The sequence below is a fragment of the Muntiacus reevesi genome, chromosome 2 (genome assembly GCF_963930625.1).
Source record: "Muntiacus reevesi chromosome 2, mMunRee1.1, whole genome shotgun sequence".
Classification (NCBI taxonomy): domain Eukaryota; kingdom Metazoa; phylum Chordata; class Mammalia; order Artiodactyla; family Cervidae; genus Muntiacus; species Muntiacus reevesi.
This window is the reverse complement of record NC_089250.1, coordinates 199,777,957-199,920,335: the sequence shown is the minus strand read 5'-3', so window position 1 is coordinate 199,920,335 and position 142,379 is coordinate 199,777,957. Positions and strand designations below refer to the sequence as shown.

The following is a 142,379-nucleotide window of genomic DNA, read 5'->3' as shown; positions in this document are numbered from 1 at the left end:
CCCTGCTGCTTGTCCTGGACCTGACCTGGTGAGTGGACCCACTGAATGGCCAACCTCTACCAAACCCAAACTGACCAGTAGCCCATCCCAGGAGCCAGATGCCCAACCCACCAATGGCTGCCTCCAAAATGGTCCCTGGACCCAGGATTGCTGCCTCCCACTTCCCCCAAGCCAGTGGATCCCAATGTGTTAGGAAAGGCATTGCTCACGTACCCAAGATGATTTTCCGAGATGACCCCACAGCTTTAAATAAACCCAATACTCAGTGACAAGATGGTTCTCTTTCTCCATCCTTCAGATCATCACAGAGGAGTTGTGTTTTAGGCAGGTTTGTCTTTTACAACTCTTTAACGCTTGCTAGTCTCCCTTTTTGACTTTTTTTTTTTTTTTTTTTGGTTCCTTTGTATGTATTGTGTTTGATTGGTTATTTTGTTTATGGCAGTTTGTAATTTACAAGAGTAATATTCAGTTTCCTTTATAAACTCAAACACATACATTTTTAAACAAGTCTGTTCATTGGCAAATAATAAGTGAATAATGGCACAGCACGCAGAGACTGTATGGCAAGCGTGCCAAGGGTGGCAAACAAATCACTGACATTTGGCAGCGGCTGCTCAGAGCACAAGGCTCCCCGCCCATGTCATCAGGTACCCCCCTCCCCATGGAACAAATCCACAGGCTACGCTGTCAGAGTCGATATCAAGAGGGTGAGGTTCAACCGGTTTATACCACGGCAGCCAGACGGACACCCCACCCTCCTGCCTGACAAAGGTATCCAACCTCCTGAGCTCAGCAAGATACAGGGGATTTCAGGCTGAGAAAATGTAGAGGCGGTTTGCTCCCCCACCTGAACAGCAAGTAGAGACTGGAGGAATCCCCCAGGCCTGCCAGGGACCCTTACTGGTCAGAAGCACTAGTCACTGGCGGGCTTCCCAGGTGGTTCAGTGGTAAAGAATCCACCTGCAATGCAGGAGACACAGGTTCGATCCTTGAGTCAGGAAGATCCCTGGGAGGAGGAAATGGCAACCCACTCCAGTATTCTTGCCTGGAAAATCCCATGGACAGAGGAGCCTGGTGAGCTACAGTCCACGGGGTCACAAAGAATCAGACACAACTTAGCGATTAAACAACTAGTCACTGACACGGAGCAGGTGTGGAACCAGAGCCTTCAGGCCAGCGTTTCTAAAAGTTCAGTCTTTGGACCTCCAATATCAGAATCACATATTTAAAGTATAGATTTCCCTGAAGACTCAGGAGCTCTCAAATGGGGTCGAAGGGTCTGAACTTTTAAATCAGATGATAGTTACTGCCAGGAAAATTTGAGAAACATTGTAATGGGGAAAAGACCAACTATAAAGGATGATTCCCACCCACCCACGCCCTCCCTCTCCTCTCCTTCTGTCTATGCCCAAATCTTCCCCCACAGCGCCTGGAAAAAATAGCTACGCAGTGAGATTTATACCCTCCCCCCACCTTCCGTTGGAGCCAAAAGCCAAGCAAACATCTCTCAATCAAAAAGTCTTTGTTCAAGCAGACGTCCTCGGACAAAAACTCAAAATTTCATCAGAAATCAAACATCCTCTTTGCCCCTTCCCCTCAGCTGTGAAATTCATCTGTCAGAATCACATAATCAAAATGCAAAAGTTCAAGTGGGGTCAATGTACCACCTCAGATAATTCCACGTTCCTAGAGCCTCAAAGGTGCATAGTCCTTGCATGACCTCAAATTCCCTGGACTCAGAAAACACCAGGAGCTGCACAGATACCTAGCCGGGGGCTCCTTCTAAGTGTCCCATGGAGCGCTAGCAACCCCAGAGGACCATGAGCTTGTGTTCTGGAAGGTCCGGCACATGTCAGGCTGAGTTTCTCCAGGACGCCCTGAGACAAGGTTTGGAGAGCAAGGTGTCTGCTTGTGAGGTGGTCCAGGAAAGACTGATAGGGGAGAGAGGGAGAGGACAAAAGGGGCCAAAGAGGCCAATACCGTAGCCAACTGGGCTCAAACCTGCTGGGAGTCTGAGAGTGAAGAGAACGTGTCCCTGTTGTCCCACCTGAGAGGTGAGGAAGCAGGTATTTAGCTTCCATTTCCAGGTGGTGCAGTAGCAAAGAATTCACCTGCCAATGCAGGAGACACAAGAGACGGGGGTTTGATCCCTGGGTCAGGAAGATCCCCTGGAGAAGGAAATGGCAACACACCCCAAGATTCTTGCTGGGAAATCCCATGAAGAGAGGAGCCTGGAGGGCTACAGTCCATGGGGTCACAAACTGTTGGGCACGATTGACCCCACTTCAGTCAGTCAGTCCATCTCTCATTGGATGAGAGCTGCCCCCATGGTCATCGACTCCCTGGCACTTCCGCCTGCGCCCCACACAGGATGAGCACACCCCAAAAACAGGCAAAGGCCCCGGGACAGACTGTCACCCATGCTTGTCAGAAGAAGCCATTGGGGTTCCTCAAAAAATTAAAAATAGAACTAACATATGATCCAGCAATTCCACTTCTGAGCACATATCCAAAAGAAATGAAATATCTATCTTGAAAAGATATCTGCACTCCATGTTTTTTTGCAGCATTATTCACAATAATCAATCCAAATGTCCATCAACAGATGAATAAATAAAAATGCGGTATAGGAGGTTGAGCTATGAGCACCACCATTTTGCACCAGGAATCCTGTTGGGAGGGTCTGATACTAGGCCACATGCTGTCCCGGAAGCCAGTGAACCAGACTCAGCACAGAGGAAACAAGGTCAGACTTTACTTTTTTATCACCCAGGTTCTATTTTTATTCCCTGGGGATTCTGTATGGGCTTTGCTGGTGACAAACCCCTCCCCTGCCTGTGTCCTGCTCTTCCCTGTATGGGTTTGAGGGGACGCTGAGGGCCTGGGTCCTTTTCGGGAACTGCTTCCTGCTGAGCATGGATGGCCTGAATGGAGGAGAGGAACTTCTCTTTAGGTCTATGTGGTTGCCCCCAGGCCTCGGTCCTGGCTCTTCTCATGCCTAGATGGGCGATCCCTGTTTGTCTAACCTTTGGGAGACAAAGGACTCCAGACAGTTTAAGATCCATGGCCCAAGTATTAGCAAGAGAATAACACTCACATGTCAAATTTTTCCTGAAAATGCAGATCTCTAGGCCTTTGGCCCTGGCCCAAGGCTTACGGCCAGGCCTGAGTCTCCCTGGTGACATTTCAGTTGTTTCTCAGAAGAGAAGCTTCAGGTCAGACGGAGGGTCACACAAGTGGTTCAGGGGGTCTGGTCCATTTCCCCAGGTCATTTCTCCAGAGATCGGGGCAGAATATTAGTTCCTATTGGATAGTGGTATGGCCAGAATGGTGTACAATTAGGGGAAAATGGATGTACATCTTCAGTGCCTTCACTGATTGTCCTGAGGTTCTGTACCATCCAGTATTCCCCATTGGGTTTCCTTAGGGGGAGGATGGGGTATTACAGGCCAATTGGCCTGGTCTAATAAGGTGTTGGTCATTTAGGATCTGTATCACAGGGAAAGGCTGGCGGAGAGGTACTGTTTTCTATTGGGCCATGTATGTCTGGATTTTAGATGAACTATCACAGGACTGGCTCTGTAGCTGGTCCTACCTGTCCCTGGGCCCAGACCTCAGGATTTACTCCAGGGAGATGGACTTGCTCTGTGTGGGGAGGTTTGTCCTCAGTTATTAACACTATCGTCTTCTGCCTCTTTGTCTAAGTGGACACCAGTCTCCAGTTTGTCTTCCATTAGGTGGAGAGTAACCCCCAATTTGGGGATTACTTTCCCGGTGGCGCTAGTGGTAAAGAACCTACCTTCCAGTTCACAGTAAGAGATGTGAGAGACCATGGGTTTGATCCCTGGGTTGGGAAGATCCCCTGGAGGAGGGCGTGGTAACCCACTCCAGTATTCTTGCCTGGAGAATGCCATGGACAGAGGAGCCGGCAGGCTACAGTACATAGGGTCACAAAGAGTCAGACACAACTGAAGCAATTTAGCACAGACACTACCCCCAGTTTATGTAAGATGCCTCTTCCTAGCAGGAGTAGGGGGCGCTCCGGGATGAACTGGAAGGAATGGGTGCACCTGTGTTCATCAGTTCACACTCTAGTAGCTCTATGAATGTCCTTTCTTAGGCTTTCCCTGATTGCCCCATAATTTTACAGTTTTTTATGACCAAGTTTGCCTGATCCAGTTTTTGTTGTTGTTTAGTCACTAAGTCCTGACCCCATGGACTGTAGCCTGCCATGGAATTTTCCGGGCAAGAATACTGGAGTGGGTCACCATTTCCTTCTCCCGAGAATCTTCCAGACCCAGGGATTGAACCCGCGTCTCTTACATCGCAGGCGGATTCGCTACCACTGAGCCACCTGGGAAGCAATCCAGTATTCAGAACCAGGTAAGTGGCACTGGTGTCAACTAAGAATTCAGCAGTCTTTGCCCTTATGGCCAGAGTCAGCCAGGGCTCCTTGAGGGTCAGTTGGAGTGCCAACTTAGGAGCTTCCTGATCCCAACATTCTTCATTTTTTTGAACCATTTGCTGTCAAGGATAGTAGCTGAGATTTGCATTTCCATCCCTTTGGGGGCTGTCACATTCTCTTTTCCAGGCACCTCTTGTGTACATACGGCACACTGATTGGGTCCTAGCTTCCTTGGCTTTTGCTCTCCCTCAACGGGGGCCAGAGGTCACTCACCAGTCAAGAGTCTCTGCGTGGTTAGTCCAGGTTCCCATGCTGACTGGTTGATGTTTGAGGGCAAGAGTCAGTAGCTGCCCTTGCCTCCAGGCCTTTTTATCCTCTGCCTTTTGAGAGCAGCTCACAGGTCTCCCCAGCCCACTTCTGGAAGAAGTCAGGTCATTGGTCTCATGCCTCCCTTGGGATCCTTTCATGTTCAGATGTCTTTAGTGCCTTTTTCTGAACTTGGACTGAGTGTCCTCATTCTGTTTTTTCATAAGAACCATGATCTGGGTTTTTTCTTGGTCTCACCTCTTGGCTCACAGGGCTGCCCACGCTCCTTCACTAAACTGGAAGTGATGATGGAGAATGCTACTGTTGACCCCTGGAGGTCAGCAAGGACAGCAAAAGCTCTGGTGCAGCCATGACATCGTGTATAGAGGTCAAGAGAACAGGCAGGACTGCTGGGTTCCCTCTCATCCACAGATCCCCACTGTCCCCGGGCGTCCAGCATCCTAGGAGACCAGCCAGAGACAGCAGACAGACATGCGTGAGTTTCAGTCTCTGGTCCCCAGAGATACCACAGTGGGAGGGACCCCCTCAAGGGGGCACAGCCCAAATGACTATGGGGGCTATGCTGGGTGCACACCACACCTGGGTACCAGGTTGCTGGGCAGAGTGGTTCTAAGTTTGCCACCATTCTACCCCATCAGAGTGTACTCAGAGATTAGAGTCAGTCATCCTAACATGAACCTCCCAAAGCCACGCTAGAGCAAGCTGGAGCCTAGGGGATCGGTGCAGGCCAAAAGGCCATGATCTGTCCTATCTGGGTCACCAAAACTTGTTACCAATGCTTTTGAGTCAGTCCTCACAGTCTTCCTGCCCTGTGTTGTTCGATCCAATAAAATGAGACCAAGTTTGGCTCAGAAGCAAAAAAAAAGTGGTATACACGTTGTTGTTGTTGTTTAGTCGCTAAGTCATGTCCAACTCTTTGAAACCCTATAGATTGTAGCCCGCCAGGAAAGCTATGACAAACCTAGACAAAGTATTAAAGTAGAGACATCACTTTGCCAACAAAGGTCCACATAGTCAAAGCTATGGTTTTTCCAGTAGTCATGTACGGATGTGAGAGGTGAACCACAAAGAAGGATTAGTGTCGAAGAATTCATGCTTTCAAACTGCGGTGATGGAGACTCTTGAGAGTCCCTTGAATAGCAAGATCCAACCTTTGAATCCTAAAGTAAATCAACCTTGAATACTCATTGGAAGGACTGATGCTGAAGTTCCAATATTTTGGCCACCTGATGCGAATAGCTGACTCATTGGGAAAGACCCTGATTCTGGGAAAGATTGAAGGCAAAAGGAGAAGGGGGCAGCAGAGGATGAGATGGTTAGAGAACATCACTGACTCAATGAACATGAATTTGAGTAAACGCCGGGAGACAGTGATGGATAGGAACTCTCTGTAGTCAGAGAGTTGCACCCAGAGAGTCGGACACAATAGCGACTGAATAAAAATCCAAGCTGAGTAATTTTCAGAGATCTGCCATATGATGTAGTACCCACAGTAAACAATAATATTGTGCACTAAAACATGTGTTAAGCAGGTAGGTCTCATAGTAAATGTTCTTAGTACACATTACACTCATGAAAAAAAAAAGCGGGGCACAAGGAAATTTTTGGAGATGATGAATATGTTTATTACCTTGATTGTGGTAATGGTAATACAAGAGTATACATATGTCCAAACTCACCAAATTGCATACATCAATTATATGTAGTTTTTTGTACACCAATTATACCTCAATAAAGCTGGGGGAAAGTCATTGGCATACACAGTAATGGTGAATGCTAGGCAGCTGATATGCTAATAAATGTTTAACAACAGGCTCTTCTAAGCGGAAGAGCCCCAGACTGTTGCATCTGCCAGTGTCTATGATGTAAAGACTCCCAACACAGCAGTTTGAAGCTACCAAGTCTGACATCACTGAAAGCAGAGTCAGGAAGACAGAAGCACAATTGGCTCCCATGTGCTGATACAAGATAATTTTAGCATGGGCCTGGGAAGGGATACAGACAGGGTACCCACAGCATCTCCTATATGTACAGCCAGAGTGCTTTGTGATGGACATATGATCTACAGATTTTATGTGACTTTTATACTCTATTCTGTGAAATGCCAATGTTTGAACATCTTACCATGAAAAAAAAAAAAAAAGGAAGTACTCCCCAAACCTTTTAATTATCTCATACTCTAGGAAGAGGTCTTCTTTATTATTTTTATATCACCTCTTCCCCAGCTACCCATCCTCATCACACTGGCAAATACCTATGAGGTCAGAGAAAACCCATTTAAGAAACCAGACTTTAAGAATCCCTCCACTTGGTCAACCCAACAGTAATGGAGATCTCTTGTTTTGCTTGACCAATGTCTTTTCCCCTTCTGATAAGAGCCCTTCATTTTCCTTGAAGCAACCATCCCTTACCCTATCTTGAGTCCTCAGGCCTTACTTCTTGGCTTTAGTGGTTGGCACATGACACAGTCCCGGCCAAATAGAGAGTTCCATTCCCCTGGAGAAGGGACAAGGCTCCAGTAGGGCTAAAGACACTCTCTGCTTGGGATTGTTGAAAAAAGAAAATCTCTTCCCACTGCTAAGAGGATGGAAGCCTGGAGCTGCACATGACCATCCTCCACCATAAGGAAAGAGCCCTCCTGAGAATGAATCCAACACAAAAGAAAGCTGAAATGAGAGACAGAGAAAAACTGAGTCCCACAGTATCCTTTGAGCCCTTGGATCCAGCTGTGCCTGAGACACTTCCAGACTTTTCCAGTTTTCTGAAGATATTTTCATACTTTTTCAATGTATGAGCCCATAAAATTCCTCTTTAACTTTGATTTGGGTTTTCGGTCACTTAAAACCGCCAAGATTTCTGGCCGATTCACAAATCTGAGATCAGGTGAATTATTACACACCCTTCCGGTTCTCTCTCCTTGGTCCTAAATAGAGCTCAGCGTAGACATAAGAATACAGTTCACTGGGACTGTGCCTCCTCGGGGATGAATCCCAAGCAGAACTGGTCCATGTAAGCTACCCAAAGGCACAACGGGGGTCACTTCAGAATCCGGATGCTCATTTTCTGTTCGATGTTCATTTTTTCTAAGGACTGGGGAGGGGGAGATGGGTGGAAGTCAAGAGGCTTGAATTCCAAACCTCTATGCTCCCAACCTCCTTTCCCATTCCCGAGGCCCCATGATTCCCTGGGGACCCCTCTCTTTATGCCCTCCTCCGTCCAACGTCATCCCCCATGTCCACCTGTCCCAGGGACTCCTGATCTCAGCTCCCCAGGCCTGAGGGCACCCTAACCTTGGTGAACTCCAGGAAGGACACAGCCCCATCCCCGTCTTCATCAGCTTCCTGCACCGTGCGGTCGGCGATGCTCTCCAACTGCTCTTCTGTCACCTGTACCCCAACCATCAGTCGGAGTACCTGGGATTGGAGGAAGAGACAGAGACAGCCATCAGAGGAGGCACAAGGACTAGGAGCACCAACCCCCAAACCTTGTCCACATCACCCCAACTGTTAGTACCGATTTTGCAATCCATCCCTCCTTCACTTTTCACCCCATTCCACTCACTTTGCACCACAATCCCCAATAATTCTCATCACTTCTCCATCCAACCTTCACTATCCCAGGTTCAGCTCAGCAACATACAGCAAGTTCATCGCGTGCATGCTAAGTTGCTTCACTCGAGTCCAACTTTGTGCAACCCTACTAAATGTAGCCCAGCTGGCTCCTCTGTCCAAGGGATTCTCCAGGCAAGAATACTGGAGTGGGTTGTCATGCCCTCAGCAGGGATCTTCCCAACCCAGGGCTTGAACCCACTTCTCTTCTGTCTCCTGCATTAGCAGGTGGGTTCTTTACCCAACCTCCATCGATCCTCCACCCCCTTCCCCACCTCATCCTTCAGTTAGTCCCAAATCCATCCCTCACTTCATCACAGTCTTTCTCAGTCTCGGCACTATGGACATTTGGGGCCAGATAACCCCTTGTCATGGGGGCGGAGGGCTATCCTGTGTATTGTAAAATGTTCAGCAGAGTTCCTGATCTCTGCCTACTAAGTGTCAGGAACACCACCCCTTCCTCTCTTTCCCCTTCCCCTTCTTCATTTGCGACAACCAAAGAACACTTCTTAGATAGTGCCAATGTCATTCAGGGGTCAAAATCCGCCGCCCCCCCCCCCCTTTAAAAGCCATTGATCTATGTCCAACCTCATACTGAAATGTTCCCCATTCCATCTCCCAGCTAACCCGCATTCCAACACCACCCATTCCCACTGCCCACCCAAGACCCCAGTCATCTGCATCTCCCACCCACAAACCATCTCCCCATCCCCCACAACTATTCCATTCAACCACCCACCCCACCCTTTCTGGTCACATTTCTTGCCCCTGCATTCTTCCAACCTGCAGCATTTCATGCCTGGAGATCTTTCCATCTCGATCCAAGTCGTAGAGCTGAAAGGCAACTGGGAAGAAAGTGGAGGAGGGAAAGGATGGGTCTTCCCTGGTTCTCTTCCCTCAAAAGTTCAGTTTGGGGGAGTGGGGGGGCAGGGCTCCCAAAGGGAGTAGGAGGTGCCTGGGCTTCTCACGGGAAGAAGTAAATCTGGGGTCTCACTGGGGGGTGGGGCACAAACTCACAGCGAAGTTTGTTCATTCTGCTGTTGAGGGGCTCGGGTTCCTTGGGGTCCCGGTTTCCGTCCTCCTCTTCATCCACAGGTCGAAAATGAGCCAGGACTCTGACGAAGCCTGGGAAGTCCAGTCGCAGACTCCTGGGAGGGGAGAGAGCAGGCGGGCAATGGGGCAGAAGCGGTGCTCACCGTGACCATCCCTCTGCCTCTGGTCCCGACCTCCCCTGACAAGCTCTCAGCCCCATCTTCCCAACCCCCGGGGGGCTCACCCGTCTGGGAAGAAGCTGTCTATAATGCGGTCTCCCAGGGGGTTCACGGCCAGCGCCTCGATCTGCTGCAGATCCATGCGGCTGGAAAGAGAAAGTTCAAAGAGGAGATGGTCAGGGAGGGGACAGGGTCAGAAAGCAGAGGTGAGAGGTCAGAAGGCCAGCTCCTGCTCACCTCAGGTAGCCCTTGCCGGTCCTATCCAGCGCGCGGAACCGGTGGTAGAGGCGGAGCAGACTGGCCTGCGAGACTGCGGGGCGGGGAGGGGGCTGGTAAGAAGGGGATCGGGGGAGTAAGGTGGACGCTGGGGACGCGCCGGGATGCCGGGGCACGCGCCGTCCACCCGGCGGCCGCAGGGGGTAGGCAGGGGGTGGAGGACTGGCTGAAGGGAGGGCTCCTCCGGGGCCCCAGGGCCGAGCGCGCAGGGAGGGGGCGGGAGTGACAAGACCCGGGAGATCCAGGAGACCAAAGCCACCCCTTCGATCCGCCTCCGTCCGCCTCAAGGCCGGCCCGGGGCCACCCGGGCGCCCGCAAGCCCGGAGCCGGGACCCCTGGGTGAACGCGCCCCCTACCCCCAGGGAGCCGGGCTGCTGGGATCTCCTAGGTTCTCCAGGAGCCGCCCTCGGTCCAGAGCCGCCCGGGACCTCGCCGGGCCCCCGGACGCCGCGCGCCGCACTCACAGCCAGTCTCCCGCCGGATGCTGTCCACGTCGGGGATCCTGGCGGCGTGGGAGCTGCGGGAGCCCATGGCCGAGCTGCCGCCGGGCCGCCGTTCTCCCCGCCCGTCGCCCAGGCGCGGCCGCCTCGTGGCCCCGGGGCCGAAGGCCGCAGCCTTGGCGGGGAGCCAAGCTCCTGAACCCTGGCGTTCCTTGCCTCCCACCCGCGACCCGGGCAAATGCAAAGCCAGGCCCAGGGTGGCGGGGTCAGCAGGGCGGGCGCGAACAACAGGAGGTTTCATCCCTAGACTCCGAGGTCGGGCAGGGAGGGGCTGCGCAGGGCTGGGCCCGCCCCCGCCGCGGGCCCGGCCCCCTCCGGAGGGTCCGCCTCTCCCCCCGCCCTCGGGTCTGTCCCCAACCCCCGCGGCTCCTCCTCCGGCTCTGAGGATCCGCCTCTCCCCCCTCCGGCGGGTCGGCCCCGCCACCCAGGATCCGTCCCCCCCTCCCACGCTACGGGTCCATTTCCCGCCGCGGGCCCGCTTCTCCCCCATCGCGGGCCTGTCCCCACCCTCCGCGGGTCCGCCTCCCCCCAGCATCCGTCCCCACCTCCCCCGCCGGCTCCATTTCCCCCTCGAGGGTCCACCTCCCGCCCCCCGCGGATCCGTGCCCCCCGAGGGTTCTCCTCCCCCCTCCAGGGTCCTCCTCCCCCCTTTGGGTCCACCTTCCCCCTACTAGGGTCCGCCCCACTGAGGGTCCGCCCCTCGACCGTCCGACCGACTCCTTCCCGAGGACCCGTCCCCCGCCCGAGGGTCCGCCCTCCCACCCAGGATCCGTCCCCACTTCCCCCTCCGCGGGTCCATTTCCCCCCCGAGGGTCCACCTCCCCCGCACGCCGCGGGCCCGCGCCCCCCGAGGGCGCTCCTCCCGCCCCCCGAGGGTCCTCCTCCCCGCTTTGGGTCCACCTTCCCCCGCCAGGGTCCGCCCCCCCGAGGGTCCGCCCCTCCTCGACCGTCCGACCGACTCCGTCCCGAGGATCCGTCGCCCGCCAGAGGGTTCACCCCCAGTCCCGCGAGTCCGCCTCCCCGCCCCGCGAATCCGCGTTCCCACGCTCGCTGGGGCACCGACCTGCCATCTCCCGCCCGGGCCGGCCTTCCCAGCCCGGGGCCTCCCCGGTCCTGAAGAGCAAGGTTCGAGGTCCCAACCTTCTTCATCTGGAGAGAGAATCCAAACTCTTCTGGGAAGTGGGTGGCGGCTGGGGAGGGGAGCGAGACACCCTGGTCCCAGTCCCGGAAGGCCCAGCTTGGGCCCCCTCCCCAGGCAGAGGGGGCGGCCTTGAAGGAGCTCCAAAGCGGGCTGGAGTGGGGAGGGTCGTGAGGCATAGATGAAGGGCTCTTTAAGTGGAAGGAGCACTGGGTTGGGAGGACTCGAATTGGAATCCCAGCTATGCTTCTAACTCTGGACAAGTCAGCATTTCTTGGTTTCATCTCTTTTGTTTGGTCCATATAACATTGTTGATGTTTAGTTACTGCTGCTGCTGCTAAGTCGCTTCAGTCGTGTCCGACTCTGTGCGACCCCATAGACGGCAGCCCACCAGGCTCCCCCATCCCTGGGATTCTCTAGGCAAGAACACTGGAGTGGGTTGCCGTTTCCTTCTCCAATGCATGAAAGTGAAAAGTGAAAGTGAAGTCGCTCAGTCGTGTCCAACTCTTTGCGACCCCATGGACTATAGCCCCCCAGGCTTCTCTGTCCATGGAATTTTCCAGGCTGGGATACTGGAGTGAGTTGCTATTCCCTTCTCCAGGGGATCCTCCCAACATAGGAATCAAATCCAGGTCTCCTGCATCATAGGCGGATATGGAGTCAAAATTCTTGTTTTCTGAGAAATTAAAAGATCTGACACCACCAGGCCCTCCATCCTCCCTGGCACCGAGTGCATACAGCTGGGAACAGCGGCCATGTTTAGATGGGGCGCCCAGGGGTCCTCTTGCTGCAGTCCCCTGCCAGCCCAGTTGCTCCCCTATGAACGCTGTGGGCTCTGGTAGAAGCTCCAGGCTGGGAATGACTTGGACCTCTGACCAGCCCTCAAGCACCAAAGAACCCACAGGCAGCCTGAGGGAGGGTTACCAACCCCGCTGTGACCGCCCTGAACGTATGACCACGGCAGCGAGGGCTCTCATTTCTCTGAGCACGCCCCACGGTCCCTGCACTTTGCAAAGCCCTTTAAGTGCACTAACTCACACGCTGGCGAGACGGCCATCCTCCCACGTTTTTATGGTGGACGCTGCCATCACTTAAAAAGTTGTGAGTTATGACAAAGCGTCTGTTCTCAAGGGGCGGGGCGGGGGTGGGTGGGGCGTCCCTGATATCTCAGCTGGTAAAGAATCTGCCTGCAATGAGGGAGACCTGGGTTTGATCCCTGGGTTGGGAAGATCCCCTGGAGAAGGGAAAGGCTACCCGCTCCAGTATTCTGGCCTGGAGAATTCCAGGGACTGTATAGTCCATGGGGTCGCAAAGAGCTGGACACAGCTCAGTGACTTTCACTTTCATCTGTCCTCAAAGGGGGTCACAAAGAGTTAGACACGACTTAGCTACCGAACTACAACAGCATATCTGTAATATTAAAATTCCATGGGGGAGAGGTGGCTAAGGAAAAAAATGTCTAACAATGCTCGTTCAATGGGGATGATAATTTTTTAAAAAAGTTGAGAAAATCATGTTGTAAAGGAACAAGCACCACTTTGTAAGTCCAACTTTGCATGTATCATTACCCTGTATTCCTCCATCATAATCACGCGTATACACAGATTTCCCAGGGGGAAAGATGCAAGCTGTTCATTTCAAGGGTTCGAGTTCATACCCACCCTGGAGAGAGGGAAACAATCAAGCCTCCAGCCCCAGGCAGAGTCTGACATCAGATAAGCCTTGAAAATATTGATCTAAGAAGTGCATTCTGCTCTTTCAGATACCCCAAGGATTAGACGACTGGCACAAAGAATGCTCAATTCCCTTTTGATGCCCCCTGAGGACTAAAGCATGCGGGAAACCGTGCTGCTCCCTAATGAAGCCCCAGCAATCACTGCAGTGCATCCCTAGGAGTGTAGGTCAAGTTAGGTTCTGAGCCGAGGAGGTGAGAACAGTCCCTGGAAGTTTACAATAATTACCTCAGGCCAGCTTGGGCTGCTGATCTTGGAAACAGCTCCTCCAGCCTTAATCTCTGAGTCAGCGCTGCACTGACGCAAATCATGTCAGCGAGTCATTAACAACCTGCGTCCACACACCATCACAAGCTTCCAGGAAAACACTCTGTTAGAACCCCTTCCTGCTTCATGCACATAAGTAGCATTCCAATCAACTTCATATATACACTTGGCCACATCTTTTCAGGGCATTTACGGGAGAGATGCTTTGGGGAGAATTTCATCTGAAGAATCTGTTGAACAGGATGCGGGCTGAATGCTTGTTTTCTGCTTTTAAGCTGCATAAGAGTTGCTAGCCATTCTTGAGGAAGCAATACTTCCAACTTCAGTATAACAGAGGTCCAACTGGAAAAATGCATGTGCAAGAATCAGTTCCGTTCAGTTGCTCAGTCATGTCTGACTCTTTGCGACCCCATGGACTGCAGCACGCCAGGTTTTCCTGTCCTTCACCAACTCCTGGAGCTTGCTCAAACTCATGTCCATCAAGTCGGTGATTTCATCCAACCATCTCATCCTCTGTTGTCCTTTTCTCCTCCTGCCTTCAATCTTTCCCAGCATCGGGGTCTTTTCCAATGAGTCTGTTCTTCATTTCAGTTGGACAAAATATTGAAGTTTCAGCCTCAACATCAGTCCTTCCAGTGAATATTCAGAACTGATTTCCTTTACGATGGACTGCTTTGACCTCCTTGCAGTCCAAGGGACTCTCAGGAGTCTTCTCTAACACCACAGCTCAAAAGCATCAATTCTTCGATGCTCAGCTTTCTTTATAGTCCAACTCTCATATCCATACATGACTACTGGAAAAACCATAGCTTTGACTAGATGGACCTTTGTCAGCAAGGTAATGTCTCTGCTTTTTAATATGCTGTCTAGGTTGGTCATAGCTTTTCTTCCAAAGAGCAAGCATCTTTTAATTTCATGGCTGCAGTTACCATCTGCAGTGATTTTGGAGCCCCAAAAGATAGTCTCTCACTGTTTCCATTGTGTCCCCATCTATTTGCCGTGACGTGATGGGACCAGATGCCATAATCTTAGTTTTCTGAATGTTGAGTTTTAAGCTAACTTTTTCACCCTCCTCTTTCACTTTCATCAAGAGGCTCTTAGTTCTTCTTCACTTTCTGCCATAAGGGAGGTGTCGTCTACATATCTGAGGTTATTGATATATCTCCGGGCAATCTTGATTCCAGCTTGTGCTTCATCCAGCCCAGCAGTTCACACAATGTGCTCTGCTTGTAAGTTAAATCAGTAGGGTGACAATATACAGCCTTGAAGTACTCCTTTCCATATTTGGAACCAGTCTGTTTTCCCAAATCAGGAAATATACCAGAATAGTTGGGGAAATATAGAGTGCTTACAACTCAATAATAAAAAGACAACCCAAATTGTTTTTACAATGTTCACAATGAGTTTAGTATTTTTTTAATATTTATTTTTATTTATTTGGCTACACCAGGTCTTAGTTGTGACACAGGATCTTTGCTTTTCATTGAGGCATGCAAGATCTTTTTAGCTATGGCATCTAGTTCCCTGGGCAGGTATTGAACCCTGGGCCCCCTTCCCTGGGAGCACAGAGTCCTACCCACTGGACTACCAGGGAAGTCCTAATATTTTAAAGTATGTTAGAGCTCTTTTTCCCCATAAAATTGCAGGCTGCTTAAGGGTGGAGGGCATATAAGAGGTTTTATAGACAAGGCCAGATACCTGGGAAGTCCAAATATCTGTGTCCTCAGGCTGAGAGCTCAGGCTGACCAAATCCAACTTTCTGCCCTAATGCTATGAGTGGAACTTGGTTAGTTTTTCAAATTAAGCTTTTTAAATTTGCCGGCTTAGCAGGGAACTTATGCATTCCAAACTCATCTTTCTAGCAATAATCAAGTTACACCACACACAAGAATGGCCTGTTTCCTGAGGTATTTAATTGGAATCTATGAATATTCACAGGGAAAGCATATTTCAAAACAGGCTGCCTCTTTGGGAGAGAGTAGGGGTGAAGTGCACAAACGTGGGAGGAAAGAACAAGATGTAGCCCCTGGACAATGATATTAGCTCCAGGCTTGTTTAGTTGGGAGCAAGGATCTTCACACATTAGGTTTCCAGAGAAGTGCTTGGAAAGGAGAGTGGGCTGAAGCTGAGCTTGGCTGTCACCATGAGGAAGGGAGAGTTGAGAATTTCAAGCAGCTGTGGTTCTTGGAGCACCCCTATCCAAGGTAACTACATAAGAAGTTCCCTCCAAGACGGCTGTTCTGGGGTTCCATGGTGGTACAGAGGATAAGAACCTGCCTGCCAATGCAGGGGACATGGGTTTGATCCCTGGACCAGGAAGATCCCACATGTGTCAGACTAAGCCCACGCACCACAGCTGTTGAACCTGTGCTCTAGAGCCTGGGAACCGCAACTTCTGTAGCCCGAGCGACTGGACATGTGCTTGCAACAAGAGAAGCTGCTGCAGTGAGAAGCCCGAGCACTGCAACTAGAGAAAGCCCTCTTGCAGCAATGAAGACCCAATGCAACCAAAAATAAAATATAATTAATTAATTGATTTTTTAAAAAGATAGCTGTCCTGGTTGGGTTAAGGTTCAGCTGTAACAAAGAGCCCTCACATAAGAATAGTAAATAGATATTTGCATCTGTCTCATGGTTGGGTCTGGAGGCAGACAGTCCAGGGCTGGTCTGGGAGGGCTGCTCCAGGAAACTTCTCTCCCTGGATGCTCTAGCATCCCTGGAGAGTTGCCCTCACCCAGGATGCACACCAGTCAGGGTGGGCCTCCAGCCACAGAGCTCCCCTTCTCAGCAGCAGGATAGAGGAAGAAGCAGAGAAAAGGACCTGTCTCTCTCTTCTAGGAAATATCCTTAGAAGTCACGTAAATTGCTTCCCATTCCATCCTGGAGGGACAGTTAGTCTCACAATCAGCCCACCTGTAGAGGAAGCTGGGAACTTCTGTGATATGGGGCAGCCATGTGCACAACTAAAATCTGCAGGTTCCAAATAACCCAATTTTTTAAAATAAAGTTTTATTGTGCTGGGCTCAGTCATGTCCGACACTTCGGGACCCCATGGATGGCAGCCCTCCAGGCTCCTCTGTACGTGGGATTTCCCAGGCGAGAATACTAGAGTGGGTTCCTTCTCCTGGGGATCTTCCTGACCTAGGGATAAAACCCGTGTCTCCTGCAAGTTTCCTGCATTGCAGATGGATTCTTTACTGCTGAGCCACCAGGAAAGCAGCCCCCCCCCCCAACAAATAATCCAATTTTTAAGTGAGCAAAAAAAAATCTTAAATAGACATTTCTCCAAAGATGTGCAAATGGCCAAGAAACACATGAAAAAGATGCTCAATAACATTAGTCATCAGGGAAATACAAATAAAACCACAATGAGATTTCACTTCACGCCCACTAGACTGACTAGAATTTAAAACAAAACAAAACAATGGAAAATAACAAGTCGTGGCCAGGATGTAGAGGAATTGGAACACTCATACATTACTGGTAGAAATGTAAAATGGTGCAGCTGCTACCGAAAACAGTTTGGAGATTTCTTAGTAAGTTAAACAGAATTACCATATGAGCAATTCCACTCCTAGGTATATACCCAAAAGAATTGAAAACAAATGGTAAAACAAAAACTTCTCCATGAATGTTTATGGCAGCATTATTCACAATAGCTACTAGGTGAAAACAATCCAAATGTCCACTGACTAATGGGTAAATAAAATGTGATAAATAAATTATGGGCTTCCCAGGTGGCTCAGTGGTAAAAGACTCTGCCTGCCAATGCAGGAGACACAGGAGATGCCAGTTTGATTCCTGGGTCAGGAATATTCCCTGGAGGAGGAAATGGCAACTCACTCCACCATTCCTGCCTAGAGAATCCCATGGACAGAAGAGCTTGGCAGGTTACAATCCATGGGTTGCAAAGAGCTGGACATGACTGAGCACACCCAGACATATGTGTTACAATGGAGTATTATTCAACCATAAAAAAAGAATTAAGTGCTGACACATGCCACAATATGGATGAACATTGAAAACAATCTAAGTAAAATAAACCAGTCACAAAAGACCACATATGATATTACTTCATTATAACATGAAATGTCAAGAATAGGAAAATCTATAGACACAGAAAGTAAATCAGTGGTTACTTAAGGCTAGGGGAGCCAGTGGGAAAGAGAGTTACAGATAAAGGGTACAAAGTTTATTTTATTTTTTTAAACTTTTAAAAATATTCATTTATTTGGCTGCACCAGATATTAGTTCCAGCACATGGGATCTTTAGTTGCAGCACGTGAGATCTAGTTACCCAACCAGGGATGGAACCCACGCCCCCATATGGGATTTCAAAGTCTTAGCCACTGGACCATCAAGGAAGTCCCAAAAGGTTTATTTTTGAGGTGATGGAAGCATTCTAAAATTGACTGTGGTGATGGTTACACATATCTGTGAATTTATCTATTGAATTTCGCAGTTTAAGTAATGATTTATATATTATGTGAATTATATCTCACCCAAGAGGTTGAATAAGTAACCTGGATAACCTCGATGGTGTGGTCACTCACCTAGAGCTAGACATCCTGAAGTGTGAAGTCAAGTGGGGCTTAGGAAGCACCACTACAAACAAAGCTAGTAGAGGTGATGGAATTACAGCTGAGCTATTTCAAATCCTAAAAGATGATGCTATTAAAGTGCTATACTCAATATGACAGCAAATTTGGAAAATTCAGCAGTGGCCACAGGACTGGAAAAGGTCAGTCTTCATTCCAGTCCCAAGGAAGGGCAATGCCAAAGAATGTTCAAACTACCATGTAGTTGTGCTCATTTCATATGCTAGCAAGATTTTGCTCAAAATCCTTCAAACTAGGCTTCAGCGGTATGTGAAATGAGAACTTGCAAGTGTACAAGCTGAATTTAGAAAAGGCAGGGGAACCAGAGATCATATGGCCAACATACATTGGATCACAGAGAAAGCAATTCAGAAATTGTTTTCATCGAGAAAGGAATTTCAGAAAAACATCTGCTTCATTGACTGCACTAAAGCCTTTGACTGTGTGGATCACAACAAACTGTGGAAAATTCTGAAAGAGATGGGAATACCAGACCACCTGACCTGCCTCTTGAGAAATCTGTATGTAGGTCAGGAAGCAACAGTTAGAACTGGACATGGAACCACAGACTGGTTCCAAATTGGGAAAGGAGGATGTATACTGTCACCCTGCTTATTTAACTTATATGCAGAGTACATCATGAGAAATCCTGGGCTAGATGAAGCAAAAGCTGGAACCAAGATTTCTGGGAGAAATATTAATAACCTCAGATATGCAGATGACACCACCCTTATGTCAGAAAGCAAAGAAGAACTAAATAGCCTTTTGATGACAGTGAAAGAGAAGAGTGAAAAAGCTGGCTTAAAACTCAACATCCAGAAAACTAAGATCATGGCATCTGGTCCCATCACTTCATGGCAAATAGATGGGGAAACAATGTAAACAGTGAGAGACTTTATTTTGGGGGCTCCAAAATCACTGCAGATGGTGACTGCAGCCATGAAATTAAGATACTTGCTCCTTGGAAGGAAAGTTATGACCAAGCTAGATGGCATATTAAAAAGCAGACACATTACTTTTCCAACAAAGGTCTGTCTAGTCAAAGCTATGGTTTTTCCAGTGGTCATGTACAATGTGAGAGTTGGACCATAAAGAAGGCTGAGCCCATTTTGAACAATGGTGCTGAAGAAGACTCTTGAGAGTCCCTTGGACAGCAAGGAGATCAAACAAGTCAATTCTAAAGGAAATCAACCCTGAATATTCATTGGAAGGACTGATGCTGAAGCTTCAGTACTTTGGCCACCTTATGTGAAGAACTAAGTCATTGGAAAAAGACCCTGATGCTGGGAAAGATTGAAGGCAGGAGGAGACGGGGACGACAGAGAATGAGACAGTTGGCTCACATCATCAACTCAATGAGTTTGAAGCAAATTCTTGGAGATAGTGAAGGACAAGGAAACCTGTCGTGCTGCAGTTCACGGGGTTGCAAAGAGTTGGACACGACTTAGCGACTGAACAAAAGATTTTCAAAATCAAAAACCAAAAATAGCAAGAAAAGCTCTTGAAATTAAAAAGTAATGATGGCAAACTAATTCTAACAGATTTTTAAAATGTAAATATTATAAAGTTATGCTTCACTTTGTGGTAATAGGACAAGAGTAAACAGATAAGAAACAGACAAAAAAGTCAGAAATAGACCCGAATACATGTGGGAATGTGGTATGTAATAAAAGTGACATTTCAAATCAGTGAGGGAAATGTGGATTACTGGATAAATGTCATTTGGAACTTCTGCCTTTTGAGGGAAAAAATAAAGCTGAACCCCTACTTGCCAAAATTAATTCCAGATAGAAAAAATGTTCAAATACAAATGAAACCAAACAATTTGAGAAGAAATCTTAGATTTTGTTATAATCTGGAACTGAAGAAGGCCTTTCTAAACATGAAACAAAACACAGAAACCATAGAGAAAAGATTTGCTAATTTGACTATGTGAAAGTTAAAGTCTCTGTATGAAGATATAGAGAGATAGAGATTTCAAGGTCAAAAAGACTAGCTGGGGAAATATTCACAGTCTATATAAAAGACAAAAGATGATTTCCCTAAAATACAAAGATCAAAAGGAAAATGACAAAACAACAGAAAAAGAAAACCCCAAACTCCCCACATTTTTCTCATTAGGAAAAAAATGGGATAAGATGTGAAATAGAAATGGTAAATGGCATAAGAAAATGCCTAACTTCAGGAAGTTTCAAAGTATATATTGTCTCTAGGGAAAAAAAAAAGACAAAGAGTGAAAGTACATTTTAAAACAAGAGACTGTTTGTATCTTTGATGTGATCAAGATGGCAAGGATACAAGGAATTTCCTGACTGTCCAGTGGTTAGGACTCCACGATTCAATTCCAAGGGTCCAAGTTGGGATTGAACTAAGATCCCACAAGCCTTGAGGTCAAAAAAAAAAGGATGGCAAGGATACAGGTCATGAACATCAAGTAGGTATGAGTCATATCTTGCAGGGTACTGCAGAGTCTTTTAGGTCACAAGTTTTAAGCGTGACAGGACATCTGCTGTTGTTTAGTGGCTAAGTCATGTCCGACTCTTTGCCACCCCATGGACTGCAGCACACCAGGCTTCCCTGTCCTCCACTGTTTCCCAGAGTTTGCTAAAGTTCACGTCCATTGAGTCAGTGATGTCATCCAACCATCTCATCAACTGTCACCCCATACTCCTCCTGCCTTCAATCTTTCCCAGCATCAGGGTCTTCTCCAGTGAGTTGGCTCTTCACATCAGGTGGCCAAAATATTGGAGCTTCAGCTTCAGGATAGGAAATGATGGTAGGACTTAAGCTGGAGAACAAGATAACCCAATTTCTGTTATCATAACATCACGAGAATCACTCTGGCTATTATGTGTAGACTTAACTGGGGCAACATGGAAGCTGGGAGACACTGCAGATAATTTGGATGGACAACAATGGTGGATCAGGGTGCTAGAAGTGGAAATGGTGAGAAGGGGTCAAATTTGGGTCCTATTTTGCAAGAAGGGACCACAAGGTTTGCTGATATATTGAATATAAGGTGTGAGTGAAAAGCAAGAGTCAAGGATAATTCCAAGCTTTTGGTGACAAACAACTAGAAGTGACCATTAACTGAGATTGTGAATAGAAGAAAAAAAGTGCATATCAAAGAGAGAAAATTTTACAATCCTTGAACTGCTTATTATACATCCCAGTAAAGATGTTAAGTAGTTAATTGAGTATAGCAAACTGGATCTCAAGAGGGAAGTTGAAACAAGGGTTATATGCTTGCCTTTATTTTCATTCATCTCAAAGTATTTTCTAATTTCCTCTGTGACTTATTTGACCTATTGCTTGTTTGAGTGTATTGTTTAATCTCCACATATTCAATAATTTTCCAGTTTTCCTTCTCATCGACTTCAAGTTTCCTTCCATTGCAGTCAGAAAGGACACTTCGTATGATTTCAATATTTTTAATTTACTGAGACTGCCTTTGTGGACCAACGTATGATTTATCCTCAAGAATGTTCCATGTGCATTTCAGAAGAATGCGTACTCTGCTCTTGTTGGGTTGGGTGTTCTATATGTGTCTGTTTGGTCTAGTTGGTCTAGTGTTGTTCAAGTCTTCTATTTCCTTATTGACCCTCTGTCTAGATGTTCTATCCAGCATTGAAGATGAGATACTGAAGTTGCAATGTGTTGTTATAGAGCTGTCTATTTCTCCCTTTGGGGCTTCCCTGGTGGCTCAGAAGGTAAACCATCTACATGCAATGTGGGAGACCGGGGTTCAATCCCTAGGCTGGGAAGATCCCCTGGAGAAAGAAATGGCAACCCACTCCAGTGTTCTTGCCTGGAGAATCCCATGGATTCTCCCAGAGGAGCCTGGAAGGCTACAGTCCACAGGGTCTCAAAGAGTCGGACACAGCTGAGCGACTACACTTTCACTTTCTATTTCTCCCTTCAGTCCTGTAAATGTTGGCTTCTTCTATCTGGGAGTTCTGTTATTTGGTATATATGCCTTTCTCATTGCTATATTTCCTTGAAGAATTGACAGGACTACACACTTGGGAATTATTACTGAATAAATGGTATTAAAGCTATGAAATGAGGGGTTTTCCTGGTGACTCAATGGTGAAGTATCTGCCTGCCAATACAGGAGACACGAGTTAGATCTCTGATCCAGGAAGATCCTACATGCCTTGGAGCAACTAAGCCTGTCCACAAGTGTTGAGCCTGTACTCTGGAGACGGGGCTCCTCAAGAAGAGAAGTCACCGCAATGAGAAGACTGTGAGCTGCAACTAGAGAGCAGCCCCCACTCATCGCAACTAGAGAGAAGCCCGAGCAGCAACGAAGATCCAGCAGAGCCAGAAATAAATAATTTTTTATAAATTAAAAAAAAAAAAGGAAATCGAATAGGATCATCTGTGATGTGAATGAAGGAAGAAGATAAGAAGGTCCAGGACTAATCACTGAAGATGCTCCAACATTTAGAACTTGGGAAGAGAGAGGAAATCGATAAGTAAGACTGAGAAAGAGTGGCCAGTGAAGCAGAAGGAAACTCAGGAGTGTGGTTTTCCAGCTAAGTGAAGAACAGGGGTCTGATAATAAGAATCAGTATAACATTCTTAAATTGGAGTTACTGTGGATAGCTGTGGCTCGAATGTGGATAATCATAAGGTAAATTTGGAGATTGTGTGTGTGGAGCGCTTTTCTAAATGGGGATTGAAAACACTCATCTCTCCTTTTGCTTACTAAGGCCAGGTTGAGTGCTGCAGGGCAGTTGGGTCTTGGCGCCTTCAAGGGTTGGCACACTTCTGTGAAGGGCTGCTGCTGCTGCTGCTGCCGCTAAATCACGTCAGTCGTGTCCGACTCTGTGCGACCCCATAGACAGCAGCCCACCAGGCTTCCCCGTCCCTGGGATTCTCCAGGCAAGAACACTGGAGTGGGTTGCCATTTCCTTCTCCAATGCATGAAAGTGAAAAGTGAAAGTGAAGTCGCTCATTCGTGTCCGACTCTTTTCGACCCCATGAATCGCAGCACACTAGGCTTCCTTGTCCATCACCAACTCCCAGATCTTACTCAAACTCATGTCCATCAAATCAGTGATGCCATCCAGCCATCTCATCATCCATATTCCCCTTCTCCTTTAACACAATTCTGCCACTGCAGTGAAAAAGCAGCCGTAGACAATGTTTAAACAAGTGAACATGCTTGTATCCCAACAAAAACTATTTATGGACACCAAAATTTGAAATTCATATCATTTGCCTGCATCACAAAATGTTACTCCTTTTCTCAATGATCTCAAAATGTAAAATCTATTCTTAGCTTTATACACAAATCGGTAATTTGCAGCAACATGAATGGATTTAGAGACTATCATACCCAGTGAAATAAGTCAGACAGAGAAAGAGAAATATCATATGATATCCCTTATATGGGGAATCTAAAAAGAAATGATACTAATGAACTTATTTACAAACAAAAAGAAACTCACAGACTTAGAGAATGAGCTTGTGGTTGCTGGGGGGAAGAATGGGGGAAGGGATAGTTAGGGAGTTTGGGGTAGACATGTACACACTGTTATATTTAAAATGGATAACCAACAAGAACCTACTATATAGCACATGGAACTCTGCTCAATATGATGTGTCAGCCTGGATGAGAGGGGAGTTTGGGGGAGAATGGATACTTGTATATGTATATGGCTGAGTCCCTTTGCTATTCACCTGGAAGTATCACAACATTGTTCACTGGCTATACCTTAATGTAAAATAAAAAGTTAAGAGAAAACAAAGGCAAAAATAGGGAACAGGCTGGATTTTGCACACAGACCATTGTTTGCTAATGTGCTTATAACTTCTGCATTCTCTACAGACAGTGCTCAGTAAAAGATTGACATGTTCTCTTTTCAGAGTTCTCCAGGAAAATAGAATTTTGCATGAAGACTGAAACAAACCAGGACCCAGTGGGCATTCAGTCTGGAGCGCCTCCATGCCTAATGGATGCCAATGGAAACACTGGCTTTAACCCAAGAGTTCCAAGCCATTGTTCTCATAGACCTTCAGGACAATTTTGTTCATCCGGGGAGGAAATCTCAGAATGAAAGCCAAACTGGTTCAGGGGGAAGAAGGCTAAATAACTGAGTTTGGAATAAGGCAAGAAGACAGTTCTGGAGAGTTTGACAGCAGAAGCCATCACAGAAACAGTGCAAAAATGACTGGTTGACCCAGGAATTCCTCTCCTAGGTACGTAGAAGAGAAATGAAAAATATATATTCATCCAAAACCAAAAGGTGGAAACTACTGATGAATAAATAAATATGGTATATCCACACAATGGAATATTATTCAACAATAGGAAGAAATGAAGTACCCAATGCATCTACAACATGGATGAACCTTGAAAACATTATACTAAGTGAAAAGCAGCGAACATGTAAGACCACATGTCGTGAGAGTTCATTAGTATGGAATGTTCAAAACAGACAAACCCATACAGACAGAAGTAGATCCTTGGTTGCCTGCGGATGAGGTGGGGCTGCTCACGGAAGGTGGGGAGTGACTGATAAAGGGCATAGGGCATCTTGTTGGGATGATGTAAACTTTTCAAATTGTGGTGATGGTTGCATAACTTTGTAAATACTCTATAAACCATTGAATAGTACGTTTCACATGGACGCATTGTGTGTGGATTATACCTCAATAAAGCTGTTTTTTTAAAATGACCCTGGCTTTAAAAGAATGTCCTTCCCCTCTGCCTCTTAGGCAGCGAAAGGACTGAAGGGGCAGGCTAAGTCCTGCGCAAGTGACAATAGCAGAAGAGAATTCTTGTCTAGTTTATGAGTTACAGGGCTTCCCTGCTGGCTCAGTGGTAAAGAATTTGCTGCAATGCAGGAGATGCAGTTTTGATCCCTGGGTCTGAAAGATGCCCTGGAGGATGAAACAGCAATCCACTCCTGTATTCTTGTCTGGAAAATCCCATGGACATTGGAACTTGGCAGGCTACAGTCCAAAGGGTCACAAAGAGTCAGACATGGCTGAACAACTGAGCACACACACATGATTGAGTCTTGAACACTCAACTGAGTTTCCAACACTCAATTTCTCTCTGTCTCTCTCTCTCAAGAGTCAGACATGGCTGAACAACTGAGCACACACACATGATTGAGTCTTGAACACTCAACTGAGTTTCCAACACTCAATTTCTCTCTGTCTCTCTCTCTCTCTCTCTCTCACACACACACACCTTCCTATATGCTTGTCTGCATCCATGAAAGGAGGACCACAGTAGCTATTCTCGGTCCCCTTTGGACCCCAGTGCATCCCAAACCCCAGTTTCTGTATTGGCTGGTAACTCATGAAGCCTCCATTTTCTGGAAAACTGTGCTTGGTCAAAAACAAGCCACTTTTAGACTTCCCTGTCAGTCTAGTGGTTAAGACTCCACACTTCCATTGCGGAGGGCAAATAGGTTCGATCCTGATCAGGGGGCTAAGATCCCACATGCCACGGGATGTGGCAAAAAAAAAAAAAGGGGGGGTAAAAAAATGAGCCGCCCTTCCTGAGAGGTCTCACACACACACACACACACACACACACACACACACGCTCCAGGGCCAAGCTCAACCCACGGGCCAGCCCCTTTGCCCCCAGAGGGGATTTGCTCTGTCGTGAATTTGTGCTCCAGAGCTTCTCCATGGGATCAGAAAAAAGCGAGCCTTCAGCTGAGGTCACTTTCTTGCCTTGATTTGTATTCTCTGCCCTGCCCTGCTTCCCTCACATCCTAAATAAATCAACTGAACAAGAATCCCTGTCTCCGGTTCTGCTTCCAGGGAACTCGACCTAACACTAGAGCCTTACAGAACAGAGAAGTGAGGCTGGGCAGGGAGGAGGGACCAGCAGAGAGGAAGACGAAGGGGAGGGTGGGTGAGGTCTTATTCTCGCTGGATTCCGTGGCTGGAGGCAGACTCGGAAGGCAGTGTCCCTGGTCGTGGGGAGCTTCACACACCTGTTAGCTCAGGTTGTGTCAGTGAAGCGTCACCCAAAGTCAAGGCTGAGGCCATTCTTGCCATCTCTCCACTGAACCCCACAGCCTTCGGGCACCCCAAGGGCTGGAGGCATCTTGGGACAACACTCAAGGCTTGGTCTCTGGCATTCCTGGACAACAGCGAGGCTTCTCCTGAGAGTTCCCATCCCCCAGTCCTCATCCCCAGAGGACTGCCTCCCCTCTTTCATGTGACTCCTTCCAAGGAGTCACATACACACAAGGAAAGATGGGTGGATAATGGGGATTCCTCCAAAGAGGGACAAGAAGTCTCCCTCAACAGACCTCCTCTTTGTCTCATTAGCTGAGGCTACATCACACACTCATACAAAACAAAACCAAAAAACACTGGCAAGGCACATGGGCAATTCTGAATGCACATGGGAACCACCAGGTTATTTTTTTAAGTGTCAGCTGCTGGGGTCCCAACTTTAGGCCAATTAGGTCAGAAGCTGAGTCAGTGACCAATGTCAACAAAACTAAAAACTGGGACTGGTCATCTCCTGCCCCAAAAGAAGAAAAGATGGGGGAAAAGAGAGAGCAGAAGAGAAGGACAAAATGGGTGAGAAAAGGGAGGAATGAGAGGCTGGAAGATAAGTAGCATATGTCCCCCGCCTCCAGTGGACTTAAATGACAGTCTCCCTAGGAGGCTGCTCTACCAATTCATTTATTTGAGAAATATTTACTGAGCAGGCGTGTGCTGGATGGAGTGTTAGAGCTGGGAACAAAACAGACATGGTCCCGGCTGTGCACTTTTTTCACTTAATATCGTGGGGCCTATATTCAGCCGTATTGTTTAGTAACCCATTATTTTGACTGCTAACATTCATAGCGTGACTTTGCCAAAGTTTATCCACCCTCTCCCCCCGTTGACGGGCCTCCAGATTTCAGTTCTTATAAACAATGCTGGTACAAACATCCTTGTTTACACAGGCAGAAGTTTTTCTTGGCAAAAGAGTTTTTCTTGGTGAAATTTCTGGGTCGCAGAATATGCAAATATTCAATTTGAAGAGATAAACTCAAACTCTTTAGAAAAGTGTTGGCTGTGATTTTACATTTCCCCAGCATAGTCTTAGCATCCTGTGTGTATGCTAAGTCGCTTCGTGCATGCATGCATGTTTAGTCGCTCAGTCATGTCTGACTCTTGCAACCCAACTGTAGTCTGCCAGGCTTCTCTGTCCATGGGATTCTCCAAACAAGAATACTGGAGTGAGTTGCCATGCCCTCCTCCAGGGGATCTTGCCAACCCAAGAACTGAACCTGCATCTCTTAAGTCTCCTGCATTGGCAGGTGGGTTCTTTACCACTATTGCCATCTGTCCTAGACATTTATAATCCAAAGGCTCAGGATTTGTTGAAAGGAAATTGAATGGTTAAAGAAAAGGAATTTTAGTGTCAGGATTTGAGGAATCTCATGGAAACCTGGAGTGAGGTGTTCAGCTCCCCAACAATCTGGCTTTTTTCCTCTCTGGGGACAAAGCATCTCCCACCTCTGCTTTTCCCCTTCTGTGTATCCTGTCTTCCCTCTGCAGGTCAGGATCCTCTGAAAGGCTTCTAGTGTCTCTCTCCTCCATAATTTAGACTTGCCCTTGAATTTGGGTCCCATGGCGTTAGCTTTGGCCAAAATCCTACTATAGATCACAGCTCCAATGCCCCTAAACTTTCCTTCCTTTGATTCAGACTTTAAGGCTTCACCAGAATCAGGTATCCGTGTCTGATCCACTCAGCTGTAGCCTAAGAGTCTTGGTCAATTTGAGGCAAACATGACTCCCAAAGTCGACTCCTTTTGCAGGGGCCATGAGGTCAGTTTCACAAAAAGAATTACTCACGAGACTTGTGACCCCAAAGCATGTTCCACACTCACCTTTTCTCTCCCTAAACTACAAGTGAAAGTTGCTCAGTCGTGTCTGACTCTTTGCAATCCTATACAGTCCATGGAATTCTCCAGGCCAGAATACTAGAGTGGGTACACTTTCTCTTCTCCAGGGGATCGTCCCAACCCAGGGATCGATCCCAGGTCTCCCGCCTTGCAGGTGGATTCTTCACCAGCTGAGCCACCAGGGAAGCCCCTAAACCACAATGTGCCACACCAAATACACATTACCAGTCTCACACAAATGCACTAGTGGTTCCTCCCTCAGCCCAAGAAGGCATGAAGCAGAGAATTTAGCATACTGTCTCATCTGACCATGCAGTTCTTCCATGCTAAGAATTAAGGGAAACAGACTCTCATAACCAGGACAATAGGCTACTTTTAGGCAGGAAATTCAGTTCCTAAGTCAACACATAATTAAAAAATGAAGTGCAGACAAAATTATCCATTACCATGAAACTCCATATATGTGGTTTTTGTCTATGACCGTGTTTAATAAATACATGATAGGTGAGTGATATTTGTCATAAGATGAGGTAAGGAAAAAAAGGGAGCTATACACCCTGATGGATAATCTTCCTTGTTTCCTGACAACACCACTTAAAGTATTATTTTCCCTCTTTTCTAGGTATATAATTGGATTCAAAGAAGTTAAGTAAACACACACTTGATTCAACTGCAGTAGATCAGAATTGCAACTCTTACAAACATCTCCTTTCACAAGGAAAGTTCAGGTAAACCACAAAAGCTAGGCACTTGACATGATTCATGCCTTGAGATGTTAGATAATGAAATCATCACAATTAGCAAGATGTTTAAAAACTAAGCATCCAATTCAACTGGAGTCTCGTGTAGATAAATGGCAGTTAAAGCTGCCCTGAGATATTCATTTTTGAGATTGGAAAAGAATCCAAAAGCTGGTTAAACAGTGTTGGTGAGACTATAGGGAGTCTCCCACAGAAAGTGGGTGTGTTGTTTGGCATAACCTCTGTGAAGGTTATGAAGGTGCTACCTATCAAAGTTATAAGTTGTACACTCCTGGCCCAGCAATCCAACATCTAAAAATTCACCCTGCAAATACATTTGCACACTTGTGAAATAGCACGTCCACAAGGTTATTTGATGCAGCATTGTTTTTCCCTGAAAAAAAAAAAAATAACCCTGGAAACCACCCAAGTATCCATCAGATTAATAAGTTACAGGACTCTGAAACACAATGAAACTGTAAGAAAAAAAAATATGTACTTCCAACAAACATTTATAGAGAGATCACCAAGATAGGTCAAGTTAAGAAAGTAAGTTGCAAAACAATGTGTCTCATTGTGAATAAACATGCTTCTTTTCTGTAGAAACATGAGAGAATACAAAAAGATATGTGCACATATATATTCATATTTGGGCTTCCCAGGTAGCTCCATGGTAAAGAATCTGCCTGCCAATGCAAGAGATGCGGGTTTGATCCCTGGGTCGGGAAGATCCCGTGGAGAAGGAAATGGCAACCCACTCCCAGTATTCTTGCCTGGGAAACCCCATGGACAGAGGAGCCTAGCACCACACTACAGTCTTTGCGGTCACAAAGAGTCGGACGTGACTTAGTAACTAAACAACAACAATATATTCACGTTTGCATAAGTAAATCCTGAAGACATCTCAGAAACTAATCCAAGTGGCGACCTGGAAGGTGAGAGGACACAATGCAATTTAGGAGGATGGGTACTAGCTGAAGGGGGACTTTTCACTTTTACCTTTTTATCTGGTTAGAATGTGTTCCCTGTTCAAATATTTAATTGCAATTTTTTAAAAATTCAATGTAAAAAGGGAAAAGAATCTAGCATCCAGAACATGGAGACGAACCTCTACAGTCTGAGTGCAAAGTATTTCATGCCAGGATACGAACGAAACGTTATTTTTAAAGTGCCCTAATGCTTTAATCCATGATCTTTTTGAAACTCAAATTAATTATGCTAAGTAAAAGAAGCCAGACTCCCTGAAATAGAATGGATGCTGTGTGATGCCATTTATATTAAGCTCCAGAAACTGCACACTAATCTGTAGTGTGCAAATCAGGGAGTCAGAGATCGGAGAGGGTGAAGAGGAGTGTCACAAAGAGACACGAGGATACTTTAGAGTGTGAGGGTGATTGAGTGATTGACTGGTGATGGTTTCATGGGTGTAGCCATATGTCAAAACCTATAAAATTTTTCCACTGGTCATGTATGGATGTGAGAGTTGGACTATAAAGAAAGCTGAGTGCCGAAGCATTGATGCTTTTGAAGTGTGATGTTGGAGAAGACTCTTGAGAGTCCCTTGAACTGCAAGGAGCTCCAACCAGTCAATCCTAAAGGAAATCAGTCCTGAATACTCATTGAAAGGACTGATGCTAAAGCTGAAGCTCCAGTACTTTAGCCACCTGATGCAAAGAGCCGATTTATTACAAAAGACCCTGATACTGGGAAAGATTGAAAGATTGAAGGCAGGAGGAGAAGGGGATGATGGAGGATGAGATGGTTAGATGGCATCAGTGACTTGATGGATATGAATTTGAGTAAGTTCCGGGAGTTGGTGATGGACAGGGAAGCCTGGCGTGCTGCAGTCCATGGGGTCACAAAGAGTCAAACACGACTGAGCAACTGAACTGAACCGAACTGAATAGAATTGTGTGCTTTTAACATGTGCAGTTTATGGTCAATTACATCTTTTGAAAAATATTTATTTATTTTACTGCGCCGAGTCTTAGTTGCGGCAGGCAGGATCTTCGTGGCGTCATGCAAGATCTTTCCGTGCAGCGCGTGAACTCTCTAGTTGTGGCCCGCAGGCTCTGGAGCACTCCATGTCAGCAGCTGCAGCACACAGGCTTGGTTGCTCTGGGGCATCTGGGATTTCAGTTCCCTAATCAGGGATTGAACCCGCGTCTCCTGCATTGCAAGGCAGATTTTTAACCACTGGGCCACCAGGGAAGTCCCTGTTCAATCACATCTTAACAAAGCATTTTTAAAAGTTGTTTTCACCATTTTTCTCTATTTTTAATTTCAATTTTGTTATATTTTATAGTATGTACAGTTCTTCTATAAGGACAGGAGTTATGTATATAATTATCAATAATTTTACTTATATTTGAGGGTGCATATTCAAAAGCTTCCTCGCTGAGAGAACTGTATGATCACAGATGCGTGGGGGCCTGACTGGTTGAAGCCAGGGTTAAACCCAGCTACAGTGGCAAAGCCGTGACTTTTAGCCGCTACACTCTACTGCCCCCTGCTGTACGCCGGTGCTGTGGCCGCCCTAAGCCTCTCCAGGATTCTTGCCTGGAGAGCTCCACGGACAGAGCAGCCTGGAGGGCTACAGTCCATGGGATCGCAGAGTCGGACACGACTAAGCGGCTAGACTAGTTACCAAGAGCTAATGACCAGGGAAGATGACTCCAGGGGCAAAGAGTTCTTATCAAAACTCTGTCTATAACCAAACTCTTTTAAATCACACATACACGTGCAAGTGCACATACACACACACATCTACAGTGTGTACATGTATACACGCATACACATATACACACACACACATATACACATGTATACACACATACACATGTACACACATATATGCACACGTATATGCACATACACGTATATACACTCACACATACACATATTTACACACACGTACCCACATACACATATACACACACATATACACACATACACACTCACACGTACACATATATACACATGTATACACACATACACATGTACACACTCACACACATATACACACGTATATGCACATACACGTATACACACTCACACATACACATATTTACACACACGTACACACATACACATATACACACTCACACATATACACAAATACACATATACATATATACACACATACACACTCACACGTACACATATATACACATGTATACACACATACACATGTACACACTCACACATATATACACACATATATGCACACACACATATACACACACATATACACACATACACACTCACACGTACACATATATACACATGTATACACGCATACACATGTACACATATGTGCACATACACGTATACACACTCACACATATACATATTTACACACATGTACCCACATACACATATACACACTCACACATATACACAAATACACATATACATATACACATACACACTCACACATACACATATATGCACATGTATACACACATACACATATATACACAGACACATATACATATATACATAAGTATATGCACATACACAAATACACATCACACATATACATATTTATACACATGTACCCACACACATATATACACACTCACACATATACATATATACACACATATATGTACATACACATATATACACACTCACACAATACATATATACACACATATATGCACGCACACATATACACACACATATACATATATACACACATGTACCCACATACACATATACACACGCACATATACATATATACATAAGTATATGCACATACACAAATATACATCACACATATACATATATACACACATGTACCTACATACACATATACACACTCGCACATATACATATATACACACATATATGCACATACACGTATACACACACATACACATATATACATACATAAAACCCTCATACATATACCCATGCATACACATATACACCCATACACACACACATACACACAACAAGAAGCAGTTCCAGATCTCTCTACCACACCAGCCTCAAAGGAGATAAAAGAGGAACTATTCAAAGGCATGAATAAGAAAAAACAAAAGTGAAATAATCTTGCCAAAGTCTGAGCTTCAAAACACTTCCACTGGGAGGATGGGGGTGGAGGGGGTCTCGGGCTCCTCTCGGGGCCAGCCCCCTTCCTTCTTTCTCAGGGCAACTCAAAGGCTGAAAACCCAGCCTCTCCTCAGGCAAGGGGGCAAAGAAAGGTAACTATGAAAAGCAATCCTATACGTGCTTGAAAAGGAGACCTGCGGTGAGGGAAGGAAAGAAATAGGTGAAGGAGAGAAAGAGATACAAACTTACAGATGCAAAATAACTGAGTCCTGGGTATGAAATGTAGTGTGTGGATTATAGTCAAGAACTATGTCATATCCTCTGTGTGGCCAGCACACCTCACCCTCAGTGTCTTTACTATTGTCTTGTTGTTCTCCACTTTCCCTTCTCATTCCTCTCAGTTCCAGTCCTGATGGGCTGGAAGGACTTACTCAGCGGTGTTCGTTTCCTCTTCAGGAGCCAGCTTGAACCATGTGGATCCATCAACACCTCCAGAATCAAGTTATTTATTTCAACCAGCATCTGACCTGCCTCACTTTTCCAAAGTGCTAGAAGTCAGTAGGATCCAGAATGATATCTCAGGACACCCCAAAATTTAGAAAACACAATCAAATAGGAGGACCAAAATTGACTACAGAAGCAGCTTAAAATCAAATCACGGACTCCTTCCTAAAGTAGCATTTTCCAACCCCAAAGCAAGATTCCCTGATCCAAACGTCTCAACTCATGTTGCTGTGGCCAGCCAGGGGGAAAATCTGTAGGCAAAAAAGAGAGAAGAAAGAAAGCAGAGGAGAAGCTTTCTTGCTTTCTCAGCTTTGCCAAGAAGCTGACTATCCTAATGTATCCACCTCTGATTTTAAATTCATGGGGGAAATCCCCCATTAAGTGGTTAATCCCTTCTTTTTCTGAGTGTGAGGTGCAAAGAAAATCTACTATTCATGGTGTGTATCATCTCTCTGAGCCTGTGACATCTTACACACTTACCATGGTTCTTGGACCCTAGTGTGCCTCAGAATTATCAGGAGGGTTTGCTAAAACACAGATTGCTGGGCCCCACCCTCAGAATTTCTCTTTTTAAATTATTTATTTTTTTACTTTTGGCTATCCTAGGTCTTCGTGGTTGTGCCCTGGCTTTCTCTAGTTGCTAGAGGCGGCTTGGGCTTCTCACTGCGGTGGCATCTCTTGTGGAGCATGGGCTCTAAGCGCACAGGCTTCAGTAGTTGTGGCACACAGGCTTAGTTGCTCTGTGGCATGTGGGATCTTCCCGGACCAGGGATCGAACCCATGTCCCCTGCATTAGCAGATGGATTCTTAACCATTGGACCACCCAGAATTTCTGACTCAATAGGTCGGTTGGGGGAGGGGTGGCAAGAATTGATCATTGTGACATGTTTCCAGATTCTGTACTAGAGACAAGTTCCAGGAGACAAACCAGTTTGCAAGAGTTGAAGTAGCTCAGTGGGTCAAGAATCCACCTGCAGTGCAGGAGACCCCAGATCAATTCCTGGGTCAGGAAGATCCCTTGGAGAAGGGATAGGCTATCCACTCCAGTATACTTGGGCTTCCCCAGTGGCTCAGACTGTAAAGAATTTGCCTGCAGTGAGGGTGACCTGGGTTCAATCCCTGAGTTGGGAAGATCCCCTGGAAGAGGGCATGGCAACCCACTCCAGTATTCTTGCCTGCAGAATTCCATGGACAGAGGAGCCTGGTGGGCTACAGTCCACGGGGTCGCAAAGAGTCAGACACGACCCAGTGACTAAGCACAAACACAACCCACTTGAGCTGGGAGCTTGCCCTCAAAAAGTGGTACTACTCCCAAAGACTGAACATCTGGGGAATCTTAGGTAGGGTCCACCAGAAGCAGAGCTAAGAGAAGGAGGTCGCTGAGGGAATCTCGTGAAGGGAAACCTGTCAGGGAGTGAGAAAGAGGGTAAGGCCTGAGAAGAGGTGAAGCAAAGATGTGATCTGTTGGTGGGGAGGGGCGGAGCATGAGTAATACTGCAGAATGGTCCCTCCTTGAGGCCAGGAGGGCAACGGAGAGCGGAGGGGTGGGGTGACTTTCCGGAGACGCAGCTCCCAGGAGCCCAGAGCGATGCTCTGCAGAAGGAAGACAGCTGTGATCTCTAAACAGCCACCACTCGCTGTTTTGGGGACGCAGCGGTGGGACATCACAGTGTCTGCTCCACAAGACAACATCCCCGAGCCCATAAAGCAGATACTGCTCAACCGCGTGGGTGCTCAACAAACCTTGAGCGGAGACTGCAAAGTTTTGTTTTTTGCTGGGAATGCGGTTTTCTTTTACAATATTATTAGATTTTCTTAAGGAAATTAAACAAAACTACTGTGAATGAGACCCATCACACTTTGATCATAAGAGCGTAGATCCAGCTTTTCTATTTGTTTTTAACTTTTTATTGAAGTATCAGCAGTGGTGTGCTGATAAAATTTTAACAACCGGCTCTCTAAATGTAGTTCTGACGTGTACCTTGGTTGATACTCTTGTTTACACGGACAAGGAAGAGGGAAATGAAACAGCAAAGACCTGTTTCAAAACGTCGCTCAGTCTTCTTTGCTGAATCAGATAACACACTTCAAATAGGAAGAATATTTCCTTGATTTCTTTTACACTATTCACAGATGCAGAACAGCTTCAAATTTAACATGCTCTGAGAACATTTTCTTTCTAGGCAATCAACAGAACAATAAAGCAAACCCTGGTTTATAGCATCTGCTGATTTCCATGGTGTAAATACTCCCGCTATGATGATTACAAGCTGCTAATGTGATGTTCATGATAGTGGAACTGGGTCGCTTCAATGCGGGTAGCAACCATTATGTAGTAGTTCCACCATACACATACCAAAGTTGTAAATAATCTCAAAGGCAGAGAGAAGAGTAGAATAGCTAGGAAGTGATGAGTTCTGAGTGTTTATTATATTTGTCAAAAAATGTATATTTCATTGTAAGTTAATATAATTTCATTTTTTACAATGGCTGTGATTAACTGACAACTCTCAAAATTCCAGAAAATGTAACAGTCTGCTCTCATGAACAGACTCCAGCACACCTATGAAATGCACACAAAGAAACAACACACAGCATGATCAGATCTCCAGAAGACTCCCTCGGGCCTCCTTGTCGCCTCTGGACTCCTTCCCCTAGAACCCTCAGTGGATCACCAACACACCCCGACTTTCAACCACTGGATCTGTTTGCTTGCTTTGTAGGTAATTGTTTCTGTTCAGTTGCTAAATCATGTCTGACTCTTTGCAACCCCATGGACTGCAGCATGCCAGACTTCCCTGTGCTTGAATATCTCCTGGAGTTTGCTCAAACTCATGTCCATCGAGTCAGAGATGCCATCCAACCATTTCATCCTCTGTCGTCCCCTTTTCCTCCTCCCTTCAATCCTTCCCAGCATCCAGGTCTTTTCTAATGAGTCTGCTCTTCACATCAGGTGGCCAAAGTATTGGAGCTTCAACTTCAGCATCAATTCATTTCAACTTCCAATGAATATTCCGGATTGATTTCCTTTAGGATTGATTGGTTTGATCTCCTTGCAGTCCAAGGGACTCTCAAGAATCTTCTCCAGCACCACAGTTCGAAAGCATAAATTCTTTGGTGCTCAGCCTTCTTTATGGTCCAACTCTCATATCCAAACATGACTACAGGAAAAACCATAGCCTTGACTAGATGGACCTTTGTTGGCAAAGTAATGTCTCTGATTTTTAAAACGCTATCTAGGTTTGTCATAGGTTTTCTTCCAAGGAGCGAACATCTTTTAATTTCACGGCTGCAGTCACCATCTGCAGTGATTTTGGAGCCCAAGTAAGAAAGTCTGTCACTGTTTCCATTGCAGGTTACACCAGTGGAATTGTAAATCTGCAGTTTGAAGTGTTACCACTAGAGGACTCTCGTGAGGCACAGACAGAATGCCCCGCCTGCAGGACTTCGAAAGCTCCTTCCAACCCAGTCCCCTGGCGCTTACTCACCTCTCTCCACTAAAAGCACCTTCTGTTACTCACAACCCAGGGTGGGAGGAAGTAGAGAAACAACTGAGTGATAAATCTGAGCATTGGTAAGTCTCTGGAGGACATCTGGGGCCACAGATGTCCCAGAGGAGATGTAGGGACCAAGTTCTGGCCAAGGGAATGGGGGCTTTGTCTTCAAACCCTAGTGTGCTCTGCTTGTGAGCCAGCGGGCAAATGAATGAGGACTGCTTCCTCCTGGGTCACCACTGAGTCAGCTGACCAGGTGAACCCGTGGAAAAGCACATCGAGAGAAAAGGGGAAAGGAAGTGTAACAGAGTTCAAGTTCACAGCGAGTGGGACAAAGCTAGGTTTTAATCGCTGCCTCTTCACGCGCTAGGTTTGTAAGCTTGGGTAGATTTTACTTCACCTCTCTGAAACCTAGCTTGCTCATCTACAGAGCAGGAACAAGAAAACCCTCCTAGCTGCTCAGTTGACGGACTAGGTAAGATACTATATATGAAGGGAGGGTCATGTATTTTTTCAGAAGTACTATTTTCAGTATCAGAATGAAAAGGAGACTCCTGTTTTGTTTGTGAAGGTTATGCACAGAACTGACAAGTGTGGAAATATGGGGATTAAAACTGCTCTGAATAATATACAAACAGCTATTTCATTTGTGCACGGAGTTAAATGCACATTAAAATGTATACACACATTCCACATATATACATCTACTTTTACATAAAAGGGATAGATATATATTTTTCAGTTCAGTTCAGTTCAGTCACACAGTCATGTCCAACTCTTTGTGACCCCATGAATTGCAGCACGCCAGGCCTCCCTGTCTGTCACCAATCCCCAGAGTCTACCCAAACCCATGTCCATCGAGTCGGTGATGCCATCCAGCCATCTCATCCTCTGTCGTCCCCTTCTCCTCCTGCCCCCAATCCTTCCCAGCATTAGGGTCTTTTCCAATGAGTCAACTCTTCGCATGAGGTGGCCAAAGTGTTGGAGCTTAAGCTTCAACATCAGTCCTTCCAATGAACTCCCAGGACTGATCTCCTTTCGGATGGGCTGGTTGGAGCTCCTTGCAGTCCAAGGGACTCTCATGAGTCTTCTCCAACACCACAGTTCAAAAGCATCAATTCTTCGGTGCTCAGCTTTCTTCACCATCCAGCTCTCACATCCATACATGACTACTGGAAAAACCATAGCCTTGACTAGACAGACCTTTGTTGGCAAAGTAATGTCTCTGCTTTTAAATATGCTATCTAGGTTGGTCATAACTTTCCTTCCAAGGAGTAAGCGTCTTTTAATTTCATGGCTGCAATCACCATCTGCAGTGATTTTGGAGCCCAAAAAAGTAAAGTCTGACACTGTTTCCACTGTTTCCCCATCTATTTCCCATGAAGTGATGGGACCAGGTGCCATGATCTTAGTTTTCTGAATGTTAAGCTTTAAGCCAACTTTTTCACTCTCCTCTTTCACTTTCATCAAGAAACTTTTTAGTTCCTCTTTACTTTCTGCCATAAGGGTGGTGTCGTCTTCATGGTTTTACCTCTTTCTTAGTATAACATATCATCTCTAGCATACCGCATAATCGTTGTTAGCAAACCAGTATATTGCATTCTGTGTTATTATCCATATTCATATAAGATAATTTACATATATATATACATATATATGACTTTACGAAAAGAGGTTCCTCTACTGCTCTTTCTGCACCTTGCTATTCTTTCTTTTTTGAGACTTTTTATTTTGCATTGGAGTAAAGTCAATTAACAATATTGAGATAGATTCAAGGGGACAGCAAAGGGACTCAACCATACATATACATGTATCTGTTCTCCTCCAAACTCCCCTCCCATCCAGGCTGCCACATAACCTTGAGCAGTTTCCTATGTTATACAGTAGATCCTTGTTGGTTATCCATTTTAAATATAGCAGTGTGTACATGTCCGTCCCAAACTCCCTAACTACCCTCCCCCCCCTGTATCTTGCTATTCTTAATACAACTCATAAAAATCTTTCTGAGTTAATAAATACACTCTCCTATTTTTAATGCTTGCATAATACTCCAAAGTACAGACGTTCTGTAACTAGTTCAGCTATATTTCAGTTAAAGGCTACCTGCTTTGCTTCTATACTTTGTACTGAGAACAGTGCTCCAATAAGCCCCCTTTTACTGCTATCATCATAAACCTTTTAAACTATATTTTAAAATAATTTTATATAAAGATCTTTTGTTTTTATGGGAAAGATCCTGAGAGTGGGTTTTTCAGGTCAAGGGGATTATGCAATTCTTATTTTAAACAATTGTCTCCAGATTGCATCCCAAAAAAGTCTGTTACAATTTATATTTCCACCAATGCCATATGAGAGCATGTTCTTCTCCAAATGCCTGGCAGCAGTCAGCTTTGCCTTCTTATTTTTGTTTGTTTGAGGATTTTCTTTTTATTGTGGACATTTTCAAACCTTGAAACCAAATAAAATAGCATAATGAGCCCCCCAAATATTCACAACTCAGCTTCAGCAATTATCAATATTCTGCCATTACTATAGCTTTCTTTATAATTTTTGCAAATTTATGGACATAAAGTGATATACTTGCTACTTTTAAAAAATCTTGTTTTTGCATTTCTCTAACTGCTAGTGTTTCTGAGCTCATTTTTCACATGTTTGGAGTGCATCTTATGTAAGTGCCTATTCATTGCATTTGTATATTTCTTGGTTGTTTTTTTCTTGTCAATGTATAGGAGCAGTTTGTATTATTGATTTTTATCTTTGTATTCTGTGCTGCCAATATTTTTGATGTTTGTTTGCAATATCTTTTGCCCTTCTAAGGATTTTAAATTTTTTATATATTTTAAGTGTATGTTTTGTTTTCTTTTGCAGCATTTATATTTTCTATATCACAAAAGAAACTTACCCACCACCACTACCAAATGTAAGCTGGTACAACCACTTTGGAAAGTTGTTTGGGGGAATCGATTGAAGATGAACATTTATATATCCTATGATCTAGAAGTTTGTTCCTAAGTATCTACACAACAGAAATGCGTAGATGTGGTCACTCAAAGATGTGTGCAAGAATATTCATAGCACTTCATCATAGCCAAAAACCCAGAGGGGTGAAAAGCGGTAATGCTGGTCAACATTAGAATAGACAAATAAATTGTGGTATGTTCGTGTAATGTGACACTATACAGCAATGAGAATGAACTACACTGCACTTGATGACATGGATAATCTCACAAAAGTAGTATCGAAAAAGAAACCAGGGAATTCCCTGGCAGTTCAGAGATTAGTATTCCTAGCTTCCACTGCAGGGGGACTGAGTTCAGTCCCTGGTCAGAGAACTAAGATCCTGCAAGTCATGCAGCATGGCCAAAAAAAAAAGAAAAGAAAAAGAAACCAGACATAGAAGAGAATATATGGTATGATTCCCCATATATAAACATTAAAAATAAGAAAACTAATTTATGGTGTTAGAAGTCAGGGTAGAAGTTACTCTTAGAATGGGGTTTAAGGAACTTCATGGTGTGCTGGTCAGAGTCTGTTTCTGGATCTGTGTACGGGTTTAACGGATGTGTTAACTTTATGACCTATGACTTGCACACTTTTCTCTAAGTATGAAGTATTTCAGTAGAAAGTTGACAAGATCCACTTGAAAACCTGCACATAGATCTTTACAGCAGCTTTATTTGTAATTGCCAAGAGTTGCAAACAACCAAGATGTCCTTCCGTGGGTAAGTGGACAAATGAACTGTGGTACATCTAGACAAAGGAATGTTATTGAACCCTAAAAATCAATGAGCTATCAAACCATGAGAAGATGTAAGGAAACTTAAATGCATATTATTAAGTGAGAAAAGTCTATCTGAAAATGCTACATACTGTATGATTCCAACTATATGACATTCTGGAAAAAGCAAAACTATGGAGACAGTAAAAATATCAGCAGTTGCCAGGGATTGTGGGGAGGTGAGAGAGAAATGAATAGGTGGAGCATAGAAGACTTTCAGGGCAATGAAAACATGGCAGTGAAAATATACTATAATGGTGGACACATATAGCTCATAGAATATATAACATAAGCATCAACTTTGAACTGTGGACTTTGAGTGATAATGATGGGTCAGTGTAGGTTCATCACTTTTACCATTTTAGTGGGAGATGTTAATAATGGGAACAGCTATACAATTCAAGGGTAAGAGGTATATGGGAAATCTCTGGACTTTCTATTCAATTTTGCTATTAACCTAAAACTGCTCTAAAAAATAAAATCTATTTTTCAAAAACGAGTGAAAAAGATTTACTCTCTTCCTGATGGATAATTTTGCCATGACATTTGTTAAATTTTCCAATGAACTAAAATATTATCTTTGTCATTTATTAAATTCTCACATATGCTGATATATATTTCTGGATTCTCTATTTGATCCCATTGACATATTTTTGTATTTGTCAATTCCTGTGCTGATATTCGGAGAAGGCAATGGCAACCCACTCCAGTACTCTTGCCTGGAAAATCCCATAGGCAAAGGAGCCTGGTGGGCTGCAGTCCATGGGGTCATGAAGAGTTGGACATGACTGAAGCGACTTAGCAGCAGCAGCAGCAGCAGTGTTGATATTATATTGATAACTCTAGTTTTACAGTATGTTCTGATATCTGGTAAAACAAGCCCCCTTCTCATTACTCTTCATTGCCACACTTCTCTTGACTATTCTTAGGCATTATTCTTATATATAATCTCTATTTTAGTCCAGTTTTAAAGACCATGAAATAGATTTAATATAGCAATAATAGAATTTCATTATACTTACAATTTAATTTAGAGAATGGATATTTTAATCATTTTAAGTCTTCCCATACAGCCATGTCTTTTTATTTATTCACATTTTGTTTTATAGCCTTCATAAGATTTTACAGGTTTCATACAGGTACTGTGCCTTTCTAGTTAAATTTATTCCTAAGGACTTCCTTCTTACTGCTATCATGATTGGAATATTTTTCCCATTACTAACCCTGTTTCTCCATTCTTTTGCTAGAATGGAGGAAGGCTATTGGTTTATATGTGTCCAGAAGCAGAGCACAAACCGAGGTGTGGTGAATGAATGTTCCCTTTGTTCCAGGTGGAAGAAATTCATTTCCATCTGGCTTTTCCCGGCTTTTCTCCAGGATGGGTTTAAATTCCATAGAGTTGACACAGTGCCAGGAAGCAGAGGGCACTGAATCATTGTCCCAGCCGCCATCCCCTGAGATGGCCACGGTCTCCTTGCATCCTGTCTCTTGTCCTTACTGGTCTGTGCTACATTATCCATCTTCTCTTTCTGAAGAGTCTTTCCCCCTCCTTCTCTCTCTCTCTCCCTCTTGCTCCCTCCGGCATTTAGAAAACTCCCCCCCCCCCACCTCCATATCGGGCTTCCCAGGTGGTTCAGTGGTAAAGAATCCACGTGCCAATGCGGGAGATGTAGGAGACGCGTGTTCAATCCCTGGGTCAGGAAGATCCCCTGGAGGAGGAAATGGTAACCCACTCCAGTATTCTTGCCTGGAAAATTCCATGGACAGGGGAGCCTAGCAGTCTACAGTCCATGAGGTCCCAAAGAGTCAGACACTACTGAGCACACACATACCCACACCTCCACATCACACTAGGCGGTGGGAACCTCCCTAGCGCCCCCTCTGCCCAGACACAGCACGCAGCATTTCCATCCAGGAATTAAGACCCAGATCCCCTTGCACTTGGATCCCTCGTGTCTACGTGGGGGCCTGTCCTTGAGTGAAGGGGCTACAGAGTGGTCCCCCTTTCCCAGGGACTGCGGCATCTTCTCATCCCTTGCTTCTCCTTCCTCTTCGTGTCTGGAGACTCGGCTCTACTCTCATTATTCATTCTCTTAAATCTAGGTTCATGCCATGAGTTACAAAACTACTCAAAAGGTAAAAGAAGCTTCTTTTTCTCTCTTTCTGCTTCCTCATCCCTTCTCTGAGGCAATAGAGTCAGAACAGCCTCATTCAAATAGGCGAAGGGCTGTCAGGGGAAAAAGAAGCTCTGGTGGAGAAAACACTATTAATATTTCAACACAGTACCCACCAGACACATAGGCACAGGGAAAAAAATACTGGGGGAAATAAAACAGAATGTTAACAGAGATGCTGTGCTTCCGAGAGGTGAAAACATGAATGAGTTTTCTAATTCATATATTTTTCACAATTTTGCTAAGTTTGGTGAATGTGTTACTTATATCATCACATACACAAATTACCTAAACCAGTTCACTTGCTTGTGTTCTATGTAAATCAAATTTATCGCATGAGAAAGTCCCACGAACCCAAGCATAATTAAGAAACACAATGAACATTTTAAAACTGATGTACAGAGTACAAAATATAAAGCATAAAGGCAGGCTCACTCACTGGCTCAGTAGCTTGGGTTGGTTTCTAGAATGACAGTCACTTTTCTTATGACGTTAAGTTTATTATGCTGATGTGGGGGTCTTGGACCAGATAAGCATGAGGGAGTAACCAAGTGAACCAAAGGCTTCATGATGTACTTATTTCTAAAAGAAGTTTTGCACCATGAGGCAGTCAGGTTTTCCAAAGCTAACCATATTGATGGTTAGAGGATGTCTTAGATCTGGTAGGTTTTTAAAAACAAAGCCAGAGACAGGAGTTCTTGCTCAAGTGCTGGGGATGGGGAAACTATATGAGAAGGCAGTGACGGATTTCCATGGGATTTCCCAGGCAAGAATATTGGAGTGGGTTGCCATTTCCTTTTCCAGGGGATCTTTTCGACCCAGGGGATCCAACCCACATCTCCTGCATTGCAGGTGGATTCTTTACTCCTGAGTCAACAGGGAGGCCCATCTAACGCTTAGAAATCTGTAAGTATTGTGAAAACAGGGACTTTGTCTTTCCTGCTTCCCAGGCTGAGATTACACATTTAACTTAATTAATGTAACGTAATAAATATTTATTGAACGAGTAATTGATCTGTATTTCATCGTCTCTCAGTAGAGGCCACTAGCATAGTAAGAAACCGCACAAGCTCTGAGGTCAGGCATCTGAGTTCGAATCCGAGTTCGCAGCCTCAGTTTTTACCTTGTCAGTGCCGTGAAGAGTCAGTGAGTTAACGACAGATGTAAAAGCACTTAGTACAATATTGGCAGGTGGGAAATTCTCCTTAAGGGCCTCCGTGGGGAAAATGCCTTTCCCAGGAAAGCTCGGAGCCATCCCCCGCGGGGTGTCCGGGGGACGCGGGTGTGAGTGCGATGGGAAGGGCAGGGGAAGGAGGGGAACAGCCGCTGAGGTTGCGCCCCGGCCCCGAGCACCCAGCTGGCCCAGCCTGGGGCGGAGTCTCCCCCGGGCGGGCGGGCCGGGCGGTTCCCCGGAGGCACCGAGGGAGCGGGCCAGCCGTGCGCCCGCCGTCTACGCGGGCTATGGCGAGCGCGGCCCGGGGGTCCGGCCCGTGGCCCCCGCTCCTGCTCCAGCTCGCGGCGCTCCTCGGGACGCTCAGGCCCCAGGTGAGAAGCGGGCGGCCGCGGAGCCTCCAAGCTCGGGTCGGGGGCGCAGCCGTCCGGGGGTGCGGCGGGACCACAGCGGGCGCCTCGCCCTCCCCCGAGTCCGGGTGGCCCCAAGTCAGCCCCTGGCCGGAGAAAACCTCCTCGTCTGGGGGAGTTGCCAGTTGCCCCACGAGCTGCAGAGGAGACCCAGCACCCCGTCCCTCCTGCGGCGTGGGGGTGTGGGTCCAGGAAACAGCCCGAGGGAGGGGGCCCTCGCTTTCCTGCCGGGCCTCTTAAAACTTCTGGAACCCGGCTTCCTTGGAACTTTAAAGGTCCCCTGTGGAGGCGTGCGCCCACACACCCATTTTTACAGACACGTTCAGGCGGATCGCAGCGCTCCCCCTTACCAGTGACTGGACCCCGAATTTACAACTTCTGGGAGAAGTAAGCTGGACCTATGGGAATCTGGTTCCACCGTGCCCAGAGCGGAAAAGTCCAGAAATGCAGTGAGAGGGGAAAGCCAGAACTGCAATCCCCGAGGCTAACCTATACCCCCCAGAACAGTTACTGGGCTTCCAGAGGCAAGTGTGCCCAAGTGGCTTAGATGGTAAGGAATCTGCCTGCAGCCTGGGAGACCCAGGTTTGATCCCTGGGTCGGTAAGATCCCCTGGAGGAGGAAATGGCAGCCCACTCTGGTCTTTTTGCTGGGAGAATTCCATGGATAAAGGATCCTGGCGGGCTACAGTTCATGGGGTCACAGAGTCAGACACCACTGAGCAACTCACACACACACACACACACACAAAGGCAACACACACACACACACACACACACACACACACACACACGCAACTGCTCTTGCCACCCCAGGGCCACTTCCAGCTTGGGACCCACCCCATGGTTGCCATCTAGGAATGTGAGCATAGTGTGGCCAGATTGGGTGTTTCCAGTGGAAAAAAAAAATGAGAAAAAAAGCTAGAAATGACAAAAATTAGAAATCTTGACTTTTCAAGTCAAATCTTGACTTTTTCACTTTTTAAGTGAAATCTTCCCAGTTGTTAGAAACTGGTAGCTAACTGTAGACAAAATTTTAAACCCACTGATGATCAAACAAAACTCGACTGTGGACTCAGTCCGCAGCTTCTTGCCCAGGACAGTCTCCCTCCTGCCATGTGGCAGATACAAAACAGGGCGGAAAAAGAGAGGGCTCAGAGGCAGCTTCCTGACTCGACTCCCAAACCATTGGCTTGTCCCCAAACCTGAGGGTCCGGGGGCAGGATGTGGCCTTTGCAGAGGTGCGGCGGGGCCACCCGGATGTTAGAGTTCCTGCTAGGAGCTCAGCTCCACCCTGTTTGCTCAAGGAAGGGCTGGAGCAGGTGAGTTAGCCCAGCGGGGGCCAGACGCTAGGGCAGCGCCAGCCTCCCTGCCGTGGCCACCCCCAGCCTTGGTCCAGGGGGCCCCCTGGAGGCTGGCACCAAAAGTAGCTGGGCCGGTTTGGGGGGGCTCGGGGGGCGGGGAGGTGGGACGGGCGGGCAGAATGGGTCATCCCCAGAGAGGCAGACAGGGACGCAAAGGAGAAAGGAACCAGGGGCTGGAACCAGAGAGACGGTGGTTCAAGTCCCAGTCCTGCCGTTTATCTGTGTGGCTTTAGGCTAATTACCTAACCTTTCTGAGCCTTAGTCTCCTTCACCTATACAGTGGTAAGAATAATAGCACCGCTTCTGGACTTCTGTGGTGGTCCAGTGCTGACGACTCTGTGCTCCCAATGCAGGGGGCCTGGGTTTGATCCCTGATCAGAGAACTAGACCCTGCATGCCAAACCAAGAGCCCTCAAGTGAAAGTGAACGTGTTAGTCCCTCATGTCCAACTCTTTGCAACCCCATGGACTATAATCCTCCAGGCTCCTCTGTCTATGGAATTCTCCAGGCAAGAATACTAGAGTGGGTTGCCATTTCCTCCTCCAGGAGATCCTCCTGACCCAGGGGTTGAGTCTGGGTCTCCTGCATTGTAGGCAGATTCTCTTCTGTCTGAGCCACCAGGGAAACTCTCATGCTGCAACTAAAATCCAGCTCAGCCAAATAAAATTTTTAATAAAAGCATCAGTCTCTTAGGGAGGCTGTAAGAGTCACTGATGTCCTTTTGTAAAGGAGCCAGGCTTTCAGCTCCCACTGTCACCCCTCTCTAGGGTCTTGGAGATCAGGGGGTGGAGCCAGGAACTTTCCTAATCATCCAGCCTTCTTTCTGTTTCCCTCTGGGGGACAGTGAGTCCCTGCCTGGAACAAGGGCTAGGGTGGTCCCAGGCCTCTCAGAAGAGGTGGCTTTGTTTCCACTGCAGGTTCAGAGCTTCACTCCAGAGAACCTCCTGTTTGTGTCCACCCTGGATGGAAGTCTCCACGCACTGAGCAAGCAGACAGGAGACTTGAAGTGGACGCTGAAAGATGGTAAAGAAAGGCTGTCACCCCTCTCTCCTTGGACCTCAAGCTTGGGGAGGTCACCTCAGGATAAGAACATGGGGTCTAGAATCCAATATGCAGGTGTCTTCAGGCAGCGTTACCACTTAGCCAGGCTGTGTGGCCTTGGAAAAGTCACTTCGCCTCTCTGAGCCTCAATGTCCTCACCTGTAAAATGGGGCCAAGGGTGACGACACTACCTACAGGAGAGGTATTGCATTATGCTCATGACAAAATGCTTGCTTGGTGGCCGGCACACGCTAAGCACCAATGTGAGGTGTGCCTTTCAACGGAGAGTCTGGAGGGGATGCTCACGGCCGTGTACTTGTCCCTGCAGATCCCATCATCCAGGGGCCAATGTACGTCACAGAGTAAGTGGACTGGGCTCTCTCAAGGCATGGACAGCGGGGAGATGGGGAAGCAGGGTTGCCTGGAGGGGCAGGTGGGCTGGAAGGAAGGGAAGAGATTTGGGTCTGGAGCTCTGTGGTGCCTCCTGTGGGGGGGTTTTTTCCTACTGGCAGGGGAGTTGGAGGGAAGGGGCCCTCTTGGAATCAGGCGGCGTGCACCAACCTTCCCCCATTCCTCTGCCCACAGGACGGTCTTTCTCTCAGACCCAGCTGATGGCAGCCTGTACATCCTGGGGACCCAGAAACAACAGGGATTAATGGTGTGTTTCGCACAGTGCTTGGATGGGTGAGGGTCAGGGCTTCTGTTAGCCAGGGCACTGAGGGGGCTGTAGGGCCAGAATCTGAGTGTCCTGTGGAGGATGAAGTCTGAGAGCCCTAAGGTAAGGCTGTCTGGGGGGCCTAGCGATGTTGGGGGTGGGGGTGACTCTGGCTATATCTGTAGAGCAGGCTGACTCTCAGGTCTCTGAGAGCGCCAGGAGCTTCTCCAGGGCCTCTGAGGGGTTTTAGGGGAAATCTATGCATTAGTTATTGCTTAGTTGCTGTCATGTCCTACTCTGCAACACCACGGACCGCAGCCCACCAGGCTCCTCTGTCCTTGGGATTCTCCAGGCAAGAATACTGGAGTGGGTTGCCAAGCCCTTCTCCAGGGGATCCTCCCTACCCAGGGGTCGAACCTGCATCTCCTACATTGGCCAGTGGATTGTTTACTGCTGGAGAACCCGTGTATCAGTTACCTTTTGCTAAATAACACATCGCCCCAAAACTCAAACTTCAAATGCAGACCATTTTTTTAACTCACAATTTCATGGGGTGACAACTTAGGCTGAACTCAGCCGGGTGGTCTTGCTCAAGCATCTGTGGTCAGCTGTCGGTCATCTGGCTCTTTTTCTGAAAGCTGGTTGGTAGTTGGCTGGCTTTTGACAGGGGCCACTGGGCCAGGGGTCTCTCATCTTTAAGCAGACAAGCCTGGACTTGTGTACATGGTATCAGCAAGGGAGTCAGAAGCAGCAGGAGGGGGCAAGCCCAGGGCCTGAGCAGTTTTCAAGGTTTGCTCATTCTCCTATCCCTTGGTATCCACAGAGGATCAATTCCAGGTCAAGCTCCCATCACCAAAATCAGAGGGTGCTCAAATCCTTTATGTAAAACGGCACAGTATTTGCATATAACCTGAAGGTATCCTCCCATATACTTTAAACCATCTTAGATTACTTATAAGACCTAATACAATGTAAATGTCATGGAAGTAGCTGCCAGGTGTGTAGCAAAGTCCAGTTTTGCTTTTTGGAACTTTTGCAGCTTTTTTTTTTTTCCCCAAAAAAGTATTTTCAATCTGCAATTGGTTGAATCTGTGGGTTCGGAACCCCTGGATAGGGAGGCCGCCTGTATCACATTCGCTAATGTCTCATCAGCCAAAGCTGGTCACATGGCCAAGCGCAGAGGCCGGAAGTGTCAGAGCTCTGACTGTGCCATGGGAGGCCTGCCAGGACGGGCTTACTCTGTGATTAGGAAACTGAATTGATAAGAAATGTTGGTGTGCCCATGGTGTGTCCTACAGGCAGGCCCCAGCAAACAGAGAGCACACTCCTACTGGAGAGGTTAAGGATGTTTTATTAATGGGGTTACTTACAAAGATGGGCCTGTTGTTGTTGTTTAGTCATGTCTGACTCTGCAACCCTATGGACTGCAGCATGCCAGGCCTCTCTGTCCCTCACCATCTCTCCAAAACATCTCCCGAAGCTTGCCCAAATAGTACTGGAATGGGTTGCCATGCCCTCTTCCAGGCGATCTTCCCAACCCAGAGATAGAACCCAGGTCTCCTTCATAGCAGGTGGATTTTTTACTGTCTGAGCCACCAGAGAAGTCCAAGAATCTGGAGTGGGTAGCCTACCCCTTCTCCAGGGGAATTTCCCGACCTAAAAATTGTACCGGCATCTCCTGCATTGCAAGCGGATTCTTTACCAACTGAGCTACCCAGGGGGCCAAGGGTAGGAGACCAGAAGGCAGGGTGCCGAGTCCTATGGCCCGTACCGTGGAGTGCTATTTATCAGCTCTAAGCTGATGGGGGAAGCAGTTATCACTATCTGGAGCTGGAAGGGATTTGGGGAGAGGACCACGTGCCAGGAGACCTTTGGGGGAGAGGCACAGCCAGCCCACGATGACTCTGGGAGAGGAGCCCAGGGAACCCTCTCCCTGTCCCTGCCCCTTCCCTGATCCCCGCCCCACTGGAAGCCAGAGCACAGGGCGCCCATTGATGGAATCCACACAGTATGTCTCCCGGGAGAGAGGCAGAGAGCAGACCTCCTATTCATCCAGCTCCGGGTCCACCATCGGGTCTTATGGGGGCGGGTGTGGCTGTCGGTGACATCACTCCCCCTGCCTCTAGGATAGAGTCCAGTCGCCCCGACCAGGCACATCAGAGCCGGCGCACTCCTGCAGCCCCTTCACTCACCCACGGGCACCTAGGTGCACACACACGTGCACACACTCACACTGATTAATTAATTAATTAACACACCCAGATTTTCCCCAAAGGGTTCCAGACTGCCTGGGTTCCCGCTCGCTGCAGTCACAGCACACACATCCTCGTGGATCCACAGGACTTGCTCACTTGCTCACACCGTGTGACCCATGTGGGTCCCTGGGGGCTCTGTCCACTATGGTCCCCTGCAGACCCAAGCTGTCAGATGCTCCGTCTCAACCCGAACTTCTCCCACACCGAAGAGAGTGGAAGGTGACATGGTTTCTTCTGCGCCCTCCCTTTGGCTAAAGTGGGTTTCATGGCTGTGCCCATTTTAAGCAGCAAAAGACAGGTAATCTCACCAGGAGCCCAGAAGGAGAACCAGAATATTTGTGAAACATGCTCCCCCTCCCCAAGCTGTTTCCTATTCATCCCCCCAGGCCCAATTTAAAATCCAAACTCCTTCCCAACCCGTGATCTTGCCTCCAGCTTGCCTCCACTTCCGTCTGCCCTTCTCCATCCCACTCCCAGTGCACTGGCTGTTCCTCAAACTTGCCAGTTGGGCTCGCTGGTAGGTGACCCTGCCGGTGGTCTCAGCATTCTGTCCCTCTACCCTCCACGTGCTCCTGAACCTCACTACTCGCTTGGCTGGAGTTCTCACTCTCTAACCCCGCTATGTGAAATAGCATCTCTAATCACCCTCTATCCTAGTTTTCTGAGTTTGTTTTAATAACAGTTACCACCCCCCTGGTATTGTCGTTTATGTGTTTTTGTTTGTTTTTTATCACACACACCAGAAATGTAACTCTGTACAGATAGGCACATGGGCCCCAGCACCCAGCTAGTAATAGGTGAAATGACTGAATGAATGAATGAGCTACTGAACGTCTTCCTTCAGTCCTCCATCCCTCACACCTGCATCAGGTCCCCTCAGCTTCCGTGCTGTCCCATCACAGCACTGACCTTACACGCCGACTGTAGGTGTATCGCCTTCTTTTGTTGTCCGTCCTGACTCAGGACATGTTTGTGCCTGGGGCACTGTCTTCTAAGAGCTCTGTATGTGGAGTTTGGGGATGTTTTTCACTTTGATATAATTTCAAACCTAAGGAAAACTTGCAAGGATAGTACAGAGCAATTCTTTATTCCCTTTACCAGCCGCATCAATTTTTTTAACGTCTTATCACTTTCACTTTATTATTTTCTCTTAGTAGATAGATATAGACAGATAATATTACATGTGTGTGTGTGTGTATATATATATACACACACACACACACACACACATATATAAAGGGCTTCCCTGGTAGCTCATTTGGTAAAGAATCTGCCTGCAATGCAGATCCCGGTTTGATTTCTGGGTCAGGAAGTCCAGCTGGAGAAAGGACAGACTACCCACTCCTGTATTCTTGGGCTTCCCTTGTGGCTCAGCTAGTAAAGAATCTGCCTTCAATGTGGGAGACCTGGGTTTGATCCCTGGGTTGGGAAGATCGCCTGGAGAAGGGAAAGGCTACCCACTCCAGTATGCTGGCCTGGAGAAGTCCATGGACTATCCATGGGTTCGCAAAAGTCGGACACGACTGAGTGACTTTCACTTTCATATATATAAAATTCGTATTATTCTATCTTAATAGATATAGATAGATAATACTATAGATATATAGTTTATAGATATAGATAGATACTATTACATGTGTATATATAAAATTTCTTTTTCTGAACTCTTTGAGAAAGCGTTGCAGACATTCTTTCCCTTTATTCCTAAAGCATCATTGTGTATTCCTAAACAGGGACTTTCTCCTACACAACCTGAGTGTAAATTATCAAAATCAGGAGATTTAACATTGATGCAATAGTGTTATCTAACCCACAGTCCATATTAATTTTTCATTTTTAAAAGACTTTACTTACTTAATTATTTGTTTTTGGCTGTGTGGCAAGTGGGGCTACTCTCTGGCTGCATCTCACAGGCTCCAGAGCACTCAGGCTCAGCTGTTACAGGGCACGGGATTAGTTACTGTGGAGCATGTGGGATCTTCCCAGACCAGGGATCAAACCCATATCCTCTGCATTGGCAGGTGGATTCTTAACCATTGGACTGCCAGAGAAGTCCCGTATTAATTTTGTCGATGGTGTGCTTTATTGTTTTCAGTCCAGAACTTAAACCAAGACCACCCCTTGCATCTGGTCCTCATGTCTCTTGAAAGTGAAAGTGTCAGTCGCTAAGTCGTGTCCGACTCTTTGCAACCCCATGGACTGTAGCCCGCCAGCTCTTCTGTCCATGGAATTTCCCAGGCAAGAATATTGAAGTGGGTTGCCGTGCCCTTCTCCAGGGGATCTTCCTGACCCAGCGATCAAACCCGGGTCTCCTGCATTGCAGGCAGATTCTCTACCATCTGAGCCACCAGGGAAGCCAGCCTTGTCTCCTAGGTGTCCCTTAATCTGGCACAGGTCCCCAGCATCTCCAAGGCTGTCATGGCCACTGGAATTTTCAAGTCTCAGCAAGTATTTCTGAGGTTGTCAGTCCAGGAGCACATGATCAGGTGGCATCTTAGCGCTGGGGGTGGGATTTTCTGCAGCTCCTTTGGAGATCGTGTAGCAGAGTGGTTAAATGTTCGGGTTCTGGAAGCTGACTCTGCTACCTACAGCTGTGTGACATTAGCCAAGTTACTCAGCCTCTTGGGAAATGGATATGATCATCGTTGTGCCCAGTGAATAGGTTGCATGTGTTTCTTTGCTCCTCCCACTCCCCAGAGGCTGCCCTTCACCATCCCTGAGCTGGTTCACGCCTCCCCGTGTCGCAGCTCTGATGGCGTCTTCTATACGGGTAAGCACCCCTCCAGTCCCGTTGGGCCAGCGGGGCACGGCGCGGACAGGCTGCACACCCTCTCCGACTCACCAAGAGAGAGCGGGCACCCTTCCCACCTCCACAGGCCGGAAGCAGGATGCCTGGTTTGTGGTGGACCCTGAGTCAGGGAAGACTCAGATGACGCTGACCACAGAGCAACCCTCTACCCCCCGCCTCTACATCGGCCGGACGCGTGAGTCAGACCCCAGCTGCTCCCCAAGCTCTGGAAAGCGCCCGCTTTGGCTCTGTCCAGGCCTGGCAATTGCTCTGCACGCTGAGTTCAGGCCAGTCAATCACTCTGCCAGTCGACAAACACGTCACTGAGCACTGAACAAGGAGCCAGGGCCACGGCAGTAACGAAACAGACCTGGTTTCGGCTGCAGTGATGCTCACAGCATCTGGCTTCCAGGCTGGGTGCTCAGGAAGCCCCTGCCTCCACAGAATGATGTCCCCCGGGTGGGGGTGGAGGAGTGTCACGTGGGCATTCCTGGCAACCCTGCTTCTGGGTGTCCCCAGAGTACACGGTCACCATGCACGACCCCAGGACCCCGGCCCTGCGCTGGAACACCACCTTCCGCCGCTACTCCGCACCCCCCGTGGATGACTCGCCTGGTAAATGTGAGTGTCCCCCTGCCCTGGTCCCACTTTAGAGCAAGGTCCTCCACTCAAGGAACCCTGAGTGGCATCCACGACCAAGCCCCACCACATTCAGGCCCATCTGACCCCCTGGGGGACCCCACATACTGAACGATGCCCCCTTGATGGACAGCCTAAGTCACCCACTCAACACGCAGCCTGACTCTCCGGTACCCTGAGAAGTTCTTAGCATCCTGACTCCTTCACACATCCCGTGAGCCCAGCCAGGTCACTCCGGGTGCTGCCCGCACCCCAAGTGACCCCAAGCAACCCCTGCACACCTGAGCAGTCCCCGTGTGTCCCAACTGACCCCCAGTGTTGACGGATCCCTGAGAGATGACCCTGAGTGACTGTCCCCAGAGTCACCACCCCCCCTTGATACAATGACTGCCCTTCCGTGTGTGGGTATGCTTCCCAAAACTGTACAAAATGGTAGATTTTAATTTTGGGTAATATAATATTACAAAGAAATTACTTTTCTTCTGTTATTGTTCGGCTCAGTCATCTTCATATATACTTAATCCATAGTAGTCACTGGTATTATTTCATTTCCTTCTGTTTTGGGGGGGTTTTTTTTCTTCATTTCCCTTAGTATATCAATATCTTTGTTACTGGTTTCTAAGAACTCATTTATGACTAAGGGTGTCAACCTTTTGTCATGCAGTGCAAATGAAACACCGTATTTTATTGTCATCAATTTACTCTGGTATTTGGTATTTTGGTTGTGTATTAAAATATAATCATGTTGTGTTTAAAAAAGTAATAGTAACTGCCATTCCCAAATGCCTGAATGACCCCGAAGGTGCCCTAGGCCACTCTCAGATCCTGACTCCACCATTCCACCTGAGAACTCACACAGGCAACCCTGACACATCACAGCCGACACCCACAAGGCCCCTAACTGAACCCCCTTCACATTAAATGACTCCCATGTTACCCACGTGTCCAGACCACCCTGACTGACCAACAGCCAGACCATGACTGACTCCCCCACATCCTAAGTGACAAGGACTGATTTACACACCGGAGTTCCTTTGGATGACTCCAGCTCACCCCTACATCTTCCACAACTGTCCCGTTGAGCCTGATCAAAGTGACCCAGGGAACGTCCCATGTCCCGGTAACCCTGCAGGTGATCTCTCCCAACCTCCACACGCGTGGGGGGCCCTGCGGACAGCCTGCCCTCAAAGCGGCTTCCCCACCCAAGATGCTCCAAAGTGCCTCAGGGCAGGACGCCCTGACCACACCTCTGCGACCGTCTTTCCCGGCAGACATGAGCTACCTGGCATCCTGTGGAATGGGGCTGCTGCTGACCGTGGACCCAGGAAGCGGGGCGGTGCTATGGACGCAGGACTTGGGCGTCCCTGTGGTGGGCATCTACACGTGGCACCAGGAGAACCTGCGCCAGCTACCCCACCTCACGCTGGCTCGAGACACCCTGCACTTCCTCGCCCTGCGCTGGGGCCACATCCGACTGCCAGCCTCAGGCCCCCAGGACACAGCCACCCACTTCTCCGCCTTAGACACCCAGCTGCTGTAAGTACCCATGTCTGGGGGCCGGGGAGGAGCTTCTGGAAGCCCAGGTGTAGCCCAGGTCCAACAGGTGTGATATCCAACCATGATACAACAGTACAGCTGAACCAAGGATCACAATATTTCAAGCAGTTTGGTAAATAAGCAGTGCTCTGCATGTGCTCCCAGGACCCCTGGATAGCCTCACCATTCAGCAGCTAATGGGGTAAAATCTGGCCAGGGAAGGGCCTCCATATCTCCACCCCAGTGCTGCAGCTGGCATCTGTTCTGATTGGTAGGTACTATGTGTTTATTGGGGCTTTCCCGGTGGCTCAGTGGTAAAGAATTTGCCTGCAGTGCAGGAGATGCAGGAGATGCGAGTTCCATCCCTGGGTTGGGAAGATCCCCTGGAGGAGGGCATAGCAACACACTCCAGTATTCTTGCCTGGAGAATCCCATGGACAGAGGGGTCTGGTGGGCTACAGTCTATAGGGTTGAAAGGAGTGGAACACGCATGAAGGGACTAAGCACAAAGGCACATGTGTTTATTGATTTTTAAAAACCTTAAAAATGACCCTTCCTTGTAACACCGAATACCTTAGTGTCCCCATCTTGGGGAGCCAGGAGACAGACTGGGAAAACCAGGGATTATCCGTTCATTCAGTTGGTTCTCCAAATATTAATTGAGCACTTCCTACATAGCAATCACTTGCTAGACTCCGGGAGTACAGTAATATAGCCAGTGTTCCGACCTACAGAAATCTCAGAACCTAGTGCAAGAGACAGGTGTGTAAAGAGGTAATCATGATATGGTATGACAGGGGATGAGATAAGAGAAGTATAGTGTATCATAAGAACGTATAAAAGGGCACCTAAATCAAGACTGGGGCAGGAGGCAATCATAGAAAGTTTCCTAGAGGAAGGGACATACAAGTTGAAACCAAAAGGGTGAAATGAAAACAAGAGACAGATCACGGCAACCAGGAAACAGAGTCAGTTAGCAAAACAAGGCTGAAGCACAGCTCTGGAGCAGAGAATAAGGTCTGAGGCTGTTAAACAGGGATCTTATCAGATCATTTGAAGGGTTTAGGAGAAGGTTAAGGAGAAGCTATTAGAAGATTTTAGATAAAGAAGTGATTTGATCATATTTTCATTTCAGAAAGATAACTGACTATAGTGTAAAGAGTGTCTTAGTCTTGTAGGGAGGAAGCAGGCACAGAACATTGCATTAGTTTAGGCAAAAGACGAAGACACTCTGGACTAGGACAGAAACACTGGAGATGGAAATAAGTGGAGGCTAACAGTCAAGGCTACGGTTTTTCCAGTGGTCATGTATGGATGTGAGAGTTGGACGGTGAAGAAAACTGAATGCTGAAAAATTGATGCTTTTGAATTGTGGTGTTGCAGAAGACTCTTGAGAGTCCTTTGGACTGCAAGGAGATTCAACCAGTCCATCCTAAAGGACATCAGTCCTGGGTGTTCATTGGAAGGACTGATGCTGAAGCTGAAACTCCAGTACTTTGGCCACCTCGTGCCAAGAGTTGACTCATTGGAAAAGACCCTGATGCTGGAGGGATTGGGGGCAGGAGGAGAAGGGGACGACAGAGGATGAGATGGCTGGATGGCATCACCGACTCGATGGACATGAGTTTGAGTAAACTCTGGGAGTTGGTGATGGACAGGGAGGCCTGGCGTGCTGTGATTCATGGGGTCGCAAAGAGTCAGACACGACTGAGCGACTGAACTGAACTGAACAGATATTAAGAGGGAAAGATAGTATTTGGTGATTAGAAAGTTTGATGATTGTGAGCAAGGAGTCACCAATTACCCTCAGGTTTCTAGAAGCACATGAGTGCTGTTGTTTTCCAAGGTAGGGCGCACTGGAGGAGGAATTAGGGGAGGAGGAGGAATAGAAGGAAGAAGAGGGGAGGAGGAAGAGAAGCAGGTAAGGAATGAGGTGATGAGTTCAGATTTAGAAAACTGAGCTCCTAGAAGAGGTCTGGGCTAGAAATAGATTTAGAAGCAGTGACTATAGAATTTGTATCGTTAGCTTTTGCTATATAACCAATCACTCCCAAAATTTAGGGTTTCAGAATGAACAGTCCTTATTTTTCAAGATTCTGTGGGTCAGCTGAGTGGTCTTCTGGTCTGGGCAGCCAGCCGGCGGCTTGGCTGAGCCTGGACAATCTAGAATGACTTCACTCACCTATCTCGTAGTTAGTGGACTATTTGGCCTATGGGGTATCGAATAAGTTCTCTCATACCCCCACACAGTAAGCTGGTTTTCCTCTTGTGGTAGCCTCGGGGTTCCAAAGAACCCCATGAGAAGGCAAGGCCCGATGCACAAACATTTCTCAAGCCTCTGATTGTCTCATTTGGTATCATCTCATTGGCCAACGCAAGTCACGTGACCCAGGCCGGAGTAAGTGTGGGCGGGGACAACGTAAGATCACCAGTACTATGGGACTGAAACCGCCCACCTCCATCACTCATTCTTCTCCCCTTTCCTCTCCCCCACTAGGATGACACTGTATGTGGGAAAGGATGAAGCTGGCTTCTATGTCTCTAAGGCACTGGTTCACACTGGGGTGGCCCTAGTGGTGAGAAAGGGCCTCTGAGGGGCTGGAAAGAGGGGATGAAGCAGGAGAGAAGCCCCCCGCCACCACTCATGACTCCCCATCTTCTGCCACAGCCTCGTGGACTGACCCTGGCCCCCACCGATGGCCCCACCACAGAGGAGGTGACAGTGCAAGTCTCAGGAGAGCGAGAGGGCTCACCTAGCACTGCTGTCAGATACCCCTCAGGCAGCGTGGCCCTCCCCAGCCAGTGGCTTCTCATTGGTGAGACCCCTTCCACCCAAACTGAAAGGACCTGTGAACCCAGCTTCTGAGCTAGCAGGCTGAGGTCACCTCCAGCCCACTGACCCTGTCCCTGCCCCTTAGGACACCATGAGCCACCCCCGGTCCTGCACACCACCATGCTCAGAGTCCATCCCACCCCAGGGAGTGGGGCTTCTGGGACCAGACCCTCAGAAAGCATCCAGGCTCCAACTCTCTTCTTGGAGGTCAGTGCTCGATGGGCAGAGGGCCTGTGGGGAGATGCCACAGGGGTGGCAGCCCTTGGACCTTTTCCTTAGACTTCTAGGCATAACATTTGAGGTGGGTCAACTGACCTCACAATTTCTCAGAAGAAATACTTCTTTTGTTGTTATTGCCAGAAAAAGTGTTCCAAGTGTCAAAAAGGTATTGGTTATCTAAATTGTGAAACACGGTTTTCTTTATTCTTCAGTTTAGAGGTGGCAAAAGATTTATCAAGTGAGAAAATGAAAATGGAAAAACTATAAAAGTATGCCCTCCTGGGAGAGGACTGGACAAGAGTCACTAGTAGTTCAAGGTTAGAAGGAACAGGCATGCTCTCTTCTCAAAATGACATAATTCTCAAATCTGCTTGCTCATCAGAATCACCTAGGAGCCCACTCCAACCTCACTGAATTCAGAATCTCTGGAGGTAGATATTTGTATTTTTTGGTGAAATCCAAGAGTATCAGGGTTTTTTAGTGACACCCCAGGTCTCCTGGGGCACACGATTTCCGGGCACCATGGAGAGTGCCAGGTTCACCATCATGTAGCCCACTCACTCTCCACCCGTTCAAGCTAAGCCCAGCCCTGTACTTCGTGATGAAGAGGGGTTAGGGGTTCCATAGCAGGAGAGGCCACTGAGAGTGAAAGCCCCTTGGTCCTCAGCTACTGAGCCTGAGCCGGGAGGAAACTCTGAACCTGGAGCTACATCCTGAAAAGAAAACCTCAGAGCTGTATCCAGGCCTGGGACCCCAAGACCTGCTGGCAGCCAGTCTCACTGCTCTCCTCCTGGGAGGATGGATTCTCTTCCTAATGAGGCAGGTAAGCCCATCACCTCCGACCTCAGGTGCATCTTACGGTCTTCCTAGAGGAACTCTGCTCCTCTCCAAGACCACTTAGCGAGTTTCTCCCTCACCCAGGTCCAGTTCTGTCCCCTGCCTTCCTCTTAGCAGCTCCCAGGCCCTCGATACTGTGCTCTTTATGCCAGTGCTCCAGGGACCGGCCGTCTCAGGCACAGCCTCTGGGCCCATCGTGGGGCAGGGCTGGCCAGGGAGGGCCGAGCCCGCATAGGTCCTCATGTTTCAGCAGCAGCAGCAGCAGCAGTTGGCAGAGAAGCAGCAGCACCAGGCCCCCCTGGCACTTGCAGGCCCTTCTCACATCTCTCAGGATGCTCAGCTCCAGCCCTCCAACACCACCCTTCAGAGCCAGAAGAGGCTTCAGAGTCCCCCAGAGCAAGGCCAGCCACTGGAAGACCCTGAAGGTGAGCTCACGTGAACAAGAAAGGACAGTATCAGGGACAGAAAAGAGAGGAGCAGGTTTAACTCTAAAATCCGATTATTGGAAGGCCCTATAGTGGGATTGCTGTTGTGCAGTTGTGTCTGACTCTTTTGTGACCCCTTGGATTGTAGCCCACCAGGCTCCTCTGTCCATGGGATTTCCCAGTCAACAATGCCGGAGTGGGTCGCCCATTTCCTTCTCCAAGGCTTCTTTCCGACCAGGGATCCAACCCACGTCTCCTGCCTTGGCAGGCGGATTCTTTACCACGAAACCACCAGGGAAGCCGATCCTAAATGACTTAATAGGAGATAACTTTGAATAGTGCCTGCTGTGTAGTTGAGCCCTCTAGAAATGTTTGCCGTCATTTTTACTGTTGTCATTATGTTCAGGGACCCTGGATACAGATAGAACTGGTGTAGATCTAAGTCCACTAACTGTTAATTTTGATAAATTGCCTGACTCCTCTGAGCTTCAGTTTTCTCATCTGTCAAGTGGGAATGATAACACCAACTCCATTACATCACCTCATATGACAGGTTTACCATCACCACGATTATTAAATCTTACCAAGCTGATGTTATTAATATGTGTTAAAATAATATCATATTTGGTAATAATAATAATAATAGTAAATTACCTAGGTACCCTTTGGTTCCTTTTCTCTTTAGGGCTTTTTATTTTTTAAACATTTTTCCTCTCTTCTCTCAATTTCATCCTATAAAGAAGCCCTTTCAAGCTTCCTCTGGAATCTGTGGGGTGCCCCAGGGGAACTTCCATGTGCTTTTATTGGTCAGTTCAGGCTACTTTCCTGCTTCTTTGGCTCTGCTCAAGCCACTGCCTCCTACCTTGGAGCTACTCTGCTGCATCGCTAACTCAGCCTGAAGTCCGCCCCACATTTGGTAGGATGCTCCCATGCTGCTTCCAAAGTTGCCCCTGTGTTCGCCACCCCTCCCCCACCCAGTGCTGTGAGGAAAGCAGCTTCCTTCCTGGGGGCTCAGCTCCTGTAGAAAGCCCCCCACGGCAGAGTTGCCTGAGCCCTGAAGGTTGCAGTTCTGGTCACTTTACTGGCTCTGGGTGGTTCCACATAACACTCACCCCATTGCACCCTGAAACACTCCTCCTTGGACCTTCTGACTCAAGCCGAGTCTTTCCCCAGAGGACCCAGACTCCACATCGTTCCAGTTGGTTCCTGTCAAAAAACCTTGCTGTTCCTCCCCCCATCATCCCGAAGTTGTCCCTCACCACCACGGTCTACTAGACCCAGTTACTGACGGGATGGAATTCCTTCCCCCAGACATCTCCTCAGTCCCCTCGTGGGTCTGTAGATACCACTAACCCACAGAGGAAGAGAATACAGGAGGTTGAATTCCAACCCTGGTTCATCCAGGCCCCCTGTTACATGAAATACCTAAACTTCTTTACTCACTATGAGAAAACAATCAAAGTAATATCAGTGCTTCAGGACAAGAATCCAAGGGAATAAAATACCCAGCTAGAGCGTGGTCATTTCGTGACAAAACTCAATGGTAACAATCTCTATATAGTATTGAGTTCCCTCTGCACTTTAAAAGAAACCTTTCTATTTCTTTACTTTCTTTAAAGTTTTAGTAAACTTTCCTTTGGTTTTTTCATAACTTCTGGGAAAGCATGGAAAAGAATGGTAATCATCAAGTGCCATGATGATTAAGTGCTGTGATGATTAAGTGCAGTGATGAATGCTGTGATGGGGATGGGAGGATTCAGGGAGCTGTAGGAACATAGAAGAGGGTCATGGAGCTCCGATGTGGGGACATGGGAAGTGTCCTCAAAGTGAAGTCTAGGCTGTGATCCCAAAGAGAAGAAGGAATTACCCACAGGGCGGAGTGGAGCAGGAGCCTTCCAAGTGGCCCCAAGAGCACAGGTGAAGGTTCAGAGATGCAAGAAAGCCGGGTGCACATTCTGGAAACTGAAAGGAGGGTTGCACACTCATGCTCACAGGTGGGTCAGGTGAATAAAGCAAAGAAGTGAAGCAGTCACACAGGAGAGAGAATAGGGAGTGGTGGGACCTGCAGCAAACAGGAGAACGGGTGCTCGGGCTGAGCCTGCCTTGCTTGCTGCTGCAATCTGCACCCAGAGCTTGACCCAGGAATTATCTGTTGAGTTAGTGACTGACACTGGCCACCAGAGATTCTTAAACAGAGCTCTCAACTCAATAAATATATGCAGAGTGAATATGTGCTGAGCAGGTGTGAGGGACAGACGGAGTTAATGGCTGGGACTTGCCCATCCAATATGCAGCAATTTGGAGTCCAGTGTATCGAAATCTTTCCTGCAGGGAGAGTCAAATAAACACATGTGGCAGATGGCAGGAAAGCTTCGAGAACCACTCTCCAAAAAAGCCCTCTACACCTGTGGCAGCCCCTAACGTGTTCTCAGGACCTCTGCGTCAGGAACTCTGACCTTGGAACCCTTGGTCCTCCTCTTGGTGCAGGGAAAGGAATGTTCCTCAGGACAAAATCGGCAGTGGAGTTCTGCCCCACTCTCATGTAACCTCCACAAATGCATCTACACGTGCTTGGCAGCGTGTCCTCTAGGACTACTAGCTACATGGTACATTCAGCAGCAAGTGGGCACAATCAAGCCTGAGCCAGCTAAAACTGAGAGCTAACATTTATATAGCACTTACTGTATACCGGGTCCTGTTGTAAATATTGTGCATGTGTGAACTCATATTCATGAGGTGGATAATACTATCATTATGCTGATTTTATGGAAGAGGAAACTGAAGGCAGAAAGGTTGATGACACTCCCACCCCAGACTCACAAAGCCAGTAAGTAGCAGCTCGGGAACTCAAAAGCAGGTCAACTTTGGGATGGTATCTCTGTTTGAATTTTGGCAATGCCCATGAAGTAGGTAACCAGCTTGAATGGTTTCCCAACCCGTGTAAAAGAAGCAACACAGTGCATCTCATATTCCTGGGGATCTCAGAGGCGATTCTGACCATACATCACTTCCCCACCGTGTGACGACTTTTAATTCCTTTAGAACTTCGCCTGTGTTTGTTGCTTCTCTGTTATCATGATATAGAAGGCCGAGCAAATGATGGTGAAAATGTGTGTGCAGACTGAGCCTCCTGATTCATTATTTCTGCATTCAAGAACTTCATGGCCAGAAGTCTGGCTTCCCTCCCAGCCCTGAGGGTCCTCCTGAATCTAGAGTTAGTTCTGAATTTAACCCAGAAAGCACGTAGTGAGTGTTCATCTCACGTGGAGGGCATCTAGGCAGGGGAGGCAGACATGTAAAAAGACAGGAAACCAGAACCAAGCGAGTGGTACAGAGTGGTACAAAAGAGGAGCCGGAAGAGCTCAGAGACCCTCAGCTGGAGCCAGCTGAGCAGGGTTTGTTCAAACAGGCTTTCCAACAACGCTGCCCCTGCTTTCTGAGCTGCCGGAGAGACAGGCCCAGCTTACTGGTGTGTGATGTGCTTCCAGCAAGCCTCAGGACCACACTCCTAAGAGTCCAGGGTATACACATTTCACTTACTGCTTGCATTTCATCAGCAGAGAGTGTTTAAGCAAATAACCTAGAGCAGTGCTGAGCTTAATACTTAAAACTTTGCTCACAGATCCCTGACGCTGATTTTCTTTGCTTTTCCTAGAGCCGATTAGAGAGACTAAAGCTGGCAGCTCTTCCTAGGGAGAGTGTTCTCAGGGCCACGGAAGGGCACACAACTCCAGGGGCACCAGATACACTTAGCTGTGTGCATGGGGCCCCCTGGAGCTGAGCAGGAGCCTGCCCCGTGCCTGGGTCATTGTGAGGGGTCTCTCCCAGGTGACCCAAAAGGAAGAGCAGTAACTGCCCAATTCCTCCACTCACCTGAGCCAATCCCATCCATCCCTTTAAAAAAAAAAAAAATTATTTTTGGCTGTGCTGGGTCTTCATTGCTTCTGAGGCCTTCCTCTAGTTGCTGCAAGCAGGGGCTACCTCTCTAGTTGCGGTGCACGGGCTTTTCACTGCTGTGGCTTCTCTTCTTGCAGGGCACGAGCTCTAGGCGCATGGGCTCTGTAGTTGCAGAGCGTGAGCTTACTTGTCCTGGGGCATGTAGAATCTTCCCAAACCAGGGATCAAACCTGAGTCCCCTGCACTAGGCAGGCGGATTCTTAACCGCTGGACCACCAGGAAAATCCAACCCCACCCTTCGTAACAGGAAGCCAAGGCCTTCTGGGGGCTCCTTGCTGCCCTGGAACTAATTCTAGACAGTTTAGCATCCACATGCCCACTGCTCCCCAGCCCCCTCAATCCCCACCCAGGACAGTCTTTTCTGCCACAGCCTTCACCTTCATCATGCTTCTGGCTGCCAAAATTCACTTTCCTATTTGGATCTAATACCTCAGTCGAAAGGGTTTATATATTAGTAACTGATGGAGGTGGGGAAAGGAAAGAAACCTGGGCAGAATATGCCAGAAGAGGGAAAATGATGAAAGAGGACAGCAGAGTAGACCTCGTCCTCACCCTTTTTTCCATTACTCCTCACAGTAATATTATGCAGGATCATTGACATAGTCCCACTTTACAGATGAGAAAACCAGGGCGCCGCGGTTAGGTTACTTGCCTGGAGTAAGCGGTAGCCTGAGGCACTGGGCCTTGTCTGGCGCCCGGCGGGGCATGGAAGCGGGAGGCCGGAGAAAGACCGAGGTTGGGGGGATGGGTCTGGACTGGGCAGGGTGGCGGCTGTGGGCAGAGTCCCCCTGAGACTCCCACTCCTCTCCCCCAGCCGAGCAGCTCACTGTGGTGGGGAAGATCTCCTTCAACCCCAAGGACATCCTGGGCCGAGGGGCTGGTGGGACTTTTGTCTTCCGGTGAGTGGCAGCCAGGAGCTGGGCTGAGGTGGCCACTATCCCTTGGAGAGCCCCGCTTTAAAGAACCCCCAAGGCGGGCGTGGATCCTAATGATTCCATCTGCCCTCTGGATCTCCACCCAGGGGACAGTTTGAGGGGCGGGCGGTGGCGGTCAAGCGGCTCCTCCGTGAGTGCTTCAGCCTGGTCCGGCGGGAGGTGCAGCTGCTGCAGGAGTCAGACAGGCACCCCAACGTGCTCCGCTACTTCTGCACCGAGCGGGGACCCCAGTTCCACTACATCGCCCTGGAACTCTGCCGGGCCTCGCTGCGGGAGGTGAGGCCTGCGCTCCGGGGTGGGAGCGGGGCCGGGGGTCCTGGGCTGCAGGCTGACGCTCTGCCCCTCACTGCTCCCCAGTACGTGGAACACCCGGAGCCGGACGGCTGGGGCCTGGAGCCCGGGACGGCGCTACAGCAGCTGATGGCGGGCCTGGCTCACCTGCACTCCTTGCACATAGGTACCGGCGCCTCCCGGCCTCCCTCCAAGCCCCTGCCTGCCCCCCTCAGCCCTCAGCTCTCAGCTCTACTCTGCTCTCACAGTGCACCGCGACCTGAAGCCGGGCAACGTCCTCATTGCGGGGCCTGACAGCCAGGGCCTGGGCAGAGTGGTGCTCTCAGACTTCGGCCTCTGCAAGAAGCTGCCCACCGGCCGCTGCAGCTTCAGCCTCCGCTCTGGCATCCCGGGCACAGAAGGTTGGATGGCACCCGAGCTCCTGCAGGTCCCGCCTCCAGACAGCCCTGTGAGTCCTGCCCCAGGCTGCAGGCAGGCCTCCCCGCCCAGTGTCTCTGCTGCCTGGGCTCTGGATCACCCGCTCTGTGGCCTTCAGTGACTCCTCCTGGCCTGTTTCTTCATCTGTAAAGTGGGGATAACGCCTCCCTTTTTCCCCTAGGGTGGTGGTTCTCAACCAGGGGAGACTTTTGCCATCACTGGGCAATGTCTGGAGACATTGTGGGTTTTCTCACTTGGTGGGGAAAGGGAAGTTGCTGCTGCCACCTGGGGGCAGAGGCCAGGGATGCTTGTGAGACACCCAATGCGCAGGACCAAGAATTATCTGGTCCAAAATGTCAAGCCCTGAGGTTGAGAAGCACTGAGCTAGAAAATGGTTTTCATTTCTACTGTGCTGTAGTCACTGAGGAGCTTGAAAAAATTCAGGTGCCCAGGCCCTATACCCAGTAACTGACCCCCAGTGACTTTACTGTGAAGCCAGAGTGGAGAGCCACCCAGATTGGAGGGTTTGGGGGAGCGTTTTCCCAGGTGGCGCTAGTGGGAAAGAACCTGCCTGCCAATGCTGGAGACTTAAGAGATGCAGGTTCAATCCCTGGGTCAGGAAGAACCCCCTGGAGGAAGAACTGGTAACTCACTCCAGTAGTCTTGCCTGGAGAATCCCACAGACAGAGGAACCTGGTGGGCTACTGTCCATAGCATCATTAAGAGTCGGGCACGACTGAAGTGATTTAGCCCACACACACACACATGAGCTAATATAACTGTCACAAAACAGTTTCTGACCCCCAGAGGCACTTGGAGACCCAGGATCATAGATTTTTGAGTCAGTGTTCAGAGGGAAGTCATAGGCATGGATGAGAGAAACACACGAGGAGACCAGAGTCACCCCCATTCTTGAAGTGGAGAGCTAGAAGTGGCAACGTGGAGGCCCAAGAACCAGGGCGCTCATGTTAGGAGCCTGTGCGGGTTTTGAATTTTTAAATTTGCAGCCACCATTTCAACTTCTGGGAAATTCCACATTAAAGTCTAGATTTCTGGATTCTTTCACAAAATCAAAAGCTCTGCAACCCTAGAAAGTCCCCTGTAGGCAACCAGCTGCAGCTGTGTTGCCAGTGGCCACCTATGGACAGGGCTGGTACCAGATCCCAGTCCGCAATGCTGCCTTATTGCCTCATGCCCAGCCAGTTTCACTCGAATGTGTCAGCATCACCCACCAGACCTGGAGGAATAACGCGTGGAGAACCTAAACTAGAGGCTCAGTGGGGGCAAAGACTGGATGAAAACCACGCATCTCTTTCACCAGTGCAGAGCGGAGGGAGTGTAGGGTCATGAAGATGCCTCTTGGGAAGCATCCTTGAGTTCTAGCCTGAACCAAATCCTGGGCTGCCGCCCCAGCCCCGGGCAGAGTGCAGCCAGGCAGACTTCCTGGAGCAGAGCCCTCCTCCTCATCTCTGTCCCTCTGGCCCCCAGACCAGCGCAGTGGACATCTTCTCTGCAGGCTGTGTGTTCTACTATGTACTTTCTGGTGGCAGCCACCCCTTCGGAGAGAGTCTTTATCGTCAGGCAAACATCCTCGCGGGGCCTCCCCGTCTGGCTCACCTGGAGGAAGAGGCCCACGGTGAGGGGGACCTGGGCTGGCAGAGGAGGGGGTAAGCAAGGCAGAGGCTGGGGGGGCTTGAAACCACTCCTCCCTCTCGCCCCTGCAGACAAGGTCGTCGCCCGGAGCCTGGTGGAGGCCATGCTCAGCCCCCTGCCGCAGGCTCGCCCCACCGCTCACCAGGTGCTGGCCCACCCCTTCTTCTGGAGCAGAGCCAAGCAGCTCCAGTTCTTCCAGGTCAGTTGGAAATCTGGAGAGAGGCCGCAGGGAGTTTGGGTTCTGAGCAACAAAGGAGGCCAGATTGGCTGCAGGAAGGAGACTCATCTATATGTTCCAGGCAGCCCAGCTTCTTGATCTAAACCAAGACAGAGCCCAGCCTCCCACACGCTGCCCTCTCAGCCCTGCACGGTCTCCTCAGCACCGCTTTCCAGGCCCAGCTGCCCCTGGTGTGAGGACATACTTCATGCCTTTCAGCCCTAGTTGTCGCTCATGCTATTCTCATGCCCAGACAGCACATTCCACTTCTGTGACCTTGAGTCGCTGAGCCTGTTTGCGTGTCTGTAAAATGGGGAAAACAGCAGCTCTGTCACAGGTTGGATTAGCCCCTGCATAGCAGAGAAGCTCCACCCGACAGGAGGCAACAATCCTTCACCATGAGCCGGGCAGCTTTGGCTGCTGCACGCCCCCAGCCATTGGACCCTCCTGGCCTGTGGCCTCCAGTCCCGGTCAGGAGGCTCAGAAGCTCTGTGGGTCCTAGGATGTCAGCGACTGGCTGGAGAAGGAGCCTGAGCAGGGGCCCCTGGTGACAGCGCTCGAGGCGGGAGGCTCCGAGGTGGTCCGGAGTGACTGGCACAAGCACATCTCGGTGCCGCTGCAGACAGGTAGAGGCCAGACTTGGGGGGCCCGGGAGGCCGAAGGGATGCCCCAGCAGGGATGGCTGTGCCAATGCCTTCCCTGCCCACAGATCTGAGAAGGTTCCGGTCGTACAAGGGGACGTCGGTGCGAGACCTGCTCCGTGCTGTGAGGAACAAGGTGTGTTCCGGGACTCGGGAGGGGCCTGGACGGTGGGGAGGCCTGAGGTCTGGCCCGGCTGAGCCCCGGCTCTCTGCTCCGACCCTCCAGAAGCATCACTACAGGGAGCTCCCGGAGGAGGTCCGGCAGACGCTGGGCGCTGTCCCCGACAGCTTCGTCCAGTACTTCACCAACCGCTTCCCGCGGCTCCTGCTACACACGCACTGCGCCATGAGGAGCTGCGCCTCCGAGAGCCTCTTCCTGCCTTACTATCCGCCGGCTGCAGGGGTCGGGGGGCCGAGCCCAGGGGCGGCGGGGAGCTGAGCCTTCCCGGGTCGACAGACCAGCAGAGGCCAGGCCGCTGGGGCCACCAGAGCAACGGCGTGCACCCCTCAGGGAACACAAGAAGGAAAGGAAGATTCACGTATGTTTAATGTGTATAAAGGCAAGGACAGTCCTGAATTCAACAGCCACGTTCTGTACAATTCATAGGGTGGGCCTGAGGGCAAGGGGCGAGACCACAGAACCCACACTGAACATGTACAAAAATAACTTACACGGCAGCCCCCACCTGCAGGGAGGATGAAGCTCTCGCCCCGGCCCCCAGGGCTGGGGTACACACTATGAAACAGCACCACGGTGCTAACCAGCGTGGGCCAAGGTGCTAGTTGCGGGAGGAGGGCGTCAGTCCAGGGGTCGGGGGCTATGAGGAGGCCTTGAGGCGGTTGGCAGCCGAGCGCGAGCTCAGCAGCTTGTCCACCATGGCGCGGGCATAGCGCAGCCGGCTGGCCAGCTCCTTGGAGCAGCCGTACTCCTCCAGGAGGCTCAGGCGGTACGTGCGGAAGTCCCGCTTCTCGTCGATGTAGGTCACGGCGGCCATCAGTGGGCACAGGATGAGTTTGGTGTGGTCCTGTGAGGGAGAGGGCGAGAAGATGGACAGAGGGGGTTGTTGGTGATTGAAGACCCAGCTGCTACTGTGTGTTGGCAGGAGTAGAGGGAAGATGGGTCAGCTGACAGGAGGGGGACACATTTCATTTCTTTCTACTGATGCTACCAAGGATGGGTCCATGCCCTCCACTCTCCACCCAACTCCATGGGCCAGCAGAGAGGCACAGACACCCCACCCCAACCTTCCAGGGCCCGGCTCACCTGGAAGAAGTTGATCTGCACACAGCCATTACTGAGGTGCAGGATGATGGCACTGCGGGTGCGGAACCAGGTCCGCAGGTAGGGGAGCCGGGCCAGCTCGTCGCCTTCCCGAGGCGTGATGTTGGCGCCCGCCTTCAGCAAGTGCTCGCTCATGTAATTTCGGAAGTACTTCAGGAGGGTGATCTGGTTGGTGAGAGAGGGAGTCTGGAGTTAGAGCCTATCCCCAGGCACAGCCCTCACCCTGGCAACACAGGGCCATGCAGGCCAGCATGCACTCACCTTCTTTACCAAGGAGGTGGGGTGGGAGCTCACGGTGAGGTAGGACTCCGCGCCGTCCCGCTCGATGTACTGCAGGCTGTCGCCGTCACTGTAGAGGATGAGGCGCGTGGAGTCGTTGAAGAGCACCCCTACGCTGTTGTCACACAGCTGATACCCTAGTGGGAGGTGGAAGGAGACCTCAGAAAGGGGGAGTGAGGAGCAGGGAGGGCTTTGGGGGCTGGAACTAGGAGGCCTTGGATGGAGACAGTAGACTGTTGAGGGAAGCGAACCCAAGAGTCAAGATAAGCAAGTGCCTGTAACAACTCGGAAGGTCACGAACTACCCACCCACCTAGGAGAAACCTACCAAGGCCGTACTTGTCCGAATAGTCCACCCACTTGCTGACCCAGAAGATGGGGATGCAGGCAGGGTCCTCGGCCTCCTCTGGGACAGAAACAGACAAGACAACCAGTCAGGACCAGCCTCTTCCCCTCTGATCCGCTCGGGTGGCCCACACCAGGGAACTCGGTCCAGCAGCCTGGGGCCCCAGAGGAGAGCAGAGTCGGGCCTCTGCCATCAAGCAGCTTAGACAGGCAGCACTGAGGCACAAAGTCAGTGCAGCATGCCAAGTCTACTTGGGCGTCTAGCTGACCCATGTATCAAAGGCCCACTGTGTGCCAGGCGCCATCACAGGCACGGTGAGCAAAGACAAAACCCACTTCCCGGAGCCTGCATGTTGGCTCCAGGGCTAGAGACCAATCAAAATAAATATGCACAGAATATGTAAGTTACTTGTAACTATCATGCTGAGAATCACTGAGTTTTGAGTGATTAAAAAATTCTGAGAGAAGCTAATTTCAGATGTATGACAATGTGATGTTCTGCGCATGCAATAATCCCCTTTTAAATACAATAAACCAGTGTGGAACCTTTATGTTAGATGGGAAGTGTTGTGGAAAACATAAGGCAGGTAAGGGGGAAGAGAAATGCTACGAGACAGGTGCAGGGAGATGCTCACAGAGGTTAACGCTGGTGGAAGCACGTGAAAGGGTGAGTGTGAGCCATGCAGGGATCGGGATGAAGCACGTGCTGGGGGAAGGGAACGGTGTGAGCAAAGACCCTGAAGCTGTAGTATGCCTAGGTCTGTTATTTCCACTGTCTTGAGGCCACAGAGGAATTCCCTGAGCAGAAGAGACAGTGTGTGCAGAAGCACGCAGGCAGCATATGGAGCTGCTGAAAGGTGCGGCACTTGCGGAAACAGATCAGATGAGTCACAAAAAGAAAGGAGAGGCCTGACCATGGAGGGCCTGAGCCAGCAGGCCAACTTCCCTGGGCTGTAATGGACAGGAAACGGGAGAAGAAAAGGCACTGTGGAGCTGGGGGCCTGAGACCTCCCTGCCCACTCCCGGTGCCCTGGCCCAGTGCCCACCTTGCCTCACCAGCCCCCGTTCTGAGGGCTTGGAGGCGTTGACACTGTGCAGCTGCTGCAACATATCGCCGAGGTGGCAGTCGACAGGCTCACTGGCCTCCCGCACCACTGGTTCCTCTTTCTCCCGGGGACGTTCGGGCATGGGGTTCTCTATGCCTGTAAAGAGAGGAGAACGGTCATTAGTTGGGCACAAAGGCTGCAGGATTTGAGGGCCCAGGACCCCTGACCACAGCTCAAGAAGCTCTTTGAAGGAGCTGCCCTGCTCATGTGACAGCACCTGAACTCACTTGCTGATACCTCCAGAGCCAGGCCAGCCTGTAGACAGGCTGTAGACAGGCTTCACAGCCGCACACAGACATAATGCTTTAGACACTCAGGCCTCTGACGCAATGCTGGGCCCTGCCGGGCAGCTCTGGTCTTGAGCAGCTTGGAGCTGCCTGATTTCAACTAAGAATTAAAAGCATCTTCTGTATCCAGGAAAATGGGAGGGCTCAGTAAATTGCAACCCATAAGATGGCCTAACAGGCATTTAATGAAAACATAAGAGGTTTTCCCCCCTAAAATCTGCTTTATGTACTTATATGTGACTGAAATCTAAAAAGACACACCCTGAAATTTTAAGACTAGGTATATTTGGGTGGTGGAATTATGGATGATTTTTATTGCCTTTTATGCTTAAAAGTTTAATTCTTTCATGTGCTAGCTCCCTTTGTATAATACGAAATTCTTACAATATTTAAAGATCTGAATTTTCAATTAAAAATATCTAAGCTATGATAAAGACTTCAGTTTGAAAGAATAGAATATTTGAGACTTGCTTTAAAAACTCTAGCAAGAGAATTCCCTGGCGGTCTAGTGGTTAGGACTCAGTTCTTTCACTGCCGTGGGTACAGTACCTGGTTGGGGAACTAAGACCCCACAAACCACAGGGCAGAGCAAACAAAACAAAACAAAAGCTCCCCCCAAAAAATATAGCAAAAAGAAGAGGAAGAAGGTGGAAAATATAAAAAAAAATATAGGCAGACGATGATAATTATTAAAAACAGATGAGGAAAAATGGGGATTTATGTATTCCCCAAAAAGTTCACTCTGCTTCTGGGTTTTAAAAAATGCTTTATATTTAAAATTAAAAAAAAAAAAAGCAATCCTTTAAAATAACAATATTACCTTATAGTTCTAAGAATAAATATCCATGAGTCCATACCAACCAAATAAATGGGAGAGAAGTGACAGTTCTTCCTTACAGAAGAATTTTGATTAATAGATTTAGAGGGAACAAGAAAAGGGGAAAAATCACCATTAGAATACCACAGTAATAACTGCTGCTGCATCCACCATGGATGTTAACATCAGTGAGCTAAAGTCTGAGAAGCAGTATTCTCTCAGAAAAGCTCCCCACAGGGTATAAATTAATCACCGAAGGAAAAACAGTAACTATGCAGTGGAGGCACCCCCTTAACCAAGTGATCGCCAATCAAAGGAAATATTAATATAACCAGAGAAAATAGCCAAAAGAAAAAGGTAATCCTTAAAACAGCAGTGTCATAACTGAAACAAATGAACTCAAAGTTGTGCTATATCCACACAGAGAAATAAAGTGTTTCAAGTGGCTTTTCTTGGGTTTTTGTTTGTTTGGTGAAATATAGTCTAAGGACAAAAAGAACTGCATGCATAGAAATAAACATAGTTTCATAACATATTTTATATATGTTGAGAATTCATGTATACAGTGTAAGCAAACAAGGTTTTCATTGTAAGAGAAAAAGAAATATAAGCATAAAATTAAAGTAAAAATCCTATAATATTAAATTAGACACTTACAAATTACCAAAAGAAAATTGAAGTAGTAATTTCACAGTGGAGAAAAACACTGCTATAAGACAAGTTTGCATCAATTTCAATTTCCTGAACTTGATAACTGTGTCCTGTGTTGTGGTTACGTAAAAGAATTGCTTTTAGGAAACATACACTGAAGTACTAAGTAATAAAGGCCAGAATGTGTAAAACTTACTATCATATTGTTTCGGACAAAAACAATACACACACACACTCACACACATAATGAGAGATAAAGTAAATGTACAAAAATGTTAACTGGTGGAGAGAAGAGGTTACAAGATACAGGAGGATTTTGTCTATTCTTATGCTTTTCGTATTTTGAAATAATATCGAAATAAAACATTCAAAAATGTGAATCAGAAATAGCATAAATTTAAGGTCACCCCCCACCCCAGTTATGTATTTTCAAATACTCCTCTCTGAAGAGACCTAGAAACGACAACCCAAGCAATGAGATGTGGTTTTGTAAGAAAATGTTCATCCTTTTAGAGAGATGCATACAGAAGTTCCTGGGGGTAAAATGGCAAGATGTCTGGAATTAACTTCAAAAATACTTCAAAGGAACAAACCAGGAGTGATGAAGCAAACATCGCGAATCTTAGTAAGTGTTGAATCTGGTGGCAATGTGGGGGTCCCACATACATTGTGCTCTGTGTGTGTATTTGAAACTTCTCAACATTTTTTCCAATGAACCATGCAGGGCGATATTAGTGACTTTTTAAAAAAATGTTAAGAATTGTTCGGGCATGGCATTTAGCCACTCTCTTTTCTCAGGACATGACAGGTCTGATCCAGTCATGGGAAGGTCTGTCTTTCCTGACAGAGCTATGGGGAAAGGCATTTGCCACATGAGGATGGGGACCATGGACTCAAAGACTGGGGCCTGTCCTGCTGCACACCTGAGCTTTGGGGACCAGTCATTCATACACTGAGGCAGGCAAGATCGTCTACCCACACTCTGGTTTACCTTTATTGAGGACAGTGAGAGGCTTCCGGTTGCTGGGGTCCAGGCTACTGGGAGCGATCGAAAACCTCGGTGGAATGGTGAGGCAGGTGATGGGGAGGCGGGCAGGGATATAGCCAGAAGTGAAAAACTCGTCATTGAGCAGCTCGTGAATGGTTGGGCGGGCAGTGGGATCTGGCTGAAGCATCTTCTTGATGAGGGAGGTGGCCACAGGGTTGATGTGCTGGAGGGGAGAGGGGGAGTCATAAGCAGGATATGACACGGGACCTGGGTACTGCACCACCACCCCCCACCTGGCCTCAAATATACCATGTTCAGTGGCTATAAATGTGCCAAGTTTCCACTGGCAGCTTTACTAAGTTGACAAGTTGCTCACCACTACAACAGCACTTGAAAACACAGGCTTGAAAGTCATAAAGACCTGGTTTAAGTCCCACTTCTGTCCCTTAACACCAGCTATGACAACTAACCCAACTTTCTGGGCCTTTGCATCTTCATCTATAAAGTAGAGACACAGCACCAAGCTTGGGGCCCTGGTAAGGAGATCCAACCCAGGGTAGGTCAAATGCACAGTAAAACCTAGCATCAACTATGTACTTACTATGTACCAACAAAATACTGTTAAGCACTTCATGTAGATGAACTCACTTAACCCTCACAGAAACACCCAAGGAGTGAAGATCTCTAGTACTATCCCACTTTTGCAGATGAGGAAACAGGCACAGAGAAGTTAAGTGCCTAAGATACATCCTGAGTGAGTGGTGGAGCCAGCACCCACACCGAGACAGAGTTAGCTGCAACACCCACACTCGGAACCACTCTGCTCTGCCCAATAACTGACCCTCTGTAACAGATTCAGCCCATCTGTTCTGATGGAGATAGGACTCTTGGCTTCACATAAGACAAAGACACCAAACTGGGAAGCAGCGGTGTGCCAGACTGCTGCAGACAATCCCTCTCAATGCACTCTTGCTGGTGGTTGCAAAAGCACACCACTTTGCCTTCATGGTGGTTCAAGATTCCATGAGCACTCACCTAGAGCAAGGTGCTCTAGGGCAGGGACTCCAGCTCAGAAGACTCAGGCCATTTGTCCATTGTGATCCGGCTAAAAAGTGGCAGAGCCCATCTGAACCAAGACAGTCCACTGCCAGGATAGGCAGCACTTCTCTGTCTGCCCCCTATGCCTGCTGTCTTTCTCTGTGTTTTACATGTCTTTTGGGTTACCTGCCCAACTGTTGAGGGCCTACAAACTCTCATCCCAAGAAAAACTGTTTCTGTGCACATACGTCAGACTCTGTATGCAATTTCAGACAGGACCCTCTAAAGCTCTTATGCTTACCCTAGGGGTGGCATTGACCCATCTCTGTCCCCAGGATATGGCTGGGCTCAGTAAATCGCTTGGTGGGGGAGGGAATTAAATAAAACAAATCTAAACTTAAAGTGGTTTTAGTCACCTTAGGAATACTGTATTCATTGTTCTTGATCCGGAGGTAGGTCTCTTTTAGGCAAGAGGTCTCAAAAGGTGGCTTGCCCACTAACAAGGTATACCTGTAAGCACAAGGAGGAATTTGGCTCAAGGTTCCCAAGCAAAACCCAGATGCAGGGAGGAATCCTCTCAGGGCCAGAAAGGAAGTCAGACATCTTTTGGGCATTTACTGTGACTCTGGGGTCCCAGAGGACAATTTACAAGTTCAAAAGCAGCCCCAGGAGCCACAACACTGGCAGGGAGGAGCCTTCAATAGAATACAAGTGATGAGACTGGGTTCTAATGGATCAGTGACTTTTCAGCTATAGCCTGTGGTGATCTAGGGGCCAGAGGCTGCCAGCTAAAACAGAACAGGTTCAAGCAGGGGCCACTTGCTCCTTCAGAAGCAGCTCCACAGTTAACAGTTCTGTACTTCAGGCTGCAAGTTTTCATTTGGGAAATTCCAATGCAAAGAAGTAGAAAAGCCATTTCTAACTCTCCAGTACCCAGGGAAACAACAAAAGGGGTAACAGCTGAACAGGCCCAACTCTCTGCCTACCACTCACCTGACGGCCTTGACCCAGACGGACCACAAGACCTCCTCCCGCCAGCACCACTCCTGGCCTAATTCTTCCCACCCAATGTTGCTTTTTAGATCAGTGGTTCTAACACTTTATTGTGCATGGAAATCACTCAAGGGTCTTAAAATCCAGATTGTGATCCAGTTAGCCTGGGTCCTGAGATTCTGCGTTTCTAACAAGTTCCTAGGTGATGCTGCTGTTGGTCTGCCATACTTTGAATAGCAAGGGATTAGAGCAAGTTTGTGGAGACATTCCCTCCCTCATTCCCTGAACCCACAGCCCAGGTTGCAGGAATCCAGCAGGATATACCAATGCAGCAATGAGGCTTCCTTTGGAGGCCATCTGTCCTCTGGAGCAGCCTTTCCAAAGGCGGAAAGGTCTGCAGGATAAAGTCTGCTGGGTGAGAGGTCCAGAAAGCCCCTTGCTGAGACTGGTGGGTCCTGAGACAACTCCCAACTTACATGATGCACCCAATGGACCATACGTCCACCTCGAAACTGTGCCCTTTCTTGCTCAGCACCTCAGGAGCTATGTAATTAGGAGTCCCGCACAGGGTCTTCTTCCGTTCCCCGTCATACTCCACTTTGGTTGCCAGTCCAAAATCCCCTGGGACAGAGGGAGGAAGAGGGAGGCTCAGGTGCCAGCTTCTGCCGTCTGTCAATGCAGACAGCTGGCTCAGATGTAACCATCAAGAACCAGGGTCACGTGACCTCTCAAAGCCCCAAGTCCTTGTGTACACTAAGGCCCTCCCAGGAATCCTCCCACCATGCTGGCCCTAGGGAGGGGCCTCCCAGAGAACCTCCTCACCCTTCCCCTTAGAAAGGAGGGGTTTACTTCTAAAGGGGAATTGACAGGGATAGCAAAATTCAAATGCCTTCAGGGATTAAGCAAGTAAAATGTCAAGATGGCTACTTGGCAAGTTTGTGAGGAAGTGATGCGGAGGGGTGGGGACTGCGGCACACCACAGGGCATCTGAAGGGATCAGCTGCTGTTCAGCACAGCAAGGAGCTGCCCTGAGGGAATGCCACCCCTATACTGTTGCAACTCTCGAGTGTTTAAAAGAAGCTCCAAATTCAAAATTTTACATCAAGGTTCTCAGTTTAAAAAACTGAAAATGAGGGGCTTCCGTGATGGCTCAGTGGTAAAGAATTCACCTGCCAATGCCAGAGAAACAGGTTCCACTCCTGGTCCATGAGGATCGCACATGCCACAGAGGAACAAAGCCCATGTGCCACAACTACTGAACCTGTGCTCCAGAGCCCTGGTGCCCCAGCTGCCGAGGCCTGCACACCTGGGGCCTGTACTCCACAACAAGAGAAGCCACCGCAATGAGAAACCCGCATACTGCAACGAAGAGTAGCCCCCACTCACCGCAACTAGAGAAAAGCATGAAGCAGCAGAGACCCAATGCAGCCAAAAATAAGTAAATAAAACAGATAATTTTAAAAAAGTGAAAAAAAATTCAAATTCTTTAAAAAAAAAAAAAAAATAGAACACATCCCCCCCTTCAAGTGCATCTGCGGGCAAGACATTGGCTTGTAGCTCTTTAAGTTTCTGTCCTAGAGAGAGGATTCTAGAGGCAATCAACAGCCCAGACTTCCTACCATCCTCTTCCTCCCTCCCTCCCTCCTCTCCTTCCAAATTTCCTCTCCCCCGCCCCACCTCCCAGTTCCTCCTCATTCCCACTGCACGTCAAGTGCCCCTGCAGTCCCAGCTCCTTACCTATTTTCACCTCCAGATCCTCGTTCAGGAAGAGATTGCCCAGCTTGAGGTCTCTGTGAATAACGCGGTTTCCGTGCAGGTACTGGCAACCCAGGACGATCTGCCGCAGGTAGTAGCGGGCCTCGGGCTCCGTGAGTGCTTTCCTCCGCTTGTGCAGCTCCAGTAGAGACTGGGAGCAGGAGGGAAGGAGAAGCGGGAGTCGGTACTCAGACCCAAGGCAGGGAGGGGCTGTCATTAGGTAAAGGCAGTCAGGACCCTACTACCTATTTCTTCTCCAGGACAACTGCGATCCAGACTCTCCCCCAAACCAGCCACAACAGTTCATTGCATCCCTATCCCACCGGCTCCCTCCCAAGTCCCTTACCTGGGACCCCTCTCTCAGCCCACTCCGGAAGCTCAGAGTCCCCAGTATCCCGGTCCCGGAACTCTTTGCAGCAACAGATCCCTTTCCTGCCCCCCCCCCCCCTCCCGGAAGCTCCGAAGTCTGGCTCCAACTACCCTCTGCCTGACCCAACCCCACTCCGGAAAGTGAGGGTCCTCAATACCCCTTACCTAGCAACTCCGGAAGCCCTGGCGTCCGTAAGCAAGGTTCTCCCGCACCTCCCCCAATCCACCCAACTGCTAGGTCCAGAAGCCTCCTTCCCTAAAGGCCCCAAGTGCCAAGAACCTCTCTCCCCAAGACTTTCTCCATTTCCAGTTCCAGGTTCCCAGCAACTCTTCCCTAGCAGCTCTGAGCCCCGGGGCGCCCCTTCCCCTGCAGCTCCGGTTCCCGGCGCCCCAACCCCGCCCCCAGGGCAGCTCCAGTTCCCCAGCAGCGACACTCACCCTCCGGCGGCAGAGCTCCAACACCACGAACACGAAGTCGTTGTCCTCGAAAAAGCCGTGGAAACCGACGACGTGCTGGTGAGCGAGGCTGCGGTGAATGGATATCTCCATGGACATCTTCTCCTTTTGGTGCGGTTTGAGTAACAGCGACTTAGGCACGATCTTGCCCGCGAACACCTCCTTAGTGTCCGCATCCGAGATCTCAAAGCACTTGGCAAAGCCACCCTTCCCCAGAAAGCGACCCCGTAGATAGCGCCGCCGGCTGCGCGGGTCGACTAGGACCTCCGGGATCTCTTTCGCCGGCGGGGCAGCCGCCGGAGCCCCGGGAGCTGCAACTCCGGGCGCTTTCCCTGGGTCGGCTGGTGCCCGCGCCAGCTTCCCTGCAGTTGCCGCCGCACTCATGTTCCCGGAGTTGCTCAGCGGACCTAGCAGGGTCCAGGCAGAGGCTGGGCACGGCTCTGCCTCTCCTCGAATTCAAACGCGGCGCCGGGAACGTTACAAGAGCCTACGCGCTACTGATTGGCCGCGGGGATTTAAAATCCAAACCCGCCCGCCGCGCGGCACTCTGGGAGCGCTCTGCACTGCGGCCGCCTTTAAACCCTCACCCAGGCCCTAGGGGGAGCTTGATTGACAGGGATCGCGGACGGAAGACACGTGGGATGCCTGGGAAACCATAGCTGGTGGGAGGTTGCTGAGACCCAGCCCCAGGAGAGGGGGAGTTCAGAGTTTCTCCTTTCTCGGCGGCAAGGGAAGCTCCTGCAGTTCGCGAGCACCTCCTCCAGGAAACTTTTCCTAGCACCTTCCTCCACCCCCACCCGGCCTTCTAGATTATAAACTCTGAAAACAGAAACTTGGCATGAGAGACAACATGGGAGAGCCCTAATATCCGCTTCAGAAGTCAACAACTCTCTTCCAAATCACCCCATAAACTAAAATCGAAGTATAAAGAGGATGCTTGCCAAGCAAACGCATCTTCCAGACAAACCCCCTCCTCTTCTCCTTCAAATAACAGTAGGTGCCACCAGCATCACCAACACCTGGGAGCTTGTTAGAAAGACAAAGCTTCAGGCCTCAACGCAGATCCCCCCCAATTCAGACTCTACCCAGTGATTCCCACACATACTGAAGTTTGAGAAGCACAGTATCAGAACCCCACCACCCCGGTCAGGGTCATTCTGCAAGAAAATTGTCTGGCTGGCTCAGCTGCTCTATTTCCCAGTGCCTAAGATAGTGGACCCTCAATTGTTTTATAAGAGGGAAAAATGACAGGTTGGCAGAATGCCTGGCAAGCTGGTAAGCCAAGGTCAAATTTGGCCTGCAGAGGTGTTTTGTTTGGTCTTTCACTTTTTAAAATTTGGATTCATATACAGGACTGAAAAATCAAGAGAGCTCACATAAAAATTCAGCTCTGTGGCTTTTCCTTAAGAAAAAACTATTAGCTGTCGCAACTCTATGCTTAACATACCTTCCCAGTTTGTCAGCGTTCCCTGCTAACCCTCCTTTGTCCCTTTGCCCGTCTGGCTTCGATAGATTCTTAAGTGGCAACCCTGAGAATCACTCAAGTTATAAGCCCAGCATCCTATGATGTCTTTGCTAGGACTCAGCAAAAGTTGGTCATATCACAGTTATCTCTTTATATAACTCCCAATAAACTGAGAGGCAATGAAGACATCCTTCCTACCCCATGTCCCAAGCCCTCAGCACAATGCCTGGCAAAAAGGAGTGGCTAAAATGCTTTATAAATAAAAGGAAGTTGTTTTTTAAAATTATTATTTTTTAATCCCTGTGGTGTGTAATATTGTTTTATCTTTTTATAAAGTTGAATCTATGTACCAAAAAAGTATACATCTGTTAATTGGACAGCTCAGTGAATTTTTACAAAATGAGTACATCTCATGTAAACAGCACCCAGACTGAGAAAGAGTACATGACCAACAACCCCAGAAGTCCCCCCTGTGCCCTGTGTTGGGGGGCCCCAAGACCATCCCCCCACAGGACTCAGCATATAGTCCTACTCATAGATGGCTAGGATTTATTACAGTGAAAGGTTATGAAGCAAAATCAGCTAAGGGAAAGGTGCATAGAGCAAAATCCAGAGGAAACCAGGCACAAGCTTCCCAGAGTCTTCTCCCAGTGGAGTCAGTCACACAGGACACAATTCCTCCAGCAATGAGTTTGACAACATGTGTGAAATGTTATCTACCAGAGAAGCTCATTAGAGACTCCAGCCCAGGGCTTTTCTGGGGCTTGGTCACATAGGCACCCTCTGCCTGTAACACACCAAAATTCTACATTCCTGGGAGGAAAGCAGGCATGCAGCATAAACCACACTGTTTACACAGTTTAAGTTCAGCAAGCAACTCCTATCACTTAGGGAATGATGAGAAACTCTCCTGAACTCTTCAAGAACCCAGATGCCAGCTAAGGGCCAATCTTACAGCCGATGGCACTGGGAGCTTTCCTTCAGGAAAAAGGGAAAGTTTCCAGAATAGTTCTGAGAAATGAAGATCATAAATGCTCTCCCTGCCCCCCAAAGCTCCCTGGGTGCCAGGCTTTTGATCAGCAATACTAACCTGACATTTTTTCAATAATCTTTTATTCTCATCCAGGCCTTTCATCCAGAAGGGCTGTGTGTAAGAAACATAGGAATAATTTTGCATATAAATATTTTAATATAATTTAACCAGAAAGATATTCAGGAATTGATCAGGAGATGTTATGGGCTGAACTGTGTTTTCCCCAAATTATATGCTGAAGTCCTAACATCTAGTACAGAATGTGACTGTATTTGGCGATATGGCCTTCAAAGAGGTGATTAAAGTAAAATGGGTGGGCCCTATCCAATATGACTGGTGTTCTTATAAGAGATTAAGACACAGACACTCAGACAGAGGGGCAACCATGTGAAGATACAATGAGAAGGCTGCCAGCTGCAGGCCTAGGACACAGGCCTTAGGAGAAACGTGCCAACTGCTTGCTCTTAGACTTCTAGCCTCTAGAACTGTGAGAAAATACATTTCTATTTTTTAAGCCATCCAGTCTGTGCTATTTTGTTACTGCAGCCCTAGCACACTAATAGATGAAGTTCTGAATGTAAAAATTTTCATAGTGAGTTTATATAACCTTCCACCCCTTTTCCCCTGAGACAGCCTAGAAAAGATCAGTCCTTTTCCAGAGACAGTTACACTGGAGTAGTCACTCTAATCTTACAGGGTGTGTGTACAGAGGGGAAAGTGAGGAGGAGGAATAGCCTATCAACCTGCAGTGGTAAGTTGCAGCTCACCCAGGAGCTGAGCACACAAATCAAAAGCATCGAGCCACCCCCAGGGAAGGCCCAGAATCTGATATGTCAAAAGCAGGAGGTTGCTGGTAGTCAGAGTCCCTGTGATGTGCCTTCCTCCAACTTGCAGGTTTTGGCAGGGATCACAAGTCAGGATGCAATCAGCCTCTGCTAAAAGAGCTGATCAGCAGCTTGATTTTAGACGGTCCCATCAAAGAATGGCTCTTTCCTGTGGGCATCTGTATGTGACCCAGTTGGTACAGTCAGCATTCACAATGTATGCTGGCATCATTCGGAGCTCCAAAGAGGGGCCCTAAATCTCCAGTGGTCCCAGAGTCTGCCTGAGGTCTGTTCACGGAGCCTGGGTCTGCTTCCAGTTCAGCACTGCTTCTTGGGAAGCGGAAAGAGTGCACTGACCGCTAGTGTCAGGTTTCAGCTTAGAGTGAGGTCCAGGCAAGTAGGGTCAGTGCATTTGGGATTCCAATCAAGCCGGGTACTTTTCTTCAGCAGTAGCAAAGGCGTGCTGCAATGCCAGACAGACAGTACCCCTTCTGTCAGTCTCAGAGTCCAAACTGACCCACTCAAAAACACACCCATCAGACTGGACAATCATCAGCCTCTAAGGGTCAGACATCTGATTTCAACAAGGACCACTGAGAAACTTAACTGCTTTTTCAAAATCCAAATGTGTATTTCTATTCAGAGAGTGTCTCTCTTCTGTTGTCACCCTCTTTCCAGAGGTTCCAACAGACACAAATCTTAGCAAAACTCATCAGGTATGGAAACTTGTTCTGGTTCTAAAATCCAAAGAATTTAAATTCCTACCTACCTATGGATAGGAAAAGCAAGGAAACTATACCCCACCAATACCTTCTTAATTTAAATTTTGCATGTTTGAGATGGCTCCACCAGCATTTATGAAATTACAAGCATGTAACATTTTAAATCAATTTTATCGTAGCTCCAGATACAATGGCCACAAAATACAAAGCCATTTTTAAAAAACTTCCCTTTTTTTTCTCATTGCAAATTGACTCAAACCCCTAGTAGTTAATTCAGCATTTATAGGGTTATCATCACAGGCCAGCAGTGTTCACTCTTTCCTGCATAGGCCCCCTTTCAGTAATAACCCCCCCAAGGGTATCCACTACTATACATTTTTAAGCAACAGATTCAACCTATTAAAAAAAAATTAGGGAATTTCCTGGCAGTCCAATGACTGGGACTTCTAGCTTTCACTGCCAAGGGCACAGGTTCAGTCACCGGTCGGGGAACTAGGATCCCACAAGCCTCAGGACATGGTCAAAAAAAATTTTTTTTAATTTAAAAAGTTAAGACTGTTTTTCATTCATACATTCAAAGGCCGGTTGAGCACCCATTGCATGTATGTTTTATTTATTTCATTCAGGAACACTTACTAAAAAAATTACGAAGCATTGAAGAAACTTGAATTCCCTTTCAGCCATCCTTTAACAGCTGTTTTCATACTCCCTTCTAGTCCTTATCAACATGGAGTTTCGAATTTATATAGCTGCAACTGTGTCATGTTAATCAATCTATCTGCATGGTATCAGTAATAGTAACACTATCGGTGAGCCTTTATGAACTTACTATATTCCAGGCACGAGGCTAAGAGCTTTATAGAGATGATTTCATTTAATCCACACGAAGACTGTAGGAGAAAAGAATTACTTTTCCCACCTAAAGATAAGGAAAGGAGCACTTGTACATCAGGATACTTGCCTGAGGTCATGTAGCCAGGAGGTAGCAAGCTTGAATTCCAACTCAGTTCTGCTGACTCCAAAGCACACCTGTTTGCACACTGCCTCTCAGGGCCTTGTTATTCTGGCAAGAACCAAACCCCAGGGCTTCCCTGGTGGCTCAGTGGTAAAGAATCTGCCTGCCAATGCATGAGACATGGATTCAACCCCTGGTCCATGAAGATCCCACATGCGGCGGAGCAACTAAGCTTGTGTACCACAGCTACTGAGCCTGTGCACCACAGCTACTGAGCCTGTGCTCTTAAAGCCCAGGAGCCACAGCTACTGAGCACGTGTGCCCTGGAGACCATGCTCTGCAACAAGAGAAGTCACGGAAACGAGAAGCCTGAGCACTGCAACGAAGAGTAGATACCCTGCTCTTCACAACTAGAGAAAAGCCCGCGTGCAGTAACAGATACAACACAGCCAAAAATAAATAAATAAAATTATTTTTAATAAAGAACCAAATCCCAGACTCCTTTGGTTCACTTGCTCACTCATTCACTCCTACCAAAAAGCAATATGACATGCTGGTTAAACTCACGGTCTGAAGAAACCCTGGGTTCAAATGCCATGTGATTTCAGTAAGTGACTGAACCTCTCTCTGCCTCAATTTCCAGGTCTATAAAACAGGGATGGTTACGGTGCCCTTCTCCTAGGATTCTATCTAGGAGAAGACATGACTATCTCCTAAGGTTTTCGTGGAGAAATTCTAAGAGGAATCTCTTAGAATACTGTTGTTATTATTACTGAAATAAAAAGAACCTGTACCTAATCCCAGGGAGCTCAGAGTCTTCAACAGGACTTTCCAGTTCCTGGGCCTCTCAAATTTCCATACTTCTCCCCTCTCCTCTGGTCATACTGTTTCCTCAGCCTCTTGCTACTTCCACAGAAAACCAGAAAGTCCAACCAGTAGATATGAAAGGCTGAGATGAACGTAGCTAAAGAAAAGATGGAAGGGCCAAGAAAACCCACACAGGCTTCAGACATAAGATGAAAGTCAGAGAGGAGTGAACTCCATTCCTGTGTCTCTTTCTTGAATGATTTTCGTATGCACAACCACCTGCCTGATATCCAATGGCCTTGGAGGTACAGCACAAGCTGTTCAGTCTCCTTGGGGAAGTAGGATGTCCTGGGCCACCTCTTCTCACTTCAGGATCCAGGTCAGAGTGCATAATGAGAACAGGTGTGGCCAACATGCAGCAGAAACTCCAGGAAAGCAAGGGACTAACCAACAGAGCAGCGAGTGCAGTCCTCAGGCTAAGTGCTTTGCTGCATAAAACATGGACTTTGCAGCCAGATAAGACTTGGTTTTGACTCCACCTCAGCCATTTATTAGCTATGTGACATTGGGCAAATTTACCTAACCTCTCTTAAGACTGGCCTCTTTGACACTGTATGATGGGTTATAAAAATCCCTACATTTTTTGACAGTTGGGAGGAGTAAAAGTTTTCTAATAAGTGCCTGACACCCCACAGATGCCAAGCAAGGAAGGGTGATTTCTTTGTGATGAAGGGAAAGATGATAGGGAAAGATGGTCTTAATTTCACTTTAAATTTAAAAAATATATAGGAATGCTGCACCTTATACTATAAAGGGTTCACTTCCTAATAATAGTGTAAGATATGCATAAGAGACCGGGATTCGATCACCAGGTCAGTAAGATCCCCCAGAGGAGGGGACGGCAACCCACTCCAGTATTCTTGCCTGGATAATCGATGGACAGAGGAGCCTGGCAGGCTACAGTCCATGGAGTCACAAAGAGTCGGATACAACTGAAGTGACTTAGCATGCTTACATGCATACATAAGAATATGATACACCCATATACTATAAGATGTATCATTTCTAATAATACTAGTTATAACTACCATTTACTGAGTGCTCACCCTGAGTCCCTACACATGCATCCCATGTATGAATGCATTTAATCATAATAACCCCTATGAATCTTCCCCATTTTAAGGATGAGAAATGTGAGTTTCCACAAGGTGAGATAACTTGCCCAAATTCACATGGCTAGAGGACAGCAGGACTGGGATTCAATCTGCTGCCCCCAACACCCACACTTCACCACTGTGGTGACCCCAAGCAGAGCCCCTCAGGCCTCCACTGGAGAACTGTTCTGTTTACCAAGCTAAGCCGTAAGACCCCTACAGGCAGGGACTGGCTCTGTCTTATTCTTCACTAGGCCAGCGCCTGGCACTCAGTTGTGGTCAGTGAGTATTTGTGAAAAGAATAAATGAGGGCTGCAGCATGTAGTCAGACACTCCCCCCGCATCCCACCCCTAGCCCTAAAGGGCAGCAAAAGCACCAAAGCACAGCCCATCACCGGGGCTCTGGAAGCATTTCCGTGATCATGGACTTACGGGAACTGGTCCAAGCTGGCAGGACATTTTGCCAACACTTGTTTTGAAATAACCACGCCTCTGAACACACTGTTCTAACATTGCCGTTGCCATTACAGGGGACTTACAGCCCTACAGCAGCTACCACTAGGAGCCCAGCCAGCTTGATGTGACCACCCAGAGCAACCACCCAGCTTTGTTAGACGCAATCTGTCCTGGCAAATGCCTGAGGGCAAGTCAGAATGAGACTGGAGCTCCATGTTCTGGGCACCCTGTGGGCTCACCAGCCAGATCCAGACACCAAGAAAAGCTTCCCGAGCCACCAACATCCCTGCTTTAAAGGTGAGAAATTTCCAAGGATGTGGAAAGAAGAGCAATGTTTGTCTGATTCATTTCCAAGTCTGTTATCACCCAGATGGGCTGAAGTGACTAAAAAAGTAACTGTGGTCTCAGCTCTGAGTGAAGCTCATGCAGAAGTGACTAACTCAGAACCCACCACAGACCCCAACAAACCACAAGGGCCCTGTGCAGCCATGTGAAACAGAATTGGCCAACAGGAGGCTCATAAGTCAATCATTCAACCTTGTTTCCTCTACCCAGGATCCTGCAACATAAGACTTATCTGGGGTGGGGTGGGGACCAGAGGTAGGGGGACTCAAATCCAGGTAATCACCCCATGAAGTATGTGCTGGAAAACCACAGGCTCACACCTGACTCCTCAGGAGTTCACAGCTAGTGTGGGTTCATACAAGGGCACAGGCATGTAACTAGAATTCTACCTAGACTCTGAAAAGGGCCCCTTCGTAAGGTGCACGGGGAAGCAGTTTCTGGCAGAAGTGCGTACGCGCTCAGTCGCTAAGTCATGTCCTACTCTTGCAACCCCATGGACTGTAGCCTGCCAGGCTCCTCTGTCCGTGGGGTTTTCCAGGCAAGAATACTGGAGTGGGTTGTCATTTCCTCCTCTAGGGGATCTTCCTGACCCGCATCTCATGCATTGGCAGGCGGATTCTTTACCACTGAGTCACCTGGGAAGCCCCTCCAGGCAGAGCAGCATCCTCCAAATGGCTCTTTCTTGAACACTCCACTTTGGCTAAGCAACTGTGCCCCCAGTTCAGGCCCAGATACCCCTCAGGAGGTACTTTCCAAGACCAAGAGTAATGAGAGATTGGACAGGAGGTAAGGCTGGGCAAGAAAGAAATCCAGAGAAGGGGAAAAGGTCTAAACTAGACACCTCAGAATCTTTTCTGCCCAGCACCCATTCATCTCCTATTCTGGTAAAATACAGCCACCAGGCACCAGCTCCCAGTCCCTGTGGGTACGTGCCCCAGGCCCGGCCAAATCAGTGAATTCCATCTTCCTGGCCACAGTGGTTACTTGCAGCTGGACACTTCCATCCTGGACCAGTGATAGTCAGGTCCATGGGCTTAATGGAGGAGGAGAGCTCTTTCTACCAATAACTGGAGCTGCAGGGTCACATTGTGAAGCCTGGAGAGTGAAGCCAACTCAAAGGAAAGCAGAGTCAAGAGCTGAAGAGAGTCAGGTCCCTGGTGACCTGGTGAGTTCTGAGTCCTGGGATCCAGCTGGATGGCAGCTCTAGACTTGGCCTCATCAGCTAAATGAGTCGATAATCCCCTCTCTGCCCTAAGCCAAATGGAAAGCGTCCCAACCCAGGACTCTTCCACCTGCTCGCTCTTCTGGGAGTATTCTGAGGACAAAGAGACTTTTTTCTCTGGGGTTAAAAAAGTAATTGTCTGGTGACAGATTTTCCCTGGGGTGAGAACCACCATGGAGACAGAGTCCAGCTGGCTTTTCCTAGGACACACATGACTGTCAACACCTTTCAAGCAGTATCAGTCCATAATTAAAAACTCGCTTACTATTTATGGTAGCTAGTGTTTTGTCTTGCCAGCACCTTGTTTTGGAAATACGCTTTGCTGTTTCTCTGTAATGGTGAGGACGGGGGTTGCGGGGGGAGGTCATGACCCAGATGGGGTTAATTATAGGGCCATACACTCTTGGCCCCACAGGGGGCTCACGAGAGCCCAATGAGAAACTTTCTTTGGAATTGTCTAAATTAGAACTGGAGGAAAGAAACCTTTCTTTCAGGGCCACCAAGCTGGTAGGATGCAAGTCTGGGGCTGTCAGCTGCCACATGCCCTAATGCGTGGAGGAAGACCATGTGCAGCAGGAGAAAAGAAACCAACACACAGGCCTGTAGAGTCTGGTGCTGACTCTCAAGGTCCACTCTCGCCCTCTCCTTCCTACTACCAGAACCTTTTTCCTCCGAGTTTTGGCTGCCCAGCTAGACACTAAATTTAGAGCCTCCTCTGCAGTTACATGTGGTCATGTGACAAGAGAGTTGGAGCCGGGGTGCCTGATGACATTGTGGAGCCCAGTCACCTACCTCCGCTAGACCACTTGCCTATCCCTGCACTGTTAGGTCAGTGAAATTACCTCCTCTCTCATATTCAAATAGTCTTCTGTATTTTGATGGTTTCTTTGTTACCACAGTGCAGTCTATACATCCACTAATGTAAAGATGAAAAAGATACAAAAGCAAAGTGCCCTGTATCTCTGGATAGGGTTGTCCCTACAATGATAGCTTATCACTTACAGAGTGCTTCTAAGTACCAGGAATTGGCCCTACTGTTTACATATAGTAAATGCTATAGTTAATCCACTAAATGAGGTAGTAAAAACCTCAGTTAATCCATTCCAACTCTATGGATCCCCACCGTTACATCCTATGATCCCCACTGTACAGCCTATGATGTGAAGGCACAGAGAGATTAAGTAACTCACCCAGGGTTCACACTGCATTGCTTCTCAAGCTAGTCCTTTCCGTAATTTGTTGTGTAAGCCAATAAAACCCCTTTTTTTGCTTAAATTGGTTCAAGCTGGATTTCTGCCACTTGCAACAAAGCGTTCAAATTAGATTTTTGTCTAATCTAGTTTGTATATTCTTTTACAGCTTAATAACTTATGCTACAGACACTATTTAAAGACTGCAAGCAGGACAATTCTTGCAAGAAACCAGCTCCCATTTAACTAGTCAGAACACAGTTGTAGCTACAACAGGGCCCAGAGCCAGGAGACCATCTTCTCAGAGGGGGCACTAGGCTTCCTGCCTGTGGCAGACACTGAGAGATGGGTCAACAATACCCAGTCCCAACCTTCTTTTCTGTGCCTGCCTGAAATGCGTTCTGTGCAGCAAAGGCTGGCCAAATGATTCCATCTGGGGCAATGAAAGGTACTGGGCTTCCCTGATAGCTCAGTTGGTAAAGAATCTGCCTGCAATGCAGGAGACCCTGGTTTGATTCCTGGGTCAGGAAGATCCCCTGGAGAAGGGAAAGGCTACCCACTCTAGTATTCTGGCCTGGAGAATTCCAAGGACTGTATAGTCCATGGGGTTGCAAAGAACTGGACACAACTGAGCGATTTTCACTTTCACTTACAAAAGGTATTAGAACATGGAAGGATTCCTGCATAATGATTAAAAGTCTGAGCTCTAGGGTCAGAATGCCTAATTCACCATTGTAGATGTAGAAATTTGGACAATTTATCTCTGCTCCTTAGGGAGAAAAACTGGACCTATCTCATATATACTGTGAGGGTTAAAGGCATCAATAAACGTAAAGAACTCAAAATAGGGAGATTTCCTGGGTGGTCCAGTGGTTAAGACTCCAAGCTTCCAATGCACGGTGCCTCAGTTCAATCCCTGGTCAGGGAAATACTAGATCCCACATGCCACAGCTGAGAGTTCACATGCCACACCTAAAAACCACACATGCTTCAATGAAGACCGACGATCCCGTATGCGTGCTGCAATTAAGACCCCGCAGAGCCAAAAAAAAAAAAACTCAGAAGAGTACTTGGTACATGGTAAACAACATATATGTTAACAATTGCTATTTTTATCACCTGTATGTGCCAAAATGGAACAACCTCTAAGATATATTGTTAAATAAAAGGAGAAAGATGTGGGATAGCACATCCATATGATTACAGAGGCGAGTGTGGACCTATGTATCTGTCCATGTCAAGAATAGACTAACAGTATGACAGATTGAAAATTATTCTCAGTGGTTGCCTATGGGAAGGGGCATAGGACTGGATTCTGGATTGGCAAAATCTATTATGTTGTACGTCCTTTCTTTAGTAACTGGATAGGATTTTTGGAATTGTGTACTCAAATTACTTGGGCTTCTCTAGTGGCTCAGCAGTAAGGAATCCACCTGCAGTGCAGGAGACGTGGGTTCGATCCCTGGGTCAGGAAGAGAAGGAAGGTCCGTTGAAGAAGGAATTGGTAACCCCCTCCAGTATTCTTGCCTGAGAAATCCCATGGATAAGAGGAGCCTGGTGGGGCAGTCCATGGGGCTGCAAAAGAGTTGGACATGACGTAGCGACTTAACGACAGCAGCTCAAATTACCTAAAGATTTTTAAAAGGCTCAGGAAAATAAACACCCCACTTTTTCTTAATTTTGGTTGTTCATCAATAAAATGGATAGTCAAAAAATCATGTCAGTTATAAAATAAGTAAATAAAAGAAGAAAACAGACAGTTAGTCACATCAAGTGGCAAACTTCCTTTTGGAGGTATTCAAACACAGGCTGGAAGGGAATCTATCGGACACACCCTGGAAGATTTCTCTAGGGAGCAAGAGGTTAGCCAAGGGCACATCTAAGCTTTGCCAACTCCAAGATCCTCCTTTTTGGTGGTCCAAAAAGAGAAGGAAGCTGGGGTACACGGCTCCCCAAACAGCTGCAACCATCAGAGACTGCTGGCATGAGACAGGATGCACTGGACTGTCCCATCTCACCGGGGCAGAGCTGAAGAGCGTGGGCTGCGGAGCCAAACACTCGAGTGTGACTCCTTCGCCATGCCCATTAGACCAAGTTATCTAACAAGTTTGAGTTTTTATCCTCACCAGTAAAGTGGCAATAACGTCCAGCTTATAGGGCTGATGTGAGCTCTAAGTAGGCGAGTGACTACAAAGCCTGTAGGGGGACACTGGGAACACAGTGAGGTGCCCAAGGAAGACAGGTCGCCATTGCTGGAGGCGAACAGTGATCACCTTCAAATGACTTGCTTCATGTGTCGCCTTTAATGTACAAACATAAAAAATAATAAACCAGAAAGCAGTTTTACATTGAACTAGCAAAGATGACTACATACAGTTCTTTTTGCAAACCCCAGACCAGATGTTAAGTCAAGACAGTTGCTGCTGGATTCTAACCTCTGAGGCTGAACTGCCCTACCCCATTCACAGCATCACTAGAGCATCAAGCAAGGCCAACCTTTTCAGGCCTTCACTTCTAAGTCTTCCTACCAGAGCAGAACAGGAAGGGTTGTGCTATTGCCCAGAAGATAAGGACAGCACTGGCAACTTTGTCTACTCCTCAGGGCTCCATGCCCCCAGAATGATTTTAAGAGGCCCCCATGTACACATGAGATTGGGCCCAAGTACAGATATTTTGGTCTTAACTGTGAGGTTTATGGCAAATGTAGTGTTGTTTGAATGATTCCAGGCCAGGGAGCAAGAATCACAAATGCTACATCTCCAGTGAAATAAGGCATACACTGCTGCCCCTAAATACCATGAGACAAGGAGTAGCTGCCAGTCTAGTCCATCCACATGGGAGACTTAAACCTGGTTCTTTGCAAAAATAAAATCTGGACGCTAAGGGATGCCTTCTGGATGCTTTCACTAAGCTTTTAGTAAAAGCCAATGCCCTAGAATAGAATGCTAATGAGTCTTTAATTATTCACCCTGAATTAAGATGATCAGGTTATTTTGGAAAGAAGAGAAATACTAACCACCCTCCCTTCAAGTTTTAGTAGCCAAGAGGAATCTGGGCTCTGAAAATTGGCAAACAGTTTTCTTGCAGATGACAAGCAGCTGTGGCAACTGGCTAACTGCACGAGCAGCAGGGACACCAACAGTGACCCCTGTGAGTGCTGCTCACTGCGGCAGCTCATGGCCACACGCCACGCACACTTCCCTGCTGGGGCAGAGTGCCCTGCTCCATCCAGCTGTCTGCAGGGCCAAGGGGTGGGAGTGCTAGGAACAGATGAGACTGTGCTCCCCACATCATGGTACAGAGTGACAGTGAATAGACACAGTTTAAGCACAGCATTTGGAGACAACCCTTCAGTCATACTGTTATTAAAGTCTTAAGAGCTTAGAGCCTGGGAGGATTGAGAAATTCTAAAGAACAAAACCAAAAAAAAAGAAATAAAAAAGAGGGTGGAAGGTGTCAAAGACACAAGAGCTCTTTGTAGATGCTGTCTGGCGCACTTTGTCCCCAAGTTCATCTTAGAGCTCAAGCGAATTCGAGACACAAGGCAGACATCAGACCTGTGTCAAGGGCAAAAACTTCTGGTAGTAGCTCTTGGTGACGTCAATCATCAGCTCCTGGGTACATTCTGGGAGCTCCCCTGAGAAGAGTCCTGGGGAAAGAAAGACCTGGTCAACCAAAAGGAGCCAGAGGAGGCCCACAGGCAGCTCTGACTTCTGCTGAAACCTCTAGAAGCCTTCTTTCTTTAGCTGCAAATGTCTAAATACTAGGTTTTCCATCTTTGGTGTTAACAGAATATTTCCTGACCATATATTCAAGATACTATGAATCTGGGGGGGGGGGGGAGTGGGGGGAGAGTAATACTGTTCTCAAAATGCAGAAATATATTCCAAGTAAAAGAAGTTAGTACATTACGGAAGAGTTAAGGCAATTCTGAATACCTCAGAGGCTGTTCCAGGCAAGGATTCATCTGTACCCTGGATTCTGGGTGATGCCTGCAGAGCAAGCTAAGGTGAGCGCTCTTCAGGGGAGAAACTGCCCTGCTATTCATACAATGAAACTGAATCCAAGGCCTGAGCAGCTACATATACTTGAATCATAGATGGGAGTAGAAGAGAAATGCCCAAACAGACAAAAGATGGGGGAAACTTATTGAAGAATTTCCAGGAAAGAGGCACTCACACAGTATAGTATTAGTATAAACTCATACAGATGTTTGAAGAGCAATGTAGGAATAACTAGCATAACTTAAAAGTTCATACCCTGTGACCTGATAATCCAACTTTTAAGAATTTACTCCACAGATAATCTTGCCCAATTGCACAATATAGATACAAAAACAATAATGCAGCAAAGTCTGCACAGCAAAGTCTGTAATTATGAAAAACCAAGTATAACTTTTTTTGATCCACTATACCAGAGGATGATTAGTTATACCATGGGATATTTATGCAATGCAAACCCTGTAGCCATTAAAAGGAATGAGGTAAATTGCTCCATACTGACAAGAAAAGATGCCCAAGATATACTAAGGAAGCAAGTTTCCTAACAGAATAGAGAGTGTGATTCTATTTACATATATAAAATCAGTTTCATATTATATACACAAATACATACACATACATAAACACACAAAAACACATATACTCTTGTATACACACAGAGAGAAAATAGGAACGAAAAAATGGTCTTAAAAAAATACACAACTCTCCCAGGCACCTTTTACAAATATATATTGAATCTGTACAGTATTTAATCTACTAAAAAAACTTGTACTCAACAATTAAAAATTCAGAAATATCACATAAAAATTCAGATTTTTAGCTCCTCATGAAACAACAGAAGTTCACATAATATCATGCCTGTATTCTTAAACACCTATGATAGGCAATTACTTCAACCATTTACACATTTTGTCTGGCTCCTGTGGGCATCTGAGTTTTTGGTTCCTAACTCAGAATCTTTCTGGATGCCTTGCCTTTCATTCTGGGAGTGTTCCAAAAATATGCTAGTTTTCCTGCCACCCCACGCCTCTTGATTAAAGAGGGTGGTTGTCAACAGTAGTATCTAGATGGTTAGCATTTGTTTGTGAAACTACACAAATAAACATGAGAAGTACCCTGCTAGTGCAAAAAGTACCTGACTCTAAATAGTCTTGGGAGCTCCGTGGTGGTCTAACAGATTTGCTGCTTTCACTGCCCTGGTCCAGGGTTCAGTGCCTTGTTGGGGAACTGAGATTATATAAGCTGACTAGCCAAATAAAAATAAATAAATAAATAAATAAGGAGTCTTAAGTGTTTGTTAAAGCAGCCCCCCTAACCAGCACTGACACCCTGGACAATTCAACCTCTCCAGGTCTCAGTTTCCGCACCTACACAATGATCTCTAAGATCCCAGGCAGAACCTCCACACACAGAATTTACTGGGATTTCAAATACCTAGAAGTGCTTCCCTGCAATCTGCCATCAGTGCTCAAAGATCATAAGTTGGTTCTAAGGGCCTTGAGTAAGTTAAAAGAGATTAAACTATTTCTCCAACAACATACTTCTCACCTCAGATCAGACACCTGTCTCACAACCACTCAAAACAATTAAGGCTGTTCTGATCGAGCGCTTGCTAAGTTCGGGAGAAGTACTAAATGAGTCTCTTCCTCCTCTGCAAATGCAGAGATGCATCAAAGTGCAGAATGGCTCATTTCCTCCCCAAAGAATCTTAGTGGATGGTTTTTGTATCTCTTTGAAATTCATATTCAATGATCTGAGTAATGAATTTTTTTTTTATATTGGAAAAACAATTAAACCACCCAGTGGTTAGATACCATATACTGTCAAATCTCTCCCTTCATTATCATCTTCCATCTGTGAATCTGTCATGTACCTCTGTATGTTCTATGAGGTTTCCACTGAGTAAAACAGGTAGAAGAAAAGAGACTGTCTTGAGGTGGGGGTGGGGGAATATGAGGTTTTCCTTTTCTTTTTGCTTTGTGGTGTTTTCCAAGTTTTCTACAATGAGCATGGATTGCTTCTGTCTCCCCACATTTGTAATCTGCATCTCTTGGGCTCATAAGGACTTTGCCTGTGGGTATTCCGTCGGCCAAGGTCAAATGATAAAATATTTGCTTTTATCAGGTATCCCAGAGCTCTCACTGGTCTTTGGCCATGTTTTCTGGTAATTTTTCAGTTAGGGCATTTTTGAGCAGGCAGGAAGTACAAGTTCAAACCCCCAACCACTGTGAGGGTAAGGCCATAATCTGGACAGATTTTCTTTTTCCACCCAGAGCCCAAGCCAAGAAAGACACTCTTCTTTGTACGTTTCCTGTGCTGGGGGCAGATTCATCCTCCATCAAGTTTTTAACTGAGGGAAAGCCCTTCAAGAGGATCTCGTTGCCCTGTGTGGATCTGAGGCTTTATCTCTCATCCCAAATGAGCATCAAAGCCTAAACCATACTACTATTAGAGATGGCATCACCAAAGCATCCTTGAAAGTCTGGATTTAGTTTCCACTTTGCTTCTGATCCTTAATAATCTCCTTATGAATCCAATTATGCATGTAAAAAGATACAAGTTATATTTTGAATAGCATTTCTAGGTCCTCTGTATCAGGAGACTATTTCAGTTAGCTAGACTAACATACTGTTAAGAGACAGAAAATGCATGCATGACTTTTGTGAAAGAAAATAAACTTGAGTTTTAATCATTAACAACCACGGGTTACCTGGGCAGCCTGAGAAGATGGTGAACGGTGGGACCACAGTTTCTGGGGGTAATACTGTGTTATCGAGAATTTTGCAACAGTCTTTCAACACACACCGGCGCCCCTGGAATTAAAATCTTGTTAATAGGAAACAGACCAGGAAATGGGAGTAAAAGTTGTCTTGTCTGCTGTGTTATTGTTGTTGTTTAGTTTCCAAGTCACGTTTGACTCTGCAACCCCATGAACTATAGCCCATCAGGTTCCTCTATTCATGGACCTCTCCAGGAAAGAATACTGGAGTAGGTTGCTGTTCCCTTCTCCAGGGGATCTTTCCAACCAGGGGATCGAACCCAGGTCTTCTGCATTGCAGGCAGATGTTTTACTGTCTGAGCCACCAGGGAAACCTATAATCATCATGGTCAGGGACAAAAGGGTTGGCCACAATTCCCTTCTGCAGGTGGTACCTGACAAGCATGAGGTAGAAACGTTAGTGTGTGAGTGTGCGTGTGTGTGTGTGTGTGTGTGTGTGTGTGTGTGTGTCTCATGTGTGTGAGTGTGTGTGTGTTTAAATTTGAAGTGGGGGTTGTATACTAGGGACAGTTCAGGCTATCTTAAGCATTTCAGACTATATGAAATTTGATCTTCAAGAATTCTGTTTAATTTTCTTTGCTTTTACTTAGTGGATATCTGTTGTTGTGCTTGTCCGACATCCATTTCCCTTTCTTCTTGTAACCACCAACTTCATTGGATACCACCCCATCCCTATCTCAGTTCATATGCTTCATCTCTCATCCAAACTCTAAACCTCAAGCCTGGTCACAGCCACTGGTTTAGGGAACCAGTGTATGAACCGTGATGAATCTCAACGTCAGGGCTTCTGCTGGGACTACTGGGAAAAGAAGCTCTTTCCAGTAAGGATTCTAGAGGATAGGACAGAATCTTTGACCAGCCACTGGTTTCCATCACAAAAGGACCTGTCTGAGAGGCTTCCAGAGGAAAACAAAAACAGGAAGGAGATTAATTCACATGACATCAACTGAGATGTCAGTTGGAGCCATTTGTGTATGAAATTAGGATCTACTTCTGTGACCCTGGTTCATATTAGCCAGTACGTTTGTTTTGCACCTACCAGTTTAACGTCTGTTGTTTTTTTCTTTTTTTTAAAGGTTTATTATTATTATCCTCTTGTTTTTTTTTAAGATTTATTTATTTACTCATTTATTTTTTTTCTGCACTGGGTCTTTGTTGCTGTGTGTGGGCTTTCTCTAGTTGCGGTGCATGGACTTCTTATTGCAGTGGGTTCTCTTCTGTTGTGGAGCAAGGGCTCTAGGTACATGGGCTTCAGTAGTTGCAGCTCATGACTCTAGAGCACAGGTTCAGTAGTTGTGACCAGTGGGTTTAGCTGCCCTGCAGCATGTGGGATCTTCCCAGCCCAGGGATCGAATCCGTATCTCCTGCATTGGCAGGTGGATTCTTTACCACTGCACCACCAGGGAAGCCTCTGTTTGTTCTTCTGCAAACTCCAACTGGACAAGTCTTGGGAAATTCTTCTGGATATGAAGTTAACAGTCCACTTATTCTGCCATGGGTAAATGGTAGTTATTAGGTAGTCATTCAATTCTGCCAACACCCACAGCATTTTGGGGGCAAGAAATAAGGTTTGGGAGAGTCATGTGTTTCATGACTTCAGGAAAAGGAGATGCTTCTGTATATGGTTAATGCTATATCTCAGATGCCGTCCGCCTGGCATCTCCCTTAGCAAAAAAACCCACAGATATGCAGATGATACCACTCTAATGGCAGAAAGCGAAGAGGGACTTAAAGAGCCTCTTGATGAGGGTGAAGAAGAGTGAAAAACCAGGCCTAAAACCCAAAAATAAAAAACGAAGATCATGGCATCTGGTCCCGATACTTCATGGCAAACAAGGGGAAAAAGTGGAAGCAGTGACAGATTTCCTCTTCTTGGGCTCTAAAATCATATGGTTGGTGACTGCAGCCATGAAATTAGAAAAAGACTGCTTCTTGGCAGCAAAGCTATAACAAACCTAGACAGTGTGTTTAAAAAGCAAAGACATCACTTTGCTGACAAAGGTCCATATAATCAAGGTTATGGTCTCTACAGCAGGCATGTACAGATGTGAGAGCTGGACAATAAAGGCAGAGCGCTGAAGAATTGATGCTTTCAAACTGTGGTGCTAGAGAAGACTCTTGAGAGTCCCTTGGAAAGCAAGGAGATCAAACCAGTCAATTTTAAAGGAAATCAATCCTGAATATTCATTGGAAGGACTGATGCTGAAGCTGAAGTTCCAATATTTCAGCCACCTGATGTGAACAGCTGACTCATCGGAAAAGACCCTGATGCAGGGTAAGATTGAAGGCAGAAAGAGAAGAGGGTGACAGACAATGAGATTGTTGGATGGCATCACCGATTCAGTGGATATGAACTTGGGCAAACTCAGATGGTGAGGGACAGGGAAGCCTGGCGTACTGCAGTCCACACTGTTGGGAAGAGTCAGACACAACTTGGGAACTGAACAACAACGTGTCTCAGACGACTTGCTGAGTAAATGAAAGTCTTGGTCTTTACCAGTTGCATTTACATCATCCAAGCCTATAGTTCACTTGTGTTCTGGTCAGAGTATCAGATAAAACATACTGGGCTGAGGATGTGGAACACATAACAAATGCCAAGATAATGCTAACCCATGTAGATCTCAGACTTTACCAAAGAATAGGAAACATACTTTGATTTCGTTGTGTTCAAATTTTCCCCCAATATCAAATACCTAAATTGTATGTATGTCCAAGAGCTCCTGGGTAGATTGCCAAATGAATTTTTTAAAAAGTTTATACCTCTAAGGTCTGAATTTCTTCAGGGGCTAACTAAGTTGTCTCCAGCTGGGTGGATAATAGCCAAGTTGGGCAACATCTTTAGGTCAGAAGCAAGTTATGACTGCATATCTTCAGTTCTCCTTGGAAAACTCTCTTCCATGAATCACCTGTTATTGGCAATATCAAAAATGGAGCAGATGGCCAGCTCCCTTGGTAACTCCCAAATTAACTCAAAGATTCCCTAAGATGCAGAGGCTCCTAAGAACTCAGACCAAGCACGTGGGGCACTGAGCAAAAGGAAATAAGGTGCTGCATATGGCAGGATACACTCACAGACAGGGATCCACAGACAGAGGGTCCTGGAAAAGAAGAGCAGTGGAAATGAGCTTTCCCACTGTGTACCCCGGTTACCAAACAGCCCGAGGGCACCTGCTTGTCTAGTTAGCCATTCTGCCCACTCAGAGAAATGTGCTCATCTGAGTTTCAGAGAAATCTGGGTAAATCGATCAATTCCACAGCAGCAAAATAATAAATGCAGGTACTTCTTAGGCATGAATGAGTTGGCAATAGCTGAGGAGGTAAAGAGCTGTAACTGCTTCTTTATTCCTTCCTGGAGAACTTTTCAAGAAGGAGTTAAGAACTACATGTTGCTGGTATTACAGCTACCCTTATCTCCTTTTTTTTGCTGTTTTCTTTTTTCTTCCTTTTTTTCTTTTTTTTTGGTTGCACCGCATGGCATGTGGGATCTTAGTTTTCCGACCAGGGATCAAATTCGTGCCCCCTGCATTGGGAGCATGGAGTCTACCACTGGACTACCAGGAAAGTCCCATATCTCTTTATCCAAGTTATTCAGCAAATTTCTTCCATCCTGTGAAACAGCATGTAAAACCAAGCCTGCCAGGATGCTATTAAGACTAAAGATAAATGTAAACCTCAAGGCATGATAACAGTTGGTTCATAATGCCTGTTAGGCTTTTCCCGAAGACTTCTGGGCAATTCTGATTAACACTCATACCTTCCCATATCCAAGCATAAGTTACAGTACTACATGAGATGCTACAGGAAGGATCCATGTGTCATGGGGACAGTTAAACTCTAAAGAGTTCCTACTAGCTTTGAGATTCTCAAAGCATCTTTCTCCTTAGAATTTGTAAAGGCTCAGCAAATAAGTGCAGCCAGTACCAAACAATGACAATACCAGGAGTTGATGCACTGCAAAGTGATACAAAAAGCAGACCGCTGAACAATAGGACTAGAATTTCCTAAGCACTGGAAATAGCATTTGGTTATTAACCATTCAGACATCTGGCTCTGGACCTAAAGGACTAGGCTACTATGCTGATGTCTTCACATTACTGAGAGAAATATCACAAAAATTCATCTGTGGCTTGGAAAGCCTGCTCTAATCAAGCAGTTAGTGAGGAAAGAGGATGGATTTCACCATCTTCTCCCTCTCCTCAACATCAGGCTGAACCAAAGACATTCTGTCTCTAATACATATTAAGGAACTCCTCCAGAGAATATTTGGCAAAACAACTGCTCCCCTTAACTCTGAGTAACAAGTCAGATTGGAATGTTTTTCTTAGCAATGTGGTTCTCCGCACTGTCCATCTTTGCTGTAGCCTCATGGCTCCTGGAAAGTGACTGCATGGTTTCTGCAGATTTTCTGCTACTTTAGGGTCTGAGTCTTATCCAGAGCAGAGAGCTGATTCTGTGTTAACAGGAGCAGCCATTTAAAAACAAGAAAGGGGTCTTGGCTTTTCCCAGAATCTGAGAGACAAATATAAAATGTAGGAAATATTTTCCCTGAAAATTTAAGGAGTTTGGCTCTGACCATTCTCACTCACTAACTGAAATCAACCTCTTCATCTAAGAAATATCAAGAAATTCAGCCTTGGGAAGCTTTGGCTGGGTTAATGTTTGGCATTAACAAACTAATGCCGTGGCGCCTGTGGATCTGCGTCCTATAGGTTCTGCTGAGTGAGGGGCCCACGAGCACCTGGCAGGTTTGGCATCTTGAACTACGTGCAGCTCCTTTAATGTTATGTCCTTTGGTGAGTGTGACCCTTACACATACCAATCTCTCCCCTGAAACACTCTCTCTCCTCTTGTCTATGAGCCAATTTTGCTTCACCGTTCAAGATCCCCTCATCCCACTAGACTGTAAGATTCTTAAGGTGAGGTGACAGGGAGGCCACATAGTGGCATGCCTATTCATACCAGTAGGGTTCAAATTCAAACCCTAGCATTCACTAGCCTTGTCAAATCCCCTAATATCAAAGGTCTTCAGTCTCCTCACCTGAAAATAGGCATAATTACAGTCTATCATTGTTGGATGGCTGTGAGGATTAAATGAAATGATCAAAGGAAAGAGTTTAACATCATATAGAAAAGATTCCATAAAGGTTAGCCATGATTACTAATGCCTAGGAAGAATTCCAAATTTAATAACAATTCTGGTAAACTAGTAGACCAGAAAAAACGTCTACCCTGCTCGATGACAGAAGCAAAGGCCCACTGATGGGAGGGACAAGAGCTCAAAGGGGAGGTAGGCTGCTCAGCCAGCCAAGTCAGCATACTCACAATCACACAATTCTTGCCAACGTGAACGTAAGAGCCAATCTGAGCTGCGTTGACCACACAATCTTCCTCAATAAAGACATGGTCCCCAATATGTAAAGGAAAAAATGCAACGCTATAGAAGAAAAAGAAGAGAACAAAGAACAGTCAAGGTGATGTACTTCTGATCAAGGTTTACAGAACTAAAGATCGTAACTGCAACTCCATCTTGTCTCAATACGATTGCTCCTAGCAAGGAAAGAATCCTCACATTTGAGGAATTCTGTAACATTGAAGAAGATGCATGTGACTACTAAGCTGAAATCAGAAATATTAGACTATAGAAATGTGCAAGGAAATAGCAAAAGAGCAAGGGCAAGACCTTCAAAGTTAGAAAAGCTAGCATCAAATAAAAACAAATGAGGGTTTTGCTCATTCCAGCCTCCTCTGAAAATGCCCACAGATCACATTTTCATTAATCTGCTCTATAATGCTTCAGGGGTCTGATGTAAGGTTCATGGATATAATTTCCAACATGCTGAAAATTTATATATTGTCTGGTTTTACTGGGTGTCTACTATATGCCTGACTCTATGCTAGGAACTGGGGAATACAATGACGAGCAAAAGGGACATGATCCTGCCATGAAGAGATTACAATCAGGAGAAGAGAGATTAAATAAATGATTAAATAAGTAATTAGTTATAACTGTGATAAGCACTACAGAGAAAAAATAACACATGATGAGGGCATGACAAAGAGACTTTATTTAGAGTGGAGGTTTGGTAAAAGTTTAATTGAAAGTGACATTTAAGCCAAGACTTAAGGAGTTAGTAGGGTTTCTCTAGACTTGTGACATCATTCCCATTCTCCAAGACTCCTCAAATGTAACTGACAGTGGTCTGTGATCATACTTTCAAGAAATTTCAGTACTTGGGATGTAAACTATTTGGACTAGAATTAATACAAATCAGCTGGATACTCACTGGCTCTTTCCAGTCCAGTGTTCTATTTTGTCAGGAATATTTTATCAGAGATGATACCTGTCTTCCACACACCTATAACTTATTTAAATCTTCCTTAATTTATTCGCATTTTTAGTCTAGACCCCTTGGGTAACAATGGATTCCTTAATTTTATCACAGTCTATAGCAGGCTGCCAACTCTTCAATTTTAAACTGAAAATTCAAAACTCTTTACTCTTATCTGGTTCTGGTATTGAGACATACAGGGGAGGAAATCGACATTCACCTTCTATGCATGTGTTGCTATTTACACTTTCACATTTCTGTATTTCTCATGAGGACTACTTTTTAACTTTTTATTTTATATTGGAATATAGCCAATTCACAGTTTTGTGGTAGTTTCAGGTGGACAACAAAGGGACTCCACCATACACATACATGTAACCATTCTTCCCTTAAACTCCCCTCCCATCCAGACTGCCACATGTGGACTATTCTTATTTATACATCCCTCCATTCACTGAAAAGACTGTTCATTTTCAGTCTTCTTCCTGGACCATGTCCAGCCCAATAATGCCTTTATCAGGAGGCGGAGTCAACAATTCTAGCAGAGCATCAGTTACTGTATGAAATCATGAAAAGGCTTTCTGGCTCCCCTACTCAACAATGAGCACCTTCTGAACTAATGAGCAAATGTTTTCATTCAAATTTCATATGATATACAATGACTCCCTGCTCCAATTCTTGTGTGTAATGAAATCCTGGAGTCCAGCATCACTACAAGAAATGCAGACGATTCCTGCATGATATACATCCAAGTATTATTGTCTGAATTAACTGCCCTCTTCTGGTCCTCCCTAACCATGTTCATACCCCAGGGTCAGCAGTAACCCAGTATATAGTGGCTATCCTGTTGCATTACATTCTACAGTCGCTGTTTATTCAATCATTTTTACCACAAGGTGGTGGTGATTGCTGTTGTTTTAACTGAAGTATAGCTAATTTTATATGTTTCAGGCATACAACATAGTAGCTCACAATTTTAGAGGTTTATAAAATATTAGCTATATTCCCTGTGCTGTATAATATATCCTTGTTGCTTATTTATTTTACATGCAGTAGTCTGGACTTAATCCCCATCCCCTATCTCACCCCTCAACCTCCCACTGGTAACCACTAGATTATTCTATACATCTGTGAATCTCCCTTTTTTGTTACATTCACTTGTTTATTTTATTTCTAACACTAGGTTTTGAGACCACATTTATCCATATTTTATATGCCCAGATTATAACCTAGTGACTGGCATAAAGAAAACACTCAATAAATGATTGTTGAATTATTGGATGGGAAGCAGATGGTGTCATGGGTAGGAGCCAGGAGGGCAAACAGAGGGAGGCAAAGGGAATACTACCATATCAAGCATAGTGGGCAGTCTTCCTGCCCTGTCCACAACTTTTCTCTGACAATCCTTATTCCCACTGAGAGATCAGTCAGCCTGACTTGACCATACCCTCTGGGTCAAAGCTGTTTGTAGACTAGGGGTGGGCACCTAACTGAAACTAAGCCAATCAGATTTACTCTAACCAAGATTTTGTTAATTGGACAATTTAAAATCTCTGATTTAAAATCTTCCGCTGGAAGCCTAAATGAAGAAGTGATGTAATTAAAAGGCTGAGGCAGCAAAGTTGGCTCCAGTGGGAAGTGGAAAGTGGGGAGATACAGCAGGAAGAAAAAAAGAGGGAAGAAGAAGTACAGAGAGAAGGACAGATAAGAAACTGTCTCAGTGGCAGAGTAGCAGACGGACAGAATAGTGGTCTTGATTTTGGCAAGCTGTCCAGCTCCAGGTTCCAGTCCCTGGTGAAACCTGGCCCCCTTTTTCTACCCCGAAATTCCATCAAATATGCCTGTGTCTGTTTAATCAAAAGCCCCGGCCCCCCGCCACTGCTTTTGCCAGCTTATGTGGATTGTCTCTGGCAACTAACCACCAACTAGACTGACAACCACCGCCGACTGTGCTCATCATGATCTGTTCTCGCTCAGTTCCAAACACAAGTACAGACCTGCTCCTTCTCCCATGACTCAACACATGGATTTCACCACCAGGAGCAGCGTCTCACCCAAGACTGAAACAAATGATCAAACTACATACCCTTTGCTGAATTTCTTGAACGGTGGCCTTATGACACTCCGACTTTTCACAACACAATGACGTCCAACTCTTACATTTGCCAGATCACCTCGGATAATACAGTCATTCATCACAATTGTCTATAAAACAAAGCAGCACATTTTTAAAATTTATTTTAATTGGAGGATAATCACTTTACCGTAATGTGTCGGTTTCCACTGTACAACAATGTCAATCAGCCGTGAGTATACATATATTCCTTCCCTCTTGAGCCTCCCTGCGGCCCTTACAATTGTACTTCTTCAGGCCATCACAGAGAGCCGAGCTGAGCTCCCTGTGTTATAGAGCAGTTTCCCACTAGCTATCTGTTTTACAGTCGTGCACATGTGTCAAAGCTACTCTCCCAATTCGTCTCACCCTCTCCTTCCCCCATGTCTACAAGTCTGTTCTCTCCATCTGCGTCTCTATTCCTACCCTGCAGATAGGCTCATCAGTACCATTTTTCTAAAGTCCATATATATGCATTAATATATGCTATTTGTTTTTCTCTTTCTGACTTACTTCACTCTGTATGACAGAATCTAGGTCCATCCATCTCACTACAACTGACTCAATTTTGCTCCTTTTTATAGCTGAATAATACTCCATTGTATAAATATATATACCACAAATTCTTTATCCATTCATCTGTTGATGGACATCTAGGTTGCTTCCATGTCCTGGCTACTGTAAACAGTGCTACAATGAAAACTGGGATACATGTGTCTTTTTGAATTACAGTTTTCTCAAGGTACGTGGCCAAGTGGGATTGCTGGGTCATATGACAGTTTTATTCATAATTTTTAAAGGAACCTCCATGTTGTTCTCCATAGTGGCTGTATCATTTTGTTTTCCCACCAAAGATGAGTCCTTTCTCCCACATCTTTTCCAACATTTACTGTTTGTAGATTTTTGGATGATGGCCATTCTGACTGGTGTGAGGTGATACTTCAACGTTGTTTTGATTTGCAGTTCTCTAATAATGAGTGGTTTACTTGGAGATGAACAGAGATCATTCTGTTGTTTCTGAGACTGCCTCCAAGTACTGCATTTCAGACTCTTTTGTTGACAATGAGGGGGTAATCCATTTCTTCTAAGGAATTCTTGCCCCAGTAGTAGATATAATGGTCATCTGAATTAAATTTGCCAATTCCTATTCATTTTAGTTCAGTGATTCCTAAAATGTCAGTGTTCACTCTTGCCATCTCCCGCTTGATCAATTTATCTTGATTCATGGACCTAACATTTCAAGTTCCTATGCAATATTGTTCTTTATAGCCCTGGACTTCACTTTCAGCACCAGACCCATCCACATCTTAGCACTGTTTCCACTTTGGCCCAGCCCCTTCATTCTTTATAGAGCTGTTCCTCTGCTCTTCCCTAGTAGCATATTGGACATCCAGCAACCTGGGGAGCTCATCTTCTGGTGTCATATCTTTTTGCCTTTTCATTGTGTTTATATTCAGCATCACAGTAATCCAAGTCTATGTCCCAATCACTAACGCCAAAGAAGCTGAAGTTGAACAGTTCTATGAAGATCTACAACATTTTCTAGAACTAACACCAAAAAAGATGTCCTTTTCATTATAGAGGACTGGAATGCAAAAGTAGGAAGCCAAGAGATACCTGGAGTAACAGGCAAGTTTGGCTTTGTAATACAAAATGAAGCAGGGCAACGGTTAACAGGGTTTTGCCAAGAGAATGCACTGCTCATAGCAAATACCCTCTTCCAACAATACAAAAGACGACTCTACACATGGACATCACCAGATGATGGTCAATACCGGAGTCAGACTGATTATACTCTTTGCAGCTGAAGATGGAGAAGCTCTGTACAGTCAGCAAAAACAAGACCTGGAGCTGACTGTGGCTCGGATCATCAGCTCCTTACTCAAAATTCAGGCTCAGGTTGAAGAAAACAGGGAAAACCACTAGGCTATTCAGGTATGACCTTTATCAAATTCCTTACGATTATACAGTGAAGGTGATGAATAGATTCAAAGGATTAGATCTGATAAACAGAGTACCTGAAGAACTCTTGGAGTCAAGGTCTCCCTCCTGGAGGGTCGAATTCAGGAGGAAGGGCGTTGGATCCAGCTGGGGCACTCCATCTGGGGGGCATCGAGCACCTCGATCCCTCCCCCAAACAGCCGGGAATTCCTCAGGGCGACCTCGGATGGGGGCGAGGGGGTGGCGGCAGGGCGCCAGGCCAGCCGGGGGTTGAAGGGATCAGTGGCGGGGCCAGTGGGGGTCGGTGCGCGGCGGGGGAGCATGGATGGAGGTTTGTAACACTGTACAGGAGGTGGTGACCAAAACCATCCCCAAGAAAAAGAAATGCAAGAAGGCAAAGTGGTTGTCTGAGGAGGTCTTACAAATATTGAGAAAAGAAGAGAGGCAAAAGGCAGAGGAGAAAAGGAAAAACATACCCAACTGAAGGCAGAGTTCCCAAGAATAGCAAGGAGAGATAAGAAAGCCTTCTTAAGTGAACAATGCAAAGAAATAGAGGAAAACAATAGAATGAGAAAGACTAGAGATCTCTTCAAGAAAGCTGGAGATAACAATGGAACATTTCCTGGAAAGATGGGCACAATAAACAACAGAAATGGCAAAGACCTAACAAAAGCAGAAGAGATTAAGAAGAGGGGGCAAGAATACACAGAAGAATTGTACAAAAAAGGCCTTAGTGACCTGGATAATTATGATAGTGTGGTCACTCACCTAGAGCCAAACATCCTGGAGTGTGAAGTCAAGTGGGCCTTAGGAAGCATTAACTACCAACAAAGCTAGTGGAGGTGATGAAATTCCAGTTGAGCTATTTAAAATTCTAAAAGATGATGTTGTTAAAGTACTGAACTCAGTATGTTCGCAAATTTGGAAAACTCAGCAGTGGCCACAGGACTGGAAAAGGTCCGTTTCATTCCAATCTCAAAGAAAGGCAAAGCCAAAGAAAGTTCAAATTACCATACAATTGCATTCATTTTCACACATCAGCAAGATTAGGCTCAAAATCCTTCAAGTTAGGCTTCAGCAGTATGCGAACCGAGAACTTCCAGATGTACAAGCTGGATTTAGAAAACACAGAAGAACCAGATATCAAAATTTCAACATTCGTGGCTCATAGAAAAAGCAAGGGAATTCCAAAGAGCACCTACTTCTGCTTTATTGAGTACACTAAAGCCTTTGACTGTGTGGATCACAACAAACTCTGGAAAATTCTTCAAGAGATGGGAATACCAGACCACCTTACCTGCCTCCTGAGAAACCTGCATATAGGTCAAGAAGCAATAGTTGGATCCGGACATGGAACATCGGTCTGGTTCCAAAGTGGGAAAGGAGTACGTAAAGGTTGCATACTGTCACCCTGCTTATTCAACTTACATGCAGAGTACATCATGCGAAATGCCAGGCTGGACTACTCACAAGCTGGAATCAAGATTGCTGGGAGTAATATTAACAACCTCAGATATGCAGTTTGATACCACTTTAATGGTAGAAAACGAAAAGAAACTAAAGCACCTCTTGATGAAGGTGAAAGAGGAGTGCAAAAGCTGGCTTAAAACTCAACATTTAAAAAAAGAAGATCATAGCATCTGGTCCCATCACTTCATGGCAAATAGATAGGGGAAAAAGTGGCTTGGGCTCCAAAATTACTGTGGACAGTGAAACTAAAAGACACTTGCTCCTTGGAAGAAAATCTATGACAAACCTAGACAGTGTATTAAAACCTAGACAGTCAACATTATGAGGGTTTTTAAGTTTAACTAGGTCTCATTTGCTTATTTTTGTTTTTATTTCCATTACTCTAGGAGGGGGGGGTCAAAGAGGAAACAAAGCAGTCTGTGGCTCAGATCATCAGCTTCTCACAGCAAAATTCAGGCTTAAACTAAAGAGAGCAGGGAAAACCACTAGGCCAGCCAGGTATGACTTAAATCAAATTCCCTATGAATATGCAGTGGAGGTGACAAATAGATTCAAGGGATTAGATCTAGGAAACAGTGTGCCTGAAGGACTATGGACAGAGGTCCATAATATTACACAGGAGGCAGCAAACAAAACCATCCCAAAGAAAAAAAAAGCAAGAAGGCAAAGAGGTTGTCTGAGGAGGCTTAACAAATAGCTGAAGAAAGAAGTGAAAAGCAAGGGAGAAAGGGAAAGGTACATCCGATTAAACACAGAGTTCCAAAGAACAACAAGGAGAGACAAGAAGGCCTTCTTCAATGAACAGTGCATAAAAATAAGAGGAAAACAACTGAAGGGGAAAGACTAGCGATCTCCTCAGGAAAATCAGAAATATCAAGGAAACACTTTGCCCAAAGACAGGCACAATAAAGGACAGAAATGGTAGAGACCTAGTAGACACTGAAGAGATCAAGAACAGATGAAAAGAAAACATGGAAGAATTTACAAAAAAGATCTTAATGAACCTGATAACTACGATGGTGTGCTCAGTCACCCAGGGCCAGACATTCTTGAGTGTGAAGTCAAGCAGGCCTTAGGAAGCACTGCTGTTAATAAAGCTGTGGATGCAACGGAATTCCAGTAGGGCTATTCAAAACCCTAAAGGATGATGATATCAAAGTGTTGCACTCAGTATGTCAGCAAATCTGGAAGACCCAGCAATGGCCACAGGACTGGAAAAGGGCAATCCTCATTCCATTTCCCAAGAAGGCTAGTACTAAAGAATGTTCTAACCATTGGACAATTGCACTCATCTCTCACGATAGTAAGGTCATACTTAATATCGTGCCTGCTAGGTTTCAGCATCATGTGAACCAAGAACTTCCAGATGTTCAAACTGGGTTTAGAAAAGGCAAATGAACCAGAGATCAAATTGCCAACATTCACGGATCATAGAGAAAGCAAGGGAATTCCAGAAAAACATCCACCTCTGTTTCATCAACTATGCTAAAGCCTTTAACTGCGGATCATAACAAACTGTGGAAAGCATGGGAATACCAAACCATCTAACCTGTGTCATGAGAAATCTGTACACAGGTCAAGAAGCAACAGTTAGAACCCAATAAGGAACAGGAGATTGGTTCAGGATTGAGAAATGAGTACGACAGGGCTGTCTGCTGTCACCCTGTTACTTTAACCTATACGCTGAACACATCATGAGAAATGCTGGGTTGGATGAGTAACAAGCTGGAAATAAGACTGTTAAGAGAAAAAACAACCTCAGACATGTGGATGATACCACTCTAATGGTAGAAAGTGAAAAGGAACTAAAGAGCCTCTTGATGAGGGTGAAGGAGGAAAGTGAAAGAGCTGGCTTAAAGCTAAATATTAAAAAAAACAAAAAACTAAAATCATGGCATCTGGTCCCATTGCTGCCTGACAAATAGAAGGTGAAAAGGTGGAAGTAGTGACAGATTTCCTCTTCTTGGGCTCCAAAATCACTGTGGATGGTGACTGAAATCAGAAGATGATTGCTTCTCAGCAGGAAAGCTATGACAACCTAGACAGTGTGTTGAAAATCAGAGACATTACTCTGCCAGCAAAGGTACGTATAGTCAAGGCTATGGTCTTTTGCAGTGGTCACGTATGGATGTGAGAGCTGGACTGTAAAGAAGGCAGAGCACCAAAGAATTGATGCCTTTGAACTGTGGTGGTGAAGAAGACTTCTGAGAGTCCCTTGGATAGCAAGGTGACCCAACGAGTCAATCTTAAGGGAAATCAACCTTAAATACTCATTGGAAGGACTGATGCAGAAGCTAAAAGCTTCAGTACTTTGGCCACCTGATGTGAACAGCTGACTCACTGGAAAAGTCCCTGATGCTGGGAAAGATTGAGGGCAGGAGAAGAGGGTATCAGAGGATGAGATGACTGGATTGTATCACTGATGCAATGGTCATGAAAATGGGCAAACTTCAGGAGATGGTGAGGGACAGGGGGACCTGGCGTGCTACAGTCCATGGGGGGTTGCAAAGAGTCAAACACAACGAGGCAACTGAACCACCACCACCACCACCACTGGTCTGCTAGGGAATTCCTCTCTTGGTTTTAAAAGCTATCTTCTTTAAAAAAAAAAAAAAAAAAAAGCTGTATCTTCAACCATAGAGAGATGTCTATTTCTAGTACATAATTCTTTCATCTAAGATTTTTAATTTACTTCATTGTTTTCTGCTTGTGTGTCCATCTACAATCAGAGAAAATGACTTCTTTTTCTTTTAGAAGAAAACAGAATATCAAGAGTTCTGAGTATCTGGTAATGGCTGTTATTGTTTCATTGTGTTGTAAACAAAGACAACAATCTTAATTTGGAAATAAAATCCATATAAGTTCCTCAGTCAGCCTAAATTACATTCGCACTGAAGAAGTAAACACAAAAAAAAACATAAGAAGGAAATGATATCACAGATGGTCAAAGAGATTTAGCAAGAGGAATTCAAATTCTGGTTCCTATCTCAGAAGAATGGAGCTAAAGAAGTGTCAGATGAAAAATAGGAGCAACAGGGTGTTAAAACGAAAGGAAGTGCCTTAAAAGATCTTAGAGGGAGGCAAACAGTGCTAAGCAGAGCTCACTGAACTCAACAAGGACAAGGCAGAGGTGGCAAGTTGGAGGTCTAAGGGTTGCACCTAGAAACCATTTTGTTTAGCCCTTCAGTCATTTTTATCATTTAAGTTAGAGGCTATTTAAATAGTAGGGTATTTTACATTTTTAAAAAAATCCAGACTTCCAGTTTGGGATATTTAGATGCTCTGGAAGTATACATCTGCATTCCCATGTGGCAACAGCAATCCACTTGAGCCGAGCTAGGTCCTGTATTCTCCAATTCACCAGGCCCCACCACTCTCTCTGGTTTATACCAGTTCTCTTTACTCACATAAACCCTGTTTCTCCCTGCAGACGCTGTGACTCCTGATATAAGGGCTTAGGAAAACAGAAATGTCGAAGTTCTGAAAGGGACAGGGGCTGGGGAAAAGCAAAACAAAACAGACTGTTCATACTAACAAAAAGCTGGAAACAAAATAACTATCCAGCCATAGAAGAGGGGATAAATGGAATTGTACACAACAGTGAAAATGCGTAAATCACAATGAATCTAGAAACAAGAGTTGAGAACATGTTACTTAGTAAGTGTAATGTATGTCTCCTATTATCATCATTATAATAATTGAGTGTAATAATAGTAAGTCACAGAAAACCAAGTAAAGCTGAACAAAATATATTATTTAGAAGTACATATGAATATGGTGGGGCTTCCCAGGTGGTACTAGTGGTAAAGAACTCAGCTGCCAATGCAGGAGACATAAGAGATGCAGGTTTGATCCCTGGGTCAGGAAGATCCCGTGGAGAGATCACACTGTATTCTTGCCTGGAAAATCCCAAGGAAGAGGAGGCAGGTGTGCTACACGCCATAACGTCACAAAGAGTTGGACATGACTAAAACAGTCCATGGTGTCACAAAGAGTTGGACACGACTAAAGTGACTTAGCACGCACGCATGCATGTTTATGGTAAAAAAAAAGTTTTTGAAAAATAAAGAATTTATAAGACAAAAAATTCAGAATAGCACTATCCTCTTAGAAGGAGGGAAGAAATAAGAGAGAAACTTCAGGTTGTACTGTATTATTATGCATTGATTATGTTCCAGTTATTCAGCTGGGTGGTGGGTTCATTGTGTTGATGCACTTTTTATGCTTCAAAACATATATACTGCACATCAGTCTCCTGTATGCACCCAAGTATTGCCAAGTAAAACACCTTTCAAAAAAGAAATAGAAGATCCCAGATAACCAAATCAATCTTGAAAGGAAGATTCATATTTCCTGATTACAAAATCTTCTACAAGGCTACAGTAATGATTAAGTACAGATGATTTCCTATAAGGATGACTAGACCATTCAATAGGGAAAGAACAATCCTCTTCAATGAACGGTGCTGGGACAAGTAAATTTCCACACACCTAAGAATTAATTAAATAGGATCCCAACTTCACATCATATGCAAAAAATAACAAGTTTAATTCAAACAAAAAATTCGCCTAAAATGAATTGATGACCATTTCAATAAAAGTGTTAAAATAATAAAACTCTTAGAAGAAACCACAGGAGTAAATCTTCATGATCCTGGGTCTGGTAAGGATTTTTAGATATATGACATCAAAAACTTAAGCAACAAAAGAAAAAATAGATAAACTGGACTTTATCTAAATTAAAAATTCCTGTGCATCAAAGAACATTATCAAGAAAGTAAAGACAATCTACAGAAAGGCAGAAAATATTTGCAATCATAAATCTGACAAAGATTTAATATCAAGAATATATAAAGAAATACAACTCAACACCAAAAAGGCAACACGGTTTTAAAATGGTCAAAGGACTGAATAGACTTTTGCCCTCAGATGTGCAAATGGCCAATCAGATGAAAGATGCACATCATCATTAGACATTGCTGCTGCTGCTGCTAAGTCACTTCAGTCATGTCCGACTCTGTGTGACCCCACAGACGTCAGCCCACCATGCTCCCCCGTCCCCAGGATTCTCCAGGCAAGAACACTGGAGTGGGTTGCCATTTCCTTCTCCAGTGTGTGAAAGTGAAAAGTGGAAGTGAAGTCACTCAGTCCAACTCTTAGCAACCCCATGGACCACAGCCTATCAGGCGCCTCCATCCATGGGATTTTCCAGGCAAGAGTATTGGAGTGGGGTGCCATTGCCTTCTCCGCATTAGACATTAAGGAAATGCAAATCACTCTACTACATACAAAGATAACTAATAAGAGCCTACTGTATAGCACAGGGAACTCTATTCAGTGCTCTGTAACAACCTATACAGGAAAGGAGTCTAGAAGAGAATGGATATATGTATACACATGGCTGATTCACTTTGATGTACAGCATAAATTAATACAACATTGCAAATCAATGATACTCCAATAAAAAAATCAATTTAAAAAAACACAATTGACTACCTTTCATATTCACATCCAAAAAAAAAAAGAGAGAAAATAACATGTTTGTGAGGATATGGAGAAACTGGTACTCTCTTGCATGGCCATGGGAATGTAAAATGGTGCAACTTGACAGTTCCTCAGAAAGCTAAAAAATGGAACTACCATATGACCCAGCCACTTCACCTCTAGGTATATACAAAATAATTGAAAACAGTAACTCAAATAGATCTTTGCATGCCAATGTTCATGGCAGCATTACTCACAAAAGCAGAATGGTAAAAACAATCCAAACGTTCATCAACAGATGAATAGATAAAATGTATACAGACACAATGGAATATTATTCAGTCATCAAAGGAATAAAATTCTTATACATGCTAAAACATGGATGCATCTTTAAAATATAGTACTAAGTGCAATAAGCCAGCCCAAAGAATGACAAGTATTATATAACTCCACTTAAATGATATATCTAGAATAGGTATATTCATAGAGACAGAAAAGTGGACTGAGGTTACCAGGGCCTGGGAGAAGGGAATAGGAGCTGTTCCTTACAGAGTTTTGGTTTGGGTGATGAAAAAATTCTGGAAATAGATATTGTGTGATGACTGCACAACACTGTGACTAATTAACGTCAATGAATTGCATACTTAAAACTCTACATACTTGCTAATGAGTCAGATATAGTTAATTCAATTTTCTAATTTGGTGCAGAAACAGTGTATCTATAATTATTAATTATAGTTAACAACCAAACTATATTTCCATTAAATCTCATGGTATGATGGGGTAATAGAGACAGTAATTGTGTCTCTACTGAAAATATCTGTGATCTTTTGACTACAGTGAAATTATTTTACTTCTAGAAGTTAGAGATTTAATATTTCAAGGGAAACTGAGTGTTCCTAACGGCAGGAAGAAACTATGGACTTCAGTTTTTGTCAAGCTCAAATATACCCTGATATTTTCTCTGGTTCTTAAGTGTTCTAAGCCTTTCACATTCCATTTTTTCAAAAGGATCTCATATTTCAGTTATCCTTCCCAATTCTCACATTAATTTTAAGAGTTTTGGTTAATAATGAACCATTAATTAGTAAATAGACAATTATATCAGTATCACTTAAGTTTTTACACTAAAATACCATGTTGCCTATTTATGTTTTGTGTCCTGTAATGTAGAACACACTACAATACTATATAATAATTTCAGTTCTGGGTGCCATTGTATTTTGTTCCTGAAATAACAGGAAAAAGGCTTTCTGCTGCCTCCCTTCACTGAATCTTTTTTTGTATCCCATAAATCTAATTTGGAGAATTCTTTTTAAAACAGAACTTTAGAATGTACATCAACAAACAGGAGACATGGTAACATTTCATCTGCCTTGCTTATTTGATAATGAGTGGAAAGAAAGCAGAAATATGCATCTTGGAGCTGACTCTGTCCCTTACCTTGCCATTAAGAACAATGTTCTGACTTCCACACAATACAGACTGGCGACTAACTTTGTTCCCAGATGCCTGAAAGAAAAGAGAGGTGAGCAAAATGAGTGGATTCTAGGCTCCAAATTTCCACCAAGAAAGCTCATATTGCAGAGAACAGGACTTGAGATGGGTGAGGTCTGCAATGGGATGAGTCCAGAATATAAAAAAAGCAAGGATGAATCAGGAAACTAAGGATTCAAGGATCAGATTCAGAAGTTGTATGTGATATATATATAGGCTAGCAGCAGCAGACATGAATTGAGTCTCATTTCCATACTTCAGTTTTACAGACCTAAAACCAGGATAATGACTTTACCAATATCACAGAGTTGTGAGAATTCAATGAAAAAAATAAGAGTAATGCTGATTGAGCACTAAACCCGTTTCGAGCAATTTACATACATCATGTATTGACTATTTAAAAAAACTAATAACAGTCTTCAGCACATAGTAATAAATCTACACACATTAGTTTAACAAAAAAAAAAAAATTTTTTTTTTTTTTAACAAGGCCTGAAGCCCAGAGCTGTAAACATTATCAGAATGAATGAGACTTGTCCTGCTTTCTGGAAGGCATTTTATCTTCACGAGGAAATCAGAAATAACTAAAAAAACCTAAACTGGCCATGCAAGGAATAAATAACAAAACCAGACTATACATGAACTCTAATTAGGTAATCTCGGACTAAACGCCGAAAGGACCAGGGGTGGGGCAGAGACAGGACGGAGGCCTCAGAGAACGCTGGCTTGGAGAGGGGAGGGCAGATGTCTGGCCACGCGCACCGTTTCGATGTACTCCGACTTGTTGTAGAGCAGCTCGCCCAACTCCATGACCACCAACTCCCAAGCGCGGCTCTGGCTCCTGTCAAAGTCTGTCCGTCGGTCTTTCTGACTGGAACTGAGGCAACTTCCGGCGGCTCCACCACTTCCGCTCTGCACGGCCAGGGCTATCATCCATAGTTCGGTTCTCCGCTAGGCGGCCTCACTCCATTGCTCTGCCGTCTCCGGCTGCGCGTGCGCAGGCCGAGCGGCAGCTGTGATTGGCCAGGTTTGTTGGCGCGCCCGTCCGGCGTGGGCTATCTGGCCTTGTGTTGTGGGGATCCCGGGCTCCCCAAACCTTCCCGGGGTGCCTTGAGGCCCAGGGCCAGCCGGGCTGTTTTTGTCCGCAGGCCTGGGGCCAGTGACGGATGCTCTTTTTTGTTGGCCGCCGGCCAGATGGACGAGCCTCCTGGGAAAACCCTCAGCTGTGAAGAGAAGGAAAAGGTGCCGGGGATGCGGGAAGGGTTGACTCCGATTTTGACCCCCATCCCAGGATTTTAGGCTTGTCTTTGCTTTCTTCGACCGTCCAAGGGCGGCAGTGACCTCGAACCTACACTTTTCTCTGGATTGAGGGGACACAGGAAGTGAAAGTGTGGGAGAGCGCCGTGCTCCCTTGGTGGCGTTTAAAGAACAAATTTTCTTTACAGCAGAAGTGCACAAGTACAAAATATAAAACTGTAGATAAAGCTAAGGTCCCCTTTTACATCTTCCCCACTCCACCCTGCACACTCTAAGTTTTGGCTTCTCCCATCCCACCCCGTTAAGTAAATCTCTCAAATATCTGGATTTCAGATATTTTTGTGTGCAAGTCGGGCGGGTGGTGGAGGTGTGGAGGGGTGTGTTTGTGTTCTCTAATCACCAAAGAGTAATTATGTATTTTGGGGGAAGGTGAATGTTCATAAATGGTATGATCTAGATGGTTCTGCAACTTCCGTTTTGCTTCTCCGTGTTTAAAGTCCACGTTAGTTCTTCTTTGCTCCTGCTTCTCCTCAGTCGCTTCTGTCGTGTCCGACTCTTTGCGACCCCCTGGACTGTAGCCCTCGAGTCTCCTCTGTCCATGGAAATTTTCTGGCAATAATACTGGAGTAGGTTGCCATGCCCTCCTCCAGGAGATCTTCCCAACGGAGGGATGGAACCGCGTCATGTTTACTTACCTTTTTTAAAATTATTTTTAAAATTCTATATAGTATCCTACAAATGGAAGTGGCATCTTTTCTTTATATGTTTCTCTGCTGAGAGCCTTTTGTTTGCAGGTTTTGGTTCTACAACAGTGCTGCTCTGACTGTCCCTATACATGCCACCTTGTGCTTGTTCCAGCAGACGTTGTGGTTTTTACAAAATATTTATTTATTTGGCGGCCCCCCTCTTAGTTGTGGCACATGGGATCTTCTATCTTCCTTGGGGCATGTGGGATCTAGTTACCTGACCCGGGATGGAACCCAGCCGGATGCATCGGGATGGCAAAGTGTTAGCCACTGAGCCACCAGGGAACTGACTGGTGGTGTTAACTTGAAGGTATCTTGCACTGGCTCTTCCAAGCATGGTGCCAAAACTCTTCCTTCACCGTAACTCATCAGTCCTCTCATCCCAGCCTGCCTTGCAATGGTGGTGGAAAAGTTCATTTACAAATCAACAAGGTAATTCTCAGATGTTGATAAGGGTGGTGATAAGCTGTGAGAAGAGGTTAAGCTGTGAGAAGAGGTTACGAGCACAGACCCTACAGCCAGACTGCATGGTTTGAGTCATGCTGGTTTTAAATTGTGTGGTCTTGGACAAATTGCTTTCCCTCTGATCTTTCCAAAGCTAGCTCTTTCCTCCATCAGGTCGGAGCTCATGTGGTATTCCTCAGAAATGCCTCCCTGGCCACTGTCTCTAAAGTAGTCCATTCTCCTGTATCCCGGACACTGCCCATCACTCTGTTTATCTAGGTATTGACTACCGCATGAAGTCATCTTATCTGTTTGTTTCCTTACTTACTGTCTGTATCCCTCACTGTATGTAAGCTGCCTTGAGCAGTGGCCTTGACCCCTCTGTAGATGTAACACCTGGAACTATAACTGACATAGTGGGCATCAGTTAGTGTTCTTGGTACTGGAGATGCCTGGATGAATAACTGACTCATAAGTTGAATGATTGTCTGAGGATGATAGCCCCTGCTACCTTCAAGGATCTCCCAGTGAGGTAGGAGGAAACAGAGAAGTAGACAGTCTGTATAGTAAGTACTGTGATAAAGCAAGCACAGAGGAGAGGTGGAATTCTAACTTGGATTTGGAGGAGGACTTAGTTTAGAAACTGACCTAGAAGTTTCCCTCAGGGAAATAAAAATCTAAGCCGAGGTTTGAGGAATCAGTAGGAATTAGCAAAGTAAGTTGGGGAGAGTTGCTTCAGGTGATAAGAACAAGTTATGCAGAGATGCATTAGAGAACTTAATGTTTTGTGAGAACTGAAAGTAGAGTGAAGCAGTGCCACTTCCTCCCCACCTCCAGCTGAGAGACCTGCTGACCTCTGCACCCTGGTGTCTAACAGGCCCTGCATCCCTTCTCTCTAATGCCTTCTTTCCACCTGCTCAGTTTTGTTTGGTATTTTTCCTCTTCCAGTTGAAAGAAAAATTAGCATTTCTGAAAAGGGAATACACCAAGACATTGGCCCGCCTTCAAGTAAGTAAAATCACATTCTCTCAAATTGCTGTTAATGCCACAAAGTATATAAAGACAGCTCTTTATTTAAGCTGTTAACAAAAATTTATTTCTTTTTCATAAAGTTGTTTTTTTGAGCTGCTTTTGTTTTCTCTAGCGTGCCCGAAGAGCCGAGAAGCTTAAAAATTCTATTAGGAGAACAGTGGAAGAACAAGATTCCTCACTGCAGCAGGAAGTTTCAACACAGCTAACCCACACAGGTAAAGCTAGCCCATTCTCTTACGCTTTCTTTATTACTCATTTCCCACGTAAATCTGCCTGTGGTTCTTTTTTTAAATATATATATTTACTTGGCTGCATTGAGTCTTAGTTGTGGCATGCGGGATTTTTGTTGGGGCACGCAGGCTTAGTTGTCCCCTGTCGTGGGGGATCTTAGTTCCCCGACCAGGGAGCGAACCCCCATCCTCTGCCTTGGAAGGCAGATTCTTAACCACTGGGCCACCAGGGAAATCCCCTGGCTGTGGTTCTTTTTCTCATAATCAGAAGATAAGGAGTAACAGTAGACTCTTTAAAAATTCATTGCTTCTTTATATAACCATCATCAAGATTGTATAACCATCATCACTGTCTTAATTCCAGAACATTTTCACCACCTCAGAAATAAGCCTGTACCCATCCTACCTTTAACCCCTGGACAACTACTAATCTGCTTTTTGTCTCTGTGGATTTTCCTATTCTGGATACTTCATATAGATGGAACCATACAATACGTGACCTTTTGTGACTGTCTTCTTTCATTTGGCATAATGTTTTTAACCTTTATTTATCCATCTATACCTTCATCTAAACATGCATCAGTACTCCATTCCTTTTGCAGCTGAATAATATTTCATTCCCCTTCATGGATCACAGCCTTGTCATGGTGAAGGGGCTTGTGTAACTCAATGAAGCTCTGAGCCATAATATAATATGATATGATATAATTTGTTTATCTATTCATTAGTTAATGAACCCTTGGGTTATTTCTACTTTTTGGCTGTTATAAATTTTGGCTTTTATGCTGCTATGAAGATTCATGTACAGGTTGTTTCTGTGGACATATATTTTCAGTTCTCTCCATATGTACCTAGGAGTGAAATTTCTGGGTCATATGATAATTCTGTATTTAATTTTGAGGAACCACCCAGCTGTTTTCTACAGTAACTGCACCATTTTACTTTCCTACCACAATGCACAAGAATTTCAATCTCTCCACATCCTTGTTAATACTTGTGATTTTCTATTTTTAAAATTATAACTGTTCTGATAGATATGAAGTGGTATCTAATTGTGGTTTTGATTTGCATTTCCTAGTGACTAATGATATTGAACATCTTTTCGTGTGTTTGTATATCTTCTTTGGAGAAATATCTGTTTTTATTAGGTTATTTGTCTTTTTATTGATGAGTTGTAAGTGTTCTTCATGTATTCTAGCTATTGGACCCTTATCAGATACATGATTTGTAAATATTTCCTCTCAAACTGTGAGCAAGAAACTATATTTTATTTGGATTGCTTATTTAGTTGCTCTTTTTCTCTATTTTAACTTTTAGAAATTATATTTATTGCTTAAATATGGAAAGATGGTTTTTTTTAGTTAAGTGTCTATATGTGCACAAAGATGAAAGTCTGGCTGAAAATACTTTAATAAAAAACAATGGTCATTTCTCATGTTAAAAGTCAGCTAATTTATAATCATAAAATCGGAAGCTAATGAAATAGAAAAGTGGTATGAAAATTACTTGAGCCCTAAAGGGGGCATGAAGTAAAAAATCAGGTGAGAGATGGGGGAAATGGGGATATGTTGGTCAAAGGGTCAAGTTCATTCTTATGCAGAATGAATAAGTCCTAGAGAGCTAATGTATAGCGTGGTGACAGTAGTTAATAATACTATATTATATACTTGAAATTTGCTAAGAGAACCGACCTTAAGTCTTCTCATCACACACAAAAAAATCATAGCTATGTGAAGTGATGGATATGTTAGCTTGATTGTGCCAGCGTTTCACAATGTATACATATATCAAAACATCACTTTAACTATGTGCAATGTTTATCTTTCAGTTGTAGTTCAGTAAAGTTTTAAAGAAGAAAAAACTAAGAAAAGATGATTACAATAAAGAATAATCTTTTTAAAATATTTATAATTTATTTGGCTGCACCAGGTCTTAGTTGCAGCATGTGGGATCTTTAATTGCAGCGTGTGGGATCTAGTTTGCCGACCAGGGATGAAACCTGGGCCACCTCCATTGGGAGCACAGACTCTTAGCTACTGGACCACCAGGGAAGTCCCAAGAATAGATAATTGTTTAGTTTGAAAATCATTTTTCCAGCACAATTCCATTTTTGTTACATTTACTTACTATAGTTCGTAAGATTATTAAAAACTTACTTTGATCTGCCTAAATGATACACCATTGACTCTCTTTTAAATAAATGTTTAGTAATATTTATATGTAATATTTAAAAATAAATATGGGGTAGTTTTGGTTTCATTTTTAAAATATTAACTATATAATTTTTCTTCTTCAGAACCTAAAAATACAATATCTCCTCGTGACACGTTGCAAATCAATATCCATGTTGATGAAGAAACTGGAGAAAAGACACCCAGCTCACTTGACATTGAACCTGGGTCGTTTAGCTCTGAACGCGTCTCAGTGGAAGGATCACGCATACAAGGATCAGATTATAATCAGGAACATTTTCCTTTCAGGGTCAATGGCCCTGATGCTAAGAAAAGGCAGAGTAAACTGCTGGGGAGAAGAAAGAAAGAGGAGAGAACATGTATTTCACAGGAGAGAGAATCTCTCTCTGACACTGATTCGCTCATACTCTCTGGAAAAAGACTAAAGGAACAGGAAGAAATCAATAGAGAAAATCCTAGAACACCTGTAACTGAACTAAGAACTTACCCCCTTTCAAGTCCTAAGTCTGCCATTCCAAATTCTCCAGCACCAGTTACAGAAACTAACGTAGGGAGTGTATTACTTCTACCAAGCACCAAACCACAGAGAGATGTTGATGCCCTCCTTAGAGGAAATTATGTCCCCAGGGCGACTGCTCTTCCTCTGCCTGTGCCATCAGACAGCAGTAGCGGTCAGCGCCTCGAACACACATGTCCTAAAAGTAACTGCGAACTTACTACTCACAGCTTAAGAAACATTAGCTCTGCTTCACCTGTAAACTTAGAGGTAGAGAAGAAAAAAATGACTGTCTCTACAGATAACCCAGAGATAAACAAAGCTGGAAGTACAAGTAGCCAGGCAGCTAGAAGTCCTAACTTAGAGGCAGATAATTCACGTTTTATAAATGAACTCACTTATGATAACTTAGTGGAAAATGAAAACCAAAACTTAAAAGAACAAAATCACACAGAGATGTCTCTTAAATCTCCTAATGATGCTCTTGGTGGTAGAAATGAAAGTCTTCTGGAGAAAGAGGTTCTAAGTCAGTCTAAGAATCTTAGCCTGGAAGTAATTTCTCCTGTTTCTACAGAAGATCAGATACATTCTTGCACGGTGCTTGAAGGCCTTCTCTTTCCTGCAGAGTATTACGTTAGGACAACACGGCGCATGTCAAGTTGCCAGAGGAAAGTAGCACTGGATGCTGTAATTCAGAGTCATTTAGGTGTCAGAAAAAAAGGCTGTAAAAATAAGAGGACAGAATCTGCTAAAAAACTAAACGTTTCCAATGAAAAAACTAAGCAAAGTGAAATTAAAGTATCTGGCACACATGCAGAACAACCAAGTTCAAGAAGTCCTCAGAAACTTCTCTCATTAACTGAAGTCAGCTCTTCCACTGGCTCCACAGAAGATGACTTTTCTAGGAAGACAGTTACTAAGCCATCAGGTAGAAAATGCAGAGGAAAAAGAAAGTCAGCGTGCACCTCTCCGTTAGATCACCATGAACTACTTTTGCCAGCTTCTGGTACATCAGGTGTTAATAAGTCCAAGAAAGAAATTGCCTTGCACAAAGATCAGAATGAAAAGGCAGTTATTCACAGTAAGAAGAGAGTTAAAGGTAAATCGAGATGTGGTTGGTGGTGGTGGCTGGTGATGGTGGTAGCTAACACTATATGCGCGTCACTTTCTAAATGTTATATAGATACTAACTCACTGAATCATCACGCCAACTGTACATGAGGCAGAATTTGTTTTTTTTTTTTTTTTATTACTTACTTATGTATTTGGCAGTACATGGAATCTTTTTTAGTTGCAGCATGTGGGATCTAGTTCCTTGACCAGGGGTCGAAACCAGGCACCCTGCATTGGGAGTGCAGAGTTTTAGCCACTAGACCACTAGAGAAGTTCCCAGAATATATTTTTATCCTCACTTTACAGATGAGGAATCGAAGGCCAGGTGATCAAAGTGTCTTTAAAGCCACAGGGTCAAGATTCACATCTGGCTGCATGGTGTCAGAGTTCACAAATATGGTTGAAAAATTTGACACTGAGAGGGAAAATGTATTGGATGTTTACCTAAAATTAGTGTTTATTCAACTACAATATAGTCTTTTGTCCATGGGGAGAAACGACTAATACGGGGAAGTATATTTGAAATGAAATCCATGTCAAAGTAAGAATCCACTGACAAACTCCCTTAGGAATGACTGTAATGCAACAGGTCTGAGCTACTTTGGGAGGTAAACTATCTAATAGTGCCTCTGAGGTTCATGGGACACAAGATTTTGGAGGATATCAAGTGACAAGTTATAACGTAAACGTCTTTATTCATTTACTCGGGAGTTGTACCTGATAAACTGAGCACAAAATCTAGATAATTCACTCCAGTTCTGTGTGAGAGCTCAGCAGACTTTCTATAAAGGGCCAAATAGAAAATACAGTCTCTGTGCTCAGTCACAGCTCTTCAAGTGTAATGTGGAAGTAACCATACACAATGTGTAAATGTGACTGTGTCTCAATAAAACTTTATTTACAAAAACAGGCAGCCAGCTGCTCTGTACCATTGGACAGGCTTTGACTTATGAGCCACGATTTATTAATTAATTTAAATAAAAATAATAAACATGGGGACTCCACTGGTGGTCCATCAGCTAAGACTCCATATTCCCTGGTCAGGGAACTAGATCCCACGTGTAAACTTAAAAAGAGTTCACATGCTGCAACTAAGACCCAGTGCAGCCAAATAAATAAATTTAAAATATTTTTAAAAAATAATAATCATGACTTTTTAAAATCATCATCTTTTATGCCAACAAGAAAGGAATTGGAAAGCAGAACAATCTAGTAATAAGCTTGAAATGTTGTTTTGTATACTTTGAAGTAATCTACTGTGATTTCAGTAACCTACAGGTATATACAAATTTTTTTTTTCTCGAGGTGACCTTCATATAACATAGTTAACCGTTTTAAGTTAAGGGAACAATTCAGTGGCATTTAGTTACATTCACAGTGTTTTATCACCATGACCCCTATGTAGTTCCAAAACATTTTCACCATCCCAAAGGGAAACCCCATACCTGTTAAGCAGTTTCTCCCCATTTTCTTGACAGTCCTTGGCAACTACTAATCTGTATTCCGTCTCTGTGGATTTACTTATTTTGGGTATTTTATATTAATGGAAGTATGCAAGATGTGACCTTTCGTGTCTGGCTGCTTTCCCTTACTTAGCTAGTTTTCGAGATTCATCCACATTGTAGCACATATCAGCATTTCATTCATTTTCATGGCTGAGTAATATTTCATTGTATACATGTGGCACAGCTCTCATCCATTTATAAGGTATTGGATGCAGCTACATTTTGAATGATACAGAATTCCTGTTGCTCAAAGTCTAATAAATTAATCTTTGTTTGAAAAGGGGCCTATGTTTTCTTCTGTGAGAAGAGCCAGCATTTTGTAGACTGTACTCTGATAGCCTGTTGGAATGACAGTTGTGGATCAGAAAGGACTTTAGAGATTCTTAACCCAGCTCCCTCAGAAGGGACAAGGGGAAATAAAATGAATTTGACTTGTCCAGGATAACATAGCGAACCAGTGGCAGAGCTGGCACCAGACTGGTCCCAGCCAGCGCTGTCAGCACCACACAGAGTTTGGTCTTTCAGAGGGAGAGGGAGAGCTGCTCATTGTGCACTAGCCTGTCTTATTGTTGAACTGTCCACAGAAGTTTTAGAGCCCTGGGTGGGAAAACACTGCATGACGTTGGGGTTTAGAAACTCGCTCTCTGGTGGGAATTGGTGAGGATCTGTTTTTGTTGTTGCTTTCTGTTTTAGGGAAGGAAGGTCAAAAAGAGAGCTCCCTTTCTCTCAGTAATTACGCTTATTTCTCTTCGGATGATGATGCCTTCAGTGCTCCATTTCATTGGAACGAAATGCTAAGTTTAAAGCATCTGTCGTCTTTTCTCAATATCACAGACTTTCAGTTACCTGACGAAGACTTTGGGTCTCTTAAGCTTGAAAAACTGAAGTCCTGCTCAGAAAAGCTGACGGAGCCTTCTGGATCAAAAGTACATGGAGAGGGGCATCTTAAAGGGGAAAGTTATATTGTTGTGGAGGAACCAAGCCCTAAACAAAGCAATATAGAAAAGGAAGACGTGGAAGAGGAACTAATTATTCTACCAGGAAAGGCACATCCGAAAATGCCAAGCCAAAGAAGCCAGCCTCGGGGAAAGGACCTTTCTTCATCCATTTTACTTTTCACTCCTTTGAATACTCTTGCCTCTGATGATAGTGACAGACTGACAGCAGACCTGTGCTCACCTGCTTTCCCCATATTAGGCACTACTCCAGCTTTTGGCTCCCAAGCCCACAGAGAAAAGGTCTCTGCAGAGGTGGTCGGACAAACCTGCTCTCCACCCCGTCTTTCTCACTTAAAAGCCACAGTCAGCTTGGCTAGCAGTCGTAAACAATGCGACAGCTGGAGCAGCCCCCCAGAGTTAGAGAGCAGCCAGCATGTGGCCGGAAGAGCAGGACATCCTTCCTGTGACCCTGGCTCTGGTCCCCAAGCAACAACTTTGCCCACCGAGTCTTTCACCTACGGAGCAAGTCAGCTCCAGGAATCACCGAGGCATTCCGCTGAGCAGGTACAGGCTGCATTCTTCATGAAATTTTCTCTGAAGGAATGAAGTGTCTTAGTGAACATGGACTCAGTTCCTCAGTGTTTTAAAATGTTTTACCACGTTTCTTTGATATGACTTCACTGTAAATATAAAGTTCATTCTGGGGAAATTAGGATTAATTAAAATATGTGTATTTTTAAGGGATGCTGTTCTCTTTGTTATTCATGAAGCAGTTGCGTTTGGAGCTTTGCTGCTGTTATAGAAAATAAAACATAGGAAATAGTTTGAAGAATGAGTGATACAGACAAGTACCATATATAATGTATACATTAATGATGTGACTTTTGTTTCCACAGACTGAAATAGCAGAGCTTCCTGCTTGGGATAGCTTAAACCCAGGCACCCTACAGCTGGTTTCAAAGTTAAAGGTCAGAAGACTTATCTCTTGTGTCTTACATGCAAAAAATGCAATGAACTGGTTGGAAAATTCAGAAGAATTTGATCCTTGATAAAATAAATTCAGAAAATCATTTAAATTCTCTTTTGCAATATTTACCTGTTATATATATTCTGAGATCTTCTGAAGAAGTTTTTATGTCAAGCTATTGCCAAGAAAAACTTAAACTAGGGAGCTCGACTTTGTATCTAAGTTTAAATCAGGCATTTTGACAGAGAGGGGTCATTCATGACTCTCCTACCCAAATAATATAGTATTTCTAGAAGAATCACTTACTTTATAAGAAAATGGGTAACAGTTCTTGATTATAACATAGTGAATGGTTAATTTTCATAGGCTGTGTGATATATTTGGTTCTGAGAAACATAAATAATATTCTGGTGAATCCTGTGAAGTAAATTGGACCCATGTCCTGGTGAACATTTTATACTTGAAATAGGATGGTACAAAGCAGGGGTCTTCAGTCTTACTACTGTTAACATTTGGGGCTGGATTATTCTCTATTGCTGGGGACAGGCCTGTGCACTGTATGGCATTTAGCAACAGCCGTGGTCTCTACTCATCACACCCCCTCCCCAGAAGTGATGACAGCAGTGTCTCCAGATATTGCTAACTGTCCCCCCGGGGGAGGGTTGCAAAATCACCACCCCTAATTGAGAACAACTGGTGTAGAAAAAAAGAGATTTAAATCCATATAAACTGTTTCTCCAGATCACTGGCTATGTGACCTGGCACAAATTGTTTAGCCTCTGAGTTCCAGATTCCTTTTCTGTAAAAGATATATTGTTTTGAAGCTGTTCTTAAATCAGTTTTAATAAGTTTCTTAAAGGAATCAGCCATTTGATTCATTTTCAAATTTGTAGGTAAAAAGTTACTTGTTATTCTCATAGTTTTTTGGTCTGTGTATGTGCAGTTACCCCTCTCCTCACTCCCCATTTCTAAAAGTTTCTTTCTTTTTTTTAAATTTATTTACTTTATTTTTGACTGTGCTGGGTCTTTGTTGCTATGCACAGGCTTTTCTGTAGGTGCACTGAGCAGGGGCTACTCTCCAGTTGCGGGGCGTGGGCACTCATTGTAGTGACTTTGCTTATTGCGGAGCCTGGGCTCTAGGGTTCATGGGCTTAGTTGACCTGCAGCATGTGGGATCTTCCCGGACCAGGGATCAAACTGGTGTCCCTTGCGTTGCAAGATGGATTCTTAACCATTGGACCACCAGGGAAGCCCTCTGAATGCACTTTTTTCCTACATCAGGAGGTTTGTCCATTCTGTATGTCTTCCCCAAAACCTAGTTTTTTGTTGTGTTGATTGTTAATTGAGTTTTTGGTTTCGTCTTTCATTTTTTTCCCTGTTTTTATTGTTAGTAAGTCCTTCTGTTTTTCATTGTGCTTATTTCATTGTTCTTTAACTAACTTCTTGAGCTGCTTGCTTACTTTATTTTTATCTGTATGAATTTTTTATAAATATTAATACCTTTATAATTGTAGGAGTTTTTTAGTACTGCTTTGGGCACCACATTCTGCATCTTCATTTAGAAATAGTATGTTGTTTCAGTTTTATCCTCTCTTTAACCTATGGGTGTTTCATGAGAATGTTTCATTTCCAAAGGTTCTTAAGGAACTAACGTTTCAGTTAGTTCTTATGGTCTTAGGGTCTGTTGTGATGGTTAAATCTGAATCTGTTCCAGTCTGGAGCTACACGTTGTAAAATCTCTCATTGTGAGTGTGTATGGGCAATCTTTGTAGTTATATAAGACCCACAAGTCTCTTTTGACCTGCATGAAAGTTTAATTACATTCAGTTGGTATTTCATCTAATCCTTGTAATCCATCACTTTTCATGTTTATTCTGCCCCCAGGAACCCCTTTAACGTTGTTGTTGTTGCTATTCTGTGTCAGAATCCTTCAGGTTCTTGTTCTGTGGATGTGAGTGCCACGTGGTGGGAAATAGCTGGTTTCAAAGAGCCGTGTATCGTAACTGCTTGTGAATACGTCGTTTCTCTTTGGAAACCTCTGGATGCTTGGCAGTGGGAAAAAATTTATTCCTGGCACTTCACAGAGGTAAATCAGAATCTTATAGCTGAAAGAGATCTTTGCAATCATTTGCATGATAATACAGATGGGCAGCTTACCAAAAATAGAGGGTCTGTGACTATGTGAAACAGAGCAGAGAAATGATGTTCCCCCCCCTGCCCAGGATTTAATTATGAAAATTTCCAAATATATGGGAAAGTGATATAGGGAGCACCCATATGCCCAGCATTTAGATTCTAGAGTTAATACCATGCTTTATCATATGTTTATCCAGAGGTGGATTTTTACGTTGTACCTGCTGGAGAATCTTGAAATTTCCTGTCTATTCTGACTTCTAAACTTGTTGATACCTCTCACCAAAATGTTATTTCTGCTTTTTTTCTAGCTGTAGTTTCTTCTGTCCTTGTCTACCTTTGGATGTATTTTTCATGGTTGCAGTCTAAATATGCTTTAAATTGTTAAGCTTGCCTTTTCTTGCTATATAAATGTGTTTGCTTGTTTCTACATATTCTTCCTACTTACTTGTTTATTTTGAATTTTATTTTTCCAGCTTTATTGAGGTATAATTGACAAATGTAATATATTTAGAGTGCATAGTATGATAATTTGATGTACATACACACTGTGAAAGGGTTTCCATAATCAAGTTAATCAGCATATCACCTCACAGTTTCCTTTTTTCCTTTGGTGAGAATGCTTAAGATCAACTGTCTTAGCAAATTTCACTCTTGTTCTTCAGTAAACCCACAGCCAGTAGCAGTGTGTTTGGCAGAGTGCTGCTCATAAATATTTGTTCAGTGCATAAACTTGTCGTAAATGGTTCCATATTGTTCCATTCGTCCACATACCAGAATTTAATTATTCTCCCATCGCTAGAAGCATTTATTATGTTAAATAAATGCCACAGTAAACACTATCATGCACATAGCTTATTTGAGTTTACATCTTATAAAAAGAGGATGTTTGCTGAATGTTTTCACAGTTCTTCAAGTGTTTGAAACTAGGTATGGTGACATTAGAAAGAAATGTGACAAATTTTGGAAAATTTAGGTTAATTAAAAATGGAATAACCAAATATAATTTTGGGCTACTTTGTTTTATTTAGGTTCCGGTATTACAGATAGTTGTAGTGCCTGATGTTTGCAATCTTGTGTGCGTGGCTTTGGGAAATTTGGAAATCAGAGAAATCAGGTAAATTATTCTCAAGGCGTGGTTTTTTTTTCTTTACCTGGATCTTTGTCATCTTGTTTTGAGTTTAAATTATAACCTACACTTGAGTCTTGAAAGAATCTAAATTTAGGTCCAAAGAGAGATTCATTTTGAAAAAAGCTATCAATAGAGTGACATCTCTGACTTTAAAATTTCCTTTTAAAGTTTGAGCCTAGTCTTCTCATATTAAAGGCTTGCTCCTGACTGCTCTGCATTTTTCTTTATATTTGGCTTAGGGCACTATTTTGTTCTCCCGATGGTAAAAGTGAAAAGCAAGTTCTCCTGAGTTCTGGAAATATCAAAGCTGTGCTTGGCCTGGCAAAGAGGAGGCTCGTCAGTAGCAGTGGGACTCTTTGTGATCAGCAAGTCGAAATTATGACATTTGCCGAAGATGGAGGGTAAGAAAAGCGTTGGTTGATTTTACTGTTAGATCAAAAATGATTTCATCACAGGGCTTCAGAAGAAGTTGAATCAGTAGCATCTTGTTTCCTCTGCCGTATGTGTAGCGCAACAGGGTCTGCCTCTGCCCTGGGCTGTCACAGAGCAGTGTCGGGAGGCGGAGCCGGCCGTGGCAGGGAAGAGGGCGGTGCAGCCGAGAGGCCCAGCAAGCGTACAAACATGCATTTCTAACTCTGAACTCTTTCTCAGCCTCTGCACCTGCATGCCTGCTTATTAGATATCTCATGAATACCTCAAATTGAACATGCTAAAAACAGAACTCATAGCATCTTCTATGTTTGTCGTATACTCATTCCACTTTATTGGGTTTATCCGTCTTTCCTAATAACAGAGGGCATGAACCTTGTTTGTCTTATTTATCCATGACCTGTTGCAGTAAAATTGTTCACTCACTAAGTCATGTCCAACTCTTTGTGACTGCATGGACTGCGTTGCAATCAAACAAGGCAAGAAATAAATAATCGTTTGCTTAAATTAGGAAAATGTTAGTGGAGATGGGAAGAAAGCGTGGATTTGAGAGAGATGAGAAAATAAAGTCATTAGGACTGGGTGATTGAGTAAATAGAGAGGAAAGAGATAAGGATAAAGTCCAAGTTTCAGGGTTGCTCACCTGAGTAGGTGGTGGAACAGTTAGTTGAGATAGCAGTGCTGAAAGAAACAGGTTTAAAGAGAGAGCTGGTAAGTTTAATTTTGGACATGATGAATTTGAGGTGCTTACAATATATCCAGGTAGATAATATGAAAGTATATGTTCATTGTAGAATGTTTAGAATACACGTTTTCTGGGTGAATTTTTTTTCTGTTGTTAGGTTAGTGTCTATTATGCATTGTTCAATAATATGCAGAAGACTGCTTAGAAACTGCTTTGGTAGAAAAGGCTTGATTTTTAATACTGTTTTTAATGCAGAAGCAAAGAAAAACAGCTTTTGATGCCCCCTGAAGAGACCATACTAACTTTTGCTGAGGTTCAAGGGATGCAGGAAGCTCTGCTTGGTACCACTATAATGAACAACATTGTTATTTGGTAAGCTTCCCCTTGAGAGCCCTATTTTTCTCATCTGTAATATCAGGATATACCTCTTAGTTTCACAGCGTTATTAAGATTAAATAAGAAACTCTGTAAATATGATTGTGTTTTTGTTTGGTTACTGTCAGATGCTATATACTTATCTTAATGAGAACATCATATTAATTCAAATAGTCCAAGCAAACTACTATAAGTGAAATTTTATTGTTGTCAAAAATGTACTCTTTCTGGTTAATGGCTACGTAGCTTTCTGAGATTAACTCTTCTGCTTCAAATACCTGTGAATTCTGTGCAAAAGATAGAAAACCACTATCTGAAAGCACTAAAGAGGGAGAAAAGTATATATACTGGAGGAAGTTCAATACGTAGAGGAAGGACATGTCACTGGGCAAGTTTCCTGTTCGAAGGGGAGGCACACTTGGCTCCAGAAAACCTTCTGTCCTTGCTGCCTTAAAGGACCAAAGGGTAGAAATCAAGGAGACTGCAGCAGCTAGAAAGCAAGAAAGAAAAATCCCGAAAAATAGACAGCCAGAGAAGGAGCCCTGAACTCTAGTTAAATATCTGGCTGACCTTTAAACTCCATACATGCGTTGTTCAGTAATATGTAGAAGGGCTGCTTAGAAACTGCTCTGGTAGAAAAGTCTTGATTTTTAATACTGTTTTTAATGCAGAAGCAAAGAAAAGGTAAAGCAAAGAGAACTGAACTGGGTTTTCAGCATTTAGAATTTGAGTTTAGCCAATTTAACTGTTGACTAGAGTTAAAAACAAAATCAGTATTCTTCAGAGGAGCAGAATGCAGAGTTTATATGATGTGTCATTGTGCTAGAATACAGTCCAAAATTACTGGATGTCTAAAGCTCGTTTGATTAGATGATTCAAATGAACAAATTTGTGATAGGGAAATGACAGTTGAAGAGTCCCCAGCCACCTCTTTCCTGACCACAGGGCAGAGCCGCACCAGGCCTTTTCACTTGCAAGGTTACTTTGTGGTAGGAGAAGAGGTTGATTTTTTTTTCTCAGAAGACTCCCCATTAATTATTCCCTTGAGGCCAGAATGGGTCTTGGTGAGAGAAAGTTATGAGTGTCATTCCTACCAGCCTGTTCTGCATTGTTCAACCCTGACCCTCTAGGAATAAACTAGGCAAGTGTGGCCCCTGAAAGAAACTTTGTCTCCTCCCCACCAGGGAGCCTCTGGAGTTTGACCCTGATCTAATCTACCAGGTTTCCACTTCTGGCACTTACCTCGGGGTTTCTGCACGTAGGTCTTATTTCAGACAACGTTCTTTGTGAATGTTGTCTTTTCTGTTCTTTCTGCTATTTCTATAGTCTGGCCCTTCATTGTTTGACTCCTAAACTATTAATATAATCTAGTGATTAGTCTCAATACTCAGCCTCCAGATTATATTTTATACTATCACTTTATAAATACTCATGCTCCCATCCCTCCCCCGCCACCAAATAAAACCTTCAGTGGGGTCCATGTTTGCTTTCTCCACCTTCCATTTCCCTAATGTTTCATTACAAAAGTTCTTTTCCAGCTGTTCCCTACTCTTTCCCTTTTTTCATTACATCCTTCAGTTTCCCTCTTTTTCCAATAATTGCCTTTTGGCCTTTTGTAGATAAGGGATCACAGTGGAATTCGAGGCTGGGAAGGGACTATTCTTAGAGCTTCTAAGTATCAGTTTAAGTTCTATGTTTAAGGGGGCATATTCAGCCCCACAGTTGCCTTAAGTTCTGTTGCAACGCCTCAGTGCTTCCCTGGTGGTCCAGTGGTTAAGACTCTGGGATTCCATTACAGAAGGTGTGGGTTCTATCTCTGATTGGGGAACTAAAATCCCACATGCATGTGGCATGGCCGAAAAACTGAGGGTTTCTCATAAGTGGAGTCATGTGGTAGAACAGGTAGTGTCACATATCCTCAATAAAACTAAGGAGTGGTTTCAACAAACTTTTTTTTCTTTATATTCACCCTCTTCTGTCTTCCTTTTTCCATTTTTTATTCTATCTCAGTCTTCCCTTCTCTCTCTGTTATCTTAGTCTAGCTCTAGTATTAACATATTATAGAGAGATAATTATAAGTCTATTTTAGGTGTAGTTTCTCTCCTAACCAAATTTGGTTTCCTGACCATTGACTTACATGGAAAATTTAGACATAACAAGAAGCGTGATAAAATCGTAATGATACAGCTATGCCACATGCCTAATTTCAGTAGAAGTGAAATAAGATCCTGGAAAACTTTTCTCCTGGAATTTGAAAAGATTCATCCCTGATGGCATAGCAGGTTCAATCTAAAGCTAAACTATCAAATTACACTATTGGCAAAGTTAAACTGTAGTTCTGTTTTTAGCTAAATCGGTGGCTAATCAAAACCAAGGTCCTGTGTCCCTTAGTTTTTCCCTTGGTCACCTCCTAAAGGATGCTGTGATACATGAGAGAATGTTATGTGAAAACCAGTTTGTTGGAAGAATGATATGAGCTTATTTATTTTTGGTGTCCAAGGAACTTAAAAAGTGGTCAGCTCCTGAAAAAGATGCACATCGATGATTCCTACCAAGCTTCAGTCTGTCACAAAGCTTACTCTGAAATGGTAAGTCATGACCTGGGACCACTCCGGGTCTAGTCTGTGTGTTACTGTGGGTCTCACTGAATGAGGGTGATAACTTTGTAAGTTATAGTTACTAGGCCTGCTCTCTGGTGCCTGTTTTTTTCAAAATTGGATAGCACTGCTTGCTCTTTCTTGAAATTTATGAGTGCATATTAGTGATGGTACAATATGACTGGGTAAAATTTCTGACTGTATGACTTAAGGGCAAACCTTGATTTCTAGACTATACCTAGAAACGATATGCTGATTTTCAGATTTGGCTCCCAACCGCATTGCCATAAATGATTTGTGATGTGAATGCATCCCCTAAGGAAGGGTGATTAAAGCGTCCTATACATGTTTTTCTCTCAGGCTTTAGCATTCCTGTATAGAAACAAACACAGCTTCTTAGGCACCGTGTCAGTAGACTTGGCTTACAGTCCGGTTTTAACATCTAAACAGGGTGAAGGTTTTGTCTAGGAGTCAGAGGTAACTGCCTGAGTAACAGGGATTGCTGAGCCACAAGCAGAGGCGGAAGCAGCCGACTCAGCGCTAAGCGGAGACTGACTTGCCCAGCGCAGTGGCAGCCCTGCGTTCACCAGCACCCGCAGGCTCTGAACACAAAGGGGGCATCTCTCCCTAGGCCAGCAACTTCTGTGGAAATGAACTCAGCAGTTGTGTGATTTTAGATAACCTATCACATCATCTTGGGGCTAACTTTCTTTATTCTAAAATAAGAGGGTTAAGTTCATCTCTGGAATGATTAAGTACACCTACTAAGCATTTAAATAATTTTGCATTTTTGTTATTACATTGATACCTATTTGATATTAAAACATTTAATGCAGAAATGTGTGATATAGGAAGTAAATTGTCACCATAAAGCCAACCTCCAGAAATAATAGTCAATAGTTCAGTATAGGAATCGGCAAACTTTTTCTGTGACGGGCCAGATAGTAAATAATTTCTGTCTTGCAGGCCATGTGGTCTCTGTCACAACTCTTCTACCACTACAGCCCCAGATCAGCCAGAGGTAACATGTAAACAAATCATGTGACTCTGTGCCAATAAAACTTTTTGGACAATAAAGCTTTCTGAAACTTGTGTTTGATATATAATTTTCATGTGACACAAAATGTTCTTCCTCTTTTTTCTAACTATTTCAAAATGCAGAAACCATTCTTAGCTCATGAACCATACAAAGATAAGCATTGAGCCGGATTTGACCTGTAGGCCAGTTTGCCGACCCCTAGTTAAGTGTATAGCATTTCACATTTTTTGACTTTCAGTTGTTTTTTTAACAACCAACGAATTATAATGGTAATTAATTCTCCTTATAAGAATTCAGTCATTACAGAAATGTATGAATTAGAAATGAATGTTACTAATCCTAAGATGGCCCAGTAGTTAGTTTTTCCCATTTTACCCCTGAAATAATTACTTTCAACAATATACATGTGTGTTTATACATATGTGTGACATGTATTTTCATACACAAATATGTTATTATTAGAACATGTAATTTTAAAGTTATGGGAGGTCTGTAACACATTTTCCCACAGAAACAACCATAGGTGATGGTGCCTTTTTTGGGTCATTTTTAGTCTATAAATAAATAGGCTATTGCAAACTGGCCTGAAAACCCTGTCACCACTGAAAAGATTGTTTCTATGGGAAAATGTGTTCCAAATTTTCAAAAACCAACTTACAGGTGAACATTTCTGGTTTGAAGACTCCCTCCAGGTGTTTCTGTGTCCTCTTTTCTTAACGCCAGCATTTCCCTAAGTGGATGGCATGGATGTCAGTAGGCTCTAACGTTGAGGAAGCTGATAAGTCAGCTTGATTCACACCTGCAAAGACTGTAAAGTCATGGGGAGCCCTGTGCGGAGAAGCCCAAAGTCCAGCTCTGTGATCCCCTCAGAGGTTCTGCCTGAAAAAGAGTGATCCAGGGATTAAATCCTCGAGACTTTAAGAGTCTGTTGGCCATTCCTATGATTCTATAGTTTTATCTCTGCAAATGCTTTCTTTTCCCCTCACATCCTCTTGATGATTTATTTAGTCATTAATTTTTCTCCTACATCAGGGCCTCCTGTTTGTTGTTCTGAGCCACCCTTGCGCCAAAGAGAACGAGTTGTTGGGAAGCCCTGTGTTTCAGCTGATTGTGATTAACCCAAAGACAGCCCTGAGTATGGGTGTGATGCTCTACTGCCTTCCTCACGGGCAAGCTGGAAGGCAAGTGTGTGATTGCCGTTTAATGAGTGTGACATTGTGAGAAACATCTGTACAAATATAGAAACCAAATATTTTTCTGTGACTGATGTGAATGGAAACAAATACTACAGATCATGGTAAAGAACACTAAGAAGTAGGTTGAAGTGTGAAGTTTACTAGATCTGAGGCAAACTTCAGATTCCCTCCATCCTATGATTGCCCACCAGTATAGCACCAGATAGGTATTTTATGTATAGTCAACCGTTGTTTTTCCCCACACCAATTAATATTGGTGTAATTATATTCAGAGTAATTAATATTCTCTGCAAGAAACTTATCATTTATGTTCTTTCCATGAAAGTTAAATTAAGGAAGTTTTAAATGCACTTAAGAAGATCTCTTAGACTCCCCTGGTGCTATAGTGGATAGGAATCCACCTGCCCATACAGAAGACCCAAGTTCAATCTGGGACAGTTCCACATGCTGTGGGGCAGTGAAGCCTGTGCTGCCACTACTGAGCCCACTGCCTAGAGCCTGTGCTCCGCAACAAGCGAAGCCCCACAATAAGAAACTCACACACCACTCACTAAGAGTAGCCCCTGCTTGCCGCAACTGGAGAAAGCCTGCGTGTAGCAACAGAAAGGCCCAGTGCAGCCAAAAATAAAGAAATAATTTTAAAAAAGAGAGAAGATATATATACTTTGAAATATTGACTGTACCTCCATCATGTAGGCAGTTGACATTTATCTTTTGATAAATATTTTATCTGTTGATTGATGAGATCTGTTTACCAATGCCACAGTTACTGGCATCCCGACAGTTTTCTGAGCTATATAAAGCTCTGAAGTAGTGCTAGTATTCTTAGGTGAACCAAGCAACATCGAAGGTATCATTTCTAAATACTTCTTTTATTAATGTTTGAAAATAGACCTAGCATAGGTCTATTAGACCTAATAGACCAGGATCACAAAGTTTAGCTTTAGTAACTCTCAAGGGTAAGCAACCTTGATGGTTACAACATGTATTTCTCCTTCCTTGGGTCTTGTCCTAAGCTTGCTAGGTGATGCGTGTTCTAAAAGTCCCTCTTCTTGCGTATATAGCCAGCTGTGGCATTTCTGCAAGTGTTCTTAGGGCAGCAAGAACCTCAGAACGCTCATCTATAATATGTGCTTGCATAAAACTTGTTTTCTTGAATATAAAGAAAGCATAGTCATTGGTCCAGTAATTGAAGTTACATGGAACAACTAGGTCAGGCATTTCTTTTGTCCCTTTTCAAACCTATTTAGCAAATCTTGAAAGCCTATTTGGTGCCAGTCCTGTAGGAAGCACTACTGTTCCTAATCTCATGGAAGTTAGAAAATAATGAGCTCAGGTGTTTGACCACAAGTCACCTGTTCTCCTTGTTTGCTTGGCCCTTACAGTAAATCCTTCTCTGCTCAAAAAAGAAAAGAAAAAGCAAATTTTTTTGCTGTTTGGTGGACATAATGCCAGGAGGCTTGCACTGTTTGGGATGGAAGGGCACTTTAATTGGCAGTGGAGGATTGGGGAGAGACTGTCCAGGAAAACGTTCTGGATTTTCAGAACAGACAGAGACAGCTACACAAAGTTGAGTGCAAAAAAACAATGTTGGGTGTGAGCCAGGGATAAAATACATCATCTGGTCCACTCAGAATATTCACTTAGACTTGACTGTGTACCAGGCCCTCTACAAGGCACTGGTGATGTGGCAGTGAGGAATAATTAATTTTTATTAAGGATTTCTTAAATCACTGTGGACGATGACTGCAGCCATGAAATTAAAAGGCGCTTACTCCTTGGAAGAAAAGTCATGATAGACCTAGACAGCATATTAAAAAGCAGAGACATTACTTTGCCGACAAAGGTCTATCTAGTGAAAGCTGTGGTTTTTCCAGTACTCGTGTGGATGTGAGAGTTGGACCATAAAGAAGGCTGAGCGCCACAGAATTGATGCTTTCAAACTGTGGTACTGGAGAAGACTCTTGGGAGTCACTTGGACTGCAAGGAGATCAAACCAGTCAATCCTAAAGGAAATCAGTCCTGAATATTTATTGGAAGGACTGGTGCTGAAGCTGAAGCTCCAATACTTTGGCCACCTGAGGCAAAGAGCTGACTCATTAGAAAAGAACCTGATGCTGGGAGAGACTGAGGGCAGGAGGAGAAGGTCCTGGGACAAAAGAAGATAAGATAGTTGGATGGCATCACCAACTCAACGAATGTGAGTTTGAGCAAGCTCCAGGAGATGGTGAAGGACTGGGAAACCTGGCGTGCTGCAGTCCATGGGGTCTCAAAGGGTCGGACACAACTGAGCGACTGAACAACAAACCATTTCTTACGTGTTAGGTACTGCACTAAGCTTTTTATATCAACTGTTTTATTAAACTTCAAAGCAGTCCTATGAAGTAGATACTCATATCATCTATCCCTATTTTACTGAAGAAGTTAAATAACTTGCCAGGGTCACACATCTCTTACTTTGTTGGAATTCAAACCCCAGTACCATCCCTGTGGTTAGAGTTTGGCACTCTTTCAAACCCTGGTAGCTGACTGCAGAGCCCCGTCTTAAAAAAGACAACCAGATTTGTTTCATGATGTTTACATTTTCTGTGGGACAGACAGCCCCCAAATATGGAAACAAGAGAATCTCACATTCATATTCTCACAGATACAGAAGCAAACAATCTCACATTGCTGTGAAGGTAAAAAGAAGGTGCTGCAATAGACACGGAGCAGAGTGTATATGTGTGAGCACACTCAGATTGCTGAATAGGTGTGACTTCTATGCGGACGACAGGCCTGAACAATGACCAAAATCCAGCCAGGCTATGCCCTGGGGTTAGACCTGTCAAGGAGATGGACAAGCAAAAGCAAAGACACCAAGGTGAGGCCAAACTCGGCTGGTTTGACGAGTGGGAAGCAGGCCACTGTGAGCTGGTGTGAGGAGATACAAAGGTGCATCAGAGAGACAGGCAGCGCCTCTAGTGATCATAGCCAGCAGTCCTAGGATTGCACGCGGACACATTTGTGTTCCCACATGTCTTTGTTCTTGTTGCTTTAGAGACCTTGGTTTTGGCCTGTTTTTGTTTTGATGGTTTTTGTTTGTTTGTTTTTGATATGTAATTTGAGTTGTCGCTTCTCTGCTTGCTGCTAGGTTCCTGGAAGGCGACGTGAAAGACCATTTCGCAGCCGCAGTATTGACTTCTGGAACCATTGCCGTTTGGGACTTACTCCTGGGTCACTGCACTGCTCTCCTTCCTCCTGTCTCTGGCCAGAATTGGTCTTTCGTTAAATGGTCAGGTACAGATTCTCATTTGTTGGCTGGACAAAAAGATGGAAATATATTTGTATACCGCTACTAAAAAGTTAGGGTAACCTGGAAAACACAGTGTTGGTATTTTTGGTCTCTTAGTACTCTTTGGAGTTGCTACTTTAAAGGAGCAACTATTTGAAAGGGTTTTAAAACACTTACTTACCTGTGTTCATTCTGACAGTGTTCCGATGGTGGGGGCGCTACTGATCTTGAATGCGCATTTGTACTTACTTTGGGAGAGAGGGTATATAAGTGGATTTTTGTGATTCCTCACATTTGCACATTTCCTTTTAAAGGTATATGTACATAAAGCTTGAAATGTTAATAAATATTTATTTTGATACATCCTGTTTGGCATATTTTTTCCTGTTCTGTAAAGATGATTTTCAGAAAGAAGAACTAATTCTTTTATAGCTAGAATGTTCAGTCAGCAGTGCTTACGCAGTACATCTTGGTTAACTCAATGTACTGATAGGTAATATACTTTGGTTTCTCACTACACTAAGTCTTCGTTGCTGCACACGGGTTTTCTCTAGTTGTGGCAGGCAGGGGCTGCCCTCTAGTTGGGGCGGTTGGGCTTCTCATCCATGTGGCTTCTCTCAGTGTAGAGCACAAGCTCTCGGGCTCTCAGCCTTCAGTAGTTGCATTGCATGGGCTTAGTTGCCCCGCAGCAGGTGAAATCTTCTAGATCAGGGATCAAATCCGTTTCCCCGGCATGGACACATGGATTCTTAACCACTGGACCACCAGGGAAAAAGTGAAAGTCGCTCAGTTGTGTCCAACTCTTTGTGACCCCATGGAATTCTCCAGGCCAGAATACTAGAGTGGGTAGCCTTTGCCTACTCCAGGGGATCTTCCCAACCCAGGAGTCGAACCAGAGTCTCTGCATTGCAGGTGGATTCTTTACCAGCTGAGCTATCAGGGAAGCCCAGGGAAGTCCTTCAATATACTTTTATGAGGTTTGTAGTATTTTCACATACCTACTAATAGTAACGCAAAGTCTATTTAAAATGCTTATTTAGAAATGCTGTTGTTCATTTGCATTCTGATGTGCATCCTTGATCCCAGTCCCTGCATTTTCACAAGAGTCACTTAGTCAACAGCACAGCTGTACTGAGAGCATCATCTTCACCTTTCCCTAAGTGGTTTGAGAGACAGCAATTTTTTTTTTTCCAGATTATTTATTGGCTGTGATGGGTCTTTGTTGCTGTACGGACTTTCTCTAGTTGCAATGAGCGGGGGCTACTCTTCATCTCAGCGCATGGGCTTCTCAACGTGGTGACTTCTCTTGTGGTGGAACAGAGGATCTAGGGTGTGCGGGCTTCACTGGTTTGCAGCTGGTAAGCTCAGTAGTTGTGGCACTTGGGCTTAGTTGCTCCAGGGCATGTCGGATTTTCCCGGACCTAGGATCGAACCAATGTCCCTTGCATTGCTAGGTGGATTCCTAACCACTAGGCCAGCAGGGAAGCCCTAGGGATGGCAATTTTTAAAGCCCTAATCTGATAGTATCATTGGAAATTTCATCCCAGGCCACAAGTATTTATTTGCCTAACTTGAGTATATTGATAGTATATATGCATGATCTCTCTTTTTTTTTTGGCCACACCACACACAGCATGCAGGATCTTAGTTCCCTTAACAGGGATGGAACCTGTATCCCCTGCAGTGGAAGCGTGGCATCTTAGCCGCTGGACTGCCAGGGAAGTCCCATGAACCATTACCTCTCTTTTAAAGATGCCTTTTTATGATATATCTATAGTGGGTTTTGCTAACTTCATTACTACCCTTTAATACCTTTGCATAAAAGATTTCACTTTCTCTGCTATACTCTGTCCTCACAATCTCTAACCTCAAATGAGTTAATAACTTTGCAAGTACATCATGAATAATAGAGGGATTTTCATAAAGATTTAATTTACTCCGGAACCCTGAGAAACATGATACCCTGAGTTTAAGAGGAGGGAAAGAGTGCTTTTAGATCATCTGGCAACAGGCAGCTGGATCTAGGACTACGAAGCCCAAAGAAGAGGCCAGGCTGGATGGAAGGGGCAATTAAAGCCTCTAGAGTGAATCAATTTTGAAAACGTATATGTTTAAAGTCAAGAATGGGTCAAGGACAGACCCCCCCACAGGGATCAATATTTAAATGATGAGCAGAGAAAATAGGGCCATGAAGATGGCAGAGAAGGAATGGTCAGAGAGGTTGTATCTACTGGACTTAAATTAAGATGCAGTGGTGAGGTTTGTGAAGTTTAACTGGTGGGAGTAGGGGGTCAAGTATTATCTAGATTAGAGTGGATTAAAGGGTGAATAGGACAAATGAACTTACTTACAAAACAGAAATAGAGTCACAGATGTAGAAAAACTTGTGGCTACCTAGGGGGAAAGGAGGCGGACAAATTGGGAGATTGGGATTGACATTACACACTACTTACTAGATATAAAATAGATAACTAGTGGGGACCTACCATATAATTCAGGGGAGTCTACTCAACACTGTAAAGTATCGAGAAGAATCTAAAAGAGTGGCTGTATGTGTGTGTATAACTGATTGACTTGGCTGGACAACAGAAACTAACAACATTGTAAATCCACTGTACTCCAATAAAAATTAATTTTAAAAAAGAATGAATAGGAAGTGAGGAATTGAAGGTTTAAAACAGTAGATTATTCCTTCAAGAAGGTTGATTAGGGGGACTTCCCTCGTGGTCCAGTGGCTTAAGACTCCAGGCTCCCAATGCAGGGGGCTCCTGTTCACTCCCTGGTCAGGAAACTAGATCCCACATGCCGCAACTAAGAGTTTGCACACTGCACCTAAATATTTCTCATAATGCAGTGAGGATCCTGCGTACGGCAACTAAGACCCAGATCAACCAAATAAATTTTTTTTTTAAAAGAGGTTGACTAAGAACGGAAGGGGAAATGGTGATATTAGAGGTATATTAAAGGTCACTGGAGGAGGCCTCTGGCCTTGTTTTTAGGCGGGGAGGAACTTTGGCATGTTTAGGGGTGCAAGGGAAAGAGCTAGAAGGGAAGGGAAGGTTGAAGATAGAGGGGAAAAGAGAGAATTGGTGGTATAAGGTGCAAGGGGATCCAGGAGGGGATGGGACAGTAGTACAAGGGTGCTGGGCAGAGGGAGGGCTGACTGGTGGGCCGGTGGGGTGATGTGTGCAGGAAGCTGACGCAGTTTATGTTCACACCCCTTTGATGGAAGTGCTAGTGAAGAGCACCGGTGCGCTCTTAAGTCTTCCCCAGCTGCTAAGGGTCGATCTCAATAACGAACTTCTGCCCTACAGTGTAGGCTGACATTTTTCTCTTTATGTATTTGCTGAAGGAAAAGTAGCTCTCCCAAAACATGTAATTTAAATAAGAGGTGATTCTGCTATATTTAAAATGGATAAGCAACAAGGACCTACTGTATAGCACGTGGAACTCCACTCAATGTTATGGGGCAGTCTGGATGGGAAGGGAGTTTGGGGGAGAATGGATGGGGAGTTTGGGGGAGAATACGTGTATATGTATGGCTGAGTCCTTTTGCTATTCACCTGAAACTACCACAACATTGTTAATTGGCTCTACCCCAACACAAAATAAAAAGTTAAAAAATAAATGAGGCAATTTGTTGTGTTTGACCAAAAGAATCAAATGTAACACAGAAATACAGAGAGGTTATGGGAAGAGAGGGTCCTATATGTGGACTTAGTAGGTATAGAGTGCTTCCCGACTGCTCCCTCTTCTGAGGCCATCATAGGTCTGTCCCAGGGTCTGCCCAGAGCGTGGCCAGGAAGGCAGTCAAGAGGCTGGTGTGTCACTGGTGACTTAAGCAGATCTTATTGGCCCTAGTCCTCGGACTCCAGTCAGGTTCTAGGTGCCTGTCAGTTTCCTGCAGAAATGAAAGCCTGCTACTCGATATGGAGCTTGCCCAGTTATTCACTGACCATTCCAAAGAGGTGATACAATTGCTTGATAAGCAGTGAAGTGGTGGTGTTGAAAACAGGATGCAGGAGAAGCCTGGGGTGGACTGCTAGCACAGCCACAGGGACTCTGATTGGCATCACCAACAGCAGGGTGATGCCCAAGGGTTTCTTTTCCATCCTTCTGATTGATGAAAGTCTTGGCTCAAGTGTTACTCCAAAGAGAGGCCTTCAAGGACCACCCTATCTAAAATAGCACACCTCTCATAGCCCTCACTACCCTCCTCTCTGCTTTATTGTTCTTCATTGTACTTATCACTACTTCCTGGGGGGGTTTTTTTTTGGGGGGGGGGTGTTATATTTTTTGTTGTTTATTGTATATCTGCCCAAGCTATCTGAAAATAGATTGCCAGTCTGGCTTGCTCACTGATATAGCCTCAACAACTAGCACATAACAACAGATTATTGACATTTTAATGAATACATAAATAGAAATTACAAGGCAGTGCATTTTATTTTACTTGAATTTAATGAAAGTAAAAAGAAACTGAAGTAAATTGAAGGCATGATTGGATTGTTAATCCAGGCAGTATTCCGAATTTGGAGCCGTTGTTCAAATGTTTTGAGTTCCCTGCTGAAAAATATGAATGAATTAGCACTCCAGCTTACTCCCACGTTCCCATTTTTGTGAGCTATATAATTTACACATTGTCAAGTTCTTAAATATGTACATTGTTTTTATTGTAAGTCCCAGATTTATTAGTTATACATTTACATGACTCATATTTGCACATTTTTCTTTTATACTGAGTTTTGACCTAGTCAATAAACTTAATATGGAAGAATCGGAACCATTTGGTGTCATTTCAGGTGACTCCATAAAGGTATAGCAGTCCTTTATGTCTCCGCTCAGAAAGAATCCAGTGAGAGGCAAAGTGATAGATAATTGATTTATTAGAATAGGCTTGTGAGGCTCACAAGTCAGCAGGCAAGAGATGTCGCACCCTGAGAACTTAGTGGGCTACAGTTTTATAATCAAAGGAAAGGCTGGGGAAAAGACCACTTTCTTCCTCATTCTTGGGTAGACATCATGCTTCCATCATCCGCTCCTACAGGTTGGGCAAGGGAGTTTTCTTGTCCCTACAGGGTCAAGCCAGGAATGTTATGGTTCTATGGGAATATTTCAGATCTCAGTACAATGAGGGTCTTTACTTTGAAATGTTAGCTTTCGGTAAATTATTGTTTTTTACGTGTGCAGAGAACATGACCTAGGGGTCATTAACTTCCTCAGCTCAGTTGAAGGATCTACTCAGCAGGATGTAGGTCTCATGCACCATTATTTTATTGTTTGGGGGTATGTCTCCTGCTTCTTCTGCATGGTTTTGTTGCTAAGCAAACCTGTTTGGTTTTGTGGTTAGGAAAACCTGCTTTCTTGAGTGATCATTAACTTACAGGGGTTTACCATATTTTTCTACTTAGAATCCCCTAGTGGGATTAACTATTTAATCACCTACTTTGTCCCTTTGCCCCTATAAGAAT

At 45.3% G+C, this 142,379-nt stretch overlaps 5 protein-coding genes across 8 annotated transcripts; 2 read left to right on the top strand and 3 right to left on the bottom strand.

Moving 5' to 3' along the window:
* Window positions 1-6,344: 6,344 nt before the first annotated feature.
* CHP2 (calcineurin like EF-hand protein 2) lies at window positions 6,345-11,673 on the bottom strand. Of its 2 annotated transcripts, XM_065920326.1 has the most exons (7): window positions 10,292-10,606; window positions 9,789-9,861; window positions 9,617-9,697; window positions 9,358-9,488; window positions 9,124-9,185; window positions 8,023-8,145; window positions 6,345-7,822 (listed from the first exon to the last, which is right to left on the bottom strand). In XM_065920326.1, exons 1-7 carry the CDS (start codon window positions 10,566-10,568, stop codon window positions 7,769-7,771), a joined length of 801 nt encoding a protein of 266 aa, XP_065776398.1. In that variant the 5' UTR covers window positions 10,569-10,606; the 3' UTR covers window positions 6,345-7,768. The 2 variants fall into 2 exon arrangements, with proteins under 2 accessions (XP_065776398.1, XP_065776397.1); XM_065920325.1 differs by lacking the exons at window positions 9,789-9,861; window positions 10,292-10,606 and adding an exon at window positions 11,391-11,673.
* A 32,481-nt stretch (window positions 11,674-44,154) lies between these two features.
* On the top strand, window positions 44,155-67,413 carry ERN2 (endoplasmic reticulum to nucleus signaling 2). Its single transcript, XM_065919291.1, has 22 exons — window positions 44,155-44,238; window positions 46,553-46,658; window positions 47,005-47,038; window positions 47,262-47,334; window positions 52,284-52,356; window positions 52,463-52,570; window positions 52,894-52,995; window positions 54,285-54,549; window positions 57,047-57,125; window positions 57,218-57,365; window positions 57,468-57,589; window positions 58,269-58,424; window positions 58,695-58,863; window positions 63,635-63,719; window positions 63,842-64,031; window positions 64,113-64,212; window positions 64,295-64,494; window positions 65,952-66,099; window positions 66,188-66,315; window positions 66,836-66,959; window positions 67,043-67,110; window positions 67,201-67,413. The coding sequence occupies exons 1-22, from the start codon at window positions 44,155-44,157 to the stop codon at window positions 67,411-67,413; spliced, it is 2,775 nt and encodes a 924-aa protein (XP_065775363.1).
* A 99-nt stretch (window positions 67,414-67,512) lies between these two features.
* Window positions 67,513-89,663, bottom strand: PLK1 (polo like kinase 1). The gene is made up of 10 exons (XM_065924510.1): window positions 77,322-89,663; window positions 76,497-76,665; window positions 75,236-75,380; window positions 74,183-74,276; window positions 72,732-72,951; window positions 69,926-70,081; window positions 68,863-68,940; window positions 68,518-68,672; window positions 68,239-68,421; window positions 67,513-67,999 (listed from the first exon to the last, which is right to left on the bottom strand). Exons 1-10 carry the CDS (start codon window positions 77,721-77,723, stop codon window positions 67,793-67,795), a joined length of 1,809 nt encoding a protein of 602 aa, XP_065780582.1. The 5' UTR covers window positions 77,724-89,663; the 3' UTR covers window positions 67,513-67,792.
* A 133-nt stretch (window positions 89,664-89,796) lies between these two features.
* Window positions 89,797-114,027, bottom strand: DCTN5 (dynactin subunit 5). The gene is made up of 6 exons (XM_065924511.1): window positions 113,891-114,027; window positions 113,075-113,143; window positions 102,711-102,829; window positions 99,618-99,729; window positions 94,224-94,326; window positions 89,797-91,161 (listed from the first exon to the last, which is right to left on the bottom strand). Exons 1-6 carry the CDS (start codon window positions 113,936-113,938, stop codon window positions 91,064-91,066), a joined length of 549 nt encoding a protein of 182 aa, XP_065780583.1. The 5' UTR covers window positions 113,939-114,027; the 3' UTR covers window positions 89,797-91,063.
* A 154-nt stretch (window positions 114,028-114,181) lies between these two features.
* PALB2 (partner and localizer of BRCA2) lies at window positions 114,182-137,271 on the top strand. Of its 3 annotated transcripts, XM_065924507.1 has the most exons (13): window positions 114,182-114,370; window positions 116,524-116,583; window positions 116,720-116,822; window positions 119,134-120,624; window positions 122,837-123,645; window positions 123,978-124,049; window positions 125,973-126,134; window positions 127,213-127,298; window positions 127,553-127,714; window positions 128,683-128,799; window positions 131,303-131,390; window positions 133,471-133,619; window positions 136,768-137,271. In XM_065924507.1, exons 1-13 carry the CDS (start codon window positions 114,323-114,325, stop codon window positions 136,973-136,975), a joined length of 3,555 nt encoding a protein of 1,184 aa, XP_065780579.1. In that variant the 5' UTR covers window positions 114,182-114,322; the 3' UTR covers window positions 136,976-137,271. The 3 variants fall into 3 exon arrangements, with proteins under 3 accessions (XP_065780579.1, XP_065780580.1, XP_065780581.1); XM_065924508.1 differs by lacking the exon at window positions 133,471-133,619; XM_065924509.1 differs by lacking the exons at window positions 133,471-133,619; window positions 136,768-137,271 and adding an exon at window positions 131,850-132,788.
* The last annotated feature ends 5,108 nt before the right edge of the window (window positions 137,272-142,379 follow it).

What these genes read in the sequence shown, in the direction of transcription:
- CHP2 (XM_065920326.1), bottom strand. Translation starts at nt 10,568, where the DNA reads ATGAAACCTCCTGTTGTTCGCGCCCGCCCTGCTGACCCCGCCACCCTG. An exon ending in CAGAATGAACAAACTTCGCT is followed by an intron (nt 9,186 to 9,357) that starts GTGAGTTTGTGC and finishes CTTTCTTCCCAG; the next exon opens with TTGCCTTTCAGCTCTACGAC. An exon ending in CCAGGCATGAAATGCTGCAG is followed by an intron (nt 8,146 to 9,123) that starts GTTGGAAGAATG and finishes CTCCAATCCCAG; the next exon opens with GTACTCCGACTGATGGTTGG.
- PLK1 (XM_065924510.1), bottom strand. Translation starts at nt 77,723, where the DNA reads ATGAGTGCGGCGGCAACTGCAGGGAAGCTGGCGCGGGCACCAGCCGAC. An exon ending in ACGGGGGCTGGTGAGGCAAG is followed by an intron (nt 68,941 to 69,925) that starts GTGGGCACTGGG and finishes TTTCTGTCCCAG; the next exon opens with AGGAGGCCGAGGACCCTGCC. An exon ending in CCACCTCCTTGGTAAAGAAG is followed by an intron (nt 68,422 to 68,517) that starts GTGAGTGCATGC and finishes CTCACCAACCAG; the next exon opens with ATCACCCTCCTGAAGTACTT.
- PALB2 (XM_065924507.1), top strand. Translation starts at nt 114,323, where the DNA reads ATGGACGAGCCTCCTGGGAAAACCCTCAGCTGTGAAGAGAAGGAAAAG. An exon ending in CAGTAAGAAGAGAGTTAAAG is followed by an intron (nt 120,625 to 122,836) that starts GTAAATCGAGAT and finishes TTTCTGTTTTAG; the next exon opens with GGAAGGAAGGTCAAAAAGAG. An exon ending in ATGAACAACATTGTTATTTG is followed by an intron (nt 128,800 to 131,302) that starts GTAAGCTTCCCC and finishes TTGGTGTCCAAG; the next exon opens with GAACTTAAAAAGTGGTCAGC.
- ERN2 (XM_065919291.1), top strand. Translation starts at nt 44,155, where the DNA reads ATGGCGAGCGCGGCCCGGGGGTCCGGCCCGTGGCCCCCGCTCCTGCTC. An exon ending in TGATGGCGTCTTCTATACGG is followed by an intron (nt 52,357 to 52,462) that starts GTAAGCACCCCT and finishes CCACCTCCACAG; the next exon opens with GCCGGAAGCAGGATGCCTGG. An exon ending in TTCTCTTCCTAATGAGGCAG is followed by an intron (nt 58,425 to 58,694) that starts GTAAGCCCATCA and finishes TTTCAGCAGCAG; the next exon opens with CAGCAGCAGCAGTTGGCAGA.
- DCTN5 (XM_065924511.1), bottom strand. Translation starts at nt 113,938, where the DNA reads ATGGAGTTGGGCGAGCTGCTCTACAACAAGTCGGAGTACATCGAAACG. An exon ending in ACATTGTTCTTAATGGCAAG is followed by an intron (nt 102,830 to 113,074) that starts GTAAGGGACAGA and finishes TTTGTTTTATAG; the next exon opens with ACAATTGTGATGAATGACTG. An exon ending in TTCAAGAAATTCAGCAAAGG is followed by an intron (nt 99,730 to 102,710) that starts GTATGTAGTTTG and finishes TTTCTTCTATAG; the next exon opens with CGTTGCATTTTTTCCTTTAC.